Genomic DNA, 115,084 nt, shown 5'->3' on the forward strand with positions numbered 1-115,084 from the left:
GAATCCAGCTGGTGCCGGACTTTTCTTTTAACAAACATTTCTTCGAAAAAATAGAATAGCGATATTATGGACAATAAATTGACTTTTATATTTCAAAATATCGCAACATGAACGATATTTGCGATATTTTGAACATATCTTCCCTTCTGACAGCGGTTCCTCCTTCTATTGTGTGTGTGTGTGCAACAGAGTAAATTTTTATAGAGAAATGGAGGCTGGACAGTATGCGTTACAATATAAACATTTATATTGATTTAAATCGTGTTCTGATTTAAATCGCAAACGCGTGTTTAATTATGTGTTTTTTAATCATAATCAGGCTAATGCATTTCTACATTTTCTGTATGAACCAGCTTAGAGGTTCATACAGAAAGACAGCTTGTGTTTAAATTGAGTGTAAGGTAATTTATGCTTCTAAAGTCATGGTCAGCATTTATTATTGTACTGTGCTGTAAACTTTTTCTGTGCCTAGTCACATTATTTTATAGCGTTTTTATTGCGTTATTAAATCCGGTGGCGCTGTGTGTTAGAGTAGTTTCCTGACTCCCTTGTCACATGGTCTGTGATTGAATCCCATAGAACTATGACTTTATTTTTTAACAAACATTTCTTTGAAAAAATGAAACGTTTCCCTTGGTCAGAGATTAAATAAAACCTCACTCGCACCAAACAAATTTATATTTCTAAATATCACAAAATACGTTCATTGTCTTCCAATCGAGTCGAGTTGACATTGGAAGCCTGCCACACCCGGACTGTTAAACCAACGCATTAGCACGTCAAAGCCCATCGAGGGTATTGAGCCAGTATTGCCTTTAGTATTCCCCCCTCTCCCCTCAATTCAATTCAATTCAAGGTGTTTTATTTGCATGACAGATGGGTACAAGCAGTGTTGGGTATGTATATTGTAACGCTTACGGCAGACAGGCACTGTGTAAGAGCCGGCGCACCAGAGCAGCGCACCGAGGGAGCGTCTGCATTTCTAACTTAGTTTTTAAAATTAGTCAAGCAATATGAAGCATCTCCTTTTACTTAGTGCCTGAGCATAAAAAGAATAGGAGCATACTGCAACGCGTGTGAAGTCCATAAACGATATTAATTTTGGAACTTAAACATACAGTATATGGCTGGTCTCGGTACTTTAAAGAAAACATACACACCAGTATTCCATTTCTCCTAAACATTTTAAGCATCGAAGTCTTTAACTAACGCGATACCGGAGTCAACAAGCATACTTTTAGAATTTGATTAAAAGGGAATATAATATGGAATCGCGTATCTCAAGAAATTAATAACGATATAATTATATTCATGTTGCAAAAGAACTGCAACGGACATAAAAACTCCCTTGCTTTTAACAGAGCGTTCCATAATTTCTAACTACGAAAATGCCAGGTGAAAGGATTTGTAAACATATTTTGTTAAAGCAAGTCAGAACCCATTCAGAGCCTACATTACATTTTAGCGTTTCATTCTGAGCAGAAGACCCTCACACCTGAAGAAGGGGGAGGTGTTTTTCGCTGGAAATCTCGCCTGCTTCTACTTTACAACCGGAGTGCTGGCTGTGACGAATTAAACCGGTATTACAGGTTACAATCACAGACCATGTGACATGGGAGTCAGGAAACTAACACAGCGCCACCAGATTTGATAACGCTATGAAAACGCTATAAAATAATGTGACTAGGCACAGAACAAGTTTACAGCACAGTACAAAAATGCTGACCATGACTTTAGAAGCATAAATTGCCTTACACTCAATTTAAACACAAGCTGTCTTTAGCCCTCTAAGGTGGTTCATACAGAAATGTAGAGATCCAGGCTCAGAACACACAGCTTCATTAGCGAATACATATGCAGGACAACTAGAGAAGACGTTTTACAGAGGATGGATTTTTAGAAACATCCCATCAGTGACATCACTGAAGTCAACTCCTAGGTACTGTAACTGTCGTGTGGATAGTTTCACAAGAATCAGACAAAGGTTTAAGCATCGCTTGTTCTAGATAAAACTGCAAAAAAAAACAACAACCCATAATGTACTTCTTTGCGGCTCTGTTTGCCCAAATCATATATTCACAACGTGAAATCTAGAAAATAATATTACGTAACCAAAATCCGCAATATGGAAACAGAACCTGTGTAATTGTTGATAGATGATGTACTCGTAACATTTTTTCAAGACGAACTACAACATTTAAAAAATGACTTGTATGTACTTGATATCTCTAATCAATCCACGGGTCCCAGCACGAAACGAAAGTAAAACGCATACCGTTTCGCGCTTCTTATTAGTTGCTCAAAAGTAATTTGACCGTATGAAATGCATAATATAAACCTAGAAACATATACGTGAGTAGTACTTAAGCACTGTAGTATCGGTGTTAAGACATACCTCTCAAATACTGTAAATCAAGTTAAAAATATCTCAAGATTCTGGTCATAATGAAACCATGTTTCGTGTATGTTTTCTTTAAAGTACCGAGACCAGCCATATACTGTATGTTTATGTTCCAAAATTAATATCGTTTATGGCCTTCACACGCGTTGCAGTATGCTCCTATTGTTTTTATGCTCAGCTACTAAGATTTCCCTTCAGTGGTAAAATTAGATATGAATATTCAATACTTAAACGGGCACAGTTAAGACATTAAATATACATATACATACTGTATACAGTACAGTTTGCATACGGTAATATGTTTATGTCCCTAAATCAATCTCTTTTATGAGCATGTGAAAGGCATGGTGAATCACTGTACTTTGCATGATTGGAAAAAAATGCGTGATTGCGAAATGCTGTGGCGTTACTTTTACAAAGACGGTCAATGAAAAAAAGAATGTGGACCAGGGCAATACTTTGAGTTTACAGCTTGTCCAAGGTCATTTATTATTAATACTATTATTAATATCTTCGTTAAAGACTTTGATGGCTACAGCTCAAACATGAGAGGTTGAGCTTTATTAGCTCCACCTTGCGGAAATTCCGGATACTATTATTTTGCTAGCGGTATTTACCGGTAACTCGCGGTATTTACCGGTAGCTTGCGGTAGACTGCGTACAGCGTACCGGAAAATAATGCGGTATCGCCCGCGCATTTTGAATGGCTGCATCTGTACATATAATATGTATAATATATTTATAATTAATAAATCAATATTTTTAATTACATTAAGAGTTGCTATTATAGATCAGTTATTTTTATTTGTAGCTACCAAAATTCCCCTCTAGTTACATAATTCCATATTAATTTCATATCCATATTAATATTTATAATAATGTGTATTTAAAGTTGAGTAGTAGGGAAATAGATTAAATGAAGCAATCATTCACTAACATCTAATGCACCACAAATGCCACTGATCGATCGTCTTTGGCCAATGGCTCACACAGCCAAAGTACACTCTATTGTGCTGCAGAGCCTCTAACGCAGCAATGAGTGTTATTACAGAAAGTGTATGCATTTTTGGTTGTAGGTATTTATCCAAATAAAACACTATATTTTTAGATAAAATTTTTAGCTTCTGGGGGGGGTTAATTAGGGGAATCAGACCTGGGGGAGAATTCACTTTGTAAAACATCTTCTTATCTGTAAATACAGTATACTGACGGAAAAAAGAAACGCAACACCTCCTCCTCCACACTCTGGCACTCCCGTCTGCGTGGAACAGGCTGAAGAGTGACTCATCTGTGAAGAGGACCTGATGCCAATGCTGACTAGTCCATCACAGCCTCTGTGTGGCCCAAGCCAGTCGGGCGTGACGTCTTGGAGGTGTGTGCAGAGGGCCTCTAAGGCTCTAAGGCCAGCAGCATGGAGCCTCACTGTCCTGTCACTGAAGCGGGCATTGTGTCTGCCAGCAGTTTCAGCAGCAGTACGGGTGGCAGATCTGAAATGATCTCTCAGATGGACCAGCCTGCCTGCAGCATGCCAATGGCCCTCTCCCTTGCTTCTGGTGACATTCGTGGCATTATGGAATGCACAGAAAACTGATAAGTGTGGCCTTTTTCTTGCAGTGACCTAAGCTTTGAATTGAGTTTTAAAGGTGACCTGATCAGGTATTGTCCCACCTGGACCTCTTTGGGTAAAAGTGCACCTAACGAGCTTTCGTGTGATTGGCAAGTTGCTCACTGCACAAGTTGTATTGCTGGTCAGAGGGCGTAAAACAAATTGACAACATTTTGTGAAAATATATATGCTATAATTATAGTATTCTCATTCCAGAAAAAGTTGTGTTTCTTTTTTCCATCAGTATATAAGCAGAATTATTAGTTTAATGGCAGTCAACCCAGTCACCTTTGACTTCCTTTGAGAGCAGTCTATTTACAGAATTATTGTTGCATTACACATGATAAACTACACATTTCATATCTTTAATTTATAATTTTAAACTTCAACATGTCATAAAGGGATGCTAAATAAATTGAAACCTATTTCCCTATTCAAAACTATTGCATCACTAAACAAAAAGGATTTGGCAAACAGGAAATCAGTATTTCCATTAATATATAAGAAAACAAGTTTACTTCCTCTGGGATTTCTTTAAACTGGGGGCGGAGCGGTGGCACTGTGGCTAAGGATCTGCACTTGTAGCTGGAAGGTTACCGGCTCAAATCCCACAGCTGGCAGAGGAATCCTACTTCGTTGGGCCCCTGAGCAAGGCTCTTAACCCCAACTGCTCCAGGGGTGCTGTACAATGGCTGACCCTGGACTCTGACCCCAGGCTTCTCTCCCTGTCTGTGTCTCATGGAGAGCAATTGGGTTATGCAAAAAGATGAATTCCTAATGCAAGAAATTGTATATGGCTAATAAAGTGGTCTTATCTTAAATTGTTACTTAAAACCTAAAATACCATTATCTTTCAGTGCTAAAATTACAGGGACAGGTTCTGGTTTAGACTACTGAAGGTGGAAACTCTCTCATGGTCCAAATACTTCTGATCTACAATTCTCTTCCTCGGGGTTTGCTTTCTCTGATTTGTATCCTCACTAATTCCTCTGTTGTTCTATACAGATGCAGCCATTCAAAATGCGTACAGCACAAAATTATCTGCAGTTTAGAGCACTATACTGCAGTATGTGATTGGCTGGCCAAAATGACTGACAGGCGGCACTTGTGGTGCATTGCTTGTTAGTGAAATGATTGCTTCATTTAATCTCTTTACTGTGCATGTTTAAATCTGCTTAATATTGAATATTAATATGGAATTTGACAACTAAAGGGAAATTTTAGTAGCTGAGCATAAAAAGAAGAGGAGCATAATGTGTCTGAAGGTCATAAATTATATTAATTTAGGAATATAAACATATTATGTAAACTGTATATGACTGGTATTGGTAGTTTAAATAAAAAATACACGCCAGTATTCCACTTTCTTTATAAACATTTTAAGCATCAAAGTCTTTCATTCAGTTACATACTGTGGTTATTTTGGAAAAGTTTTTTTGTGCTCCTTCTGACTATATTAAGTTTATACACTTCCTAAAAAGTTATAATGTTTTAACCTTTTCTATGAATACAGTACTTGCGCTCGTTATCGCAGTAAAAACACATACTTTTTATAATTTGATTAATAGGCAATATAATATGGAATCACGTATCTAAAGAAATTAATAACTATATAATTATATTCATATAGCTGAAATTATCACAGTAGTACACTTTCTTTGTAAACATCTGCATCACTTTGACTCATTCACCCATGATTACTTGGAAACTTTTTGCCTGGCCTATTCAGCTATAGCTTAAGTTGTCAAGTGGTGTGTTGGTGTAATGGCTTTGTCGGGTGACTTGCATGCTGGAGCTTGGGGATTCGAACCCAACTTTTGCCATGAGTTTCCTTTTAATAATTAAACATTTCTTTGAAAAATAAAATAGTAAATATTATTGACAATATATTGAATTTGTTGGTATTTCTAAATATCACAACATGTTCAAAGTTAAGTGATTTATTAATAACAACTTTTAAACAACAATTTTAAAATTGTATTTTGTTCAGGGTGATTTCTCACTGTTTTCACAAACTTCAATTTATTAAAAATCTATTTTGGAGACAGGGTGTTCTAGACCTCTGTTTAATTGCTGAAAGTCCCTCTGTATTCCATGTTTTAACTTTTTTAACTTGAAATCTTTTAATTATCATTAAACATAGCTTTCTCACCAGTTAGTTTTATACTTGAAACCATCATTAAACAAAGCAGGGGCTTATTGTACTTTCTAATGACATTACACATGGAAAGATTATACATTTTAATCATTTTTAATTAAAAAAACATTTTAGAAAAGTTTCATCTACACAAAAATATCACAGACTATTTTCTATTGTATTTCTGAATGTTATGTCACAGTTCAATATTTTATACTGTATACAGTACATCTAAATAAAGTCAGGTGTCAGGTGCATAAACTATTAGTAATCAATAATTAGTATTAAAATTCGCACGGTGATAAATTGTTGCACTTCCACATTTTGTAAAAACATTAATTTGCAAGACTTTGTTCAAACATACATTAAATCTGACTTTCAAAAAATAAGTAAAATACAAATTTATAAAATAAAAAATGAAGGTAAAATAGAATTTAAAATTAAACCAGGCTTCATTTTTTTTCTGTCTCTCCCTACTCTCTCACCTGCTGCGATTCGGACACAGAATGGTTAAAAATGGGAGCAGATCGGGAAGGGGGAGGTGGAGGTGTCTTCCCACCTCTATGACTAAAATGTCAAAGAGAAATGGCTTGAGCGACATAGAGCCGAAAATGTTTGATGCGGTCTCCTCCTCTTTAAAGGTACATTGCTTGTGGAAGAATTTTTACCTCGAACGTTTGCCAACCAGCTAACACACAGAAGCAAACTGAATACAAAATTTAATTGGATGAATAGCGATTACAAACATTAAAAAACATACTTGCTTTATACAGTTATACTGTATTGTGTATCAAAACTAACACTCTATGGGCACTACACTGTGAGTAATGCTGCCCACTAAACCACTTTCCCACATATTTCACGGGGGCAAGGTCACGTACTGTAGCAGATTCACAGCTGGATACAATTTTATCTTGCCTTGTGAAAGCAAAAATTCAGATATTTGTCAACCTATTTACTAAAACTATCCATCTCAGTAATCTCACTGTGTTAATTTCACTGTACGCCCCTGTGCTCACTCAATGTTCACACTCGCAGTAAAATAAAAAACAGTTTTCCGCATTATCACCTCGCACCAGGAAGGAGAAGTGTAGGCGGTAATTTTTCTAACTCTCCATCACTGTGCCTAACGCCCCTGGACAGACAAAGTTGATTAAAAGTAATTCAAGAGGGTGTGGTGTTATAATACAAAGTCTGCTTAACAGAGCCGCTTGTAAGCAAGGTAGCTACAGTACAGACAGATTTTAAATTCTTCAAGCAAAATGAGCTGTTTGTCAAAATCAGCTACTTTGCAAGCAGTTTACGACTTCTCAAAAGGTACCTTTTGTCTCTCCTGCAAACTCAACAAAGGTTTATTTATTATAATTCCGAAATTTGAAGGATATGCCTCATTATAGTATTGTAGCGAATAAGGTTCGCGCAGGAAAATCAAAATACCGCTCCCCCTCCCAGCCAGGTCTCCCTCTCGCTGTTCCAAAACTGTATGGTTTCAAAGAATGTGTGTTATATCTTTTCTTACTCCAGTTATTAATCCAATCTATTTTTACTCATCTGGCTATGTAAAAATATAGCCAAAAGGATTGCTGTAAAGGTTAAATTCCAAGCTGAAAAGATACCACTCAACATGTCTTCTCTAACTCTTCAGTTTACAGCTTGTCCATGGTCATTCATTATTAATATTGTAACGAATGGCAGGCATACAGATCGTACAATCCAGTTGCAGCGCGGTGACAGTACAGTCCTCTACTCCCCTGTGCATAACAGGGATGTTGGCTGCATGGGCTGAAGAGGGTCTGTAGCTCAGCCGGCAAAACCTCTTTTGAGTGACGCAGGAGACCTGGATTCGAGACCATGTGGTGAAGGATGAAGCAGGACAGGAGCAGCGAGACCACAAGCCCAAGAACTGGAATTCGTTACAATATTATTAATATATTCCGTATTGCATTTCAATTGGAATGTTTTCACAAATATAAGAAGAGGCAATACACAACGTGTAAATATAATCCCTCCTTTAACTTCAAGAATTCCGTGAAGAAATACTAAATCACTTATAATAATTCATCCAGATACACACACTCACACTGTAGCCCACAACAAGCTATAATAGTGGACTATTTTAATATATTCGGCTATGTAAGAAACAAAGTAATTCTCTGATCGGGCTTTGAACCGCAGCGCACTACATGACAGTCCATTGCCTATTACCACTATAAGGACAATTATATATATATATTTTAAAAACGAACGTCAAATGTTTCCAAAATTTCTCCTTATGATATTTTAGCTGCTTAGTTACATGACTCCATATTAATAATACTATCAAGAGGTATTAAATCAATACAACTTTTATAAAATTCAAGTATTTTAAACATTTAATAAAAAAAGTAAAAATCTTACAGCGTACACAAAGGTGTAAACTAATCACGAGGAAGAAAAATCAGCCATTTGACGCGCATAAAAAGTGTTTTTTAACTATTCAAACATGTTTTTTTACAGCTTGTAAAGCTTTTAAAGCAATGTTTGAGTTAGGCAGGAACACGTCATTGTATCTTATTTTTTATTTCGGTTTTAAAATAAAAAATAAAAATGTTTTTGCCCATGTGTTCCCTGATTACTGGTAATTATAAAAAATAATCCTTCCCCCCTCCCTCGTTTAATTTAAAGATTTCCGTGAAGAAATTCTTAAACACAAAACCATCACGTATAATAATTCATCCAGCTTGTTCCCTGTTGAATGATGCTGACGGACCAGGTTCAATTCCAGGCGGTGTACTATATAGTACAGTTTAAACTTTTTTTTAAATTCCAAGTTATATTGTTGGCTGATTACTGGCTGCTGACATTTGGATTAAGACAAAATATAGATTTTCTCAATTCAGATGTAAATCTGAAAGAGACATATGATGTTCACAATAAGCTATAAAAGTGGCCTATTTTTATGCATTCTGGTATATGAGAAACAAACCGAAAGTAATGCTCTGATCGTACTTTGAACCGCCTGGGTGCAGCTCGCTACATTACAGTATTCATTACCACTACAAGGACAATAGTTTTTTTTTAAAAAGAAACAAATGTCAAAATGTTTCTAAACTGTCCACTTGTGATACTTTAGCTGCTTAGTTACACGATTTAAAAACTATGCCTGATCAGGTCACCTTTAAAACTCAATTCAAAGCTTAGGTCACTGCAAGAAAAAGGCCACACTTATCAGTTTTAAGTCTAAAGTGTATACAACTTAAATTCTTAATTGGAAAACAATTGTCTCTCACCAGTGACCGCGATTCGAAATGGGCCGATTTCTAGCGACAGTTCAAATGCTGTACATAAGACATTAAGCTTTAGTAGCTCCACCTGGCAGTTTAACAAGGTGCTTCTGGATACTATTATCCTATTTAAAAAAAAAACATGTGGTATGATGTGGTATATTGCAGCAAGTCCACCACGTTTTAACGCAGCGTACCTCGATCATTTTGAATGGCTGGATCTGTATATTCTGCCATGAGGTCTACTTTGTCCAATATCCATGAAGCCTGGCTTAATGACTTCACTCAGAATTATCTGGTCACTATTAAATATTGATGGTTAAATATTTATGTTCTAAGAGGACTGAATTAATGTTTTTCATTAAAAAATTGGTTATCCTAAATTAATAATTTGTACCACTTTTTTACTCACTAGGTGCTTTGGCCATTGTAACTGCCTCATGTGAGATGATTAGAAGAAAGGACAGGGTTATGCAAATATTTACACATAACTTCAAACATTTGGCTACTCTAAAACCTGCCATACTATAATAAAATCTCTTTTTCCTATAGTGTGTAATTGTATTATATTCCTTTTCAAAACACTACTGGCACTTTTATTTTTTTTACATCAAAATAATTTACCTATTCCTACACCTTGTCTGTATTAAGTAATTGCAATTCCTGAACAAATTATACTTTAATATGACCTTGTAGAATAAACTGTTACTGAATTTGTTCTAGAATTAAGTACTGTTTATTCCTAATTTTAACTTTTAATTAACTTTGTTTTCCAATTTTTTTACATAAGCTCTATGATTTTAAAACTTCCTTTTTCGACTTTTAATCTTGCAAGGCCTTAAATACATTTGAAGAGCTTAGAGTAGGAATGTGTGCCAGTGTGAAAGCAGCACAGGAATGAGAAGGGACTATATCCAGAGAGATAAGTAGAACAAATAAAATACACAATGTTTGGACTGTGGCATGTTAGGTTAATGATATACATGTTTGGAGACAGCACAGTTTGGTCTGTGTGATAAATGTCCTGTTATGCCTAACAGTTACTATGAGCTTCAACACTGTCGCACATGATAATGTACTGTATGCTTTCCTGTTAACTTTTCCTCTCTCTTCATTAAATACAGCTACAGAACCACAACAAAAAGCATACAACACACAATAGTGGAGATATACTTACTTTGATGTTGAGATTCTTCTCACACTAAATGCATAAATGTACTGTCATACCAAATCAGGATATTATGTCACTCCTTTCTATTGTTTCAAGACAATACACTTTTAATATGTGCCGATTCTCATCAAACTCTATACTAGATGAAGAGAATAGTGCCTACAATGTGAATTTCCTACCCCTAAAGTTTAATATGTGCACTAGTGCTTTTTATTAAATAATGTTTCACCTTAACTCATCATGAGCTCTGCATTGCAATTTGCATTGCAAAGCCTTGACTTTGACAGAGTATAAACATAAGCAGCTCAATACTATTTTTATAGTCATTTTTTAGGCTGCATGATGATTCTTTTCCAAAGGTTTAATGAGTTCCTTCTAATGTACTCACTCGGCTGCAGAAGAAAAAAAAACTTTTTTTCTTGTCCTTAATGTTGTTCTAATGTAGTACATTTGATATTCTAGCTATCAAACCTGGATGCAACTGACCTTGGACAACCTTTGAGTCTGCACATATTTTAAGAAATCCACTTAAAATACCATAACTGCAGGTTTATGCAAAGATAACAGGGCAAGTGCACACACTTTTGATGATCATGCATATTTTTCACAATTGACTTACTACTTGATGGAATGAGAGAAAAGATAAGAGAGCTGTGAGCAACAAGTGGGTCATTTTCAGGAAATAATTCTTTCAGAATTGACATTTTACAGCTTTAGTTAACCATCTATGCATAGTTACATCATAAAAGAAGGTGGTTTGCAGTGTTCCACAATCATTTACAGACTGCAACTTATAAATACAATTTACAAAACTGAAAGTACATGCCCTTCCCCCAAAAGAAAGGATTATTTCAGCAACATTATAATCTCAATTCACCTGTTTTACACACAAATTAAGTTTATGCTCACCTTTTTGCAATACACAAAAATCCTCTCATTAGGCACAATTGTAATCAATAAAATCACATAATGATACTGAGATAAATATAATGAGCCCTGATCATCAAACAACAATGCTCACTCCTCCAAATGAAAACACTGAAATTTTTAATTGTTCAATCACCAATCAGAATCAGAAGATGACTAAAAGTGACTTCGTTCAGGTGGGTATCTGTGTCAGCATGTGTAGTCTGCAAAGGAACAAGTAATAGGTTTATTCCACATTGAAAAGAAGAGAGAAAACACGTTTCGGCTGTGAAGCCTTCTTCAGGTGTGAGAAAGTCACTTCACACTTTTTTCACCCCTCTCCCCTTTGCGCTTCCTAAGTGGCCTTTCTGCCTCTCCCGCCTCCTCCCCTCTCCCAGGTTTTGTTCTTCTGTGCAAATTAATCTTTGCTGTCTGCCCTGTCTTTCTCACACCTGAAGAAGGCTTCACAGCCGAAACATTATGTCTTCTCTTTTCAGCATGGAATAGTTGTTCCTAAAATGGACTTCTGTGTTTTGTAACAGTGGATGCATGGAAGGCTGAAAGAGGTAGAGGGAGAGGAGAGGTAAGAATGACAGGAGGCACAGGGGAAGAAATGGAGGAAATAGTCTGAGAAATGTAACTGTTTTTGACCATGTGCGTGTCCATGGTTTGACCATGAGGGAAGCTGAGCAAAAAAACTTTAGCTGTTTCACTATGGCCTCAATTATTCAGACATTCATTAATGGAAACAGGTACTGTAAGTCACAACCATCTTCAGGAATATTTTAATACTGTACTGTAATTCTCCAATCTACAGTACTGTAATTGTACAACTAATGCAGTATTCTCCAACCTCCTGTTCTCTACTTTGCAGTATCAATACCATACCTAGTGATTACAGTACTGTACTGTGGAATACTGTGCATTACAGTAGAGTAAGAGAGACACCGTACTAATGTGTTACAGTACATGTTTCACATGATCTTGGGAGTTTTCATACTTTACTGTATATTTTAAATACAGTAGTGCTGTAAAACCACCGTGGACTACTGTAATTCCCCCTCCCCACTTTTTTTGGCAGAATTGAGAGATGACCAATGAATAATAGACCACAACTATTTACTGCAGAGCAATTATCATTGTCATTTTCAACATGGTTCTGTTAAACAACTCCACTCAAGATACAGAGTCAAGTCATTCAGAACAATGTCTTATTTCTAGGAATTGACCAGGTCAGTTGAAACATACTGTACCAGGGCTTATTTTTGCCAATGCGTGGCAAGGGAAAATATAGCCTGTGATGTTAACAAAAACCTCTGGCCTGACCCAGGTCAGAAGCAGGATGCTGAGAATAAACTAGCAGAATACATTTTCTATTTGCTTGTTACTGTATAATTCTTACAGTATAGACTGCCATACAATACAATTCATACATACAACTGCCAACGGACATAAAAACTCCCTTGCTTTTAACAGAGCGTTCCATAATTTCTAACTACGAAAATGCCAGGTGAAAGGATTTGTAAACATATTTTGTTAAAGCAAGTCAGTTTTTCTGCAACACATAAAATACATTTTTCCAAGAAAGTTTAGCCTTTGTCACTAATGAAACCACTAAATAAAGACATAAATATAGAAATCTTAAGATTTGTTTTATTTAATGTTGGTAGCAGGATGAACTGTCAGAGTGTATATTTTGTCGCAAAGTTGCTGCAAGATGTTAACAGTGAAAAAGGTATTTAGAAATGAGTTATTTCAAGATGAAAAAGAAAACATACACGAAACATGGTTTCATTACGACCAGAATCGGTCTTGAGATATTTTTAACTTGATTTACAGTATTTGAGAGGTATGTCTTAACACCGATACTACAGTGCTTAAGTACTGCTCACGTATATGTTTCTAGGTTTATATTATGCATTTCATACGGTCAAATTACTTTTGAGCAACTAATAAGAAGCGCGAAACGGTATGCGTTTTACTTTCGTTTTGTGCTGGGACCCGTGGATTGATTAGAGATATCAAGTACATACAAGTCATTTTTTAAATGTTGTAGTTCGTCTTGAAAAAATGTTACGAGTACATCATCTATCAACAATCACACAGGTTCTGTTTCCATATTGCGGATTTTGGTTAGGTATTATCAAATCCAGTGGCGCTGTTAGTTTACTGAGTCCCATGTCACATGGTCTGTGATTGAAACCGGAAAAACCGGTTTAATTCGTCCGTTATGTCCGTTGCAGTTCTTTTGCAACATGAATATAATTATATCGTTATTAATTTCTTGAGATACGCGATTCCATATTATATTCCCTTTTAATCAAATTCTAAAAGTATGCTTGTTGACTCCGGCATCACGTTAGTTAAAGACTTCGAAGCTTACAATGTTTAGGGAGAAATGGAATACTGGTGTGTATTTTTTTCTTTAAAGTACCGAGACCAGCCATATACTGTATGTTTATGTTAAGATTTCCCTTCAGTGGTAAAATTAGATATGAATATTCAATACTTAAACGGGCACAGTTAAGACATTAAATATACATATACATATTGTATACAGTACAGTTTGCATACGGTAATATGTTTATGTTACGTGATTAAAAAATAAATAAATAAAAAAAACTGGAAGGTCCAGCACCAGCTGGATTTGAACACACAACCTACCAGTTGGCAGTCACGCACCTAGACCAGTAGGCTACAAGACAGCTCGCATGAACAGGCAGGCGAAACAGCCCTACACAGCCCTGCCGCAGTACACGGATATAATCATACCGTTATTAATTTCTTAAGATACGCGATTCCATATTATATTCCCTTTTAATCAAATTCTAAAAGTATGCTTGTTGACTCCGGTATCACGTTAGTTAAAGACTTCGAAGCTTACAATGTTTAGGGAGAAATGGAATACTGGTGTGTTTTTTTTTCTTTAAAGTACCAAGACCAGCTATATACTGTATGTTTACGTTCCAAAATTAATATCGTTTATGGCCTTCACACGCGTTACAGTATGCTCCTATTCTTTTTATGCTCAGCTACTAAGATTTCCCTTCAGTGGTAAAATTCAATATCTACAACGGGCACAGTAAAGACGTTTACAGTAAGTCTTTCTACGACAGACCAACGGACCACGAGTGCCCCTGTCGGTCAACCAATCACCCACCGCGGTACCCCATGTCATCTTACCTGCGGTATGTGTCTGTACCGCTCACTTTGAATGGCTGCATCTGTAACTGGTTCTGTTTTTTAGCCCTCTGCTCCTGCTGTATTTATTACCATCATGTACTGTCTCCTCTGTGTATTCTCATCATGCATATCTTGTGTAATTTTTATTGATGTTTTCATTCTTTAAAGTGCTTTAAGAAGCGCTATATAAAATAAAGTTTATTAATATTAAAATAAATAACAAAATCTGTTTCCATGTTTGCTACATAACACCATTTTCACAATACACAGTGTGTCACAATGTTGCAAGTACAAGAACTGAAGAGATTGTAGAGATAAAGCTGGAACACGTAATGTTATTATAGTGTTTTTCATTGATCTCACCAGTGTGTAGAATGTACTCTTTAGGGTCTATTAATTTGATGGGCTGTGTGTTCCTATTGAACACAAAGTTAATTTTAGATGGTAACTACATATTTTTAATAGAATGTTTCATATACACCCGTAGAAGGCTCCACAGCCGAAACATTGTGTTTTCTTTCTTCTCTTTTCATCATAGAATAAACCTATTACCTATTATTGTTAATTTCACAAAAATGTTTGTTAATAAAAAAAAAATATACTAGGACGTTAGACCACATTGAATGCTCTGTCACCTTAAATCTCTGGTTAGGTATTTCAATACTGTAACTCCTCCTTGCATTAGAGTGAAAAACTCACTTATTAGATTGCTTTGGTCTACCCACAGATACTTTGTACTGTTTATTATTCACAGGATAAGCTGCTTCACTCTGCCAGAATTTGCAGCAAACAGCGATGGAGCTGTTCGAAATAATAAGGAATAATTCGATCATTTATTTTGATCCACGTCGCCTTTATCATTTAATAGCAGTATTTTCGTTAGTAACAGTAGCATTTAAATTATCGAAACTGTTTATTAATAGAAAACAGGCGCTTAAGATCCTCGAAAGCTTCCCTGGACCCCCAACACATTGGCTTTACGGGCACGTACATGAGGTAAATACAGTACTCCCAATCTGACTGAATGAGAATTGAATGAGAATGGGAGGATTCAATGTTACTTGAATGTTATGCAAGCAAAGGACTATATATTAATCTGACGTTTCAATATTTTACATTAACAGGCCGTAAGTGCATAAATTACTGGAAAATATACACACAGCACGCAGACATTTGGTTTAATTATACTCACAAGAGTAATGTTGGCTTCTAAATGTGATGTTATTCAGTACACGAGTTTATGCATGCGTTTCTAATCGCAGAGCCTTCACTCCCTCTAAAGTATACATACAGTATGTAACATTTTTCTTCAGCCTTTCCCAGTTTAGGAGAAATATTTTAGGAGAAAATGGTTGATGTGTTCTTTGTGTTCCTTGTTTTCAGCAATTGCCGCATTAAGAGTTTACAATTGCAGTTAAGTACTACAGGGTCATAATTATATGTTTGCACCTATTAATGTCAGAAGACCATAGGATTTGCAGAAATCCTGTTATAATGTATTGTATTGACAACGTACTTGCAGTGAGGCGGAATACGTGTTTGAAAACATTTGAGTTTTCAACTAAAGGACACGTATCGCATCTTGTCTGTATAAAACAGTTGTTAGGTTAAGTTACATAACATTTTTTTTTCAATGTTACTGCAAAGGCGCAGTTTTATAGACCATTTCTGTGTGTTTTAGTAAATAAAGCGAACTGAACAATTTGACAGTTCTCCCAGTCTGCATCCATGGAGATTGATATGTCAGTAACACAGTTTTGGATTAAGATTGTAGTATAACTATATAATTCTTGTATATTTTACGCATTACACTTCTGTGCTGTTAAGTGGCTATCGTGACTAAGTGGAACATTATGTGATTTAAACGTTTTAAGTGTTATAAAGTAAGATACACTACTGCTCCTACTGTATGTTAGCTTTTGGAATTATTTGTGCAGTAGCTCTGCCATTTACAAAACATGATGTTTTGTTTTCTTATAAACATAGTTTGGTTACTGAAGGCTTGCACTTGAACTGTAATTACAATAGAAAACAAAGCTATCAAATAATGCAGTTTGTCTTGTGGTGAAACCAGTCTTTTGTAGGCATAATGGGAAATAACAGGTTGGGAGAGACTCTCAGTTTCTCTCCAGGCTGTCACACACAGTACTCTAGCTGCTCTTGCAGCACTGGCTTGGGAGCATGGCTCTCAAATCAGTGCTCACAGGCTGTTAAAATGGTGTCATAGTTCTCAAATACTTCCTGTAACACGTCCAGGAGAACTCCTTGGGCGTTCTTACTGTACCCCTCAAATATGAAAGATTGTGTTTCCTCAGAGGTTTTTTCACCTTTTAATTAATTTAAAATTGGTTATTACTGTTTTCAAATATGTTACTTTCGTGTCAACTATATTACCCATACGTTTTATGTCTAAAATATATAGTATTTAAAATATATTTATTTTGTTTAGTTTGTATTACACAAAAAATAGGAATATTATCAATTTTTCTCACATTGATTCAAATTCAAAGGTAGTACCACAATGTTTTTTTTACAATTTCATATTTAATAGACGTTTAAGTTTCTCTTAAAGCAGTTTGAGAGGAGAGTATTTGCATTCATTTCCCTGCCAGTGCTCAAAACGTTCCCTGGAGTTGGCAGAATGCTGTTTGGCATTAAATTACATGAGATCGTTTTCAAATCAACCTATAAACCAGTTGTATATTTAAATGAATTTATATAACAAAACAAAACAAAACATAAATGAATAAATCTGTAAGCATTGATGCAGGTTGATGATATTATTGTCTGTGGTATAGACTTGGGATGTGCTTCTTATTGGAGAGGTCCCTTTCAGCCACATTCCTAGAGCCTAACGCAGAGGCCGAAGCTGTCTTTCCAAGGCAACAAAAAGATTATTAGAAATCTTTAAGAACACTAAGCTGTTAGTGTAATAATATGCCTTGCCACTAGGGACAAATGTTATGACAAAATAATTAATTGCATAAGTTAATAACTAATTACAAAATGTTTAAGTATATTCCAATGAATTTATATAACAAAAAAATGCTAATTAATAAAAATGTAAGCATTGTTTGCAGATGCTATTTAATTTATTTCAATAAACAAATTGGGGAGGGTAAGGAATTGGGGATAACCAAAGGGGTCATCAAGTCAAAATGTTTGGAAACCACTTATCTTTGTGTGAATTCTGTAAGTAGAAAGATAATTTTTAAAATATTCCTATGGAATTAAAGTTGGAATGAAATTCTCAGCAAAACCTTTACCCTATTGATGTTTTCATAAAATGAAAGTGTTTTTCAGGTGTTTAATTACAACAAGTAAACAATTAAGGTACCTAATTCATTTATCACCGGAAATGTCCAATAATAACCATCACTGGCAATTTCCAAGAAAATTGTATTTACCCCTTGAACTCTGTCTTCGAATGGGGAGCAGAATAATTAGTTTATATTCCCCTTGCATCCTCAGCTAACATATTTAAAAAATACAACAAAATCATAATACCTTGTGAAACCAGCAAAACAACTGTAAAATGCAGAATATATTCACAGACATATTAGAAGCAAAGATGGTTTTGGATAAAAACGCTAAACTATTTTTAAAAATATAATTTAAATCAATCTTCCAGATGAAAGATTTGAAGAAACTTTCAAAGAAGCAATAGCAGAAGATTTCGGTTTCCAACTGATGTTTGCACCTCAATAATCCATTCGTTCTTGAAAGAAGAAATTATAGTATTGTTATGAATCTCATGATGATCCTAATCTCAATCCAAAAGAAAGGTTTAAAGTTGAATCATTGTATTTTGGATGTAGCTGTAACTGTCATCGAACAGAGATTTTTTCAATTTCATGCAATTGATATTTCAATTTTTGTATGATATTAGAAATATTAAAAACAGTCTTCGAAGGAAGATCTCATGAAGTATTGCCAGGACCTGCATTTAGCATTCAGTACTAACTCAGTATGTTAATATTAAAAATGAACTGCTTCTGGGAGTGCAGTTTCACAAAAATGATCTGAGATTCACCATGTCCCAGTATTGTTATCAGGATTAGCATTAAGATCAATTGAAAATACCACAGCAAAAAAGTAGATTTAACCAAAAGACTATCCAAGTAGAAAAAATCAATTCATAATATAACCTCTTTTATATTTTGAGAAATTGTGCACACCAGAAGACACTAACACTTTTCTTCATTACACGAACTATATAGTGTAACCCAAAATGTTTGTAATTCTGATTTTGTTTAAATTAAATAATAAACTAGTAGGAAATTGTTTTATTTCACTAACTAAACATTTTCTTTGTTTTCATTTCTTAAATTTGAAGCAAAAAAAGTGCAGGCATGGGTAAAAACAACAAATATTCATTAAAAACCTAGTGCCGGCCCTGCTGCTGTCACGGGAACCGGTCCTGACTCCCATGAAATGCGTAGTAAAGATCCTATGTGGACAGTATAATCCAGAAGTGGCTGGAGAAGGACAAAAAGGAAGTCTTGGCAAGAAATGGACAGGAGGACAAACGGGACGGTGACAGCAGTGATCCGGTGGTTGAAGGGGTAGCGATCTAGTCCAAAAGGGGGAATCAGGGCGCAGTCCAAGGTCCAGGTACCGGGGAATCCATCCAGATGAACACGGGGAAAAGGGATCTGGGAACATGGAAGGTAAAACCATAACGGAGCAAGGCGCTCTGAGCCCCGGACTCAGATGAGTCAGGTGGATAGGCGGGACTTCAGACGTCCGTCTTCCAATACTGTGCCCAGAATAGCGGAGACGCCAGGCTTAAATAATGAAAAAGGTAACAAGACAAAGGTGTAGGTGTAGGAACTTAAACTAACGGGAATACAGAAGGGTAGGAGCACCCTCTAGAGGAGGGAAGACAATCGTGACAGCTGCCTACTAAGGGGAAACAATATTGTGCAAGAGTAAATAATTATATTTAGATGAAGGTATTCTGCAAGAATGGCTGTAATTATTGATGTGTGGATATCTGAGGATACTACTTCACGTTATTCTTTAACTCAGTAACTTTTCTTATTCATTTTGTCATTAGTTCGCCTGAGTAATAATTATTTACCACTAGATCCCACTGTTTTTATTTGTTTAAACTGTAAATCTGCAAATGTACGTTCATGCTTAAGATCTTCCTACACATTTCTTTAGCAGTTCTCACTCTTCAGTGAGTAAATCAAGAACTTATACACCTGACATTGACAGTATTCACATTTGCTAACTCATTCATGTTAATTTGTGTAATTAAATTGATATATGTGCAATCATGTGATATACAAAAATTATAAAAAATTTAAATGTTATATTTATAATATTGATAAATTAATAGAATCAATGATGCTCACGAATTTATTTTTGTTTTCAGCTACCAAAATTTCCCTTTAGATACATGATTACATGCCTATGTTTGATTCCTGGCCACTGCCGAGGACCTTGGGAATAATCTTTCTCCAGTATAAGATTAAATTACACTAATGTTGTCACTAACACTTAATGTATCCGAAGTGCCATCTATGGATCTTCTTTGGCCAGTGGAGATTCTTTGGGCGATAAAATGCAGTATGGTGCAGTCATATTGCCACACTTATGAGTTTTGACGTGCGATCTATGTGGCTGCCTCTGTATAGTGGATCTGTACTAGAGTAGTGAAGATATACACCTTTCATCAAACTTTTTGAAAGGTGCCATAGCCCTTGTTTGTCCATTGTGTAGTAATTATTTGTGTGGGAATCCTACCCCTGAAAAACTACAAACAGGGATGTAGACACCTTGACATATTGGCATATTCAGGGGTGGGACGTCTGTAACAATAATGATTACACATTGGATAAAAAGCTTGACAAAAGGTGTACAGTATATCTTCACTTGTAGCTACTTTTTTCTCTCTAATGGAATTTCTTCATATTTGGAGTGTGTCATTTTTTGCCATTGCAATCTCAAACAGCAAAAAAAAGTTGAAATTGCAGGAAGTGAAAACTTTTGCAAGGCAGACTACAGTATATGCTGTACTTGTGAACATACCCTGGAACAAGGTCTCATAAACATGAATGTTGTTAGGCTGATCTACAGTAAGTAAAACAGACACACCAATCAGCCTTAAGGTAAAGGGAAAATGGCCTTTTAAATGGCTGAGAGTATGACGGTTTGTGCATTGCTTCTGTAAAGTACTCAGACTGTTCCTATGGTGTTCAATATGGGAAATTACAAAATAATATATCCATATATATTTTTAAATTGTTATTTTTTTTTCAAAACCCGAATGCTCAAACTAAAGACTTCTAAGGGGAAGGAAAAGTTACAATAAATTTCAGGATAAAACAAAAGAGAGAAAATGGTTTTTTTTGATAGTGTAAGTATTCTGACCTTTATTAAAAGCACCTTTTACAGCAATTACAACCAGAAATGATTTTGGTTATCCCATTTATAGTGAACACACTAGCTTGGTTCAGTTTTCCCCCATTTTTCTTGGCAGATTTTCTCATTCTCTCTTGTGTTGTTTTTATTTTGGAATAATAGTGATGTTACCTGTATTATGTACTATTAAAAGTTTTGTTACAACTTGGGTTACAACTCTTTTGGACAGCACTTTAGCGTGCAGTGGTTAGCATTGCTGCCTTGCATCACTGGGGCCTTTAAGTTTTTAAGTTCTCCTTATGTTTGCATGAGTTTCTGACAAGTGCTCCAGTTTCCTCCAACTGTCTGTCACGACCACCAGCCAGCAGAGATCAACGCGTAAGTGAGCTAATCAGCACCAGCAGCGGGTTACTATTAACAGGCGCCGCCGCACGAGTTAACACACCTGCAATTGCTCTACCGTGCGGTACGCCGGGTTATTTATACTATTCTAACCTACTTCCCGTTGCTCGGTATTGAGTTCACTTCTTGTTGCTCTGCCTAGCGTTTCTTACCCTTTTGCCTTCCTGGAATTCTGTCTACACCTTTTGCCTTTGGACTTCGGATCTCGTCTCGCCCCTTAGATTGTTTGCTATCTGTGCCTATTTCAGATTTGACCCTGCAGCTCTCTTTCGACCACGATTCTGTCTCACATTTTGGATTGTTCGCCACCAGTGCCTTTACCGGATCTCGGCCTACCTTACGCCTACGGACTACGACTCAGCTCCTGGTTTTGCTCTGTTGGCTTACTTACCTCCCAACGACTCCTGCATCTGCATCGGATCCTTTTCACCTCTACAGAGCAGCGTTACACTGTCCAAAGACATACTAGTAGATTAATTGGCTGGGAAAATTGGCCCTGATATGAGTGTGTGAATGTTTGGGTAAGTGTGGCCCTGCAATGGACTGGCATCCTGTCAAGAGTGTATCCTGCCTTGCGCCTGTTGTTTGCTGGGATAGGCTCCAGCTCCCCCTTGATCATGTATTGGATAAAAGAATGTTGATGGATGGGCAGAGATAGATCTATTGGCCAGATAATTCTTGATGAGTTTTAAACTACTCGCTGAAGACGGAGCTGGTCTGGGTTCATCAACATGGTCCAATATCCTTCAGCTGGCTGATCTGTGCAGGGATAACCCAGTGCCCAAAAAAGGACAGGGAGCTTTGCTTAGCTACTGCTGAAAACGGCTCATCAAGGTAGTTAGTGGTCTGCTGAACTTTTTTAAACAGTCTGTGCATAGAAGTCTGACTCTGGTTGGAAGTGAGATGAGTGGAAAGAACTATAAGAACTAAAATTCTTTACTGAATATGCTCTCATATTCAGAATATAGATAAAAGGAGTCTAGCTATAATGATCTATGTTGTTGATCAAGCAAAACTTATTGGGCAGAATCCTGTTATTTACTGACTCACTCTCTTAACCTTAAAGTTCTGACTCAAACTACCTGCAGTCATGTGCTTGCTAATGTGAAGCTGACAGGTAAGATGGAGAGAGAGAAGAACAGCAACAAGTGAAGAAAATGAGTTGTGTAGTATGTGGTTAGACAAAAATCACAGTTGCTGATAAGTTATGTCATTCTGCCCACTCTGCACGTTCCTCATTAGTCGATCATCCTTTAGGTGATTGACAGTGAAATTTGACCTTAATCGTAGGTAGAAGAGGATGCCAGACAGAAGGCAGTCACAGGCTGCACAGTTTATCACTGGGGAGTTGAGAATGGATGCAGCTTGATGATATTCTTGTCTGTGCTACAGACTTGGGATGTGCTTCTTATCTTATCACAAATGTCCCTTTCAGCTACATTTCTAGAGCCTAACACAGAGGCCGAAGCTGTCTTTGCAAGACAACAGAAAGATTATTAGAAATCATTAAGAATACTAAATTGTTAGTGTTATAATATGCCTTTCCACTGCTGATGAAAACAACTCTTTGTGCAGTGACTGGATATTGTTGATCAATGGACATTTTCATACTGTATATCTCAGCCACTGAAGTCAGTAACTCTTTCAAAGTCACTGTTGACCATTTTTCTCCTTGCTCAATGTGGAGTGATAGCAGAGCCTAGGCAGTGTCTGGGTGCCTTCTACTTGTTAATCATTGATTTCACCACACTAAAAGAGATATTAAGGGCCTTTGAAATGTTTGTATACCCTTTTCTTGATCTGTGTATCACGGATGTCGGAGAGGACAAACCGTGGAGAGGGTGGAGAGCAGAAAAAGACCCATGTGCATAGCGGCGGAATGAGGAAAAGGCCCGGGCTCAGCAGTTCAGGAGTCGAATAGAAACCAATGCCCTCAGGCAGCGGACAAGGGGCGACCTGGATGCTAGGCGGGTTTCAGTACATCCGAACATCAAAGCTGAGCGAAGCAGAGTAAGTGACCTGGAAATATATAGCCCCAGGGAGAGAGAGACACCGGAAGGAGAGCAAAGCACAGGCAACTAGGGACAGGACAGAGTGGGAGCATCCTCTGGCTGCAGAGGGTGTGACAGTACCCCCCCCCCCCTTCATGGGTGGCTCCTGACGCCCATACAAATAAGTGAGCTGCACAGCAATGGGGGAGGAAAAACCTCATTTAACTGAAAGGAAACCTCCGGGAGTCCACGGCTGAGAGCTGCCCCCTCTTCCAGAGTATAAACTTTTATTGGGTAGAGGAAGGGGCGATCAGGTAGAGCTCCGGAGACTTAGAACAACAACAACACAAAAAAGACAAGTACACAAACACAAAAACAACCACAGAAATAAACCTGGGAGACCAGGGTAACAAACCACAATAAACAGATAGGAACCAAAAGTTCCACAACACATGGGTCAGGGGGACCAGAGACCAGGAAGTGAAAAATCAAAACAACAAGCAAAAAACAAAAATAAAAACAAAAACCCAAGGAAAGCCAGACTGTAGTCCGCTCACAGGCACGGATGTCGGAAGTGATATCCAGCGAAAAGAATGGAGGAACGGCAAAAAAGGCTCACCAAACTAACGCTGATATTAGCAGAAGACAAGCCAAGGAAAGCCAGGCAGCAGCCCGTTCACAGGCACGGATGTCAGAAAGGTGATATCCAGCAATCAGAATGGGAGAGGAAAAAAAGCTCACCACCCTATCGCTGATATCGGCGTGGACAACCCGAGAAAAGCCAGCACGAGACCCGCTCACAGACACGGATGACCGGAGTGATATCCAGCGATGAGGACAGGAGGGCCAGCTCAACATTCAATCACGGATGCTGGCAAGAACCCAAGGAAAGCCGGGCAGCAGCCTGCTCGCAGACACAGGAGTAAAAAAAAAAGGCATCCCGTGATATGAATAGAAGAGCTGAAAGAAAAAAAAGCCCAGAGAAAAAAAAAACTGCGGAAAAACAAAAAGCGCCGCTCGCGGGGTCAGTAGGTGGCTCAGCTTTCTATCACGGGTGTCGGAGAGGACAAACTGTGGAGAGGGAGGAGAACAGAAAAAGACCTATATGCATAGCAGCGGAACAGGGAAAAAGCCCAGGCTCAGCAGTTCAGGAGTTGAATAGAAACCAATGCCCTCAGGCAGCGGACAAGGGGCGACCTGGATTCTAGGCGGGTTTCAGGACATCCGAACGTCAAAGCTGAGTGAAGCAGAGTAAGTGACCCAGAAATATATAGCCCCAGGGAGAGAGAGACACCGGAAGGAGAGCAAAGCACAGGAAACTAGGGACAGGACAGAGTGGAAGCACCCTCTGGCTGCAGAGGGCGTGACACTGTGCCTTTTATTTTACTTTATCCATAATCTTCATGGTGGAATCTTTGCTTGAAATTTACTACCTGACTGAGGGGTCTTCTAGAGAGAGATGTACTTAGCCACTCAACTGTGTGACTTAAGGCAATGTTGTACTCCTACAGTATATTAATTAAGGTTTGCAACAGCAATGGGTTTAAATAGTACAATCACATATTTGAAATTTGCATACTATTTACTTGTTCTTGTTTTTTTATTTTATAATTGTAGAGCAGGTTATGTACTGTATATAACTAATGTTAATTGCTACTCAAAGTGTATGACTTCAAACTTTAAAGCAAACTTCAAATGTGACAATTGTAAAAATTGACTATCAGCATAAATTTGCATGGCAATGTACTTGGATCTTATTTCTTTGCTACTTTTCCCGTTTTTTTTTCTTTTTCTGTCAAAAGTTTCCACAGGATGGGAATGATTTAGACAAGACTGCAAAATGGACAGACCAGTACCCATATGCTTTTCCATTATGGTTTGGACCTTTTGTACCATTCTTGAACATAAACCACCCTGAATATGCAAAAACTATCCTTTCAAGTACAGGTATGAACTCCAGTTGAGTAACAGAATTTTTCTCAAGTTACTAAAGATGCCAAATGATACAGATATTATGAAAAGTTTAAAAAATGTATGTATTCACAATTTGTTTGATATCAGATATTTGTACAATTCTTGATTAAATAAGATCAATGATTTTATATTGACAAGAGGTGAGATAAAAATCATATTAATATTATTTTGAAAAAGTACAATATATACTGTATACCCTGTTCGTAGTAACAAAGAACCTCTCAAGAAGGCCTGAGAGCTACACAGAATAACTGTAGATAATATGATAAGCATATCTACTTTATTTTACTAGGCCAGGTATTATCGAAAGAATTGTATGTAAAATCTTTGACTGTGCCTTGCAGAAGATCACTTTGAAATTGTTCAATTTTCAGACTTGTTTTATTTAGCCTATTCTGAAAAGATAATTATTATATGTGTGTATTTTTTTCAGAACCAAAGGATGACATTTCATATAGATTCCTTATTCCATGGATAGGTAATGTTCCGTACGTTATTACCTGTGGATTTTTAAAATGCCATCTTTGACATGTCGTATTCTGACATAAAATAAAAACAAAAAAAGTGCACAAACACATTAAATAATTTAAATTCATTTCATTTCTTTCTAACCAGAAGAAGAAAGATTTTTGTTTGTCTGGAATGTCCTCAAACAAATGATTATTTCATTTTTTAAACCTATTTTAAGACATAAAACATCCGTTTCTGTAACCAAGGTCAGAACTAGTCATTTCATTGCCAGTTCTAGATAATGACTTCTGATAAACAGTGTTTAATCATGTCTGGTCATGTTCTTGCTTTCCAGGGGAAGGTTTGCTTGTGACAGACAAACAGAAATGGTTTAGGCACAGAAGACTTTTGACACCTGGATTCCATTATGATGTCTTAAAGCAATATGTAAAACTGGTATCTGATTCTACAAAAGTCATGCTGGTATGAACATATTTTAGCTCTAAAACTTTTACTTTCATACTTAAAAACATAAATGTTTATGATTTTCTCAGGACATTAGAAATAAATTCCTAGCACAACACATTAAGAAACTGTATTGACTGTACTGAAGTGATTTGACCTCCTGTAAAAATATCAGAGGTAGAATCTGAAAATTTCAGATTGCATTACACTTTCAAAATGTGTTTTTTAAATGTCCTGTGCCATTTTGTTTGTGGTTTCTAAAACTGTTTTACAATTTACTTTTGCAGTTCTGGAAAACGTTGTGCTAGATTACCAACATTGCATTCAACTGAAGCAAGTTCCCACGCAGTCTTTAGACTCAAACTGTTTTTACTTCTATATTTGCTAAGATTAAATTTGTTAAACTAGAGTAGCTAGATTTTTTATCATCTGTTCATTAGGTTATTTCAATTATACAATTCAACTCATACAGTATGCAACTTTTTTAAGACATTAAACCTTTTAAAATAGAATCCAAAGGTTATTTTGCATGCAGTATATATTTAGAAATGCACCAGCTAATTTAAGTTTTTATCTTATACAGGACAAATGGGAAATGTATGCTGGAAAAGAGGAATCTTTTGAAGTGTTTCAGCATGCCAGCCTAATGACGCTTGACAGTATTATGAAGAGTGCATTCAGCTACACTAGCAACTGTCAGACTGAGAGGTCAGTATTGTAAAACATGCAGAGGTATAAATTTCTATTTAAAGATTCTTTAAGTTTATCTACACATTTATTTAATGTATCGATTTCTCTGCAAGTTCAAGTGACAGAATTATGAATCAAAATATACTGATGGAAAAAAGAAATGCAACATTTTCTGGAATGAGAATACTATAGTTATAGCTTATGTACTTTCACAAAACGTTCTCAATATGTTTTAAGCCCTGTGACCAGCAATACAGCTTGTGCAGTGAGGCATTGCAACTTTCCAGTCACACAAAAGCTTATTAGGTGTACTTTTACCCAAAAAGGTCCAGGTGGAACAATGCCTGATCCGGTCACCTTTATCACCGGTGATGGTGGCTCTGTCGCTAACGATCCGCGCCTGTGGCTGAACGGTTGCCAGTTCATATCCCATGGCCGGCAAAGGAATCCTACTCTGTTGGGCCCCTGAGCAAGGCCCTTAACCCCAACTGCTCCAGGGGTGCCTGTATAAATGGCTGACCCAGCGCTCTGACCCCAATCTTCTCTCCCTGTCTGTTTATCTCATGGAGAGCAAGTTGGGGTATGCCAAAAGATAAATCCCTAATACATTGTATTTTCCAAAAATTGTATAAGGCCAATAAAGTGATCTGAGCTTTAAAAAGGCCTTAATTCAAAGCTTAGGTCACTGCAAGAAAAAGGCCACATACTGTATAGTCAGTTTTCTGTGCATTCTATTATGCCTTGAATGTCACCAGAAGCAAGGGAGAGGGCTATTGGCAGGCACGTCATGTGCCAGCGTTGCCAGTGTGACCGTTGCGGTTCCGCGCGGACTCGTGCCCTCGCCACTCCACCCTGGCGATTCGTCCCGCAACACCTGGAGCACGAACCCGGGTCTCTGGGGTAACACAAAAGGGAATCAGCCGCATGAGCTAAAGGAGACCTCCCTCAGCCCAGGCGGCTGAGGTCCCTGCTATGCACAGTGCGGGTGATGACATCACCGTGTCCGAACTAGCTCCGCTACACCAGACACTATGGGGTAAGCCGCTCCACTGTGTCCTGATTGCAGAGAAGGTTTCATCAAACCGGCAGGTCAGATGACTGTCCAAGATCCAATTACCCTCGAGTGACCACACCAGAGCAGGATGGACACATCAGACTGGTCCATCTGAGAGATCTGCCACCCTTACTGCTGCAGAAACTGCCAGCAGACACAATTCCCACATCAGTGAAAGGACAGTGAGGCTCCATGCTGCTGGCCTTAGAGCAAGGCAACGTGTCAGAGGCCCTCTGATCACACTTTCTAGACGTCACACCCGACTGGCCAGACAGAGGCAGTGGCATCAGGTCCTCTTCATGGATGAGTTACTCTTCAGCCTGTTCCACGCAGACAGGAGGGTCAGAGTGTGGAGGTGGAGGTGTTGCATTTCTTTTTTCCATTAGTATACCTATATATGAAAACCTTATATAAACGTTGCAGAAATATTTTATGAAACCACAAACTTTTAATAGCATTCTTTGGTCAATAGAAACAAGGATGGAGTTTTCTCTTCTAACAAGCAACTGTACATTTTAGTTCAGGTGCGTAGCTGCATCAGCATGCGTAGGCTGCAGAGGAACAAGTAATAGGTTTATTCCATGCTGAAAAGAGAAGAAAGAAAACACATTTCGGCAGTGGAGCCTTCTTCAAGTGTGAGCACTGTACATTTTGATCTGATTAAGAAAAACATGTTAACCCATCAAACCCATGTACATCAGTAATACATTGGTAAATCATTGACCTATTTTAGTGGAGCTGAAGGGAGTAAGAAATTATAAGGAGTCACACCTCTTAAATGCCAAGTGTCTATGTCGATCTGTAAAGAAATGGCACCTACTCTACTTCCTAGTGCTCTCTCAAGTTCCATAGAAATAGTGACTTCTACAACTTCTTAGGTGCCTGCAGGCTCATGATAATGTCAGTGAGAGATGTGTCTCTCTTTCTGTTGATGCTGAACTTGCTGTAAGTTGTAGCAAAACTTGTAGTATGTTCAACTATCAAGTAGGTAGCTGTGTCAGCATGCCAGACTGCAAAGGAACAGGTAAAGGTTTTATTCAATGCTGAAAGGAAAAGAAAAGAGACAGTATTTTGGCTATGAAGCCTTCTTCAGGTATGAGGGAAAGAGAAAAAATGGCAATTAATGAAAACTGGCAGAAAACTGGTAGTTTAGAGTGTGCGGGGAGCATGGGGTACCAATGTAAATAACTGGACATTTTCTGCAAGAGATGCAGGGAGGTGAGACAGGAAGGAGACTGGAAAACCTTTACAGGAAATGTGAGGATCAAACATCTCTCCAAACCCATAGTTTCCAATATCAGCTCTAATGGTCGTGATCACACTGATCTCTCTGTCTGCGTCCTAACAAAGGGGTTTCGGAACTCCTGTTACAGAAAGACATCTGAAACCAAAATTATCCTGAAACTAGGATCACACCTTCTCCATTCCCTTAACAACAGACTCGTCTCCTTCCAATCCTCTCTATTCATTTGCAGGGTTTGACTTCACACCTCCCTCCAGTTCACCCAGACTCTTGATACTCCTTCTCCCTACCCGCTGCCTCCTCTCAACTACTCTCTCTTTTGTTAACCTGTCTTTTGTTCTCCCGTGCTTCATTATCTGCCAATTTTCCTCTTTCCCTCACACCTGAAGAAGGCTCCACAGCCGGAACATTGCGTCTCTTTTCCTTTCAGCATAGAATAAACCTTTAATTGTTCCATGTTAAAAAATAAATTATTTGATGGGTGAACATGTCAGTGGGGTCTTTTTTCACCTTGTCAGATTGTAGTTTTCAATCAAAATAGTGTGACTATCACTGATGCATGGCAACACAAAGTAAGAGCTATAGCTTTATAGTATCCTGTCTACTGTATGATTTATCAATTTGATCTTTCATTGTTGTGTTATGTTCTCACTGAAATGGGGATTTGTAAACAATTTAATTAAGCCCTCTCTTTTCCAAATTAAGAATAAGCTGAAAGAATTTGATTTAACTGGGAGAGGCTTAGCATGGCACAGTGGTACCATGGTTAGCATTGATGCCTTGCAGGACTGGGGCTCTGGGTTCAGTTCCTGGGGTGCTGTCTGAGTAGAGTTTGTATGTTTTCCCTGTGTTTGTGTAGGTTTCCTCCCATAGTCCAAAGACATACTGGTAGATTAATTGGGTTCTGGGACAATTGACCCTGGTGTGAGTGTGTACTGTGTGTGCCCTACAATTGACAGGTATCCTGTCCAGAGTGTTTCCCTCTTTGTGACCTTATCCTAGCCAGGATAGGCTCTGGCTCCCCCTCGACCCTGTATTAGATAAAGAAATGGATGGATGGATGAGAGAGGCTTGAAATTCAGATGGTGAGGTCAAATCCTTATTGTTTGATGTTTGAAAATGAATTCCCATCCATGGATATCCTTTAAGTGAAAAATGCATGAAGAAAAAATAGCTTCTTTCAAGACTTTTTATGACAGCAGCCAGCAAATAAACTTTTACTTTTGTATTTGTATCCTTTATTACAAACACCAATGTCTCCTGCCATGGAGAACTGTATCCATTCACAGTTTACTGACTGCTGTTATGATGCAGTAAAACACATACCTTAATTGTAATTCCAGAGCTCAAATTAGTTGTACATGCGGTAGATCCCAAGCTTAGGTGATCATATTTGCATAGTAAATTAATGATACATTTTCTGTTCTCTTTTCTTTTAGTGGTACAAACATGTATATTAAGGCAGTCTATGAGATGTGCAACATAATAAACCTCCGATTCAGGTTCTTCCCTTATCACAGTGAAATTCTTTTTTACATCAGCAATCTTGGCTACAGGTTTCGGAAAGCGTGCAAGATAGCACACCAACACACAGGTTTGTTATAACTAATTATTCTATTTAATGTTTTAATCGGAATTGGAGTAATTATTTTGAAGGGGATGTAAGAGGAGAAGATACAGATATAACATTCACACAATCATGCTTGCATTTCATCATCAGTAACTAAAATGTGAGCACCTAGTGCCTTAAAACGTGAGTACACACTAGGATATATTTCCTTCAGGATCATGAATGGAACAACATTAACACGGGTGCTTTTTACATATCTTTGTGTTTTTGGAGTAAATTGTTTTAGAAAACACATGCAATTCTGTGTTCTTTAGAATAAGACTTATCACTTATTACTTCAGTAATACTGTTCAGTTTAGCTGCTACAACACACAATATTAGTCATAGATGTAATAAATGATGGAGACCTTCCAGTGGCACTCAGCTAATATGGACATACACATGTTGCTGAGACTCCCATACATCAAGCAGCTACTCTTATGTTCTTTAAATTAGTTTATGTTTGGTATAAGGTGGTTTCTAGACCTATTTTGTTATGCAAGCCCCTGATTCACAATGCGTTTGAAATGGAACTGGGTCTCTCATCTCCTAAAGCAAAATGAAAAAAATGTTGACAAGCAGCTTCTTACTTTGTAGGCCGCAGATATCAGTGTTGTGCTTTTCTACGATGATCAACTGGGGGTGAACCTGCTTTGGCTTTTTGATGTACAGCACTTTATTGTGGGCTTTCTCAAGGACTGTCTCAAAAATTCTCTTTTCGCTGATGCCTTATCTGTACCACTCTGGAGACCATCCTGTCTTGCCTTCAGGTGCTGAAACAGAGGATTGCAACTGTCCTGAAGCTCTTGTCGTCTATGGACAAGGAGAGTAAAAGGATGGATATCCTGCCTATGCAGGGAAAAGGGACAGTATTAGAGTGTCAAGTGTCAATGCTGTTTAAGTACCATGTGATTGAATTGGAGGACAAAAACCATTGAATCAACCTATGTGTTATTGGAGATAAGCCTATGTAAATGTCTACAAAAATGCCTAACATGATTGGTCACCACATGATGTATAAAGTACAGGATTTATGACATCTGTGGTGCACGGAGCTGACTGACAGATGCCACTTAAGCCAACAAAGCATTCCTGTTAAACTAATTCATCTTGTTTTGCAGCCAAGCTTACTTTGGCACTGAGGGTTATTGGAGTTGTGAAAATCTCATCACCGTCAGTATTGTAATAACGATCTTGTGTTTGCGTTTGTTAGTTTTAATTTGTACCTGAAGTTCACAATTTAAAAGTTCACAGTTACATTGTTGTGCAGCAATTTAAAATGTTATCTCTTCCTTTCTGATATGAGTACATCTAATCTGTTTAATATTAAATATAGAATCTATTTTTTTCTTTTATTATATGGCCAGCAGCCATATAACCCTGCAACTCACAACTGACAACCCACTGAAGCTAAGCAGGTGTGAGCCTGGTCACCTGGATGGTGCTGGAAGTGGTGTTAGTGGGGCCAGTAGGGAGCACTCACCCTGCGGTCTGTGTGGGTCCTAATGCCCCAGTGTACGACGGGGACACTATAATGTAAAAAGGTGCCATTCTTTAGATGAGACATTAAACTGAGGTCCTGACTCTGTGGTCATTAAATGTCATGGATATCGGAAGGGACTAACCGTGGAATGGCAGGAGAGCAGAAAAAGATCCTATGCGAAGCGGTGGAACAGGGAATTAGCCCGGGCTCAGCAGTACAAGAGTTCAGGAAATGCTGTATAGAAACCTATGCCCTCAGGCCACGGACAGAGCGAAGACCTGGTGCTAGGCAGGTCTCATGACATCTGAACATCAATGCTGAGCGAAGGGGAATGAGTGACTCGGAAATATATAGCCCCAGACAGAGAGACACCGGAAGGACAGCAAAGACCAGGACACTAGGGACAGGACCGGGTAGGAGCGCCCTCTGGCTGCAGAGGGCATGACAGTACCCCCCCCCCATGGGCGGCTCCTGACTCCCAACGAATAAATGAGCTGCACAACACTGGGGGGAGGAAAAACATCATTTAACTGAAAGGAAACCTCCGGGAGTCCACGGCTGAGAGCTGCCCCTTCCTCCAGGGTAAAAACCTTTATTGGGTAGAGGAAGGGGGGGTCAAGTAGAGCTCCGGAGGCTTAAAACAAAACATAGACGTACACAAGCACAAACCACAAAAATAAACCTGGGAGACCAGGGTAACAAACCACACGAAACAGATAGGAACCAAGAGTTCCATGACACAGAGGTTAGGGGGACCAGAGAGAAGGGGAAACCAGGAAGTGAAAAATCAAAACACCAAGCAAAAACAAAAACACAAAAAACCCGGGAAAAATACCGCAGACTGGGCAAAACAAGTTCAACATTCTATCACTGATATCGGAATAGACAACCCTTGGAGAGCCAGGCACTAGACCCGCTCACAGGCATGAATGTACAGAGTGATATCCAGCAATGAGAATAGATGAACGGAAAAAAGCTTACCATTCTATCACTGATATCGGAATGAACAACCTGGGGAGAGCCAGGCACAAAGCCTGCTCACAGGCACGGATGTCCGGAGTGATATCCAGCAATAAGAATAGGAAAGCAGGAAAAAGCTCAACATTCAATCACGAATGCCGGGAGAGACAACCCGAGGAAAGCCAGGTATTCGTAAGCGGATGTCGGGACGGCATACCACTGAATGACCTGCTCACAGGCACAGAAGTCAGGAGTATCATCCCTCGATTAGAATAGAAGAACTGAAAAAAAAAGCCCAGCAGAAAAAAAAAAAGCTGCTGAAAGACAAAAGGCACCGCTCACGGGGTCGGAGATGGCTCAGCATTCTGTCACGGATGTCGGAAGGGACGAACCGTGGAATGGCAGGAGAACAAGCGGTGGAACAGGGAATTAGCCCGGGCTTAGCAGTACAAGAGTTCAGGAAATGCCTTATAGAAACCTATGCCCTCAGGCCACGGACGGAGCGAAGACCTGCTGATAGGCAGGTCTCAGGACAGTTGAACGTCAATGCTGAGCGAAGGGGAATGAGTGACCCGGAAATATATAGCCTCAGACAGAGATACACTGGAAGGACAGTAAAGACCAGGAAACTAGGGACAGGACCAGGTAGGAGCGCCCTCTGGCTGCAGAAGGCGTGACATAAAAAGTCCCATGGCGTTTCTCGAAAAGAATAGGGGTATTATCCCAGTGTCCTGGATAAATTTCCCATTGGCCTTAAACACTTATGGCTTCCTAATCATCCACATCTATGAATTGGCTTCATTACTCTGTTCTCCTCCCCACTGAAAGGTGATATGTGGTGAGTGTACTGGCACACTATGGCTGCCATCACATAATCCAGGTGGGTGCCACACATTGGTGATAGAGGGGAGTCCCCAATACCTGAAAAGCACTTGGAGTGGAGTGTCCAGAATAGGGCTATATAAGTTTAATTAATTATTACTGTTTTTTAATGTCAAGTTTTATGTCTGTCTAAGAAAAGGTTGTTCTTCACTACCATAATGGATAAAGTCAGTGCTTAGCAATGTTCCCACTAACTCAAGAATTAAGAACATGTAGCTTCTTTGTGTTTTGTTTTCCACAATGAAATTTGTTCTCTTTACAGATGAAGTGATAAAGCAAAGGAAGGAAGCCCTAAAGGATGATAAAGAACTTGACAAGATTCAGAAGAAGAGAAACTTAGATTTTCTTGATATCCTACTTTGTGCAAGAGTAAGTTACTACTATCCAGTGATTCTGTAAATGATATAAAATGTAAGTTAAAAAAAGCCTGTAGTACATACAGTTGTTCAGTAAAGCAGTTGAACAGGTATATGAAAATGTTGATAGGAAATCCAGTACAAAACAATAATCAAACAAAATCAAACAATCAAAAACAATCTATACCAATCTGCAGTATAAATTGGTGATGATTGCTCAACTCGCTCCATCAATCACATGGTTTAGCATTAGAATAGTTGGAATAGAATAGTCAATCGACATAATTCAATTGGTGTTTACGCCTCTTTTTTGCACATTTATGAGTGAAATTGCCTAGGGAACTTGGCCCTTGTGTAAGTGTGAGTCTGTACGTACCCTGCAATGGACTGAAATCCCATCCATGGCATAACCCACCTTCCATCTGTTGCTTGCTGGGATAGGCTCCGGTTCCCCTGCAACCTTGAACTGGCTGGAGCTGTTAGAAAATGGATGGATGTAAGATAACAGCATGAGATAATTTGGTGAATACTGTGAAAAGATTCAAGGTTTTCATCAATATCCAAAATAATCAGTTTACTAAATGACATCATATGCAATGTTAAATGCAGTACAACTAGTTAATCCAGTTTTGCTCTGATCAAATTACAATAACAACATGAATATAAAGGATGAATTAAAAGGAGTAACCTACTTAATACTTTAAAACTCATCTCAATGAGAAAACAGTAGTGCTGGCCAAAGATCAGTGCTATTACTACCCCCGAAACAATCCCCCAAATTCTGATACAGATTTCTTTAAAAATGAAGTTAGTGGACTAAGCTGCAAACTTCTGCAGGAATTAATCAGAGAATATGAACTGTAGCATGGAGTAAATGAAGAAGAAACATGAAGGAAACAGGCTTGAGCTTTCTTTGTTCAAGCATACTCACATATGTAATGTTTTGGAGGAATGCAGATGGGAGAATGAATTAAAAGAGAAGAATGCATGATTCAGGTGATGGAACGCAAGTCAGAATACTCAGGTAATAGTACTTGAGATTGGAACTCATGATTGGAAGCAGAACACATTCATTAGTGTCAGTTAACACCGCACCAATTGAATGCCCATGGAGGGGAGTAAAGTGATAGAGAACCCATAATTAAAGGAGCCTGAGCTGCATCATGGGAGAAGGCACCAGGGATGGCAAGGGCTGTGAACGAGGAGGCCTGGAACCAGTGCATACTGATACTATGCACTCATACCCTTAGGGGAAGTGAGCATCAGCAACCTACTGGGACAAATCAAAGGAGGACTGAGGAAAGGAGAGAGACTAAAAATTAAAGGCTGGGGCATATGTGTAGTGGATTGGATGCTCAACACTAATTATAGAGAAAAGGGTGGGTGATGTACAGTAGGAAAAGAACAGAGTGAGCAGGATTAGGTGAAGAGAGAAAGTGGGGAAAGAGATGAAGGGGGTGCCATTGTGTGGAGATCCAGGTACGGCTGGCAAGATCAGGAGAATTGAAAGAAAAGAACAGACAGCAAAGAGTTTGTTATTACAGTATGTAGAGATTATAGGGAAGAAGGGCACGATTAGACTTCCTCCTGAATATTTGTAAAGTAATACCATTTCTTAGTTATTTCTACCATTAGATTATATAAATAAATACATTAGTATTTCCATCAAAGAGAAACATTATTCTAATTAAATCTCTACATAATTGTGTTTAACTGCAGGATGAAGAAAATAAGGGCCTTTCTGATGAAGACATTCGGGCAGAGGTAGACACTTTTATGTTTGAGGGACATGACACTACTGCTAGTGGGATTTCCTGGATCCTGTACAGCCTGGCATCAAATCCAGAACACCAGAAAAAATGCAGAGAGGAAGTTCTCATGGCTTTAGAAGGGAAAGACACCGTGGACTGGTTTGTCAGCCTTAACCAATTCATATATTATGGTATCTTATTATTGCGGATGAATTCCCAATATGTGCTTGCAAGTGGCAAGGAAATCGCTAGGATTACTACAGCTGGTGGCCTGGGAGACACCCAACTCTGATAACATTTAGCTAATAGGATGCCAAAGCTTTCAGACTCTTTAACTCTTTGCAAACCTAATTGTTTCTCTTAGAATGAAGACAAAATTTTACATAATGTGGTTGAACTTCTTTTTTCCACAAAATACTCCATACGTCAGCCAATTATACTGCATGTTACCAGTATCCAAGGCAGTATTGATTTTTTAATATTTGGTAAAAATATTATCTTTTACTGCTAATGATTTGATACACATATCATTATATCATAATAATAACACATTTTACAGAATTATATGAAAGCAAACAATACTGAAACACTTTAGAAATTAAAGAGCTTTTAAGAATTTGCTTGTACGAAATATTAGACCTTTTTGAACTGATTACATTCTGAGATTAACAAAAAGAAGGGCATGCAGTTTGTGTGAATGATAGACATATAGGTTCAGTACCTTTAACCACACTGCAGCATTTTCTTATCTTAGTAAATGAAACATTAATAATGGTCTGAGAATGTGGTAGGCAAAGCTTTTATATCACAGCAGTAATACCATTATGTAGCCTAATTGTGTCCAAGGCTAAGCAATGCTAAGCCTGGTCAGTTCTAAGATGGGAAATGTCTAAGAAAAATCATACCACTGCTGTAACTAAGAGGCACTCTTGCCCCTGGACCAAAATTTCCAATACCCTATTGTGGTGACAGGGGACAAGGTACTATAGAGTGTACAGGAACAAGTAATAGGTTTATTCCATGATGAAACGACAGACTACTTTTCTTCTAAATTCTCTCTATTTATTGTAGGTTTCATTTCACACCTCGCTTCACCTATCCTGACTTCACACCTCCTGATTGGCCTCTCTTTCTATCCCCCACTCCTGCCCCTCGCTCCTCCTCTCTCCCAGCTTTTGTTCTCCCGCTACATTACCTTTGTTTACTGCCCTGTCTTTCTCACACCTGAAGAAGGCTCCACGGCTGAAACGTTGTGTTTTCTTTCTTCTCTTTTCAGCATGGAATAAACCTATTACTTGTTCCTTTGCAGCTTACGCATGCTGACGCAGCTACCCACCTGAACTCCTATAGAGTGTACTGTTCTTAGGATGAAATGTTAAACCAAAGTTCTATATAAGTGGCCATTAAAGATGCAATGACACTGTTCAGAAGAATAGGTGTTTTAACCCTATGGTATTGGTGAAATTCTACTTTTTGCTTGCATGGTTGGGTCTCCTTATTACTTCCCCCTTAATTTAGTTTATGAAGTACTTTCACACTTCTAGTGTGTACTAGGGCTTCTGTCAATAGCTTCTGTGTGTCCTGCTCTAGTGGATGAAGTGGTTGCCTCTTATACATAGAGTGCTTTGGAATTTTAGAAATACGAGAAGTGCTTTTAAAGGTGCTAAATAAAATAAAGTTAATTATTATTACAAGTGACGTACAATTAATTTTGAAAAACAGACCTACCCTGGTATACAGTATAGGTGTTGGTGGTGGGGGTTTCCAACCTTCATATGACCATGTGGTTGTCCTCAAACCAAGAGGAGTATATAACTATATGTTATATCTGTACCTTTTTCAGAATCACATCATTCATTGCAGGTTGTCTGTATTTTCTGAATATTCTTGAATTTTACATTATAACCTTTGAGTGTTTTTCACAGCTCTCGATAACTAAAATATATTTTACAATACTTTTCTTTGTGTGTGCACTTTGTGACTTTAATATTATCATTTATGTTTTATTTTATTATAGGGATGATCTTAGTAAAATACCATACACAACAATGTGTATAAAGGAGTCACTCCGCCTATACCCCCCTGTGCCAGGGATATCCCGGAAACTCACCAAACCCATGACATTCTTTGATGGACGAACAGTTCCCGAAGGTTTAGCTTTATTTCCATTATTTATTTGTGTGTAAATGAAAGTAAACTAAAATACTTTATTTTAAAAACAAGATAAATTACACATATTAAATAACAGTAAAAATTAAACAAGTCCTGTTTTAACTCAAGAGTGTTTAATATCAAACTGTGTGTAAACTTTGTCCTTGTCAATTAAGTGAAAAGACTAATTCAGCAGACTCTCAAACTAACAAATAAAATATTAACAAGATCTCTCTTTGATCTATTACTGAGTCATCAGTAAATGGAGACTACAAAATATAGAATACTGATGTGAATGATGTAAGTATGAATATGGGTTGACTTGTAGCAATTCCTCCATGAGTGCAAAGTAGTTAAGAAAATAATAAACATTACAAATAACTTGTTTTGCTTTCTGCGATGCTAGTAGTTCAGTAATCCAGGTGGGATTAGTTAAATTCCCCTGAAAATGTGTCCCATACAACTCAGGGCTCCAATTTATCCAAGGGATAAATATCATCATGTAGAATGCATGTGCAACGTTTTGTTTCAGATTTGTAATTTCAATTCAATTGTATGTGTTCTAGACCTTAATGCTTTTCTAGACACAATGAAACATGTTCAATTTACAAGTTATTAGTAACTTACAAATAAGTTCCATGCAGAACCTAAAAACTGCATACATACTGGAGTGATGTTTAATAAATATATTTACATTAATTAATAATCTAAACATTAAAAATGATTGATGGACATGCATATCATGTTAAGGATGAGCAAATCAATAAAATGTTATGCTGTGGTCAGAGCCCCATCTCGCTTAAACATTGATTAATTCAACTACTTAAAGGTCATTTGTACCTGAGAAAATGCAGTGGAAATCCAAGCAAACCCTGCAACACTTGTAAGGAGCTATTTGAAATATGGCATAAGTGTCTTTCCCAATACCAAAAATGTATTGAATTTGTAATGTGTCATATACATAAGACTATTTTAATTTATTTAGACAGTTGAATTTTTTTTGTTTTTAGTTTTAGGATATTTAGTTTCTGAGAAATTGTGGTATGCTTAAACTAAATAGTTTTGAATGGTCCTCAGTAGGTTGTATTAACACTTCTACGTGTTGTTTGGGAAATGGATGCAATTATCTCTAGAAATGTATTTCATAGCTAAATTATTGGGTCAGCAACACTATCATATACAGTATAGCATACTGTATCTATGTAACAAGCAATATGACAGTGTAATATGAATATTTATCATTCCTGTATATTTTATTCAAAAATTTCACCTTTTCACTTTCTTAAAGGTTTTCTTTTAGGAATAAGCATCTACAGCATTCATAGGAATTCTAGTGTTTGGGAAAATCCAGAGGTAGGTTAAAAGCCATTTTAAAAACAATAAATACATTGCAAACCATATTGGTCATCTAGGAAAAATAATTCTACTACAAATCACTCTTTTTGATTCACCAGATTCATACCGCTTGCCTATTGTATGTGAAGAGATATGTTTTTTTTTGTCATGAAAACTCATGGTTCTTTCTCAGTTGTTAACATGTAAAAAGGATCAATTGATCAAAATGTAGTTTGATTTGACTTAAAAAAATATTCAATGTTGCTTAATTGTGACTTTGGATCTAAGCAATTACTTTCAAGATAGTCCAGCCTACTACAAAGATGTGTTCTTTTCTCAACATTTCTTCATAAATGTACAGTAAAGCATAATTTAACATATAAAGGTATGGAATTGTGGAATGGCTAATAGAAGATTATAACTTTACTTCTTTGTTTTCTGCTTTGTGTTGTAGATATTTGATCCTCTGAGATTTTTACCTGAAAACTGTGCCAAACGACATCCCTATGCTTTTGTTCCTTTCTCTGCAGGACCAAGGTTTGTGCTACTCAATAGTGTGCACTATGGGATCGCATGTTGTCAATGTATTGTTCTGTAAATATAAAGTTCTAACAGAAATAAAAGCAGTCTCTGATTTACCTATTTATGACCTCAGGAATCACTATTCTAACTTCTCAACCGAATAATCCCTCAACGTGCCGAGAAAATTGCCAAGTGAATTAATATAGAATTCCTTGGGTAGTGTTTAATGCAATTTCACAATATTATTTTTTAAAGTACAATTTTTACAGAAAACATCCTGGAGCAGTGTATATTCCACTCACGTGTATACTCCACTCATGTGCATGGTGTTAAAATATGGCATGGATGAACTTGTGAATTGCCATTATCTGTCTCAGTTCTTTAACACTATTATTATCATTATTATTATTGTTGTTGTAATTATTATTATTAAACATCTGTCTTTAGTTTCAGTTTAACATTGTGTCAGAACACTTTGTGTTTCACAAGTTTCACATTCTTTCTCTTCTAATGAAGAGAAACTTGTAGAATGTCATTCTATTTTTCATTCTTTATTTACATATTATAGGAACATATTCTTTATGTTGAGCCACCATTTTTAGGCACAAATTATTAAGGAAACTCACCCATGCATATACTGTGCGAGCCACAGAAAAACTGTGAGCACCTACTGTGGTGTCACAGGGGATTGGATAATCCAAAACGAGATGAAATTGTCCAAAAAACTCACACCACGCATTTTCCTTTTAAAACTTCCCGGTTCTCTCCCGCCTGCACTCCTCTGTCTGATGATTGTCTACAATTTCCCCGTATCTTAAAGCCCAATCCGTATTCAAATTTCTGTTCCGTTTTCCAGTCTGTTATTTATAAATGCAATCACCATAAAAAAACACAACACCGTAACCAAATCACAATCCATATTCTGATGTCTGTTTCATTTCCAATCCATTATTTCTAAATCCAATCCGCTGAAACTCTTCCATATTCCCACTACCCCCTCCAAGGCGCATCCACCTCACTGGCTTCGCGCCGCTCAGTGTTTCCGGGCCATTTATATATTGTTTCCTAACATGGCTCACCTGTTTATCATTGTGTTGTCGGATAGGGTGTTTCCGTAAACTGGTCAGTGGAGTTTTCCTTCTGGCCATCTTGCTCAGGTCCATGTCCAGTATTCTAAGACTATCGTTTCTGAAATATCTATTGTTGATGACCCTCTGATGTTACACTACAAAGAGAAAACCAGCATTTTCTGGTTATCTCTGTCCCTACTGTATCTCTCCCTTTATCAGGGTTCCCTATATTGCACTTTTCACTTTACTAAACCCTACAGTTCTTCCTTACAATCTCCTCCAAGATTGTTGCTCTTCTTCTTTCCCTTTACAGCTGGGCTCTACTTCTGCACTCACACCAGCAATGTTTCACACATACTGCTACCTCTACTCCAGGTCTCTCACTACTGAGCCTCAGAACATGGAGATCTTGTGTTTGCTTTCACCTGCAACAGCTAGCTCAGGACTGAACTACTCCGCCTAAAGCTCTCCCACAGCTCCAACTCAGATTACTCCAACTCAGCTCAGCTGTGATTACCTAACCCCCCCACCCCCAATGAGGGCTCCACCCCTTAAAGACGTCATACCCTGGACAGCATTACAATATGAATTTGCAGCTTTTGACTGGCTCTCAGTTTTTGATGAGGCTTGTATTCAGCTTGTTTTCCTGATAACTAAACATGCAAAAGAAAAAAAAAATAACTAATGATTTAGCAAAATGGTGGTACCTGTTTGTGTAATATGTCTGAATGTAATATTGATTGCATTTTTTATCGGTGTAATTAAAACTAAATATTGTCATTACATTAATAAAGTATCACATACTATATATGTTATATTAACACTATAACATTTTGTGCCAAACAGGTTAAACTAGAAAAATGCAATGTGATTATAAATGTGAGTTATTAACTGGAATTCGAGAGGGAAAACGATAGAAAGTTAAATTACTCAGTTATTAATGGTGATTGTGAAGATCCGAATTACAATCATCATGGAACTGTATATAATGAAAATAAACACCTCTCTTTGCATTAGTCTCAAGCACCCCCCCTTCATCCTATCTACACTTTGCAGTTAGTCCTTGGTTAACTCCTCTCTGAATCAGGTTTAAGCCTCCTGGTCCTATGGCTAGGAAGCTGCCCATTAACCAAGCGAGTTAAGTCAAACCTATCCTACCAAACAATCCAGACATTAACAAAGCATCTACTTTGTTGTTCCTCGAGAACTCTTTTTAACAGACCATAACAGTTATAATCAAAAGCCTGCTTAATACTGAACTTTCCTTTAGTAAAACAGTAGAATTGTTTTTTGGATGGTGCTACAATGATACTAATTTATTTTTAGTAACTTATAACATGTATTCATTTGTAATAAATTGCTCCTGTAATAAATTTGTACATTCCTCTTCCAAATAGGAACTGTATCGGACAGAACTTTGCCATGAATGAGATGAAAGTTGCGGTAGCATTGACCCTGAAGCGCTTTGAAGTGGCAGTTGATCCAAACAAGACTCCAAAGAAGATTCCTAAGCTGGTTCTTCGTTCACTCAATGGGATACACCTAAAAATCAAACATGCTTCAAGAAAAACCTGAATTCAAACCTTTAACTGTACTGACAAATTTTTCATTATTCTGCCTTTCTAAAATAGAAGTAAAATAGAAGTACAGGTGTAATTTAGTTTTAAAAATCAGGTTTGTTTTGATATTATATATGGTAACTTGCAAATGTATTCCTGTAAAGTTTCCACATTTCTTGCTATCTAAACTTTTAATCATGGTATTTTCAAAGGTATTTATAATCTACACCAAACAAATCCAAATAAATAAATGCTGAAAATATGGGAATAAAATGAGATTTGGAAAAAAAAATGTTTCTCGATTGCATAAGTATTCATCCTCTTTGCTATGGCCACCCTAAGACTGTTTGGGTGCAAAAACATAGTTTGTGAGGTCACACAATTATTGTCTCAGTGTAATCAAATTATTTAACTTGACTATAGAGTTATCTGTCTCTGTAACTTTCCTTGGACAAAGATTCAATTTCAAGCCATAACGCATGTAGTGATATGACAAATTGACCAGCAAGACTAAGGAGCTTTCAAAACAAATCAGGTATACAATGTGCTTCTGTAGTTTGGTAAAATTGTACTAACAAAGAAACAAGCCAACAAATATAAAGGGAAAGCATATTTCATGCTTTGGTGTTAACTCACTGGGCTGAGGAACTGACAGTACTAGCCAAAGGTCAGTGCTGTCACAAACCCCCTTACTAATGAGGACTGAACCAGAGAGGATGCTGTAACACTGAAGTTAGGGAGAAGATAGGGGTGCTAGAAAAGATGTGTGTAGAGTTTTACAGGAACTGAGGAGAAAACACGTGTAGCACAGAGTGAATGAGAAGCTCTTACAATGCAGGCTTGAGTTTGTTTGGTTGAGTAGATTTGGATATGCATTGTTTCAGCTTTTCTCTAAAGAAGAATGAAGTGTCTAAGAAGCACGTATGATGCAGGTGATGGAATGCAACTTGCAGGGTTGCGACCAGGATAGGCTCCTATAGGGATAGAGAAAAAGGAGGATTGAGGAAAGGGGAGAAACAAAACTATACAATTAGAGACTGGTGCGGATCGCGTACTTGATCAGAAAGATAAAGAAGAAACGGGGGTGGGCAGATCAAGCACGATCAGGAGAACAGAGAAGGCAGGGAGAGAGACAAAGTAACTGTTGTTCAAAAGGTCCAGGAAGGGATAAGGGGAACTGAATGAAAAACCAGACACCCCGGCAGAGCCAAAGCCTGTTGTTTTCTGTGGAGAAACTGAGGTGGAAGTGCTGCTTGTGTTAGAAATTCCAAATTTGAGACACGTCTGCCTCCAACAATACCAAACTTTTAGTGCTAAAAAGATGAGAACATAGTTGTGGGCATTTAGCAGTATTTATATGTAGGGGAGCAGTAGTGTGACATTAGAATTTTACTTCATCCCAAACGTTTGTTAAAACCATTAATGGCACAGATCAAAAGGAGTTTATTTAAATACTCCAGGCATATGACAGAAGATTTTATGGTTAGATGAGACATAGATTTTGACCTAAATCAAAGCATTACATCTGGTGCATCACCATGTTAACTCCATCCTTACTGTTGAGCAAGGAGGTTTTAGCATCATGTTGTGGGAATATTTCTTATTTTCATGGTTTTAGGAAGCTTGTTGTAAGAATCTGGTAGGGAAAATGGATGCTAACATTACTGGCAAGAGACAAGAGAGTGTGGTTGAATTACTCATGAATTATAAACTGGGTAGGAAATAGACTTTTCAGTGGGACAATGACCTGAAACAAGGCCAAAGCAAGACTGAATAAGTATAGCAATAAGCCAGTGAATGTCCTTGAGTAGTCAAGTGAAAATCCTGACATCCAAAAGAAAATGAATGGTGACTCTTGAAATCATTAAATCTTCTTCAAAAACCTGCAGCATTTTTCTCAGATAATATTGACAATACTACAGTATTCCACTGTGCAAAATTTGTGGAGATCTGTCCAAAAATATTAATGGTGCTACTGTATATCAACACAGGGGCTGAATACCTATGCTATCAGTGATTTTTTTCTGTGTACATCTTTACAGGTTCTTTCTGACATTTAAATGATTTTCTTAACTATTTTGTATTTAATTATTATAGTGAAAGGGCAGGGAATGTACTATAAATTGTTGCTAATGTGCTAATTTTCCAAAAATTAAGTAGTTAATGTTAATACCTTACTGCATATTTAATGTTTGTATAAAAACTCAATTATGCTAACATTAAAATCAGATGCAAAAATGAAATTGATTTGATGTTTTGCATTTATATTTGTATTTGGACTCTATGGTGACACAAAGGCTAGACTGTACATGGGTTTTGAAGTTAAGAACACCGGAATTTTTTTCTACAGTATAATGATTCCTTGTGTTAGCTATGTCGGCTATGTGGATAGATCTATTAGCGTTTACATAGACTTCTTCATAAGTGGTAAATTCAAGCCCTTAAGGTAGAAAAAAATCAGGTTCTATAGGCTGGTTTAAATTCTGAATTTGGGAACCTGGGAAAAAATACATTTGAACAAAAGAAAATATTAGAAATAACTGTTGTACAAAACGAATTCCCTGTGGTTTAAGTAGTAGATTAAACATCCCAGCTGTTAATTACTCCTGCTGTAGAGCTGCTGAAAATCTGGTGCTGCAACACCATACAGTACCTACCTTTATAAAACATGTTATTATTTATTAATTATCCTCCATGTTGATGCGAGTCAACTTTATACCAAAAGAATGTATGTACTGTATGATATAATTTGCATTGAAAAAGGAATTTCAAATTGTCTTCCTTGTTTGTTATTGAATCATACTTTATTCGTCTTTATCAAGTGGTTCACCAATTTCTTTGAAGAGTGAGATTGTTTTTTAAAAAATCTGAAATTGCTTGTGTAGTGTATATTGGCTGGGAATTTCAAGAACATAAAGAAGAAATAAATGCTGTGGTGAAATAATTTTTATTAAATAATATTTTTTTTCACAATTATTTAAAAATGATTTGTTAAATGATATTACATGGAAGGCCTTATTTTGAAAACTAGCCATTTGCATTTTAAACATCAAATTTCAGCTGCTTCATGTTGTAGGTGGACAAAACCAAGCAGTGTGAGCTTCCACTGTGATTTGCCAGCAGCCATATCACCCTGCAACTCACAACTAGCAACCCACTGAAGCTAAGCAGGTGTGAGCCTGGTCAGTACCTGGATGGGAGACCTCCTGGGAAAAACTAAGGTTGCTGCTGGAAGAGGTGTTAGTGGGGCCAGCAGGGGGTGCTCACCATGTGGTCCATATGGGTCCTAATGCCCCAGTATAGTGATGGGGACACTGTACTGTAAACAGGTGCTGTCCTTTGGATGACTCTCTGTGGTCATTAAAAACAGTGGTGGTGGAGGGGAGTCCCCATTACCTGTAAAGTGCTTTGAGTGGAGTGTCCAGAAAAGTGCTATATAAGTGTAAGCAATTATAATTTGGGTGTTCTCAGTTTTCCTTGAAAGTCCAGACTGACTCTTCATGTTGCTGGAACTCTGTAAAATTAAAGATTTATTCAAATTACATTTGACCCTGAAATGATTTTATGCAGGCATTTGTTTTGTATTTCAATTGATTTTACTTCATATGTCTATGTTAGCTTCTTTCACTCTGTTTTCTGGATGTTTTCTCTTGAATCTGATTACCCTTGTGCAACATTTTTAAAATAAAAAAATAGATAAAGCTGCACAACAGACTAAAGAACAGTTTTTCAACAAACTAAAAAACACAAAACCTAAAATGTGCAACTTGTGTCCTTTCCTGTAATTACTTTCATAATATGTACACATTCAGTATTTTGCACGGTAAAATTGGATGTATTTGTGCATCTGTTTGTGTTACAATGTCTTGTACACTATACTTCCATTGCAGGCTCTAGATTGCCTCAGGATGACCTAGAAGAAGCAGCTTTTTGATAATGTATGGATTCTGATTATGCACAATGTATAGGTTTCTATTTTCAAAAGGATTTTAGTAACTCTCACAAGGCTTCCCATAATTTTGAGTTGTTATTCAACTCAAACTGCGGCCATATTACCTACCTAGGGAGTTCTCGCATGTTATTGTTGAGTTGGTGTATGTCCCGCCCTCTGCCGACGCAGCCTCAACATGTGTCATCATACACACTGTTACAGCTGGACTACAGACTCGTCACCCACAAGCCATGTTCTTGATAACTGGTGATTTTAATCATGTTTCGCCCTCCTCTACTCTGCCTACTTTTAGTCAGTTTGTTAAATGCCCTACTAGAGATAATAAGACTTTGGACTTGCTGTATGCTAATGTCAAGAATGCCTACAGCTCCTCATCACTCCCCCCCTTGGCAGATCTGACCATAACCTTGTTCATCTCCTATCTCTGTACAAGCCTCTTGTCCTACAGCAACCAGTAACCACCAGGACAGTGAGGAGATGGTCAGCCGAGGCTAGTGATGCACTGATGGACTGTTTTGAAACAACGAACTGGGAGATACTCTGTGAGCCTTATGGAGATGACATTGATGGTCTTACCCACTGCATCACTGACTACATAAACTTCTGTGTTGACAGTGCAGTGCCCACCAGGAAAGTGCGCTGCTTCTCCAGTAATAAACCCTGGGTCACCAGTGATCTGAAGGCCGTCCTAAATAGGAAAAAGAGGGCTTTTCGGGCAGATGACAAGGAGGAGCTGAGGCGAGTGTAGAAAGAGCTGAAGGTGAGAGTTAGGGAGAGCAAGGTGGCTTATGGGAGGAAAATGGAGGACAGGCTGATGGAGAGCAATGTGAAAGAAGTGTGGAATGGCATGAGGAAGATCTCCGGATACAAGACGGCAGCCAACAGAGTGAGGGAGGCCTGGAGAGGGCCAATGAGCTGAACCTTTTCTTTAACGGATTCGATACAGGGTCCACTGTCCATTCACCTCACAGGCCTTCACCCCAGACACCCTCTTCATGTCCTCAGTCACCCCATCATGTGATCCCTCCTACTCCTACTCCATCTTCCCCTGCCTTCCTTGGCCTATCCATCACAGCTAACCAGGTCAGAAGGGAGTTGAGGAGACTCCATGTAGGGAAGGTAGCGGGTCCTGACGGTGTCAGCTCCAGAGTGCTAAAGATCTGCGTGGACCAACTGGGTTCAGTGCTGCAGTACATCTTCAACCTCAGCCTGAGATTAGAAAGGGTTCCGGTGCTCTGGAAGACATCTTGCCTGGTGCCAGTACACAAAAAGGGGCACCCTAATGTCTTGAATGACTACAGACCAGCGGCACTGACATCACACCTAATGAAAACTCTGGAAAGGCTTGTACTGGACCACCTCAGAACCCTGGTGAGTACAGCTCTGGACCCCCTGCAGTTCGCCTACCGGTCACACTTGGGAGTGGAGGATGCAGCCATCTATCTGCTACACAGAGCTAACTCTCACCTGGAGAAGACGGGAAGCATTGGAGAGTTATGTTCTTTGATTTCTCCAGTGCCTTTAATACCATCCATCCCTCATTACTGAGAGATAAGCTAAGGGCGGCGCAGGTGGACACTCCCCTGGTGTCCTGGACTATAGACTATCTGACCTGCAGGCCACACTATGTACGGCTACAGATCTGTGTGTCCGAACAGGTTGTTAGCAGTACTGGGGCTCCACAGGGGACTGTCCTTGCTCCATTCCTGTTCACCTTTTACACTGACTTCAGGTACAACTCTGAGGCATGTCATCTGCAGAAGTTTTCGGATGACTCTGCAATTGTGGGGTGTATTAGAGAGGGGAGGGAGGAGTAATATAGGAGCTTGATTACTAACTTTGTGGAGTGGTGTCATTTTAACCATCTCCAGCTTAACACCAGCAAGACCAAAGAAATGGTCTTGGACTTCCAAAGGAATGTCTCCGCTGAACCCTGTTTCCATCCAGGGTGAGGACATAGAGGGGGTGCAGTCGTACAAGTACTTAGGGGTACACCTGGATGATAAGCTGGAGTGGTCTGGTAACACTGACATCCTGTACAAGAAAGGTCAGAGCCGACTCTCTTTTCTTAGAAGGCTCAGGTCCTTTGGTGTGTGTGGAACACTGCTACACATTTTTTATGAATCAGTGGTGGAAGCGGCCATCTTCTACGCTGCTGTGTGCTGGGGCAGCAGCATTATGACAAGAGATGCAAATAGGCTCAATAAACTTATCAAGAAGGCTGGCTCTGTGTTGGGGCTGAGCCTTGACCCCCTGGAGGTGGTGGATGAGAGGAGAATGCTGACCAAGCTCACAGCCATCATGAACAATGCCTCTCATCTGCTTCATGGGACTGTTACTGGGCAGCGGAGCACTTTTAGCAACAGACTGCTCCAGCTACGGTGTTCAAGGGAACGTTTCCGCAGGTCTTTCCTCCCAGCGGCTGTCAGGGTGTATAATGCTGCCCTAGGCTAGGACTGTTAGCCCTTCATTTGCTCGTCTATGTACAGCATGTTGCTCCATTGTACTTTTTGGACAATCAATCTGTATAAACCTATGCACATTTTGCACATATTTTATTGTTTTTACAGTGACTATGATCATCATATTTTGCACACACCTATGTACAGTATTTATTTTATATTTATTTTGTATAACTTTTTGTCTATTCTGATGTCTGTTTTTGCTTGTCTTGGGCTGGACTGCTGTTACACATCAAGTTCCCTACAGGATCAATAAAGTCTTATCTATCTATTCCCTAAATTTTGATCCCTGAGTAGGAGTTGTATTCTTCCATTACTTACCTGTTGGTATACAACTAAATCCAACTGATACAGGTGTTGCTTCTAATGGCGAACAGTCTGATCTGCAGTGGAGAATTGGCTCCACTGAGTGGCAGCTTGATTCCTCTCCCATTATACTGACATGCTTTTGCAATGTCACAAACTCCCGTTGCAAGGTACAAGCTGCAAGAAGACATTTACAGATCTATACAATGATGCATAACATTTGCCTGACTGATTTTAAGTTTGCAAAGTGCTGTTTATTGATGGTGGCAAATCAACAAAACATACATACTACAGCAAGAACTGCTTAGCAATAATACTTAACCACATAAGAACATTAAAATTGTTGCAAAAGGGAGGAGGTTATTTAGTCCACCTTACTTGTTTGGTAGTCCAGTAGCTAAATGATTCTAACATTTTCTGTCATGTCACTTCTTTGAAGAAGCCTGGAATTTGGACCTGAACCACCTGACTTGCAAGCCAGTTCCAGATATTCGTAACTCCTTGTCCTTCAGGTTCCAATTATGATTATGTGTCTTTGTTCCATTACTTAAAATAATACTGTCCCCTTGGATAACCCAAACTACTGTATGCTCTTTAGCATTTTATAAAAACACCTCACAGTCACCTTTGTTTTAGACTGAAGAGTTTTAATCTGTCTGTATATGGCAAAGGCCTGAATGCTTTTTTTGCAACTTATTTTAAAACTATTATACTGTATACTGTATGTCTTGTGATTTGGTAATTTAAACTAAGTACAATATTCTAGAAGTCTTAATAATGCGTAGGGAAGCTCCTGCATATCTTCCCTCAGTTTTTACACATTTGTATTGCTTATTTACATTGCCTTGATGAAGAAACAGACCTTATAGTATATATTACGGTATACAGTATATACAGTATAAAAACCTAAATTACTTTCATGAGTAGCTTGTGGAATCACAGAATCACAAGTTTTCTAAGTCTTCATCTAAGCACCATAAAGCACCACTGCCAATACTCTTTTGACTATAAACAATCTGGTGTCACCTATCCAAATTATTTAACTTATTCAGATTATTTTCTTAAAAGAAAAAAACTTGTTGCATCCACTTAAACATATACAAATTACTCCATTAAAATTACAAAAGGAATAGACAAGTTTTAATAAGACTCCAAATATATTGCATTTTACCTTCATTATTTCCCTATTGAAATATAATCTGTCAGCTCCTAGTTCTGGTGTTCTGGTGATGAAAACATCACCTTCAATCGTGTTGATAAGTAATGTTCCTTTAAAAAACAGATTGCCAGTTCACGAGTACTATGTTTTTAGACAGTAATAGTTAATAATGTGTGGATAATAATTTCAAAACATTTCAGACAGTCCTTTTAGACATTTGTTAATTGCACGGTAATATTCCTTGCTCTTAACTTTAAGTTTAATCTGTTATTGTGATCGAAAAAGTTTCTTGTGATATTGTGGAACATAGAAATTTCATATTTTAAGAACATTATCTGCTGATCAAAAGTATGGTTTATTAGACAAATATAAACTAAGCTAAGGAATTATAATATTTAACACATAAGATTTAAACCTATAAATGTTTTCATAACATAAAATACAATTGTCACATATGGTAAAATGTTTTCAATAAAAGTAATCATTCAGATTGTCAGCATGACTTGCAATAAATGTATCTGAATTAAAAATTCCCGTACATCCCGTATTTTCCAGAGAGCGCCGGAAAATTTGGAAGCGTTTCTTTTAACTGGACTGTCGCAAGCCTTCGGATTACAGCGTCAGGTCTGTAATTGCGGGAGAAACCAGGGAAAGGGAGGAGCGGATATGCACGACTGCGGTGGTAACATTTATATATGAGGCAGGGGCTGCTTGAAGAATTCGCCGCGGAGGAAGGAGAGCTGGATTCATGGTGAAGCAGGTGATAATTGCAGAATGTGGACTTCAGCGAGGAGTTGAATCTTGAGAGAGCTGGCCAGAGATTAGCGATGCTGGATAGGAAGGCAGGAGATGGAGGCACCGGGGTGCTGGAATGAGAAGCAGGAGGAATGGGCTGGTCGAGGAGTGCAGGGGGATCTTCTGTGCTGCCGAAGGCTCTTCGTCGGAGCAGAAAAGTTACAGGTCCGAAGGCGATCGAAATGCGAGAGATAAAGCAAGGGCTTTACATCCACAAGTAAATTCCTTGAGCTATACTACCACAGCCAGAGTCTGGAGCTACCCAAGAATGCCTAGCTGCCTGGAGGGGGGGCATCCATTGGGCCTGATCCCCCAGAGCTTTATTTTCTCCTAACAGGAGTTTTTGTTTTCCTCTCCACAGTGCCCATGTGGATCTGTCATAAAGAGTCCCTGCAGTTAGCTCCTTACACTTAATTTATCATCGGATAGCAAAGGTGTCACTTGCCACAAGGTTTACACACCTCCGCATTTCCTTCGAGCCGGACACTCCATCCGTCCAGGAAACCCTCATTAAAGTTAACAGCTACAAAAGGCCTAGCTGCTACCGTCTACCTCCATCTCTCCTTCCGATTACCATGCACATCAAGTGCAGGAGTAATTGAACTGTAAATAATACTGTTAATAAGATGGAAGCATATTCTGTCCTAGAATTACCATTACATTTATTTTAATGTAATGAACTTTATCTGACTATAACTGCATCTCTACGTACACTGCCATGATAACAGTTAAATTTTAAGTAAAATGAGAAAGTGTAGCCACTTCAGAGTGCTTTCATAAACTCTATACTTTGTATTTATTTCAAACCTCAGCCCAGCCTGCCGGATGCAAGCCAACGCTAACTGGAGGTTCGCGAGGACCTGCTCGAAATCCTGGGAATGCACGAGTAAATCGTCCAAGTATACCACGCACTTGCTCCGGAAAACAGACGCCAGCACTCGCTCCATCAACCGCTCAAACGTTGCCGGGGCATTACACAGTCCAAAAGGCATGACTGTGAACTGCCAGAGCCCTTGGCCGATGGAGAAGGCCGTCTTCAGGCGAGCCTCGAGGACGAGCGGAACCTGCTAGTAACTGCAGCGGAGATTGAGTGAGCTGAACCAGGTCAACCCGGAAATGTAGTCCAGTGCGTCATCCATTCGGGGCAGTGAATAGGAGTCCTTCCAGGTGACCTCGTTCAGCTTCTTGTAGTCTACATAAAACCTCCACAAGCCGTCCTTCTTCTGGACTAAAACGACCGGGGAAGACCATGGACTCGTGGGAAGGCTTGATCACTCCCGCTGCGGCCATCTCCTGAGCCTTCTGCTCCGCAGCCGCCTGCTTGACCTAAGCCATGTGCCGGGGCGGAACGCGAATGGGCCATGCATCCCCAGTGTCGATCTCGTGCTGTGTGAGAGCCATGCGGGTGCAGTCCTCATCCTTCGCCGTGAACAGATCTTCGTTCTCAGCAAGGAGAGACCGCAGCCGCCATTGCTGGTCTCGAGTGAGGCCCTCGCTGCTACGCCACAGCAGTCCCCCCACAACTTGCTTATCTCACCGTCGCGCTTGGCCCCCGCATTCCCCCCAACGGCTGCCCTGCCCAGGAGTCAGCTCTGGCATGCTCACCCCGACACCCGCGGCTCCAACAGGCCCCGGCGACGCCTGCAGCTGCTGCCTCTGCTTCCAACTCCGGTCAGTCAGTGCACCCGTGACACCTCCCACCCTGCTCGCTGTGAGACGGATTCATTCCCCCTGCCCCACCAACTCTTGCCGGGCCAAGTCAAGGCAACTACCCATCTGCTGCAACCATTCCAACCCCAGGATACAGTCCTCGCAGATTGGGGCAAGGTAGAAGGAGTGTTTTACCCTTGTAGCCCCAAACTGCACGGTGAACGCCCACTCACCGAGGACCCCATCCTGGGGGTTTCGGCTGCCTCGGTGCCTGGCAGGACACCAGGCCGCAGCAGGGTGATGGTCGAGCCGGTGTCGACCAGGGCCTGGCAGGGTCTGCCCTCGATGAGGCAGGGAAGAAGTAAACCCTGGCTGTGGCCAATCCTTCCCATGGCAGCAGACGGGGTGAAATGTTCCTTCTGGCTCTCCGCAGAGGGGGTAGCATTGTTCAAGGGTGGCCTTCCCCCTTTTAGGCCACCCCGTTCCCGTTTCCCGACAGCCTTCAGAGTTCCCGGGTCTCCGGCGCCCGGCACTCCCAGGCGGAATGCCCCCTCTCCTTACAGCGGTGTCGCTGCTCTGGCTGCCTCCTCCACCCCGTCCGATTCCCCGGGTGCCCCCTCTGCTGCTCAGCCAGAGCCAGGGCCTGCTCCAAGGAGACTGGCGTGGCCAGCATCATGTGGAGCTGCACCTCAGTCAATGTAATGGCCCGGAGGAACGCATGGAGCGCTATATCCCAGTGGGTCTCCTCCAGGAGAGTAGGGTAACCCTGGAGGGCTAAGTAGGCCACGTCTGTGGCAACCGGCCCCAGTGGCTCTCCCGCTAGGCGGCGACGTTGGGCCAACCTCACCCGCAACAGTCCCGGCGCCTCCCCTCTCCTGCCGAAATGCCTTCAGAGGGCCAACGCCTACGCCGCGTAGTTGTATTGCTGGTCCCCCGGTACATCCAGCTGCGCCTGGTAGGCCTTCCCCTCTAGGACCGCGGCGAGGTGGCCTGCCATTTCCACCTGAGACCAGCCGTTTGCCCAGGCAGCCATCTGGAACTGGGCCTCAAAAAGTTGCCATGGAACCTACCCATTTTATCGGCTCAGTTGCACCAGCGCTGGTGCAGGGGTGGCGGGCTGGACCCTGCTTGTCTGGCGTCTCCTTCCCGCCTGGTGCGTTGGCCAGGTCTGGCGTCTCCTTCCCGCCTCATCGACACGGGAAAGGGTCCCTCCTCTGCTGAGAAGGCCACCGTTGGGTAGTGAGGGGCTGTTCTGGCCCCCTGGCGGCTGCTCCTCGCCCCCAAAAGGCGCTTAAGGAGGTCGCTCAGCTGCTGGGGGAACCGGCGCTTCTCTGAGTCTGACCTCAACGGCTGTTCACTGTCCATCCTCCCGCTTCTGACACCAATGTAGCGAATTCGGGTTCGGCAAGGACGGACACAGTGACTCAGACTTCATGGAGTGAAAAACAGCGCTTTATTTATTTCGGCACAACCAGCCAGCCAGCACTCCCGCGCACGCCAGCTTGTTGTGATAATTTGGATGACCATAAATTTAGCATTTATCATTTAGACTAAAAATGTTTGCTTGTCTTGATAGGGGTGTAGCAGAAAGCCTTATTAATAATACAGGTATTAAGTTTGCTGCTCCCTTGCCAGTCCCTCTCTCCTTCATCTCAGTGGTGCTGGACACAGAAAGGCCATTCCATTTGGTTCAGATTTAAGGTGTTTTTAAGGGAGAGTTGTTACTCATCCTCCACCTCAATCAGCCAATCAGGAACTGGTAGAGCAGGACAACCCCACGTGGGGCTCGAATGCCCGCAAAACTTTCAACCAATGAACGACCGTGGTTTCTCCAGATAAAAGAGGAAGCACAAGGCCCAGAAGGTGCCCCTCCAGGACATTCTCAGACTCATCTGCCAGGACTTTACTTTGTTCTAAGAGTCAAGACCGGAGGTCGCCCGTGCATAACCAAAGGATTCGCCCAAGGTTAGCCCAGCAGCAAACCTCGTGAACCGCCGGTACCCCACAGTGAACACTCGCCTGATCAACAAATGAACTACGGTCGGAACTGTCGACAGGATTGAAAACTGCTGAAACTCAGGATTCAGGATTAGCGCTACATCGGGAACGAACCGGTCTTCTTCCCGTCTAAAGAGTGTGACTTGCTTGGACCCGCAGTCACTTTTCATGTGCACAATCTCTTCTAGTTAAGCCAGGATTAACTAGCCAGTCTTCAGAGAGTAACTGCCAGCACGCCGCAGCAGGAATCTCTCCCCCTTCTCCCCCACCTTGAGTAGTTGGGAAATAGATTAAATGAAGCAATCATTCACTAACATCTAATGCACCACAAGTGCCACCTATCAATTGTCTTAGGCCAGTGGCTCACACAGCCAAGGGAGGTGTCTTACACAGTGAGGGACTGATTGACACTGAGGTTGAAAGGTGTTTGATGTCATCAGGTTTATACGGCAAGCTCAAACAGGTAGAAAAAACAGGTGGATCACCAGCAAGGTAAATTGTGGGATCAGGTCAAGGCCCCTAAGCCTTTTGTACAGAAGGAAAGGGGGGCCAAGAGGCATACTGTGCTCACACAGTGCCCACCGAACACAATAGCCCATGTGGAGATTCCTTCTGTTCCCTCTGGACAAGAAATAAAAATATTCTCTTGTTTCTCAGATATACAGGGACGTCCTGCCCCCGCCAAGGTCCCAACAGCCTCCCTGCCACAGGTCAAGCCACCCGCCTGTTAGTGCAGAACATGGCAAAGGGGGTGTCAGAATCCCTGCCTGCACTGACATGGGCCTGGTGAGTGATAGCGATATGAACCCTTAGCAAGGGAAGGGGGGAGCGAGCAGGTGCACCACACCTACCCCCAGCGAACTTTTATAAACATGCCGATAAAGGGATTCCTCAATCAGAAGGTGTGCAGGGTGGACCTGAACAGTGAGAATGGGGTAACAATCCCAGATCACTCAGGTGCTCCAGATGACCACTCAGCCGAGGGTCAGGCATGCTCCACTGCTGCACCAACCCCATCGGGGTTCCTAGAGCACAGGCATGAACAGATCGGAAAAGCAGATGTCCTGGAAATGGAGGAGCAGCATCAGCAGCTGCGTCAGATCTCCCCAGATTTCCAGGATGTTGGTGCCCAGGATGCCACATGGCATACTGAGAAAGACACCATGTACATTCTCCACCAGCTTAGAAAGGCGACAGTCACTCAGGAAGAGATGACGGGGATCAGCCACCCTAAAAGACTTTTGGGAGGAATGATTGCTGCCGCCACTGTTGTGCGTTTGCTAGTTTTGGTAGGTTTGTTTGCTACTGGCACTCTCACCCTGACTACCCCAAGAAGGCAGGTGTCAGAGATGCTGAAGGAGATGCCCGAGGGTAGTGACAAGCTGTATCAACAGCAGCAAAAACTGGAAAGCCTAGGGAAAACCCTACAGGTAACTTTCTATGCAACAGGGTTAAATCTAATCCCCCACCCAGTGGGCATGATTGTCGGTGTTATACAGTGGGTTTACGCTTGTGTGCAACAGGCCAGAATGTTGACGCAAGACCTGTTAAGGGAGCTTAGTGCCACTGTAGCCAGTCTAGCCATGACACAAATCCCAATCCACTTGATCCCACTCTTCTCAGTAGAGGGGCAAGTGACGTTAACCACCCCATCGCTCGTAGCTCAGAAGGCGATGCAAGATTGAATTCGGTTCCAAATCTTGAGATGGGTATGGCTACCAAAGCTATCCATTGGCTGTGTCTAAATGATCCACCAATGAAGGGTGTAAAGCTACTATTACGAGCAGAGGGAGGTTAATGAACCCCATGGACCCCATAAATGGCTGGTCAGCACACCACATTTAACTGTCACTATGACTTATGACAGGCATGATACAGCTACCACAATGCAGCTGCCTAATCAAACAGTTTTCCTGCAAGTTCCCGAGGAGGCCATAGTGCATCTTGGTGACTTAACACTGTACTGTCTAGAGCCAGACAATATAAGACCAAACCTGAGGTCGTGGATGCCTTCAGGTACCACACTGTTGAATTTGGTAGTAAAATCCAAGAAACAGTAAGCCTTGAAGAGGTACAGGTAGTTGAGTTTGCTTTTAATGGAACAAACCTCCAAACCACCCTGTTAGGTACCAAACACAGTTGTTGTGGTTTATCAGGGGGCTGGGAACAGGAACCGGTGTTATTCTAACACTGCTGCTGAGTAGCTGGATCATGACTGGCAGGGTACTCTGGATGCTGCACTCTCACATCAAGATGTAGTCCAGGTAGCATGAATGAGTCAAAGGTAGCATGTCAAAAGAAAGGAAGTGACTTCTTCCCAAATATCTGCCTACTACAGAGGTATCAGATATTGACAGTGAACTTCCTGATGTGTAAAGCCTAGACTGAGATAATGTCTCCTACCTTGTTTATACATACTCCAGGTATTATAATAAGCTAAGTGATGGTCAGCTTCTCATGTGAGTTTGACTTGTCATCTGTACTAGCAGATGTTACTCATGTTTGTTTCCAATGCTGGTTCCTGTATGAATTCTCGAGACATAATGTGGACATTGAAGGTTAATGTTTAATGATACAAGAGACATCACTTAGCCCTGTGTTTTGGTTTGAAGACAACAACGTCTCAGGACCTCATGACCATCAAAAAGGAGGGATATGTAGCAGCAAGGCTTATTAAAAATACAGGAATTAAGTTTGCTGCTCCCTTGCCAGTCCCTCTGTCTCTCATCTCAGTGGTGCTGGATACAGAGAGGCCATTCCATTTGGTTCACATTTGAGGTGTTTTTCTATCTGATAGAGTGTCCTGATAAGGAACAACTCCCAAAGCTGAGATTCTCCAGCAACCCTAATAAATGGTCATCTCTGGTGCCTTACTGTCTGGGAGATTCCAAGGGACAGTCGCATCCTAGGTTGTTTACAACCCTAATGTCAGAGAGCATGGTTACTCATCCTCCACCTAGATCATCCAATTAGGAACTGGTAGGCAGGGTAACCCCACGTGGGTCTCGAATGCCCACAGAACTTTCAACCAATGAATGACCGTAGTTCCTGCAGGTAAAACAGGCAGCACAGGGCTCCTCCGGGCCCCTCCTGGACATTCTCAGACTCATCTCGGACAACCACGTAATGGCCAGTGTGTCCGAGTGCCAGGACTTTACTTTGTTCTAAGAGTCGAGAACGGAGGTCGCCAGCGCGTAACCAAAGGATCGACCTGAGGTTAGCCCAGCAGGAAGCCTCGTGAACCCACCACAAAAGCTCATCTGATCAACAAGTGAACTATGGTTGGGACTGTGGACAGCTGAATCTCAGGATTCAGGGCTAGCGCTACATTGGGAACGAACAGGTCTTCTTCCTGTCTAAAGAGTGTGACCTTCTTGGACCCGCAGTCACTTTCTGTGTGCAAACTCTCGCTAGTAAAGCCAGAACTAACTAGCCAGTCTTCAGAGAGCCCACTACCAGCGTCACAGCAGGAATCTCTCCCACTTCTCTCACGCTGAACCAGCACTGCCTGGCACCGGGCCAGAGAACGCTGATTGGACACAGCAACAAGCCTGCCACTGTTCCTTTGTGTCCGTGGGAGATCTGAATCCCCACAGATTGGATGAGTTTTCAACCTTCTGCATTACAGCTCGAGAATTCAATTGTTACCTCAACGCCAGCTGATATCAATTTAACTCCTATGAGTGATGTACTTGCTTTTGAGAATCTAGTGTAGAAGTTGTAATCCAAGTTCATTTACGAAACTGTCTAAATGAATGGTATACTGGATGTATGTCCCTCTTGGTTTGTAACTTTTCATGATTGAATATATACCTTTTGCATTCTGCTAACCCTCACTATAAGATCTGTTATGTTTATATGCACATTTTATGTATTAATAAATGTATTGTCGTGTATTAGTATCCGTGTGTGTTATCCCACAAGGTTGGTCTTCTAATAGCCATCAAAGAATCATTTTGTGACTTACTGCTACAATTAATAATTGTCCCAGTAAATGTACAAAACCCCTACATTTATTGGTGCCTCTTGAGAGGATGCCTACATGTTCAATCTCCAATCTCCTCTCTCTCATCCTAGCGTTAATCCCGCATCATGCAGGGTCCGCTTTGTTGGCACGCCCGTCTCCATTTGGTGGTTTGAGCTGACGTTGCCATTAAATGCGACCGAGAATACTCGCTCCGCCTACCGACAGAGGGGGGGAGGAGAACAAAGTAATGTAGCCAATTCAGAGAGGAGGATTATTAGGAGGCATGGGAAATTTGGCCAGGATGCCGGGGTTACACCCCTACTCTTTTCAAGAACCACCCTGGGATTTTTAATAACCACAGAGAGTCAGGACCTCGGTTTTACATCTCATCTGAAAGATGGCGCTTGGTTACAGTATAGTGTCCCTGTCACTATACTGGGGCATTAGGACCCACATGGACCACAGGGTGAGTGCCCCCTGCTGGCCTCACTAACACCTCTTCCAGCAGCAACCTTAGTTTTTCCCAGGAGGTCTCCCATCCAGGTACTGACCAGGCTCACATCTACTTAGCTTCAGTGGGTTGCCAATTGTAAGTTGCAGGGTGACATGGCTGCTGGCTCCAATCAGAAGCCTATCATGACTTAAAGTTACTTCTGTGTTTTGTAACAATGGAAGGCTGAAAGAAGTAGAGGGAGATGATAGGTAAGAATGACAGGAGGCATAGGAAGAGGAAGAATTGTCTGTGAAATGTAACTGTGTTTGACCATGAGGGAAGATGAGAAGTCCAGACAAATTTTAGCCGCTTCACTGTGGCCTCGATTATTCAGACATTCATTAATGAAAACAGGTAAGTCACCACCATCTTCAGGAATATTTGAATACTGTAATGTAATTCTCCAATCTACAGTACTGTAAATGTACAACTAATGCAGTATTCTCCAACCTCCTGTTCTCTACTTTGCAGTATCAATACCATACCCAGTAATTACAGCACTGTACTTTGGAATACTGTGCATTACAGTAGAGTAAGAGGGACACAGTGCCAATGTGTCACAGTACATGTATCACATGATCTTGGGAGTTTTCATGCTTTACTGTATATTTTGAATACAGTAGTACTGTAAAACCAATGTAGACTACTGTAATCCCCCTACCACCTTTTTTTGGCAGAATTGAGAGATGACTGGTGGATAATAGACCACAACTATTTACTGCAGAGCAATAAACTGCCATTTTCAACATGGTTTTAGTAAACAATTCCACCCGAGATACAGAGTCAGGTCATTCAGAACAATGTCTTATTTCTAGGAATTGACCAGGTCAGTTGAAACATACTGTACCAGGGCTTATTTTTGACAATGCCTGGCAAGGGAAAACATAGTCTGTGATGTTAACAAAAACCTCTGGCCTGACCCAGGTCAGAGGCAGGATGCTGAGAATAAACTAGCAGAATAAACTTTCTATTTGTTTGTTACTGTATAATTCTTACAGTATAGACTGCCATACAATTATTTTGTGTACTGTGTAGTACAGTACTTAGGCTACTTGTGCTACTTTTTAATTTGTCAGGTCAAATCCCAAAATAAAATGGAGTCCTTGCACTGGCTTCCTGTCAAGGTTCGTGTCGACTTCAAAGTTCTCATTCTCACCTATGGCTCTGCATGGCTTGGCACCTCAGTACCTGTCTGGGCTATTATTGCCCTACTCCCCACCTTGCAACCTTCATTCTTCTATTTCTGGTCTCCTATCTGTACTGAAAGCCCATCTACACTCTATGGGTGACAGGGCCTTCTCCTGTTATGCCCCAAAGTTCTGGAACTCTATTCCCAAAGATATCAGAGAGTCGCCTTCTCTAAACTCCTTCAAATCCAGACTCAAAGCCTTCTTCTTTAGAAGAGCCTTTACTTAACTGGTTCTGTTCCTTACCCCTCTGCTCCTGCTGTATTTAGTACTATCATGTACTGTCTCCTCTAACTGTGTATTCTCATCGGGCATATCTTGTGTATTTTTTTATTGTTGTTGTCATTCTGTAAAGCACTTTGAGAAGCTTTAAAGGTGCTATATAAAATAAAGTTTATTGTTATTAAAATAAATAACAATATCTGTTTCCATGTTTGCTACATAACACCATTTTCACAATACACAATGTATCACAATGTTGCAAGTCCAAGATTTGAAGAGATTATAGAGATAATGCTGGAACACCTAATGCTATTATGGTGTTTTTCATTGATCTCACCAGTGTTTAGTATGTACTCTGTAGGGCCTATTAATTTGATGGGTTGTGTGTGCCTATTGAACACAAAGTTTGTTTTAGATGGAAAATAACATATTTTTAATAGAATGTTTAATTTTGTTAAAGACTTCTGTTTGCACAGTTGGGTGTGGATTTTGACTTTTAAGTTTATAGTTTTGAGAACATGGAGTATAATTTCAGAATTATACATCCGTAGAAGGATCCACAGCCGAACCGTTGTGTTTTCTTTCTTCTCTTTTCAGCATGGAATAAAACTATTACTTGTTTCTTTCAGAAAAATATGTGTAAATGAAAAAGAAATCTACTAGGACGTTTGACCACATCGAATGCTCTGTCACTTTAAATCTTTCTACGGTTCAGTAATTCAATAACGTAACTCCTCCCTGCTTTAGGGTGCAAAAATATTTTTTTGTTGTCAAGTTATTATATTGCTTTGCTCAACCTACAGTTACTTTGTTCTGTTTGTTACCGACAGGAGAAGCTGCTTCACTCTCCCAGAATTTGCAGCAAACAGCGATGGAGCTGTTCGAAATAATAAGGAATATTTCGATAATGTCTTTTGATCCACGTCGCCTTTATAATTTAATCGCAGTATTTTTGTTAGTAACGGTAACATTTAAATTATCGAAACTGTTTAATAATAGAAAACAGGCGCTTAAGATCCTCGAAAGCTTCCCTGGACCCCCAACACATTGGCTTTACGGGCACGTACATGAGGTAAATACTTCCAGTCTGAATGAGAATGGGCGGATTTAATGTTACTTGAATGTTATGCAAGCAAAGGACAATGTATTAATCTGGTGTTTCAGTATTTTACATTAACAGGCCGTAAGTGCACAAATAACTGGAAAATAGACACACAGACATTTGGTTTAATTATACTCACATGAGTAATGTTGGCTTCTGAATGTGATGTTATTCAGTACACGAGTTTATCCCTGCGTTTGTAATCGTAGAAGTATTTCTGGAAAGTGGTTGTTGTGTTCTTTGTGTTCCTTGTTTTCAACAATTGTCGTTAAGTTCTACAGGGTCATTATTATATGTTTGCACCTATTAATGTCAGAAGACCGTAGGATCTGCCGAAAAATTCGGTTATAATGTATTTTATTGACAACGTGCTTGCAGTGAGACGGAATACGTGTTAGAAAACATTGAGTTTTATAGTAAAGGACACGCATCCCATCTTGGCTGTACAATACAGTTGTTAGGTTATGTTACAGTACATAACTTTTTTTTTCAATTTGTCAGTCTGCATCCATGGAGATTGATATTTCAGTAACACAGTTTTGGATTAAGATTATAGTATAACTTTACAATTATTGTATATTTTACTGCATTACACTTCTGTGCTGTTAGGTGGCTATTGTGACTAAGTGGAACATTATGTGTTGTAAAAGTTTTAAGTGTTATAAAGTCAGATACACTACTGCTCCTATGTTAGCTTTCGGGAATTATTTGTGTAGTAGCTCTGCCATTTACAAAACATGATGTTTTGGGTTTTTTTCTTATGTATATAGTTTGGTTACTGAGAGCTTGCACTTGCAACTGTAATTACAATAGAAAACAAAGCTATCGTATAATGCTGCAGTTTGACTTGTGGTAAAACCATTCTTTTGTAGGCATAATGGGAAATAACAGGTTGGGAGAGATTCTCAGTTTCCCTCCAGGCTGTCACACACAGTACTCTAGTTGCTTTTGCAGCACTGGCTTTGGAGCATGGCTCTCCAATCAGTGCTCACAGGCTGTTACAATGGTGTCATAGTTCTCAAATACTTCCTGTAACAGGTCCAGGAGAACTTCTTGGGCCTTCTTATCTACACTTCACGACTAGTGCACAAGCTCTTCTTCCCCTAACTAATGCGTTAGTTGAGTTGCCCACTTGAATTTGGTCCTTAAAGCCTCGAATGGGCCTTGCATTGAGTAATGTCTTGCAGTCAGTGGCACTACTGAGGTCCAGCCTTCACTCGGACCCCCTGGCTTTAGGCCTTGGCCCAAGGACCTTCTCTTGACTCCAGACTTTCCTGTTGTAGCTGCTCGTGCCTGCACTCAATCCCCCTTGACTTGGCCTAAAGCACTTTGAGTGGAGTGTCCAGAAATGCACTATATAAGTGTAAGGAATTATTATTATTAATTCCTTCTTGCAGTAAGTTTTACCATTCCTAAAGTCTACTTGTAATCTTTTTTTCAGTCCTGTTATTTTAGGCCTACCTTGAATTCTTGCACGGGGGAATCCACTGTCCTCTTCTGTCCTCAGCGTGCTTGTTGCTACTGCTCCACTGTGGCTACTGACTGAGTGTTATTCCACTGTGCCCCCTGGTGCCATGTTACTAGTTGATATGGTTCATCCTGCTTTGACCCACTTTGATGCAGAATGTGGTAGACTTTGAAGTCCAAGAGACGGACTGTTTTCTGTCTTCTGTTTTACCGGGGTCAGTGTCACTCTGGTCTAGTGGACCTGAGTGCCTGGCTAGCAGCAGGGTACATGCCTCAGGTGTGTGGGATCCTCTGGGCCCAGAGTTTTTTTTTTCCCAGAAGGGACTAGGCTGGTGAAATGAGCAGAACGTCTGTGGGTTACCATTCTTTCCTATGAGGGGTCCATCCAGTCTTGGTGAAGCACCACCAGAGTGCCCCACAGGCAAATGCACATTCTTTATCTGGTTTCACTTATCTGCTCCATAACCCCGCACTGGCCACCAATTTGTCCTGCTTGGGACTGCCTCCTTGGATCCAGTGGGATCTGTAGACCCAGACCTCCTGCTTAGGCCTAGAAAGGCTGCTTCCTTGGCCAGACTTCTTACCTAACTGCTGTCTTGCGGCTCTGACCATGTAGTCATGGGCTGTCTCCAGACCTGAGTCTTGAACTGTATTTGGACTCAACTGTCATAGGGTTTGGTCTGGGTGTCACCTGAAGATCACCTCTCTTGGCATCTGGAGCTCTCTACTGAGCTTTAGGAGGGCAGGAGTGCAACCAGTGGAATGCACTGCGAAAAAACATCTAGGACCACAAGGGGCAGCTGCATGTCCCAGTCCTTCTGGTGTTGTTCATTTACCAGGGACAGGTGTGTTTCCAAGTTGCAGTTAAGGAGGCCACTCCCTTGGGGATATAGGGGATGGATATAGACTTATGGATACCCAGCCGCTTACACATGGCCTGGAACATCCAGGACTTCATCAAGTTCCTGCCCTGTTCAGTGTGGAGTTCTTTAGACACCCTGAACTGTTTTAAGAACCCCCCTATTAAGGCCCAATACACAGTTTCTGCCTCCACGTCTGGTAGGCCATAACCCATGGTGTGAAGTTGTCCATCACGAACAACATGTATCAGTTGCCCCAGGACTTAGAGGGAAAAGAATTCAGGATGTCCATGATGGCTGTTGCCATGAGCACACTCACCAGCAATGGCTGCGGAGTAGCCCTCGAGAGGCCTAGTGGTCCTTTCTGTCATCCTGTCCGTAGTCACATATTTGTCCAGCCCACACCCACTGTCAAGCCTCCTTGAGTTCTGGATTGGCTTCCTGGCCATCCTCCCAAAATGGTGCATGGTAAGACAGCCTAGTCCAGCAATTTGTGGTCAGGGGGTAGTCACCAAGAAGAATAGTAACTAAGAGTCTGATGTGGTAAGAACTGGAACAGTGCAGGGCACCTCTTTGAGGGTGTCAAAGGCTCTCTGCCTCTTATCCACATGAAGGGATTGCCTTTCTATGTCAGATCATGTAGCAGGGTGGTGATGGTGGCCATCCTTGCCATGAAGCACTGGTAATAGGAGCCAAGTCTGAGGAAGCTTCTCGGCGGTTAAAGGGTGATAGGAGTTGGCCATCTTCCAACTGCAATCACCTTGTCCTGCATGGTGATGATCCTGATCCTGCTCACTTGATGCCCCAGGAACAACACCTCTTCCTGCAGCTTGTGGCACTTCTTTGGGTGCAACCTGAGACCTGCCTGCCCTTTTACAGACCACTGAAGAAACTTGGAGAGTGCTATCAAAAGAACTGCCATGCACGATTAAGTCATCTTGGCAGACCAGGCACCGGTTGGGGACCACTGACTCCAGTACCTTCTCCATTTGCCTTTTGAAAGTGGCTGGGGTGTTGCAGAGGCTGAAGTGTATCAATCTGAATCTGCCAGTAGGCACTGTGGAGGTCTTGTAATGAGAACCACGAGGATTCAGCCAGGTGGTCGAGGGATTTCTCGACCCAAGGTAAGGTACAGGAGTCTTTCAGCATGAGAATTTTTAGCTATTGGTTGTCCAAGAAGAACCATCAGGAGACACCCTTTTTAGAAAACCAAAATGATGGGATGTTGCAGTGCCAGCTTGACAGTAGTGCCCCCAAACCAGCTGTTACAATAGCATCATAGTTCTTAACTTTTTCTTGCAACAGGTTCAGGAGAACTCTTTGGGCCTCCCCATCTATAATTTTGTCCCACAGTCAGTTGCGCTGCTTGGCTACATCATTTACTCAAACTCCCCACTTCAGGCCTTGGCTGGTAACAACCGCCAGGGAGAGAGTTTTTAGTGTGTTTGGGGTGAAATGTACTTTCAAAATTTTATGTGGCCCTTGGGACAAAAAAGTTTGCCCACTCCTGGTCTAGGCAGTATGTGGGTGCCTTCTACTTGTTAATGATTGACTTCACCACGCTTAAAGAGATATTAAGGGCCTTTGAAATGTTTTTATACCCTTTTCCTGATCTTTGCCTTTATATTACTTTATCCATAATCTTCAGGGTGGAATCTTTGCTTGAAATTCACTACCTGACTGAGGGATCTTCTAGAGAGAGACGTATTTAGCCACTCAACTGTGTGACTTAAGGCAATTTGTACTCCTACAATATATTAATTAAGGTTTGCAACAGCAATGGGTTTAAATAGTACAATCACATATTTTGTAAATTTGCATACTATTTACTTGTTCTTGTGCTTGTTTTTTGTAGAGCAGGTTATGAACTGTATATAACTAATGTTAATTGCTACTCAAAGTGTATGACTTCAAACTTTAAAGCAAACTTCAAATGTGAAAATTGTAAAAATTGACTGTCAGCATAAACTTGCATGGCAATGTACTTGGATCTTATTTCTTTGCTACTTTTCCCATTTTTTTCTTTTTCTATCAAAAGTTTCCACAGGATGGGAATGATTTAGACAAGACTGCAAAATGGGCAGACCAGTACCCATATGCTTTTCCATTATGGTTTGGACCTTTTGTACCATTCTTGAACATAAACCACCCTGAATATGCAAAAACTATCCTTTCAAGTACAGGTATGAACTCCAGTTGAGTAACAGAATTTTTCTCAAGTTACTAAAGATGCCAAATGATACAGATATTTTGAATAGTCGAAAAAATGTATGTATGAAGATGTATTCACACTTTGATATCAGATATTTGTACAATTCTTGATTAAGTAAGATGAAGAGTTGAGATAAAAATCATATTAATATTATTTTGATAAAGACTTTAATGTACTATATATATACTCTGTTCTTAGCAACATGGAACCACTCAAGAATGCCTGAGGTCTACATAGAATAACTGTAAATAATATGATAAGCATATCTACTTTATTTTACAGTTGTCAAATTACTAGCTTCGGAATACAATTGTAGGCCAAGTATTATCAAAATAATTTTATGTAGAATCTTTGACTCTGCCTTGCAGAATATCACTTTGAAATTTTTCAATTTTCAGACTTGTTTTATATAGCCTATTCTGAAAAGATCATTATTATATGTGTGTATTTTTTTCAGAACCAAAGGATGACATTTCATATAGATTCCTAATTCCATGGATAGGTAATGTTTTATACATTGTTACCTGTGGATTTTTAAAATACCATCTTTGACATGTCGTTTTCTGACATAAAATAATAATAAAAAAGTGCACAAACACATGAAATAATTTAAATTATTCTAACCAACAGAAGAAAGATTTTTTGTTTGTCTGGAATGTCCTCAAACAAATGATTATTTCATTTTTTAAACCTATTTTAAGATATAAAACATCCGTTTCTGTAACCAAGGTCACATTTAGTCATTTCATAGCCAGTTCTGGATAATGACTTCTGATAAACAGTGTTTAATCATGTCTGGTCATGTTCTTGCTTTCTAGGGGAAGGTTTGCTTGTGACAGACAAACAGAAATGGTTTAGGCACAGAAGACTTTTGACACCTGGATTCCATTATGATGTCTTAAAGCAATATGTAAAACTGGTATCTGATTCTACAAAAATCATGCTGGTATGAACATATTTTTAGCTCTAAAACATTTATTTTCATACTTGAAAACAAACGTTTATGATTTTTTCAGGACATTAGAAATAAATTCCTAGTACAACACATTAAGAAACTGTATTGACTGTACTAAAATGATTTGACCTCCTGTTAAAATATCAGAGGTGGAATCTGAACATTTCAAATTGTATTAAACTTTCAAAATGTGTTATTTAAATGTCCTGCACCATGTTGTATGTTGTTTCTAGAACTCTGTTTTACCATTAACATTTACAGTTCTGGAAAAAAAAATGTGCTAGATTGAATGATATTGTAGTGTCAAACAAATGACAAAGTTCAGGTGTCTGTGAAGCAGAAGTCCCTTTATTCATATGCATATGGAAGTCTGGCTTGCGACCACCAGACTTAAAAAATAAGTAGCTGAAGATGGTCCTTTATACCTTAAAACACAAAGAGTTACTATGACATATTCTAAACAAATGATAAAACAGCAACACCTGCCATTTAATTATATCTAAGTTGCAGACTGGACAACAGTTAGTTCTTTTCATGTTCTGGGCATATAGCCAGCTTACCAAATACATGCCCTTATCTTGTTGACCAAGGACAGGCAGCATCTTTGAAAACATTTGAACACAAAACCTACATCAAGCCACTAAACTGCATAATTTGCAAAAAACATACAAAAACATGAAAATTATATTATTATCCCACTTCCTGGGCATCTCTCTTATCTCTTCATTCTTCAGTATAAACTACTGGTGTACCAACATTGCATTCATTTGAAGCAAGTCCCCAAGCAGTCTTTAGACTCAACCTGTTTTAACTTCTGTATTTGCTAAGATTAAATTAGTTAAATCAGAGTAGCTAGATTGTTTATTACTTCGGTTAATTCGATTAATTTGGTTATTTCACTTATACAATTCAACACACACAGTATGCAACTCTTTTAAGACATTAAACCTTTTAAAATAAAATGAAAAGGTTATTTTGCATGCAGTATATATTTAGAAATGCACCAGCTAGTTTAAGTTTTTATCTTATACAGGAAAAATGGGAATTGTATGCTGGAAAAGAGGAGTCTTTTGAAGTGTTTCAGCATGCTAGCCTAATGACGCTTGACAGTATTATGAAGAGTGCATTCAGCTGCACTAGCAACTGTCAGACTGAGAGGTCAGTATTGTAAAACATGTAGAGGTATAAATTTATTTACACATTTATTTAATTATTTCTCTGCATTTTCAAGGGACACAATTATGAGTCAAAATTACTGATGTAAAAAAGAAACGCAACATTTTCTGGAAGGAGAATACTATAGTTATAGCTTATGTACTTTCACAAAAGGTTGTCAATTTATTTTAAGCCCTGTGGCCAGCAATACAGCTTGTGCAGTGAGGCATTGCAATTTGCCAATCACACAAAAGGTGTGCACTTTTACCCAACAAGGTCCAGGTGGAACAATGCCTTCTCAGGTCACCTTTATCACAGGTGACAGTGGCTCTGTGGCTCTGCGCCTGTGGCTGAGCCGGTTCGTATCCCGTGGCCGGCAAAGGAATCCTTCTCTGTTTGGCCCCTGAGCAAGTCCTTAACCCAACTGCTCCAGGGGTGCCTGTATAAATGGTTGACCCTGTGCTCTGACCCCAAGCTTCTCTCCCCGTCTGTGTGTCTCATGGAGAGCAAGTTGGGGTATGCGAAAAGACAAATTCCTAATACATTGTATATTACAAAAATTGTATAAGGTCAAAAAAGTGATCTGATTTTTAAAAAGGCCTTAGTTCAAAGCTTAGGACACTGCAAGAAAAAAGCCACACTTAGTGTGTTTTCTGTGCATTCCATAATGCCTCGAATGTCACCAGAAGCAAGGGAGAGGGCCATTGGCAGGCATGTCATGTGCCAGCATTGCCAGACACTGTGGAGTAAGCCACTCCACTGTCTCCCAACTGCAGAGAAGGTTTCAGCAAACCGGCAGGACAGATGATTGTACAAGATCCGGTTGCCCTCGAGTGACCACACCAGAGCAGGACCGACACATCAGACTGGTCCATCTGGAAGATCGTTTCAGATCTGCCACCTGTACTGCTGCTGAAACTGCCGACAGACACAATGCTCGCATCAGTGATGGGACAGTGAGGCTCCACGCTGCTGGACTTAGAGCAAGGCGACCTGTCAGAGGCCCTCTGCTCACACCTCCTAGACATCACACCAACTGGCTTGGGCCAGACAGAGGCTGTGATGGACTTGTCAGCAGTGGCATCAGGTCCTCTTCATGGATGAGTCACTCTTCAGCCTGTTCCATGCAGATGGGAGGCCCAGAGTGTGGAGGAGGAGGTGTTGCATTTCTTTTTTCCATCAGTATACCTGTATATGAAAACCTTATATAAACGTTGCAAAAATATTTTATTAAACCACAAACTTTTAGTACCATTCTTTGGTCAATAGAAACAAGGATGGAGTTTTCTTTTCTAACAAACGACTACATTTTAGTTCAGGTGGTTAGCTGCATCAGCATGCATAGGCTGCAGAGGAACAAGTAACAAGTTTATTCCATGCTGAAAAGGGAACGAAAACACAATGTTTTGGCAGCGGAGCCTTCTTCAGGTGTGAGCACTGTACCTTTTGATCTGATTAAGAAAAACATGTTCACCCATCAAACCCATGTACATACATGAAGAAAGCATAGGTAAATCATTGCCCTATTTTAATGGAGCTGAAGGGAGTAATAAATTATAAGGAGTCACACCTCTAAAATGCCAGGAGTCTATGTTGATCTGTAAAGAGATGGCACCTACTCTACCTCCTAGTGCTCTCTCAAGTTCCATAGCAATAGTGACTTCTACAACTTCTTAGGTGCCTGCAACCTCATGATAATGTCAGTGAGGGATGTGTCTCTCTTTCTGTTGATGCTGAACTTGCTGTAATTTGTATCAAAACTTGTAGCATGTTAAACTATCAAGTAGGTAGCTGTGTCAGCATGCGCAGGCTGCAAAGGAACAGGTAAAGGTTCATTCAGTGCTGAAAGGAAAAGAGAAGAGAGAGTATTTTGGCTGTGAAGCCTTCTTCAGGTGTGAGGGAAAGAGAAAAACCAGCAATTAATGAGGAAAGGGTAGTTTAGAGTATGTGGGGAGCATGGGGTACCAATGTAAATAGCTGAGCATTTTCTGCAAGAGGTGCAGGGAGGTGAGACAGAAAAGAGACTGGGAAACCTTTACAGGGAATGTCAAAGACCCATAGTTTCCAATATCGGCTCTAATGGCCATGATCACACTGATCTCTCTGTCTGCATCCTCACAAAGGGGTTTCAGAACTATTACAGAAAGACATCCGAAACCAAAATTATCCTGAAACTAGGATCACAGCTTCCCCGTTCCCTTAACAACAGACTCGTCTCCTTCCAATCCTTTCTATTCATTTGCAGGTTTTGACTTCACACCTCTCTCCAGTTCTCCCAGACTCTTGATACCCCTTCTCCCCTAACCCCTGCCTCCTCTCAACTACCCTGTCTTTTGTTCTCCCATGCTTCATTAACTGCCAGTTTTCCTCTTTCCCTCACACCTGAAGGCTCCACAGCCGAAACATTGTGTCTCTTTTCCTTTCAGCATGGAATAAACCTTTAATTGTTCCATGTTAAAAAATAAATTATTTGATGGGTAAACACGTCAGTGGGGTATTTTTAACCTTGTTAGATTGTAGTTTTCAATCAAAATAGTGTGACTATCACTGATGCATGGCAACACAATCCATGAGCTGTAGCTTCGTTGTATCCTATCTACTCTATGATTTATCTTTTTTTTTAAAAGGCGCCATATTTAAAAAAAAACATCTAAAATGTTTGTCGCGCATAAAAAGTGGTTTTTAACTATCCAGTTTTTTACAGCTTTTAAAGTCATGCATTGTTTGAGTTAGGAACACATCATTTTCATTTATTTTTTATTTTTTAAAAATAAAAAAATTGTTTGCCCATCGTGTTGATAAACTGTTCCTTGTTTACTGCCAATTGTAAAAAATAATCCTTTCACTCTCCCTCGTTTAATTTAAAGATTTCCGTGAAGAAATCCTTAAACACAAAACCATCACGTATAATTATTCATCCAGCTGGTTCCCTGTTGAATAACTCTGACTGACCAGGTTCAATTCCAGTACTATACCGTACTATATAGTACAGTTTAAACTTTTTTTTTTAATTCCAAGTTAAATTGTTGGCTGATTACTGGCTGCTGACATTTGGATTAAGACAAAACATAGAGTTTCTCAATTTGGATGTAAACCTGAAAGAGACACATGATGTTCACAATAAGCTATAATAGTGGCCTGTTTTTATGCATTCGGCTATATGAGAAACAAACCGAAAGTATTGCTCTGATCGAACTTTGAACCGCCTGGGTGCAGCTCGCTACATTACAGTACTCATTACCACTACAAGGACAATTTTTTTTAAAAAAAGAAATGAATGAATAAAAATATTTCCAAACCATCAAGTTGTGAGAATTTAGCTGCTTAGTTACACAAGTAACTAGTTACTGCTTAGTTACATAATTGCATATTAATATAACTATCAAGTTTTAAATGTTAAATCACTACAACATTGATCTTTTTACAATAACAGCAAGTGCTGTTCTTACTATGTATTCTTAGAAAAGGATAAAACTTTATAACTTTTTAAGAAGTACAGAATATAAGTTTAATAATGTTAGAACAAGCACATTAAAACCAAAACCTACTTCTTTTTTAAAACCTACTGTAAGTTACCAAGTTAAAGACTCTGATGCATACAATATTTATGCATAATGGAAGGTTGTGTACTTTTGTCCAACTGAGCAATCTTGCTTTTATCAAATATACAGTCTTTCTAATGTTTAATGATTAACATGGTGTAATACACAGTTTAACATTATTAAAAGTCTAAAGAGTTTACAACTTAAATTCTTAATTGGAAAAAGATTGTCTCTCAGCAGTGACCGGGATTCGAAACCGGGTGTTTTCTGGCGACAGCTCAAATGCTGTACATGAGACATTAAGCTTTATTAGCTCCACCTGGAGGTTTTACAAGGTGCTTCCAGATACTATTATCCTATTTAAAAAATCATGCGGTAGGATGCGGTATATTGCGCCAACTCCACCACATTTTAGCGCAGCGTACCTTGCTCATTTTGAATGACTAGATCTGTAGTTGTACATCCGTTAGATCCCAAGCTTAGGTGATTGTATTTGCATAGTAAATTAACGATACTTTTTCTGTCCTCTTTTCTTTCAGTGGTACAAACACGTATATTAAGGCAGTCTATGAGATTTGCAACATAATAAACCTCCGATTCTGGTTCTTCCCTTATCACAGTGAAATTCTTTTTTACATCAGCAATCTTGGCTACAGGTTTCGGAAAGCGTGCAAGATAGCACACCAACATACAGGTTTGTTATAACTAATTATTCTATCTAATGTTTTAATCGGAATTGGAGTAATTATTTTGAAAGGGATGTAAGAGGAGAAGATACAGATGTAAAATTCACACAATCATGCTTGCATTTCATCATCAGTAACCATCCTGGAGTATTACAAGTTTTGAGAAGTTAATATAAAGTGGATTTATTTCCTCATGTGAGAGGAATGCTTAACGCTGTTAAGAACTAAAATGTGAGCACCTAATGCCTTAAAACTAGGATATCTTTTCTTCGTTATAATGAATGGAACAACATTAACACGGGTGGTTTTTACATGTCTTTTATGCATTTGGAATTTTTTTTATAAGTCACAAGCAATTCTGTGTTAAAGAATGCAGAATTCTATGTGCAATTCTGTGTTCTTTAGAATAAGATGCATCACTTATTACTTCAGTTATAATGTTCAGTTAAGTTTAAGTTAAGTAATACACAATATTAGTCATAGATGTAATAAATGATGGAGACCTTCCAGTGGCACTCAGCTAATATAGACATTCACATGTAGCTGAGACTCCCATACATCAATAGCTACTCTTATGTTCTTTAAATTAGTTTAAGTTTGGTGTATGGTGGTTTCTAGACCTATTTTGTTATGCAAGCCCCTGATTCACAATGCATTTGAAATGGAACTGGGTCTCTCATCTCCTAAAGCAAAATGAAAAAAAATGTTCACAAGCAGCTTTTTACTTTGCAGGCCACAGATATCAGTGTTGTTCTTTCCTACGATGATCCACTGGGGGTGAACCTGCTTTGGCTTTCTGATGTACAGCACTTTATTGTGGTGCTTAAGTACCATGTGATTGAATTGGAGGACAAAAAACATTGAATCAACCTGTGTGTTATTGGAGATAAGCTTATGTAAAGGTCTACAAAAATGGCTAACATGATTGGTCACCACATGACGTCACAGGAGAGTACAGGATTTATGACATCTGAGGTGCACAGAGGCTCAGGCCCTTTCATTTTATTTTGAAAATCCTTTGCAAAGCTGACTGACAGATGCCACTTCAGCCAACAAAGCATCCCTGTTAAACTAATTCATCTTGTATTGCAACCAAGTAAGGTGTTTTTACTTTGGCACTGAGGGTTATATTGGAGTTGTGAAAATCTCATGACTGTCAGTATTGTAATAACGATCTTGTGTTTGTGTTTGTTAGTTTAAATCTGTACCTGAAGTTCACAATTTAAGAGTTCACAGTTATATTGTTGTGCGGCAATTTAAAATATTATCTCTTCCTTTCTCATATGAGTACATTTAATCTGTTTAAAGTTAACTGTAGAATCTATTTTTTTCTTTTATTATATGGCCAGCAGCCATATCACCCTGCAACTCACAACTGACAACCCACTGAAGGTGTGAGCCTGGTCACCTGGATGGGTCACCTCCTGAGAAAAAGATTAGTGCTGGAAGTGGTGTTAGTGGGGCCAGTAGGGGGCACTCACCCTGCGGTCTGTGTGGGTCTTAATGCCCCAGTGTAGTGATGGGAACACTATACTGTAATAAGGCACCATTCTTTAGATGAGACATTAAACCGAGGTCCTGACTCTGTGGTCATTAAAAGTCCCATGGCGTTTCTTGAAAAGAATAGGGGTATTATCCCAGTGTCCTGGCTAAATTTCCCATTGACCTTAAACACTAATGGCTTCCTAATTATCCACATCTATGAACTGGTGTCATTGCTCTCTTCTCCTGCCCACTGAAAGCTGATGTGTGGTGAGTGTACTGGCACACTATGGCTGCCATCACATCATCCAGGTGGGTGCCGCACATTTCAATACTTGAAAAGCACTTGGAGTGGAGTGTCCAGAAAAGGGCTATATAAGTGTAAGGTATTATTACTATTTTTTAATGGCAAGCTTTATGGCTGTCTAAGAAAAGGTGGTTCTTCACTACCATAATGGATAAAGTCAGTGCTTAGCAATGTTCCCACTAACTCAAGAACTAAGAACATGTAGCTTCTTTGTGTTTTGTTTTCCACAATGACATCTGTTCTCTTTACAGATGAAGTGATAAAGCAAAGGAAGGAAGCCCTAAAGGATGAAAAAGAACTTGACAAGATTCAGAAGAAGAGAAACTTAGACTTTCTTGATATCCTACTTTGTGCAAGAGTAAGTTACTACTATCCAGTGATTCTGTAAATGATATAAAATATAAGTTAAAAAAAGCCTGTAGTACATACAGTTGTTCAGTAAAGCAGTTGAACAGATATATGAAAATGTTGATAGGAAATCCAGTACAAAACAATAATCAAACATAAACCATACCAATCCGCAGTATACATTATTTTAGTCTATAATAATTCTATACTCCAAAGCAATTCTGAAATACCTCTCTTTAAGTTTCAAATCTCAGTCCACCTCTCTGCCAGTTCCTAATCTCAGTCCACTTAGTATAGTCTTCTGAGCCAAAAAGATGACATCCTCTAGTACTAGAAAGACTAACATTTCTACTGATGTATCCTGATGCATCACCACAGCACATTTTGAGTGTGGCATTGGATATGGCAACTTCTACAGGGGCAGCACAGTTGGCACAGTGATTAACATCGTTGATTTCAGCACTAGTGTCCTAGGTTCAATTCCAGACATGGGTTGCAATCTGTGTTGAGTTTTATGTTCTCCTGGTGTTTGTGTGGGTTTACTCTGGGTACTCTGGTTTCCTCCCACAGTCCAAAGGAGGTCCAATAACCAGTGCCGGATTTCCCATTAGGCACTGTAGGCACTGTAGGCTATGAAAGATTTAGGGCATACGAAGGAGGGAAACACTAGTGACTAACGAAAAATGAGCTGAAACAACATGTTTACGATCGATTCTAGGCATCCAAATCAATAATCTTACGCTATTTAGCGGCTGTTCTAGAAACTAGAAGTATCGACGTGATGATTGCTCGACTCGCTCCATCAATCACACGGTTTAGCATTAGAATAATTTAAAGTGCATCATGTCAATCGACATAATTCAATTGACGTTTACCCCTCTTTTTGCACATTTCTGAGTGAAAGTGCCTAGGGCCTACGAAAACCAAAATCCAGCCCTGACAGTAAGTGGTAGGTTAATTGGTTTTGGAGAAAACTGGTCCTAGTATGAGTGTGAGTCTGTGTGTGCCCTGTAATGGACTGGCATCCCATCCATGGCATAAACCATCTTTTATCCATTGCTTGCTGGGATAGGCTCCGGCTACCCTGCAGCCCTGAACTGGCTGAAGCCATTAGAAAATGGATGGATGGGTAATAAACAGCATGAGATAAAAGATTCAAGGTTTTCATCAATATCCAAAATAATCAGTTTACTAAATTACATTATACATAATGGTAAATGCCGTACAACTAGTTCATCCAACTTTGCTCTGGACAAATTACAATAACAAAATGAGTATAAAGGATGAATTAAAAGGAATAACCTATTTAATACTTTAAAACTCATCTCAATGAGGAAACAGTAGCGCTGGCCAAAGATCAGTGCTATTAAAACCCCCGAAACAATCCCCAAAATTCTGATACAGATTTCTTTTAACATTAAGTTAGTGGGTTCAGCTGCAAACTTTTGCAGGAAAAGATCAGAGAATATAAACTGTAGCATGGAGTTAATGAAGAAGAAACATGAAGGAAACAGGCTTGAGCTTTCTTTGTTTGAGCAGACTCACAGATGTAATGTTTTGGAGGAATGCAGATGGGAGAATGAATTAAAAGAGAAGAATGCATGATTCAGGTGATGGAACGCAAGTCAGAATACTCAGGTAATAGTACTTGAGATTGGAACTCCTGATGGGAAGCAGAACACATTCATTAGTGTGTCAGTTAACACCGCACCAATTGAATACCCATAGAGGGGAGTAAAGTGATAGGAGAACCCATATTAAAGGAACCTGAGCCGCATCATGGGAGAAGGCACCAGGGATGGCAAGGACTGTTAACGAGGAGGCCCACAACCAGTGCACACTGATACTATGCACTCATACCCTTAGGGGAAGTGAGCATCAGCAACCTACTGGGACAGGAGGACTGAGGAAAGGAGAGAGACTAAAAATTGAAGGCTGGGGCATACGTGCAGTAGAGTGGATCAACACTATTGACAAAAGGGTGGGTGATGTAGGAAAAGAACAGAGTGAGCAAGATTAGGTGGAGAGAGAAGGTGGGGAAAGAGAGATGAAGTTGGGTGCCATTGTGTGGAGATTCGGGGAGGGCTGACATGATCAGGAGAATTGAAATTGAAAGTTTTGCATGGAGAATTTGAAGATGAAGAGCTGCTTGTTCAAAAAGAGGAAGAAAGTGATTCCATTCCTGGTTAACAAGACAAAGGTAAGGTCATAGCAATGCAGAGTGCGACAGACATCTACCTACAATAAGACTAAAGTGCTGAGTGCTAAAAAAAATGTTGCAGGCTGCCAGAGAGTATTTATATATTGTAGAGAAGAAGTGCAAGATTAGACTTCCTCCTGAATATCGTAAAGTAATACAATTTCTTAGTTATTTCCATCATTACATTATATAAATACATACATTAGTATTTCCATCAAAGATAAATATAATTCTAATTAAATCTCTACATAATTGTGTTAAACTGCAGGATGAAGAAAATAATGGCCTTTCTGATGAAGACATTCGGGCAGAGGTAGACACTTTTATGTTTGAGGGACATGACACTACTGCTAGTGGGATTTCCTGGATCCTGTACAGCCTGGCATCAAATCCAGAACACCAGAAAAAATGCAGAGAGGAAGTTCTCATGGCTTTAGAAGGGAAAGACACCATGGACTGGTTTGTCAGCCTTAACCAATTCATTTATTATGGTATCCTATTATTGCAGATGAATTCCCAACATGTGCTTGCAGATGGCAAGGAAATCCCTAGGGTTACTACAGGTGGTAGCCTGGGATATCCAACTCAGACACCCAACTCTGATAACACTTAGCCAATAGGATGCCAAAGCTTTCAGTCTCTTTAACTCTTAGCAAACCTACCTGTTTCTCTTAGAATGAAGACAAAATTTTACGTAATGTGATTGAACTTCTTTTTTCCACAAAATATTCCATGCTTCAGCCAATTTTACTGCTTCTTACCAGTATCCAAGGCAGTATTGATTTTTTAATATTTGGGAAAAATATTATCTTTTACTGCTAATGATTTGCCATTGCCAATAATAACACATTTTACAGAATTACATGAAAGCAAACAATACTGAAACACTTAAGAAATTAAAGAGCTTTTAAGAATATGCTTGTACGAAATATTAGACCTTTTTGAACTGATTACCTTCTGAGATTAACAAAAAGAAGGGCATGCAGTTTGTGTGAATGATAGACATACAGGTTCAGTGCCTTTAATCACTCTGCAGTATTTTCCCATCTTAGTAAATGAAACATTAATAATGGTCTGAGAATGTGGTTGGCAAAGCTTTTATATCACAGAAGCAATACTATTTTGTAGCCTAATCATGTCCGAGGCTAAGCAATGCTAAGCCTGGTCAGTTCTAAACTGGGAAATGTTTTAAGAAAAAGTCACACCACTGCTGTAACTAAGAGGCACTCTTGCCCCTGGACCAAAATTTCTTAAGCAATGCCCTGTTTTGGTGAAAGGGGACAATGTACTATAGAGTGTACTGTTCTTAGGATGAAATGTTAAACCAAAGTTCTATATAAGTGGCCATTAAAGATGCAATGGCACTGTTCAGAAGAATAGGTGTTTTAACCCTATGGTGTTGGTGAAATTCAATTTTTTGCTTGCATGGTTGATCTCTGTACCTTTTTCAGAATCGCATCAATCATTGCAGGTTGTCTGTATTTTCTGAATATTCTTGAATTTTACATTATAAGCTTTGAGTGTTTTTCACAACTCTCAAGAACTAAAATATGTTTTACAATAATTTTCTTTGTGTGTGCACCTTGTGACTTTAATATTATAGTTTATGTTTTATTTTATTATAGGGATGATCTCAGCAAAATACCATACACAACAATGTGTATAAAGGAGTCACTCCGCCTCTACCCCCCTGTGCCAGAGATATCCCGGAAACTCACCAAACCAATGACATTCTTTGATGGACGAACAGTTCCCGAAGGTTTAGCTTTATTTCCATTATTTATTTGTGTGTAAATTAAAGTAAGCTAAAATATTTTTTTCAAAACAAGATAAATTACATATTAAATAACAATAAAAATTGATTCAGCAGACTCTCAAACTAACAAATGAAATATTAACAAGATCTCTCTTTGATCTATTACTGAGTCATCAGTAAATGGAGACTACAAAATATAGAATACTGATGTGAATGATGTAAGTATGAATATGGGTTGACTTGTAGCAATTCCTCCATGAGTGCAAAGTAGTTAAGAAAATAATAAACATTACAAATAACTTGTTTTGCTTTCTGCGATGCTAGTAGTTCAGTAATCCAAGTGGGATTAGTTAAATACCCTTGAAAATGTGTTCCATAGAACTCGGGGCTCCAATGTATCCAGGGATAAATATCACCATGTAGAATGCATGTGAAACGTTTTTGTTTCAGATTTACAATTTCAATTCAATTGTACAGATGCAGCCATTCAAAGTGCGCGGTACAGATACCGCAGCTATGATGACACGGGATACCGCGGTGCGTGATTGGTTGACCGACAGGGGCACTCGTGGTCCGTTGGTCTGTCGTAGAAAGACTTACTGTAAACGTCTTTACTGTGCCCGTTGTAGATATTGAATTTTACCACTGAAGGGAAATCTTAGTAGCTGAGCATAAAAAGAATAGGAGCATACTGTAACGCGTGTGAAGGCCATAAACGATATTAATTTTGGAACGTAAACATACAGTATATAGCTGGTCTTGGTACTTTAAAGAAAAAAATACACACCGGTATTCCATTTCTCCCTAAACATTGTAAGCTTCGAAGTCTTTAACTAACGTGATACCGGAGTCAACAAGCATACTTTTAGAATTTGATTAAAAGGGAATATAATATGGAATCGCGTATCTCAAGAATTTAATAACGGTATGATTATATCCGTGTACTGCGGCAGGGCTGTGTAGGGCTGTTTCGCCTGCCTGATCATGCGAGCTCTCTTGTAGCCTACTGGTCTAGGTGCGTCACTGCCAACTGGTAGGTTGTGTGTTCGAATCCAGCTGGTGCTGGACTTTTATTTTAACAAACATTTCTTCGAAAAAATAGGTAAGCGATATTATGGACAATCAGTTGACTTTTATATTTCAAAATATCGCAACATGATCGATATTTGCGATATTTTGAACATATCTTCCCTTCTGACAGCGGTTCCTGCTTCTATTGTGTGTGTGTGTGCAACAGTAAATTTTTATAGAGAAATGGAGGCTGGACAGTATGCGTTACAATATAAACATTTATATTGATTTAAATCGTGTTCTGATTTAAATCGCAAACGCGTGTTTAATTATGTGTTTTTAATCATAATCAGGCTAATGCATTTCTACATTTTCTGTATGAACCAGCTTAGAGGTTCATACAGAAAGACAGCTTGTGTTTAAATTGAGTGTAAGGTAATTTATGCTTCTAAAGTCATGGTCAGTATTATTGTACTGTGCTGTACTGTGTCACATTATTTTATAGCGTTTTTATTGCGTTATTAAATCCGGTGGCGCTGTGTTAGTTTCCTGACTCACATTATTTAAACTACCACACTGATCATTCATCTCTAAATAAACTTTATTTTATATAGCGTTTTAAGCGATTAGGTAATTAGATTGCTCATAAACCTAATCGCTTTTTCTACATAAACACAGCGTGATTGCTCTCTGAAAATGCTTTTCCTTTATTTTTAAAGTAGGCTCAGATTTCAACTATAGATCGTATTATTATAAACTTTCTTGGAAAAATGTATTTTATGTAAACCATGTTTGCTATTAATTCATTTAGGGCTAAAATACGTTCATTGTCTTCCAATCGAGTCGAGTTGACATTGGAAGCCTGCCACACCCGGACTGTTAAACCAACGCATTAGCACGTCAAAGCCCATTGAGCCAGTATTGGCTTTAGTATCCCCCCCTTCTCCCCTCAATTCAATTCAATTCAAGGTGTTTTATTTGCATGACAGATGGGTACAAGCAGTGTTGGGTATGTATATTGTAACGCTTACAGCAGACAGGCACTGTGTAGGAGCCGACGCACCAGAGCAGCGCCTGCATTTATAACTTTTTTAAAAGTTTTTAAAATTAGTCAAGCAATACGAAGCATCTCCTTTTACTTAGTGCCTGAGCATACTGCAACGCGTGTGAAGCCCATAAACGATATTAATTTTGGAACTTAAACATACAGTATATGGCTGGTCTCTTTAAAGAAAACATACACACCAGTATTCCATTTCTCCCTAAACATTTTAAGCATCGAAGTCTTTAACTAACGCGATACCGGAGTCAACAAGCATACTTTTAGAATTTGATTAAAAGGGAATATAATATGGAATCGCGTATCTCCAGAATTTAAAGACCAGACAATCGCAAACTCGTTTTCAATAAAATTATTTTATTCATTCAGCAGTTTGTGAGAGGGACATCCAGCAGGGAGAGACACACACACCGGTTTTCATTGACAACATTGTTTTTTTTTTCAATTCCTCTTGTCTAACAGGAATGTTTTGTTTGTGGACAGACTGTTAGACAAGAGGAAAAGACCGCCTCCTCCTACGAAGCATTTCGTTGATCTGATCACGAATTCTTTTCCAGTCGTACGCAGCAAGGGTTGAGAATCTCCGATTCACCATCGTACTAATGGTTTCCCGGAGATTGCAAGGCAAGGCACTTTTGCCTCTGGACCCATCGAAATTTACAGACGTGGTCCACCCCCAGTAAATTTCAAAAGTCACAAGATTTCGAAACACGAGGGCGGCGTAGCGGTCGGCTCTTGCTTTCCCGTCTATGCCGATGCACTGCAAGTACAACCCCCCCTCCATCTCCTGGGTGATGGGTAGCAGTTGGACATCTGGGAGAATTATTCGTCCCACTGGCATCTGTGAATTCCGCTGTGCTTCCTGGGGGGAGATAGCCGGCGGGGACAGCATCAACAGAGTCCTGCGCGGTGGTGAACTGAGAGGCCGGGATGGAGTTTTTTAATTTGTTAGACAAATTTCCTCTTGTCTAACAGTCTGTCCACAAACAAAACATTCCTGTTAGACAAGAGGAATTGAAAAAAAAACAATGTTGTCAATGAAAACCGGTGTGTGTGTCTCTCCCTGCTGGATGTCCCTCTCACAAACTGCTGAATGAATAAAATAATTTTATTGAAAACGAGTTTGCGATTGTCTGGTCTTTAAATTCTGGAGATACGCGATTCCATATTATATTCCCTTTTAATCAAATTCTAAAAGTATGCTTGTTGACTCCGGTATCGCGTTAGTTAAAGACTTCGATGCTTAAAATGTTTAGGGAGAAATAATTTAATTTTGAAAGCCACTGAGACATCAGGTACTACTGTTGTATTTATGAAAAAGAAACAAAACAAAAAACATACTAACAACTGTGCCATCCTACTCCTTAGTTAATACATTTTATTATTCATAAACAGTTAACATTGTTAGCAAAATATTTTGAATTATATTTAACCCTATTTTTTCTTTAGTTTTGTATTTAACTTATTATATGATAGTCAGACTTAATGTATATTTGAACAATGAAAATATATTTTTACAAGATTTTACATTAAGCACTTAAAATTAATGTGGTTAATAATAGTAAACTGTAACATGCTGTAACAAGATCGGTTAAACTGCGAAGAAAATGCTTTCAGAGAAAATGTTTCAGGTGTGAAGAACATAGATCTCCAATGCAATTTCAACCAAACCTGTTCCCACACACCCTGCCCCCACTACCATTAGAATATACACAAACATTTTAGCGTTTCATTCTGAGCAGAAGACCCTCACACCTGAAGAGTGCTGGCTGTGACGAATTAAACCGGTTTTTCCGGTTTCAATCACAGACCATGTGACATGGGAAAGTAAAACGCATACCGTTTTGCGCTTCTTATTAGTTGCTCAAAAGTAATTTGACCGTATGAAATGCATAATATAAACCTAGAAACATATACGTGAGCAGTACTTAAGCACTGTAGTATCGGTGTTAAGACATACCTCTCAAATACTGTAAATCAAGTTAAAAATATCTCAAGACCGATTCTGGTCGTAATGAAACCATGTTTCGTGTATGTTTTCTTTTTCATCTTGAAATAACTCATTTCTAAATACCTTTTTCACTGTTAACATCTTGCAGCAACTTTGCGACAAAATATACACTCTGACAGTTCATCCTGCTACCAACATTAAATAAAACAAATCTTAAGATTTCTATATTTATGTCTTTATTTAGTGGTTTCATTAGTGACAAAGGCTAAACTTTCTTGGAAAAATGTATTTTATGTGTTGCAGAAAAACTGACTTGCTTTAACAAAATATGTTTACAAATCCTTTCACCTGGCATTTTCGTAGTTAGAAATTATGGAACGCTCTGTTAAAAGCAAGGGAGTTTTTATGTCCGTTGCAGTTCTTTTGCAACATGAATATAATTATATCGTTATTAATTTCTTGAGATACGCGATTCCATATTATATTCCCTTTTAATCAAATTCTAAAAGTATGCTTGTTGACTCCGGTATCACGTTAGTTAAAGACTTCGAAGCTTACAATGTTTAGGGAGAAATGGAATACTGGTGTGTATTTTTTTCTTTAAAGTACCGAGACCAGCCATATACTGTATGTTTATGTTAAGATTTCCCTTCAGTGGTAAAATTAGATATGAATATTCAATACTTAAACGGGCACAGTTAAGACATTAAATATACATATACATATTGTATACAGTACAGTTTGCATACGGTAATATGTTTATGTTACGTGATTAAAAAATAAATAAATAAAACTGGAAGGTCCAGCACCAGCTGGATTTGAACACACAACCTGCCAGTTGGTAGTCATGCACCTAGACCAGTAGGCTACAAGACAGCTCGCATGAACAAGCAGGCGAAACAGCCCTACACAGCCCTGCCGCAGTACACGGATATAATCATACCGTTATTAATTTCTTGAGATACGCGATTCCATATTATATTCCCTTTTAATCAAATTCTAAAAGTATGCTTGTTGACTCCGGTATCACGTTAGTTAAAGACTTCGAAGCTTACAATGTTTAGGGAGAAATGGAATACCGGTGTGTATTTTTCCTTGTGATATTTTAAGCTCTAGTTGAATGATAGGTGTCGCATTTTAAATCATTTTCGTAGCTAGAAATTATGAAACGCCCTGTTAAAAGCAAGGAAGTTTTTATGCCCGTTGAAGTAAAACAAAATGCCTGACAAAGTATGGCTTGGACAGATTCCAAGTGCTTGTACAAATGTGCTAAAGAAATTATACTTTGAGTATACAGCTTGTCCAAAGTCATCCATTATTAATACTATTAGTAATATCTTCAGTAAGGGCTTTGATATTTCTGATAAAGGTAGGTTGTGTACTTTTGTCCAACTGAGCAATCTTGCTTTCATAAAATATACCAACATTTTAATTACTGATGATTAACATGCTGTAATACACAGTTCAAAATTAAAGGCTCAAATGCTGTACATGAGAAGTTAAGCTCCCCCTGGCAGTTTTACAAGGCGACGCCGGATAGTTAACCACGTGACACCACGTTAACTGCGTCATACCGCGTGGTACTGTGACACGCCCCCGGGGTATGCCGCGAAATACCTCACGCATTTTGAATGGCTGCATCTGTATGTGTTCTAGACCTTAATGCTTTTTGTAAGAGGACCAGGGGAAGGGTTATTTATAACCGGTATTTCCGTAACAAAACGCTGGATATACTAGATATAGACCTAGGCAAGATGGCTGCCAAGGATAACCAGCTGACCCGCTGTTGGAAAAGATCTATGCGGCGAAACAATGAGACACAGGTGAGCTGCGTCAGGAAACGGAATATAAATGCCCCAGAAGCAGTGAGCCGGTGCGGAAGCCGATAAGGTGAAAGCGTCTCGGAGGAAGGAGAGATTTAGGAGTGTGCTGGAAGGAGTTTAAGAATAACGGACTATTGGATACGGGCTTTGACTAAGATTACGGATTATGGTTTGGATACGGCGCAGAGTAGTGTAGACATACAGATTTGGGAACTTGGATCGTTTAAGGATACTGGCAACGGATTGCGGAACGGATTTGGGGAGACATACGGACGAAGAACACAGAAGATCAGTGTGGTGTGAGTTAGATCTCTTTTACACCTATTTTCCCCCGGCGACACCACAATTGGTGGAGGATGCGGGCAACTCCCACTCGGGTTTGAGAATCGGAGAAAGCAAGTTTTTTTTGTGTGTGTGGGGGGGTTTTGCTTTGCGTGTGTGGAGAAAAACCATGGAACAATTAATACAGCAATTGTCCCAGGCCACCCTCGCCCAATTTCAGGCATTAAAAGGACAGCAAGAAGCTATCCAAGCGCAATAGGAGACGAATCAAATTCAAAGCGAAACTAACGAACGAATTATAGAGGAGCAAAAATTAGTACGCGAAGAATTGCATAGATTAGGGGAAGAAATCCGGCAAACAGGGAGAGACACCGTTCAGGCTGAACAAATTGGGCTACAAAAGATGACAGAACTTGATGATGTGGAGGCTTATTTAACCACATTTGAAAGAACTGCATCTCGAAATGCATGGCACAAGGAGCAATGGGCCGGGAGAGTAGCGCCTTATTTAATTGGAGAAGCCCAAAAGGCCTATTATGATTTAAAAGAAGAAGATGCAGAGAATTATGAGACTCTGAAAAAGGAGATTTTGGCAAGACTAGGGGTAACCATGGCAATACGAGCGGTCCGGTTACACAATTGGAGATACCAAATGGACAAGCCTACGAGTTCTCAGATGTTTGACCTGGTACATCTGGCAAAGAAATGGCTCCAGCCAGAAGAATTAAACCCAGGACAGGTGGTAGAAAGGGTGGTGTTGGATCACTTTGTGAGGAGTCTGCCTGTTCCCCTGAAAAGGAAAGTGAGTGATGGGGATCCCCAGACACTAGATCAGGCAGTGGACTTAGTGGACAGACACCATGCCACAGAGGCCTTGATTAGGGAGGAAAAGGGGGACTTTCGAAAAGAGGAGAGAAGAAGCCCCAAGAGTCTGGAAACTGAGATGAAGTATCGGGCGATTAAGTACAATGATTATCGAGGACCTATTCAGTTTAAGAAACCCCTTTGGGAAAGATCAGACTCCAGGCCCCGACCATGGAAAGGAACCTGACGATGTTTTAATTGTCAGGAAGAAGGGCACTTAGCCAGCCATTGCCCCGGCCTGTCCGAACCCATGCAGGTAGACCCCAGAGATGAAGCCAAGTGTAACTACCTTACAGCACGGGTCCCAACCTGCGAGGATCCCCATCTTACGAAAATCGAGATGGGGGAGAACCCGTCGAGGCCTTGTTGGACTCCGGCAGTACTGTGACCCTGGTGACCCCTACAATACTTCCTGGAGAACTGGAGATCCGGGGAACAGAGGGGATCCCTATTACTTGCATTCACGGGGTCTATCCGACGGTAGAAATTAGCATCTCTACGGAACAGGGGACCTACCGTTCAACTGTCGGAGTGGTTGAGCAGTTGCCTTACCCTGTGGTACTGGGACGAGACTGTCCCCACTTCCTCCAAATTTGGAACACTGTGCAAACAGCTAGGCGAAGACCAATGCCCTGTCAGGAAGGCCAAGGTGATGCCCCTAATGATGCCCCAGATGAGACGGACCCACAAGAAGGAGGCGCTGGACTTGGAGAGGAATTCATAAATATGGATTTACCGGACTTGGAGCCACCTGAACATCGTTGTAGGTTTGGAATAGCCCAATTAGAAGATGGAAATTTGAACCATGCGTGGGTACATGTCAGGAAAATCGATGGGAAGTGGTGTACTGATCCTAGTACATTGAGTTACCCTTATTTCATGATAAAAAAATAATCTCCTCTATCAGGTGCAGCAGAAGGGACAGGAAGAAGTGGAACAACTCCTGATTTCCCAGGCCTACCAGATGAAGCTCCTTAACTTGGCCCATAGCCATCTCCTGGGTGGACACCTAGGGGTGAAGAAGACGTCCGAGAGACTACTCTCTAGGTTCTTTTGGCCAGGGATCTATAAGGCCATTGAGAAGTACTGTCAGCAATGCCCGGAGTGTCAGAAAACTGCTCCACAACCTTATTATAGAAACCCTTTGTTTCCCCTCCCAATTATTGAAACCCCCTTTGAACGGATTGGGATGGATTTGGTGGGGCCCCTGATCCGAACCACCAAAGGTCACCAGTATATTTTAGTGATAGTGGACTATGCTACAAGGTACCCCGAAGCCATTCCATTGAGAGCTGCCACCGCCAAAAATATAGCTAGGGAGCTAGTACAACTGTTTGCTCGGGTCGGAATTCCTAAAGAGATCTTAACTGATCAAGGAACTCCTTTCATGTCTAAAGTCATGCGAGACTTATGCAAGCTCCTGGGAATACATCAGATCTGAACCTCGGTCTATCACCCTCAAACCGACGGGTTAGTCGAATGTTTTAATAAGACCCTGAAACGCATGCTGAGGAAGGCTATGCAAAAGGATGGGAAAATTGGGATCAGCTGCTCCCGTATCTCATGTTAGCGGCAGGAGAAGTGCCACAGGCGTCGACCGGTTTTTCTCCATTTGAATTGCTATACTCTCGAAAACCACGGGGGCCTATTAGACGTGGTCAAGGAATCTTAGGAACACCAACCCTCACCTTTACAGACCATCATCGAACATGTGGAAAAAATGAGAGAGAGAATAAACGTTATTGTTCCCATTGTGAAAGAAAACCTGGAAAAAGCACAGGCTCAACAAAAACAAGTTTATAATAGGGGAGCTATTGCGAGAGAATTTCAACCGGGTGATAAAGTACTGGTATTAGTTCCGACCCCCGAATGTAAATTCTTGGCCTCCTGGCAGGGTCCTTATGAGGTGGTGGAAAAGATGGGACCGGTCAACTATAAGGTCAAGCAGCATGACCAAAGACGGCAGCATCAAATCTACCACATCAATTTATTGAAGAAATGGCATGGGACCGAAGTTCTGCTCACCCACTTCTCACCCGACCCGTTGGAAGAAGAAACGGGAGCTGTAGCCATGGGAGACCTGGCTCCGCCTCAGAAACAGGAAATACAAGAATTCCTGTCCCAAAACAAAGATGTTTTTTCCCGGACACCTGGTCGAACCCATCTTATATGACATAAGATTACCACGGAACCAGGAAAGAAGGTAAGACTACCCCCGTATCAAGTACCTGAAGCTAAAAGGAAATTGATTAAAGAAGAGGTGGAAAAGATGCTAGAGATGGGAATAATAGAAGAATCCCATAGCGAGTGGGCGAGCCCGATAGTTCTGATCCCCAAGCCGGATGGAACTGTTCGATTTTGTAACAATTTCAAACGGTTAAATGAGATCTCGCTGTTCGATGCATACCCCATGCCCCGTATTGATGAACTAATTGAGCGATTAGGCAGCGCCCGATACATCAGTACCCTTGATCTTACGAAGGGGTATTGGCAAGTGCCGCTGGCAGAGGAAGACAAAGCGAAGACCGCTTTTGCCACCCCTGAGGGGCTATATCAGTATAGGGTCCTACCCTTCGGTTTGCATGGCGCTCCCGCAACATTCCAGAGGCTAATGGACCGAATATTGAGACCATATCGGGATTTTGCAGCTGCCTACTTGGATGACGTTGTGATCCATAGCACAACATGGGAACAACATTTACAACACCTGGAAGTAGTGACTGAAGCTTTGCAAGCAGCAGGATTAACAGCCAACCCAAATAAATGTTGTCTGGGGGCTCGGGAAGCCAATTATCTTGGTTATACGATCGGGAGAGGATTGGTCATGCCCCAAGAGAAGAAGGTGCAGTTAATTAAAAACTGGTCCAAACCTGCTACAAAGAAGCAAATCCGAACTTGGGACTTGCGAGTTATTATCGACGTTTTATTCCAGGGTTTGCCTCCATTGCCATACCTTTGCACGATTTAACAAAGACGAGTTCTCCGGAAAAAATAAAATGGACCGACTTGGAAGAGAGGGCCTTTCAAGACTTAAAAACATCTCTCTCTTCTCAACCCGTCTTACAGGTACCGGACTTCAATAAACCTTTCATGGTACAAACTGATGCTTCTGACATTGGAATTGGAGCCATACTCTCGCAAGAATTTGATGGACTGGAGCATCCTATTCTATATATTAGTCGCAAGTTAAATCCTGCTGAAAAACACTATTCTACCATCGAGAAAGAATGTCTAGCCATAAAATGGGCCCTGGACTATTTGAGGTATTATTTATTAGGAAGACGGTTTATATTGTACACAGATCATGCGCCATTAACCTGGATGTTACAAAATATGGATAAAAATGATCGAATCACACGATGGAGACTTAGTCTTCAAAGGTTTCAATTCCAAACGGTATATAGACTCGGAAGGAAACAAGGGAATGTAGACGCCCTCTCCCGAATGCACTGTTTATTTTTTTCTAGATCGCCCGAGGACGGGGCTGATCTCAGGGGGAGGGAATGTAAGAGGACCAGGGGAAGGGTCCTTTACAACTGGTATTTCCGTAACGAAACGCTGGATATACTAGATATAGACCTAGGCAAGATGGTCGCCAAGGATAACCAGCTGACCCGCTGTTGGAAAAGATCTATGCGGCGAAACAATGAGACACAGGTGAGCTGCGTCAGGAAACGGAATGTAAATGCCCCAGAAGCAGTGAGCCGGTGCGGAAGCCGATAAGGTGAAAGCGTCTCAGAGGAAGGAGAGATTTAGGAGTGTGCTGGAAGGAGTTTAAGAATAACGGACTATTGGATACGGGTTTTGACTAAGATTACAGATTACGGTTTGGATACGGCGCAGAGTAGTGTGGACATACGGATTTGGGAACTTGGATCGTTTAAGGATACTGGCAACAGATTGCGGAACGGATTTGGGGAGACATACGGACGAAGAACACAGAAGATCAGTGTGGTGTGACTTAGATCTCTTTTACACCTATTTTCCCCCGGCGACACCACATTTTCTAGACACTATGAAACATTTCAATTTACAAGTTATTACTTATAAATAAGTTCCATGCAGAACCTAAAAACTGCATACATACTGGAGTGATGTTTAATAAATATATTTACATTAATTAATAATCTAAACATTAAAAATGATTGATGGACATGCATATCGGTTTTTGTGTTAAGGATGAGCAAATCAATAATATGTTATGCTGTGGTTAGAGCCCCATCTCACCTTAAACATTGATTAATTCAACTACTTAAAAGGTTATTTGTACCTGAGAAAATGCAGTGGAAATCCAGGCAGTCCCTGCAACACTTGTAAGCAGCTATTTCAAATATGGCATAAGTGTCTTTCCCAATACCAAAAATGTACTGAATTTATAATGTGTCGTATACATAAGACCATTTTAATTTATTTAGACAGTTGGATTTAGTTTTTTTAAATTATAGTATGATTAAATTGTTTTGAATCGTCCTTAGTCAATTGTATTAACACTACTACGTGTTCTTTGGGAATTGGATGCAATTATCTCTAGAAATGTATTTCATAGCTAAATTATTGGGTCAGCAACACTATCATATATCGTATACTGTATTTATGTATGGAATGTAACAAGCAATGTGACAGTGTAATATGAATATTTATCATTCCTGTATCTTTTATTCAAAAATTTTACCTTTTCACTTTCTTAAAGGTTTTCTTTTAGGAATAAGCATCTACAGCATTCATAGGAATTCTAGTGTTTGGGAAAATCCAGAGGTAGGTTTAAAGCCATTTTAAAAACAATAAATACATTGCAAACCATATTGGTTATCTAGGGAAAATAATTATACTACAAATCACTCTTTTTCATGCACCAGATTCATACTGCTTGCCAATTGTATGTGAAGAGATATGTTTTTTTTGTCATGAAAGCTCATGGTTCTTTCTCAGTTGTTAACATGTAAAAAGGATCAATTGATCAAAATGTAGTTTGATTTGACTTAAAAAATAATCATTGTTGCTTAATTGTGACTTTGGATCTAAGCAATTACTTTCAAGATAGTCCAGCCTACTACAAAGAAGTGTTCTTTCCTCAACATTTCTTCATAAATGTACAGTAAAGCATAATTTAACATATAAAGGTATGGAATTGTGGAATGGCTAATAGAAGATTATAACTTTACTTCTTTGTTTTCTGCTTTGCATTGTAGATATTTGATCCTCTGAGATTTTTACCTGAAAACTGTGCCAAACGACATCCCTATGCTTTTGTTCCTTTCTCTGCAGGACCAAGGTTTGTGCTACTCAATAGTGTGTGCTATGGGATCGCATGTTGTCAATGTATTGTTCTGTAAATATAAAGTTCTAACAGAAATAAAAGCAGTCTCTGATTTACCTATTTATGACCTCAGGTATCACTATTCGAGCATTTCTAACCTCTCAACCGAATAATCCCTCAACATGCCGAGAAAAATGCCAAGTGAATTAATATAGAATTCCTTGGGTAATGTTTAATGCAATTTCACAATATTATTTTTAAAGAACACCTTATCACATAAAGCTTCCTGGTGCAGTGTATATTCCACTCAGAGTATCATCTACTCACGTGTATGGCGTTAAAATATGGCATGGATGAACTCGTGGAATGCCATTATCTGTCTCAGTCCTTTAACACTATTATTATTAAACATCTGTCTTTAGTCTCGGTTTAACATTGTGTCAGAACATTTTGTGTAACAAACAATCTTTTACATTAGAAGAGAAACTTGTAGAATGTCATTCTATTTTTCATTCTTTATTTACATATTATAGGAACATATTCTTTAAATTAAATTATAATTTATTATCAGACACAATTTTTTAAAGAAACTCACCCATGCATACACTGTGCAAACCACGGAAAAACTGTGAGCACCTACTGTGATGTCACAGGGGATTAGATAATCCAAAACGAGATGAAATTGTCCGAAAAACTCACACCACGCATTTTCCTTTTAAAACTTCCCGGTTCCCTTCTGCCCTCACTCGTCTGTCTGATGACTGTTTACGATTTCCCCATATCTTAAAGCCAGATCCATATTCCAATCTCTGTTCTGTTTTCCAGTCTGTTATTCCTAAATCCAATCACCATACAAAAAACAATGATGTATCTGAATCACAATCCATATTCTGATGTCTGTTTCGTTTCTAGTCTGTTATTTTGTAAATCCAATCCGCTCAACCTCTTCCGTATTCCCACTACTTCCTCCACGTCACATCCACCTCACTGGTTTCCACACCGCTGAGTGTTTCCAGGGCATTTATATATTGTTTCCTAATGTGGCTCACCTATTTCTCATTGTGTTGTTGGACACCTCAGTTCTTGATCCAAACTTTTAGTGCCATTTAAGGAATTATAAGATTTATGGTAAAGAAAGGATCAATTCAATCATCTGATGTTTAAGAACAAAAATGCTTTTTTTTTTTAAAAAAAGGATGTTGCATGTTATTCTAAAAAACATTCTTCTATAGTAGCCTGTATCTTTGGCTTTTGTGTAAAGATGCTGTTTTTTAAAAAGCTAAATGTAATATCTTTAATGTAATATCTTTAAGTTTAAAGAAGTTTGAACATTTAAGTTCCGGAAAATAAGTCCTATCTGGAAGACATTTTCTGACTGAAAAACATAATCGTGATTTTACATATGAAGTGATAAGCTGTCATAATTAGGACACAGGTTAGTATGTGGTATGACCTCACTGATCATTAATGTAGTCCCAGCGGCATGGACACATAGATCATATTAATGTCTGCATACACTCTGGGGCATCTTCTACCCCTCTTTCTGTATAGGTGTGGACAATTCATGAGGTTTGGTTGGTCATGTTGTCACCTTTTGATACTATTATTGAGTTGGTCCCACAGATGGATTTTTAGCAAAACATGGCGAAAGCTTAATTAACTTTTATTTTGTTAAGGTCATACCATTGCAATCCTTTCATTCTGTAGTCTAACATTATCCTGGTATACTCAACTCTTCTGGATTAGTTTCAAAGAAAGGCAAAAGAAATACAGAAAAAAATCACAATTTGTATGACATCACATGTCATTAGCTTAATATTTTTAATAAACAAACATATAAGTAGTGGAAAACAAAATGAAAATGTAAAGTGACTTACTATGTTATTAGTGGCTAGGGTCACTATGTCTGAACATTATAGTCTGTTTATGCATGAATGAAAAATATAACCTTTTTTATGATATCTACCAGCATCATGAATTCTGCTGGAGGGATGTGGTGCTATTTTACTGTGGAAAAGTCAATGAAATTATGCTTGGTTGATGGAGGTGGAAAATGCTGTCACAAATGTCATTCCAGAATATCTGATGTTTGCTTGGGTTCAGATCTAGTGACTGAGCTGGCCATGACATATGAATAACATAAGTGTCATCTTCATTTAACCTTTCGGCAACCACACGTTGTGAATGCTCACACGTTGTGGGAGCATTGTCATCCTGGCTGTCTGCTGCTAGATGTCATATGCCTCTTGATCCCTCGCTCTCTTACTGTGTTCCAGAGCTTCTTCCCACTATTATATTTTCTCCACAGTCTCCTCCGACACAGTCCCTACTATATCTCTCCCTTTATCAGGGTTCCTTATATTGCACTTTTCTTTTTACTAAACCCTAGAGTTCTTCCTTACAGTATCCTCCAAGTTTGTTGCTCTTTTTCTTTCCTCTTACAGCTGGGCTTACAGCTGTAAGTGCTAGTCTGCTTTCTCTTTCATATCACAGAAGCTATACTTCTGTACTCACACCAGCAATATTTCACACCTACTGCTACCTCTACTCCAGGTCTCTTACTACTGAGCCTCAGAACACAGAGATCTTGTGTTTCCTTTCACCTACAACAGCTAGCTCAGGACTGAACTACTCCGTCTTCTCTTAAAGCTTTCTCACAGCTCCAACTCATATTACTCCAACTCAGCTCAGCTGTGATTACCTAAACACCCTCAATCTCAATGAGGGCTCCACCCCTTAAAGAAGTCATACCCTGGACAACATTACACTATGAATTTGCAGCCTTTGGCTCTCAGTTTTTGATGAAACTAGTCTTCAGCTTGTTTTCCTGAAACTAAACATGAAATAGAAAAAAATTACTAATCATTTAGCAAAATTCTGGTACCTGTTTGTGTAAAATGTCTGAATAAAATTCTGATGTATCATTTGCATTTTTATCAGTGTAATTAAAACTAAATATTGTCATTACATTAATAAAATATCAAATACTATATATGTTATCTTAACACTATAACATTTTGTGCCAAACAGGTTTAACTAGAAAAATGCAATGTGATTATAAATGTGAGTTATTAACTGGAATTCAAGAGGAAAAATGATAGCAAGTTAATTTACACAGTTATTAACGGTGATTGTGAAGATCCTAATCACAATCATCATGGAACTGTATATAATGAAAATAAACACCTCCCTTTGCATTTGTCTCAAGCATCCCTCCTTCATCCTACATCTACACCTTGCAGCTAGCCCTTGGTTAACTCCTCTCTGAATGAGGTTCGAGCCTCCTGGTCCGAGGAAGGCACCCATTAACCAAGCGAGTTAAGTCAAACCTATCCTGCCAAACAATCCAGACATTCACAAAGCCTCTACTTTGTTATCCCTCCTGAACTCTTTTCAACAGACCGTAACAGTTATAATCAAAATCCTGTTTGATACTGAGCTTTCTTTTTGCAAAACAGTAGAATTGTTTTTAGGATGGTGCTACAATGATACTAATTTATTTTTAGCAACTTATAACATGTATTCATTTGTAATAAATTGCTCCTGTAATAAATTTGTACATTCCTCTTCCAAATAGGAACTGTATCGGACAGAACTTTGCCATGCATGAGATGAAAGTTGCGGTAGCATTGACCCTGAAGCGCTTTGAACTGGCAGTTGATCCAAACAAGACTCCAAAGAAGATTCCTCAGCTGGTTCTTCGTTCACTCAATGGGATACACCTAAAAATCAAACATGCTTCAAGAAAAACCTGAATTCAAACCTTTAACTGTACTGACGAATTTTTCATTATTGTGCCTTTCTAAAATAGAATTAAAATATGAGTACAGGTGTAATTTAGTTTAAAAAAATAAGGTTAGTTTTGATATTATATATGGTAACTTGCACATTTATTCCTGTAAAGTTTCCAAATTTCTTGCTATCTAAATTTTTAATCATGGCATTTTGAAAGGTATTTTTAATCTACACCAAACAAATCTAAATAAAAAAATGCTGAAAATGTGTGAATAAAATAAGATTTGGAAAAAAAATGTTTCTCGGTTGCATAAGTATTCATCCTCTTTGCTATGGTGACCCTAAGACTGTTTGGGTGCAAAAGCATAGTTTGTGAGGTCACAAAAATATTCTCTGTCTCAGTGTAATCAAATTCTTTAATTTGACTATAGAGTTATCTGTCTGTGTAGCTTTCCTTGGACAGAGATTCAATTTCAAACCATAACTCATGTAGTGATATGACAAATTGACCAGAAAGACTAAGGAGCTTTCAAAACAAATCAGGTATACAATGTGCTTCTGTAGTTTGGTAAAATTGTACTAACAAAGAAACAAGCCAACAAATATAAAGGGAAAGCATATTTCATGCTTTGGTGTTAACTCACTGGGCTGAGGAACTGACAGTACTAGCCAAAGGTCAGTGCTGTCACAAACCCCCTTACTAATGAGGACTGAACCAGAGAGGATGCTGTAACACTGAAGTTAGGGTGAAGATAGGGGTGCTAGAAAAGATGTGTGTAGAGTTTTACAGGAACTGAGGAGAAAACACGTGTAGCACAGAATGAATGAGAAGCTCTTATAATGCAGGCTTGAGTTTGTTTGGTTGAGTAGATTTGGATATGCATTGTTTCAGCTTTTCTCTAAAGAAGAATGAAGTGTCTAAGAAGCACGTATGATGCAGGTGATGGAATGCAACTTGCAGGGTAGAGTGTCAGCGACCAGGATGGGCTCCTATAGGGACAGAGAAAAAGGAGGATTGAGGAAAGGGGAGAAACAAAACTATACAATTAGAGACTGGTGCGGATTGCGTACTTGATCAGAAAGATAAAGAAGAAATGGGGGTGGGCAGATCAAGCACGATCAGGAGAACAGAGAAGGCAGGGAGAGAGACAAAGTAACTGTTGTTCCAAAGGTCCAGGAAGGGATAAGGGGAACTGAATGAAAAACCAGACACCCCGGCAGAGCCAAAGCCTGTTGTTTTCTGTGGAGAAACTGAGGTGGAAGTGCTGCTTGTGTTAGAAATTCCAAATTTGAGACACGTCTGCCTCCAACAATACCAAAATTTTAGTGCTAAAAAGATGAGAACAGAGTTGTGGGCATTTAGCACTATTTATATGTAGGGGAGCAGAAGTGTGACATTAGAATTTTACCTCATCCCAAATGTTTGTTAAAACCATTAATGGCACAGATCAAAAGGACTTTAAATACTTCAGGCATATGACAGAAGATTTTATGGTTAGAGGAGACCTAGATTTTGGTATTACCATGTTAACTCCATCCTTACTATTGAGCAAGGAGGTTTTAGCATTATGTTGTGGGAATATTTCTTATTTTCATGGTTTAAGGAAGCTTGTTGTAAGAAACTAGTAGGGAAAAATGGATGGTACACAGTACAGACAAGAGACAAGAGAGTGTGGATGTGTTATTAATGAATTATAAACTGGATAGGAAATTGACTTTTCAGTGGGACAATGACCTGAAACAAGGCCAAAGCAAGACTGAAGAGGTCTAGCAATAAGCCAGTGAATGTCCTTGAGTAGTCAAGTGAAACTCCTGACATCTAAAAGGAAATGAATGGTGACTCTTGACATTTGTAAATCATTAAATCTTCTCCAGAAACCTGCAGTATTTTTCTCAGATAATATTGACAATACTACAGTATTCAACTGTGGGAGTTCATAGAGATCTGTCCAAAAATATTAATGGTTCTATATCAACACAGGGGCTGAATACCTATGCCATCAGTGATGTTTTTTCTGTGAACATCTTTGCAGGTTCTTGCTGACATTCAACCTATTTTCTTAACTTATAACTGTTTTGTGTTTAATTATTATAGTGAATGTCAGGGAATGTACTATAAATTGTTGCTAATGTGCTAATTTTCCAATAATTAAGTAGTTAATGTTAATACCTTACTGCATATTTAATGTATGTACAACAACTAAATTATGCTGACATTAAAATCAGATGGAAACATTAAAATTGATTGGTTGTTTTGCATTTATATTTGTATTCAGACTCTATGGTGACAAAAAAGGCTTGACTGTACATGGGTTTTGAAGTTAAGAAGACAGGAATCTTTTGTATAATGATTCCTTGTGTTAGCTATGTCACCTATGTGGATAGGTCTATATGCATTTACATTGACTTCCACATAAGTGGCAAATTCAAGCCCTTAAGGTAGAAAAAAATTCAGGTTCTATAGGCTGTTTAAAATCTGAACTTGGGACCTGGGAAAAAATAAATTTGAACAAAAGAAAATTAGAAATAAGTGTTGTAGAAAACTAATTCCCTGTGGTTTAAGTCTAGATTAAACATCCCTGCTGTTAATTACTCTTGCTGTAAAACTGCTGAACATCTGCTTATAGCTGCTGAACATAAATTAACCTCCATGTTGATGCTAGTCAACTTTGTAGCAAAAGAATGTATGATATAATCTGCATTGAAAAAGGAATTTAAAATTTTCTTCCTTGTTTTTTACTGATTCATATTTTATTCATCTTTATCAAGAGGTTCACCAATTTCTTTAAAGGGTGAGATTGTTTTTTAAAAATCAGAAATTGCTTGTCTAGTGTATATTGGATGAGAATTTCAAGAATATAAAGAAGAAAAAATGCTGTGCTAAAATATTTTTAATTAAATAATTATATTTTCACAATGATTTAAAAATTGTTAAATGATATTAAATGGAGGGCTTAATTGTGACAACTAGCCATTTTCATTTTAAACTAATCAAATTCCATCTGATTTGCATGTTGTAGGTGGGCAAAAACAGGCAGTATGAGCTTGCACTGTGATTTGGGTGTTCTCAGTTTTCCTTGAAAGTCCAGACTGATTCTTCACGTTGCTGGAAGTGGACTCTGTAAAATCAAAGATTTATTCAAATTAGATTTGACTCTGAAATGATCTTATGCGGGCATTTGTTTCGTATTTCAGTTGATTTTACTTCATGTGTCTATGTTAACTTCTTTCATTCTGTTTTCTGGATGTTTTCTCTTGAATCTGATTACCCTTTTGCAACATTTTTTAAATGAAAAAACAGATAAAGCTGCGCAACAGACTGAAGAACAATTTATCAACAAATTAAAGAACACTAAACTCAAAATGTGCAACTTGTGTCTTTTCCTGGAATTACTTTCAACACAGAGGTTCATAACATCTGTTACTCTAAACAGAGATCTTCCTGTGTGATCACATGCTGTTTACATGTTCAGTATTTGCAAGGTAAAATTGGATGTATCTGTGTATCTGTGTTACAATAAACATGCATCCCATATAGGGTGCAGTCCTGACTTGTACACTATACTTCCATTGCAGGCTCTAGGACTCAGGTTAACCTAGAAGAAGCTGCTATTTGATAATGTATGGATTCTGAATATGCACAGTGTATAGGTTTCTATTTTTAAAATTATTTTAGTAACTCTCACAAGGCTTCCCATAATTTTGATTGGTATTCCCAAATTTTGATCCCTGAGTATAAGTTGTATTCTTCCATTACTTACCTGTTGGTATACAATTAAATCCAACTGATACAGGTGTTGTTTCTAATGGAGAACAGTCTGATCTGCAATGGAGAATTGGCTCCACTGAGTGGCAGCTTGATTCCTCTCCCATTATACTGACTTGCTTTTGCAATGTCACAAACTCCCGTTGCAAGGTACAAGCTGCAAGAAGACATTTACAGATCTATAAAATGATGCATGACGTTTGCCTGACTGATTTTAAGTTTGCAAAGTGCTGTTTATTGATGGTGGCAAATCAACAAAACATACAGACTACAGCAAGAACTGCTTAGCAATAATACTAAACCACATAAGCACATTGGAATTGTTCCAAAAGAGAGGAGGTAATTTAGTCCACCTTACTTGTTTGGTAGTCCAGTAGCTAAATGATTCTACAATTTGTCCTGTCACTTCTTGGAAGAAGCCTGGAATTTGAACCTGAACCACCTGACTTGCAAGCCTGTTCCAGATACTCGTAACTCCTTGTCAATTTCCCTTCAGGTTCCAATTATGATTATGTGTCTTTGTTTCATTACTGAAAATAATACTGTCCCCTTGGATAACCCAAACTACTGTATGCTCCTTAGCATTTTATAAAATCACCTCACAGTTACCTTTGTTTTAGACTGAAGAGTTTTAATCTGTCTGTATATGGCAATCGCCTGAGTGCTCTTTTTTCAACTTATTTTAAAACTATTTTATACTGTATGTCTTGTGATGTAGTAATTTAAACTAACTACAATATTCTAGAAGTTTTAATAATGTGTTGGGAAGCTTCTGCATATCTTCCCTCAGTTCTACATATTTGTATTGCTTATTTATATTGCCTTGATGAAGAAATAGATATTACAGTACATATTCCGGTATATATAAAAACCTAAATTACTTTCATGAGTAGCTTGTGGAATCACAGAATCACACGTTATCTAAGTCCCTTACTGTACAGATGCAGCCATTCAAAATTGGTGGGGTATTTCGCGGTATACCCCGGTGGGCGTGTCGCAGTATCACGCAGTAACACGGGGTAAATTGCGTCATTTGACATCATGCCGGAAAGTATCCGGCATCACCTTGTAAAACCGCCAGGAGGAGCCAATAAAGCTTAACCTCTCATGTACAGCATTTGAGCTTTTAAATTTAAACTGTGTATTACAGCATGTTAATTATCAGTCAATAAAAAGTTGGTATATTTTATGAAAGCAAGATTGCTCAGTTGGACAAAAGTACACAACCTACCTTTATCAGAAATATTTATGTATCAAAGCCTTTACTGAAGATATTACTAATAGTATTAATAATGAATGACTTTGGACAAGCTGTAAACTCAAAGTATAATTTCTTAAGCACATTTGTACAAGCACTTGGAATCTGTCCAAGCTCTACTTTGTCAGGCATTTTCTTTTACTGCAACGGACATAAAAACTCCCTTGCTTTTAACAGAGCGTTTCATAATTTCTAACTACGAAAATTATTTAAACGGCGACACTTATCATTCAACCAGAGCTCAAAATATCACAAGGATCCTCAAGAGCACAGCAAAGACTGTATTAAAAGATACTTGTATCAGATACATGAGAATCCAGGCTTTTTTATCAATGCTTTCTTTTCCGTATACCAGATATTATGGAACCACTTCAGAAGGGTGTCAGCCAGTCAGATTCCAGGAATCGGTACTTTAAAGAAAAATATACACCAGTATTTCATTTCTCCCTAAACATTTTAAGCATCGAAGTCTTTAACTAACATGTGAAATAGCGTGTAAAAAAGTAGTAGTTTTAAGCTTTTCTGCTAATATAATATGGAATCGGTATCTAAAGAAATTAATAACGATATGATTATATTCGTGTACTGCGACATTTCTTTGAAAAAATGGAATAGCAATATTATGGACAATTAATTGACTTTTATATTTCTAAATCTCACAACATGATCGAATTTAAGTCATTTTTAATAACAATGAATAGTCACCTATGCGTTACAATATAAACATTTATATTGATTTAAATCACGTTTTGATTTAAATCGCAAACGCGTGTTTAAATATATGTGTTTTTTTATTCACAATCAGACAAATGCAACATAAATTGATATCTTTATCTTCTAAGTATCTTAATAAACTTTCAGCATAGCTTTCTCCCCGTTTAGATTTATTTTTCTTGGGATCTTGGGATCAAACGTGGAAAGATTAGATTGTAATCGTTTTTATTTTTTAAATACATTTTAGAAAAGTGTAATCTATACTAAAAAGCTGTACACCACCTGCTATAAAGATACATATTGTAATACTTTCGGGTTTGGATAGGACAGACACAAGAACTCAGACTTGCGGAGTTAAAGCAAGTTAAAGCCTTGATTTTATATATCACCTTTAAAAGTGGCATCTCAAAGCAAAGTAAATACCCAACACCGATTGTACCCATCTGTCATGCTAATAAAGCACCTTGAATTGAATTGAGAGAGAGAGATTTAAACTGCGACACTTATCATTCAACCAGAGCTCGAAATATCACAAGGATCCACAAGAGCACAGCAGAGACTGTATTAAAAGTATACTAGTGACAAACTAGTATACTTTAGATCTTTAGATCTGAACCAGGGAAAATCTGATCATGTTTCTCTATAACAATAATAAAAAACATTATTTTACATATCACCTTTATGTGATATCACCTTAAGGACAGCACATACAAGGGTTAATTGCACAATGGACCGTGCAAAGAAATTTAAAATAGTCTTCTTTAGGTGTGAGGGCAGGAGTGGATCGCAGAAGGCATAATCAGCAAATTAGGAAAACAAAGAACAGGACAGGTGAGACATTTATCCAGAGAGTGAGTGATCAGAAAAAGGAACAGCTGTTATGCCCAGGTTTTACGCTCTCTCTCTGCTGAATGAATAAAAGCATTTTATTAAAAACGCGTTTGCGTTTGTCTGGGTATTTACTTTGTAATCTGTGGTTTACATCTACTGTATTGCTTTGAGATGCCACTTTTAAAGGTGATATGTAAAATAAAGTTTTTTATTATTGTTATAGAGAAACATGATCAGATTTTCCCAGGTTCAGAAAAAAGACGATTAAAATCTGTAATCTTTCCACTTGTATGTCATCGGAAAATACAATAAGTTTCTGCTTTGTGTAAGGATGGTATCAAAAAGTAATCTAAGTGGTGAGAAAGCTGTGCTCCTCAAAGCGCTTTACAGGATAAAAACAATAACAACAATAGTGTTAGGCTGGGCAAACGATTTTTTTTATAGAAATACAAAATGAGATATAATGATGTGTTCCGGCTAAGACATTAACGAGTACAACCCCCCTCTCTGCGGGAGTGCTGGCTGTGACGAATTAAACCGGTTTCACAGGTATTTTCAAAGTAGAAGGGGACGGGATTTCCAGTGAAAGACACCTCCCCCCTCCAAAACCAAGGTAGTACAGTACTTACTAGTTAAGAAAGCTAGGCTCCTCAATGAAATCGCTTTAACATGCTAATGCGTTGGTGTAACAGTCCGGGCGTGGCAAGCTTCTAATGTCAACTCAACTCGATTGGAAGACAATGAACATATTCTAGCCCTAAATGAATTAATAGCAATGAATTAAAAGACATTTTTCCAAGAAAGTTTATAATAATACGATCTATAGTTGAAATCTGAGCCTAAATAAAAAGAAAAAGCATTTTCAGAGAGCAATTACGCCGTGTTTAATTGCTTCTTTTAATTGTGGCAAGCTTCTAATGTCAACTCGACTCGATTGGAAGACAATGAACATATTCTAGCCCTAAATGAATTAATAGCAAACATGGTTTACATAAAAGACATTTTTCCAAGAAAGTTTATAATAATACGATCTATAGTTGAAATCTGAGCCTTAAAAGAAAAAGCATTTTCAGAGAGCAATTACACTGTGTTTATGTAGAATAAGTGATTAGGTTTATGAGCAATCTAATTACTTATTCGTTTAAAACGCTATATAAAATAAAGTTTATTATTAATTTGCTGGACAGAGCGGTGAACATTATTATGCATAAGACAAAGATAGCGATCCTGATCAGTTTAGAAATCTGTGTACGCTGTAAGGTTTTTACTTCTTAAACTTTTAAAATACACGTTTCGAATAGAAAGAAATCCTCTTCCTGGTACAGTATGTATAGCAAACCAGCACGTCTTTTTTCTCCAATCAGAGGGGTGTCAGATGGTGTCAGCCAATCACCATTCTGAAGCCCTACCATAATCTCTGGTATGGAGAGACCCCAGAATTCTGTCCCATAGTTTAGATAGATGATAGATACTTTTATTGATCCCATGAGGGAAATAAAGTAAATCATTTTCATTTTAGGAAATTATTAAACGCTTGGTTAAAAGCAAAGGAGATTGTCTGTTATAGTGGACATAAAAACAATAGTTCGCTGGCATTATATCCTAGAAGACACAGACCGGCGCCAGACCGGGAGAATGCCCGCAGTGTAAAAGAAAATGCCTGATGAACTAGGGATTGGACAGTTTCCAAGTGCTTGTACAATCGATGGAAATGTTCAAATAAATGTGCAAAAGAAGTAAACAAAATAATCATTTATTTCTTTATCATATTGGCTAGCTAATGTCCTCTCTTTGCTAGTTAGTGGCTGTGTTTCTGCGTTGGGTAGCAACGGGTGACTGTTCTCAGGCGGAAGATGTAAACAGCTTAATTTTCGTGTTAAATAATTTTTTTTAATTAAAATTCATTCTATACAGCAATCGCATATTTGGGTACCGTTTCATAAAACTTTCATGCTTAAAATGTTTAGGGCGAAATGGAAGACTGGTGTGTAGTTTTTCTTTAAACTACCAAGACCAGCCATACACAATACAGTTTACGTACATACAGTAATGTTTATGTTCCTAAATTAATATAGTTTATGACCTTCAGATGCGTTATGCTCCTCTTCTTTTTATGCTCAGCTACTAAAATTTCCCTTTAGTGGTAAAATTCCATATAAATATTCAAAACTAAGTGGATTAAAATGTGCACAGTAAAGACATTAAATGATTAAATCTTTTCACTACCAACCAATGCACCACGAGTGCCCCTGTCGGTCATTTTGGCCAGCCAATCACTTACCGCGGTGCCCTTCGGTGCCCCGCGGTGGCTTGTGGGTGGTTTACCGTACCGCGGGTTTGTACCGCGCATTTTGAATGGCTGCATCTGTAGTTTCTGTGTGAAGCAATTCGTCACTCCTTATATTTTTATATTCCTTACAGTTTTAACTAGTTCATCATGTTTATTGTACCAAAGTAAAAAGTGTTATTTATCATGGTTCTGCAGTTAGCACACTTGTGTCAAGTTAACAGCTTTTTATCTTAATCTGTTTTTAAAACAGGAAAAGTCCAAGAAAACCAAGTCTCACCGCCTGAGCAGGGTTCTTCATGAAGCATCCAAGAGTGCACAAAACTGCTTGGACTTTTTGCTGTGTACAAATTTGGCATTCTAAATTCTGTGCGATCCTCTCCATCTGCCTGTCCGCACAGGCCACACATTTTTCCTTTCATCCAGGATTCGATTACAACCTGAATGAGAAGAATACCATAAAGCACCAATGCAAATACTCTTTTGACTATAAACAATCTGGTGTCACCTATCCAAACTACTCATTTAATTTATTCAGATTATTTCTTTTCTTAGAAGAATAAAGCTTGTTGAGCATCCACTTGAAGATATACGCTACTCCATTAAAATTACAAAAGGAATAAACGAGTTTTAATAAGACTCCAAATATATTAAATTTTACCTTCATTATTTCCCCATTCAAATATAATCTGTAAAGTCCAAGTTCTGGTGCTTCTAGGAAAACATCACCTTCAATGGTGTTGATAAGTAATGTTCCTGTAAAAAACAGATTGCCAGTTCATGGGTACTATGGTTATAGACAGTGATGGTTAATATTGTGTGGATAAGAAAATTTCAGACTGATTTCAAAACATTTCAGACAGTCGTTTTAAATATGTGTTAATAGCACAGTAATATTCCTTGCTCTTAACTTTATGTTGAATCTGTTTATTTGATGGAAAATGTTTCTTGTGATATTGTGGAACATAAAAACTTCATATATTAAGAACATTATCTGCTGATCAAAAGTATGGTTTATTAGACAAATTTTAACTAAGCTAAGGATTTATAATATTTAACACATATGATTTAAACCTATAAATTTTCTCATAACATAAAATACAATTGTCACATATGGTAAAATGTTTTCATTAAAAGTCATCATTCAGATTGTCAACATGACCTGCAATAAATGCATCTGAATTAAATATGAAATATTTTCTCACATTTTCCATCTATGATTTTACGTTTTTATAACAAAAGCAGGATCATGGCTGGCAATTGTGTCAGCTAAGCTGCAGTAATATAAATTCAGATTTTTTATTTGTCATTGTTTTATTGAAATCTTATTATTCCATCTTTTATATACCTGAGGGGTCTTTAAATGGCAGGCTAGAAAGTGTCAGGCCAGCATTGTTAAATCTTAGGAAAGGGTCTCTACCAGCTTCATGGTGAATGATTAGATTCCTGAAAGAAAAAAATAACATTTTTTTGCCAACATATTGCATGAATGTGTAACTGGCAACATACTACATAACAATATTACTACATAAGAATTTTATGGTAACTCAAAAGGGTACCTTGTAAAATAGAGCAAAAATAATATACTGTATATATTTATAAACATTTAATATAATAGTGTTTATTAATATAATGTTTTAGCTAGAATTATGGGGCCATCTTGAAATCATACTCAAATAGAATCAAGAAATAAAGAATACATTGTTGATTCAAATGTAAGATTATTACCCACTGCAAAACATAGCAGAAAATTTTTTTTTGTTGGCATTTCACTGCAAAGGTTCGGCATAATACCTTAGGTATTATGTCATATACTGTAACTGAAGTAGTGTATCGCTGACTACTTCTGTTTGCACTCTGGTATTTCAGATTCTTGTCATGTTCATTCTATAACATGTCAAGTGGGATGATTGACTCAGCTGCTGCCCTGCTCCATATTTTTATATTTCCCCTTCATTACAAGGTCTTCAGAAATTCAAAAAAATATTCTGGTGGTCTCAGAATTATGATTTGTATTGTAAAAAGTGTATATAAAATGGCAAAGAACAGTATATCTTAACAGAGACACATGTATGTCTACAGCACATACTGTACGGTATACTATAAATAAGGACCTAAATATAAAATGAGAACGAGCGGTGATGTGAAAAATGTGGCTTTATGTCTAGTTATCTGAATATAGAATGTTCAATGCTTTCAGTTCAAGTTTGTTCCACACATTTTGAGCAAATATGAATATGTAGTCTGAAGCTGAAATGACAGATTATTCAAATCTTACTGGAAGAAAGATTATGATGTAAGTAATCAGAAAAAAGTCAACCAAAATAACCACCTGTAACTTTTGAGACAAAAACAAATATCCATTTAATTTGGGAAGAAGTTAAAGACTTACATCAATATTGTGTTAGTGTTAATTATGCTTTGATTATTCTTTGATATTCCTGACCACAATTATTTGAATGTTTCATGCTGTTATCTAAACTACTCTCTAGCACTATATGTTCACTCCAGAAGATTTATCATTGATTTTAACTAAACTTTTCTATGTTAGTGGATTTTAATTAAGGGATCGTCCTACTCTAACACCTCTAGCCACATAAAATAAGATAACATACTGTAAGTGGAATTATAATACTTCTTCATGGATACAAAGTTGACTCCAAAGCACAAGACTGTTATTTGTTAATTTAAAACATATTTATTACAATATTTAGTTGAATAGATTGTGGTACACAGTATGTTTGTTATTTTATTGACAGTGATTGAAATGAAAATGAAATAATTCTTTACAAGATCTATAATGCTAGATCAATGTATAAAAACCTCAATATACTGACAATGAATGTAATATTCACTCACCCAAGAGGTGTTCTTATGTAAACTTCTTTTTTGTTGGATGCTTCTTCTTTCATCAGCACCACAAACTTGAGTTCACTGGTGCAGTCCTGAGCTACTACATGGTAACAAGCTTTGGGCAATGCTGAGGTGAACCTAACATTGTTAAATGTTATAAAATTGTTTCCTGCAACAGAACATTGACCTGCAGAAAAAAAAAATCAAATATTATTGAGAGTTGGCAGCTTAGAAATGAGAATTAGCATGATTAATCAACAACTCAGAAGGTTTGGACAAGGTGTTCAAATCAAAATTTACTCAGATCTCACACTTGAATTCACCCCAGATTAAGCAAAGGAATTAACATATTCATTATTTCAAAAATGTAAAACCATATGGAAAAATATGTGTACTATATATGTCATAGAGTAACAGACGCATGAGTAGAACAGTCTTGGGGGCATCATTTACTTGAGTTATGCATATAATGGCCATTCAGTGGGTTCTGATGTGAAAAAAGAGTTGTTTTTTGTTTTGTGTCTCTAAGTGTTTTCTAGCATAAACAGTACTACAGACATCACTCATCACAATTTAAGTGACACACCGTTCATATAGGCGCCTATTACTATGAGGGGCAATACAATACTGTAAGAGACAACACAATAGAAGTGTCGGGGTGTTATGTATGTTGGGGTTGAACCTGGACCAGAGGGAATAAAAAGAAAAGACAAGTGGAATGAGGAACTGTGCACTGTGACCCGGCAATCTGCATACAGTTGTTTCTGCAATAGCACCCAGAATGTTATGTTTGCCTGCTTCCCATGATCACCCTGAAGCTTTCTTTGGGACTTTATATATAAAGTGGCTTTTTTTTTTTGTTATGACCAGGAACAGAGACTGGACTGTGCAGCCTGCAAAGAGAACTTGTCAGGGTTTTTTTTTGTGATAATGGTGTTTTTTAGCGTGTCCCTTGTGAATTCTTGTTTTATTGTTCTTTTGTTTGAAGTAGATAGTAATATCTTATGATATTTGTTAGTATCTATTAGTATCTATCCGAAAAGAAACTTCAAATATTACATATACCTGTCTTGAGTTATGCATATAATAGCTTTTCAATGGATTCTAATGGCTATGATGTGTTGTTTTTAGTAAATCCACTAGATGCTCTAGGGGATCGAACAGGCTGTACAGTTAGGAAGGACATAGCATTTGTAAAACTGCCAAGTCATGTAGTTGGCTTAAATACCTGCAAATTGTCACACACATGCTGTATATAGTATTTCAATTGGTTTTTCAACTGAAATTTCAGTTGAGAGAAGGTTGGTGGGCATTGGGAGATGGAGAGTAAGAAAGTGATTACATCAGTCTTTCTGGAGTTTAGGTGAAAGGGTGCTGATGGAGAAATGGATTGTAGGAAAAATTTTGGAGTTTGAGTCAAGCTGGATTGGACTTGATGGAAGCTCTTGGGTATTGTGTACTCTTAGCAGGCAGAAGAAGAAGGGAGCCTTAGAGATTAAGATCTGTTTCTTGCGAGAGTGATACCACTAAATGATCATGATGGTATGAAGCAAGATGAATTATGCAAGTGGAAAGCTAGAATCATGGTATTTATATGTAGGTAGGCTGAAGTGGATGAGCATGTGACCTCCCCCCATAGCTCTGTTTACATGTAGTTATTGCATATGTAGAGATACAAGATCTTGTAGAGATTAAAGATCTCTCCAAGCCCATTGTTTCTCATTTCACCTCTGATGGCCATGACCACTCTAATCTCTCCGTCTGTGTTCTCAAAGACGGTTTTCCGAGCTCATACATCAGAAAGACTACAGAAACCATATTTTACCTTTCATTCCGTGCAAAATTAAAGAAGGCAGGTCATCAAGAGCACTTGGGACAGCATTCTTCTGCATATTTGACAGACTATTAACAGGTATATCCAGAGGAATTGGGATACCTTTTTGATACAGAGTTAGCTAGAATGAAGAAAAGTTTTATAAATTATGTATGAAAACAAATTGAGGAGTTGGTTTCTTTTAAAACACAAATCAATAATGCTAATTACTTGTAATAAAACATTTTCTGCACTTTAAAACTAAAGAGAAGCTTTTAATTTTTAGCCTTCAGCTAATCTTCATAGAGAAGCAGATTTATTATAAAAAATGAAGAATGCAATAATTTTTGTATTAAAAAGTATTGACACCCTCTATCTCCAGTAATTTTATTCAATAAAATGCAACAAATATTAACTATGATTGTAATTTATAAATTTAGGAAACATTTTATAGTGTTCTCTAGTTAAAAAAAATAAATGTACTGTAAGTCTTTAAAAGTAAAAATTAATTACTTAAGTTTAAATTACTTAAGTTAATTTAATGATGAATCAATCATTCACTTAATACATAGCATTTAAGGGGTTATGTTGGAAATGAATTTACCTTTGGAGCCTTGATTATTGTGTCAATAGTACTTGAAGATGTTGCTTTAATGGTTATAGAAATTTGATGGTGAGGATTTTGCTGATGTTTCTCAAAAAATCCTAAATATAGAGCAATGCCTGGAACATATTCAGCAAGCCTGTTTATGTAAAAGAAGTACAATACATTGATTATAGGTACAACGTTAATCTGCCAATGTAGCACAAATGTGTGTTTCTATTTTTCTTATACCATTCATAAAGATTGTATAGCATTTATGTTTAGGAATGAATTGCAGATTACAGTTGCAGTGCCTTTTATCTATGACTGTTTGCAAATACATTCTGTAAAAATGGTAATGTTTTAATTTGAATAAGTGAAAGAAAAAACGTGAACTAGAAGGTTAGTAGTTTATATAAAAACCTATACAATTAGTGATACACAATATTTTCATGTATTATATTGTTACATTTAGAAAATATAACATGTTGATTACATATTTGCATTAAAAATAGTAATACAGTAAATCAAAAGCTTTGAACATTTTCAGGTTGATTTTAGCACACAGATTTAAAGAAAAGTTCTATTTTATAGACCAAAAAACAATTAGATTAACTGCATGGCATTTCTTTGCAGTCTGAACAATTGCATAAGCCATTAAAACAGTTTTACCTTTCTACATTTTTTTTCATGTGTCTTGGTATCTTTCCCCATTGAAACTTGAACTGCAAGGCCAGGTGTGAAGCTGATTTATCCAGAACTTCAGCCTTTGCGGCAATCTTGTAGTTCTCACAGTCTTCTCCCCAACTGAGCACCATCTAGATTATTTTTAAAAAAGTTAATAAAAACTGTAGGTGTGTTAGAGTTTCCACCGTTACACGACAGAGTCTAGGCACAACTTTAGAGACTGAATTGGTAAGAGTATACAGCACATGGATCAGATTGAGTCTTGATGTACCATATGCCTTATGTCCAGTGCTTAGACAAAGTCTAACATTTAATGTAATAATTCATGAGATCATAAGACACGACGTTTCTTACTTTAAAAATGTATGTACTTATTTATTACTTTCATTTCAGCTCATGGAACAGAAGAATCTGTTATAATTCAAGCTGTTACAATTCAAGTTCATCAAATTCCCATTTTCTCCAAAAAGAGGAAAGATTTCCAAATGCATGTCCTAATCTTACGGACTAAAAGAACTAAATATTTTAATCTCAAAAAGAGAAGAATATGAGGGAATCTTATTTAATTATTCTGAGTTTTCAAAGGTATTGAAAAAGTCAGCTCAATCTTCTTCTGTTGAAACCTGTAACCTGGCTCATTTCAAGAAACAAAAGAAGAGCTAAATCAGCCGATTTGGGTTCATATCATTTGCAAAAGTTGTTCTCATGTTCTTATTTAGAACTATCTATAGATGTTTTTGTGACATGTGTTTTTATCAGAAAATATACACACTGTCAGTAAATACAATTATTGTTAAAACCAAACCAATGTCTTAAACTAATCATGTAATCTTTCAGCACCAATTATGGGTTCATGACCTAATCCTCCTGGTTATTTTTGTCTCTGCACCCAGTATTGACTTTTAAGCTATTGACACCTAGTATTATTTCTAAATTACTGGAATTAAAATCTTCCATATTCAAGTACAAATTTGAACTTAATCTGCAGCTCTACAGTGATAGAATACATGGTAGATCAATGGCAGTGTGAAGTTTGTACAGTGGTTGAAACCTTAACAATATACTGTACATCACAGAAAAATTATTTAAGTCTAATAGATCCCAGCTGAATAAGATTAAAATCAACTCTTAAGGTTTTTTTAAATTTGAGATGCTGATGTATATAATTGATCTTATACAAATTACCATTGTTTTTTCATGTGATTTCTCCACTCCAGCATCAACACACATCTTCCATTTACTTTCTTCATTAATTTCAGACACCAACAGTTGCATTTTGTTTTTTGGGGTAGTAGGGGATAGATATGCAGTTGCTTCATAGCCTTGAGACCTGCCATCACTTTGTACTGCTTCAGCCATGGCAGTCACAAAAGGAGACACAGAGTCATCTATTAGCCCAGCCTTAAAAAGAGAAAAGTGTTTATAATGAATTTTAACATTTTTAGTTAAAAAAATCAAAATCCTCTTTGAATTATTTTCTATTTTCTGCACTACGTGACTTGACATTCCTAACAAGTGTAAAAGTATCCTGCTATTCCACTGAATTGCAGTTAAGCATGAAATAACCATCCCTCCCAGCCTTTGTTCTCCTGCTACATTACCTTTGCCTACTGCCTTGTCTCTCTCACACCTAAAGAAGGCTCCACGGCCGAAACGTTGTGTTTTCTTTCTTCTTTTTTTCAGCATGGAATAAACCTATTACTTGTTTCTTTGCAGCCTATGCATGCTGACGCAGCTACCCACCTGAACTATATATACACATTACTGTATATTATTTAAGATCATAATAGTAATAATAAACTTTATTTTATATAGCACCTTTAAAGATGGCTTCTCAAAGTGCTTTATAGGATGAGAACAACAATAAATAAAAAGAATACACAAGATAAAACACAATTACAATACAGAGAGGAGACCGTGGATGGTGGTACTAGGAAAAGCAGAGGGGTGAAGAATGGAACCAGTTAAGTAAAAGCTCTTCTAAAGAAGAAGGTTTTGAGTCTGGATTTGAAGAAGTTTAAAGAAGGTGACTCTCTGATATCCTTGGGCAGAGAGTTCCAGAGCTTGGGGGCATAACAGGAGAAGGCCCTGTCACCCATACAATGTAGATGGGCTTGGGGGACAGTAAGGATACCAGAATTAGAAGAGCGAAGGTTGTGAGGTGGGGAGTAAGGCGATAATAGTTCAGACAGGTACTGAGGTGCCAAGCCATGCAGAGCCTTATAGGTGAGCATGAGGATTTTAAAGTCCACACAAAATTTGACAGGAAGCCAGTGCAAGGACTCCAGGATAGCAGTAATGTGATCACTTGCACTAGACCTGGTCAGGATTCTGGCCACTGAATTTTGGACATACTGCAGTTTGTTCAAAGTAGATTTAGATACCCCAGTGCGTAGAGCATTACAGTAGTCAATTCAAGAGAACACAAATGTGTTGATCAGCTTTTCGTCACAGTTAGTGCTAGCATAGGGCGTAGTCTAGCGATATTTCTGAGGTGAAAAAAAGATGTTTTGACAATATGCTACACATGTGGGTCGAATGGTAAGCCAGAATCGAATATCACCCCAAGGTTTTTCAATTTAGACTGAAGCACAAGTACAGAACCATCTACAGATAGGGTTAAAGCATTGGCTTTACGAAGTTGATGGGGGGTGCCAATAAGTATGTCTTGTCACAGTTAAGATGAAGGAAATTTGGAGTCATTTTTATGTCAGAGAGGCAATTAGATAGAATAGAGACAGCCACATCAGTGTCAGGTTTGGTACTGATGTATATTTGAGTATCATCAGCGTAGAAATGATAGCTGAGGCCATGTGATCTTAAAAGCTGACCAAGTGGAAACATGTAAATGATGAAGAGCAAGGGGCCCAGTATTGAGCCCTGAGGAACACCAGACTTAACAAGACCAATTTCAGACCTATACCCGTTAAGAGAGACAAAGTGACAGCGATCAGTGACGTAAGACTTGAACCATTTGAGAGCAGTATAAGAAACTCCAAACACAGTCTCAAGATGAGAAAGTAAGATGTCATGGTCAACAGTGTCAAAAGCAGCACTGAGATCAAGAAGGATGAGTATAGAAAGAGAACCAGATTCAGTAGCTATTAGAAGATCATTAGTGACTTTGATCAGGGCAGTTTCTGTGCTGTGAAGTAGACAGAATCCAGATTGGAGGGGTTCAAAAAGGTTTGAAATGTGACAGCACATTCTAGAATTTTTGCAAGAAAGGGTAAGTTGGAGATGGGGTGAAAATGGTTAAGATTGTGGAGAGCCATGTTAGGCTTTTTTGGCACGGGAGTAATGGCAGCAGTTTTGAAAACTGTTGGTACAATGCCAGTGCTCAAGGAAATGCCAGTGCTCAAAGATAATTTGAAGCATTATATACGAGCAGGGGAACCTGTAAGGAATCCTCAATGAAGAGATATGTGGATCCTGTGCAGACGCAGGAGTAGGTAGGTGTCGAGGCAGGTGAACAATCCGGAATGTCAGGCGAGATCGTGGTTGAAAAGGAGAAAGGTGGTTTGAAATCCAGGAAGTACAAATGGAGGCAAACAATCCAAATCGTAAGGCGATGTCCAAGGTCGAGAGGCAAAAGGGGAGTCCAGTATCCAGAAGAATGCGTAGTTCAGAATAAATGCCAGGTAGAGCTCTAAAAGAGTAGACTCAATACCGAGCATCAAGAAGCGGTGTGGTGCTGAGTTAACACGTGCGGTGGCGCTTTTAATTATTGCCCCGCTGCTGGCACTGGTTAGCTCTCTTGTGGGCTAGTCTGGGCAGGTTGGCGGTTGTGACAGAACCTTAATGTTAAATCTCAGTTTTACAAAATACAGAAGTTGGAGGTTATAAAGTATGTTGTTGATGAATATATACTGTATACCAAACAAATGATCTTTTTTACTGTCTATTGTGTTAAATAGTTTGTTAAAAGCTTATTGTGTGAACAAGAACAATCTGAGATCTGATTATTATTTTCTTATATTTTATATTTTTTACTCTACTGAAGACCAGGCTCCACACAGTGGCTGATAGAGGTTCCTCTTCTATAGATCCACATCTTTGAAACTGTTTGCTCAAATCCATTAAAGATTTTGCAAATATTATTTTTAAAATTCACTTAAATATTATAACTATAGCTTTTAAAATCGAATTCAGTTTTACTAATGTTTTTAATAAGTAAATTTACTATGCTCTTTGCTTCAGTTATGCGTATTAGACATGTACAGTGCACAGTTTTTGTGAAGATCAGATAAATAATATGTATTATTTGTATGTTTTACTTGGGAAAATATATATGTCCAAATTGATAAAAATTTATACTTTTAAATAAGTTACATTGAAACATTGCATTATATTATTATCCTATGCTATATACTGTATATACTGTATATTATGCTGTGGCTTTATCATGTCATTATAAATATTTTAAGTTTGAAAGCTTCAGTGTTTCTTTGATTGCTATGACTTGATAGAATGAATTTATGCAGAATTTAGATCTAAACATATGTTAGATCATATAATATACAGTACCTCCTGAAACTTGGATACACCGAGGAAGTCTTCAAAGACGTCAGGTATACCCTACAATGAAAAAGTTGATCATGAGTTTGATGGGTGTAATGAAGAGCTCAATTGGTACCAAAACACATAACTTAATGGCCAGAGAATAACGTACCAGTTCCTGTGAGGAGGAGCTTGAGGACTGATTGCTATTCCAGCGACTTTCTAGGACCCTGCTGCTTCTCCAATCTGGATTACCTCTTCCATGTCTCCTCTTCGAATTGGAGGAAGAACTGGATGAGGAAGAGGTGGAGGATGAACTGGACGCAGAGAGATTGCTTTTAGACCATTGCCCTCTTCTGTGTCCCTGGTGTCCTTTTTCGTTGGATGCGCTGCCACTAGAAGAGCTAGATGACGACCCCGTGATTGAAGTAGCATTTGATTCCTTCTGGTAATCAAAAGTATGATAAGAAGACATGTTTGTTTATAAAATATAGAACTGTACCTATTTAGTGAACACAAACATATTGTCCCATTCATTTGAATTATAATTTGAATGGATT

At 38.8% G+C, this 115,084-nt stretch overlaps 2 protein-coding genes across 3 annotated transcripts; both read left to right on the forward strand.

Moving 5' to 3' along the window:
* Positions 1-15,363: 15,363 nt before the first annotated feature.
* LOC148823715 (cytochrome P450 4B1-like) lies at positions 15,364-43,278 on the forward strand. Of its 2 annotated transcripts, none has more exons than XM_088928067.1 (12): positions 15,364-15,663; positions 25,235-25,379; positions 25,840-25,884; positions 26,212-26,339; positions 26,905-27,029; positions 30,748-30,902; positions 34,505-34,611; positions 36,318-36,508; positions 38,367-38,500; positions 39,789-39,853; positions 40,290-40,372; positions 42,825-43,278. In XM_088928067.1, the coding sequence occupies exons 1-12, from the start codon at positions 15,463-15,465 to the stop codon at positions 43,000-43,002; spliced, it is 1,557 nt and encodes a 518-aa protein (XP_088784193.1). In that variant the 5' UTR covers positions 15,364-15,462; the 3' UTR covers positions 43,003-43,278. The 2 variants fall into 2 exon arrangements, with proteins under 2 accessions (XP_088784193.1, XP_088784194.1); XM_088928068.1 differs by having other exon boundaries at positions 15,420-15,663; positions 30,850-30,902.
* An 18,704-nt stretch (positions 43,279-61,982) lies between these two features.
* Positions 61,983-98,596, forward strand: LOC148823716 (cytochrome P450 4B1-like). The gene is made up of 12 exons (XM_088927736.1): positions 61,983-62,249; positions 66,645-66,789; positions 67,276-67,320; positions 67,637-67,764; positions 68,807-68,931; positions 73,010-73,164; positions 75,197-75,303; positions 77,762-77,952; positions 79,119-79,252; positions 90,931-90,995; positions 91,430-91,512; positions 95,075-98,596. Exons 1-12 carry the CDS (start codon positions 62,049-62,051, stop codon positions 95,250-95,252), a joined length of 1,557 nt encoding a protein of 518 aa, XP_088783862.1. The 5' UTR covers positions 61,983-62,048; the 3' UTR covers positions 95,253-98,596.
* Positions 98,597-115,084: the final 16,488 nt, after the last annotated feature.

The sequence above is a fragment of the Atractosteus spatula genome, chromosome 11 (assembly GCF_055471065.1).
Source record: "Atractosteus spatula isolate fAtrSpa1 chromosome 11, fAtrSpa1.hap1, whole genome shotgun sequence".
In the NCBI taxonomy this organism is placed as follows: domain Eukaryota; kingdom Metazoa; phylum Chordata; class Actinopteri; order Semionotiformes; family Lepisosteidae; genus Atractosteus; species Atractosteus spatula.

What these genes read in the sequence shown, in the direction of transcription:
- LOC148823715 (XM_088928067.1), top strand. Translation starts at nt 15,463, where the DNA reads ATGGAGCTGTTCGAAATAATAAGGAATAATTCGATCATTTATTTTGAT. An exon ending in GTGTTTGGGAAAATCCAGAG is followed by an intron (nt 39,854 to 40,289) that starts GTAGGTTAAAAG and finishes TTTGTGTTGTAG; the next exon opens with ATATTTGATCCTCTGAGATT. An exon ending in CCTTTCTCTGCAGGACCAAG is followed by an intron (nt 40,373 to 42,824) that starts GTTTGTGCTACT and finishes TCTTCCAAATAG; the next exon opens with GAACTGTATCGGACAGAACT.
- LOC148823716 (XM_088927736.1), top strand. Translation starts at nt 62,049, where the DNA reads ATGGAGCTGTTCGAAATAATAAGGAATATTTCGATAATGTCTTTTGAT. An exon ending in AACTATCCTTTCAAGTACAG is followed by an intron (nt 66,790 to 67,275) that starts GTATGAACTCCA and finishes TATTTTTTTCAG; the next exon opens with AACCAAAGGATGACATTTCA. An exon ending in ATTCTACAAAAATCATGCTG is followed by an intron (nt 67,765 to 68,806) that starts GTATGAACATAT and finishes TATCTTATACAG; the next exon opens with GAAAAATGGGAATTGTATGC.